Source organism: Sminthopsis crassicaudata, chromosome 4 (genome assembly GCF_048593235.1).
Source record: "Sminthopsis crassicaudata isolate SCR6 chromosome 4, ASM4859323v1, whole genome shotgun sequence".
Lineage (NCBI taxonomy): Eukaryota > Metazoa > Chordata > Mammalia > Dasyuromorphia > Dasyuridae > Sminthopsis > Sminthopsis crassicaudata.
In genome coordinates this window covers 436,796,290-436,940,468 of record NC_133620.1, presented here as the reverse complement: position 1 = coordinate 436,940,468, position 144,179 = coordinate 436,796,290, and the positions used below count along the sequence as shown (strand labels likewise).

General features: G+C 37.0%; 1 protein-coding gene and 2 long non-coding RNA genes across 8 annotated transcripts; 1 reads left to right on the top strand and 2 right to left on the bottom strand.

Annotated features, from left to right (window-relative positions):
- The first annotated feature begins 37,287 nt into the window (after positions 1-37,287).
- LOC141541429 (uncharacterized) lies at positions 37,288-44,482 on the top strand. 3 transcript variants are annotated; one of them, XR_012481799.1, is made up of 3 exons: positions 37,288-37,568; positions 37,925-38,006; positions 43,816-44,482. It is a non-coding gene; the product is annotated as an uncharacterized LOC141541429 (long non-coding RNA). The 3 variants fall into 3 exon arrangements; XR_012481797.1 differs by lacking the exon at positions 43,816-44,482 and adding an exon at positions 39,679-41,064; XR_012481798.1 differs by lacking the exons at positions 37,288-37,568; positions 43,816-44,482 and adding exons at positions 37,614-37,828; positions 39,679-41,064.
- Positions 44,483-57,823: 13,341 nt separating this feature from the next.
- TENT5C (terminal nucleotidyltransferase 5C) lies at positions 57,824-95,756 on the bottom strand. Of its 4 annotated transcripts, none has more exons than XR_012481401.1 (3): positions 95,678-95,756; positions 62,654-63,916; positions 57,824-60,141 (listed from the first exon to the last, which is right to left on the bottom strand). XR_012481401.1 is itself a non-coding variant. In XM_074263220.1 (2 exons), the coding sequence occupies exon 2, from the start codon at positions 63,886-63,888 to the stop codon at positions 62,716-62,718; it is 1,173 nt and encodes a 390-aa protein (XP_074119321.1). In that variant the 5' UTR covers positions 63,889-63,916; positions 95,678-95,744; the 3' UTR covers positions 57,824-62,715. The 4 variants fall into 4 exon arrangements, 2 of the variants coding, with proteins under 2 accessions (XP_074119321.1, XP_074119320.1); XR_012481400.1 differs by lacking the exon at positions 95,678-95,756 and adding an exon at positions 83,130-83,328; XM_074263220.1 differs by having other exon boundaries at positions 57,824-63,916; positions 95,678-95,744.
- A 9,568-nt stretch (positions 95,757-105,324) lies between these two features.
- Positions 105,325-142,333, bottom strand: LOC141541427 (uncharacterized). Its single transcript, XR_012481796.1, has 3 exons — positions 142,211-142,333; positions 106,956-107,032; positions 105,325-105,486 (listed from the first exon to the last, which is right to left on the bottom strand). It is a non-coding gene; the product is annotated as an uncharacterized LOC141541427 (long non-coding RNA).
- Between the last annotated feature and the right edge of the window lie 1,846 nt (positions 142,334-144,179).

Genomic DNA, 144,179 nt, shown 5'->3' with positions numbered 1-144,179 from the left:
AGCAGCTTGGAGGGAGGGGACAGTTTTCCTAAGGAAGGCTGGGAGCAGACTGGGCTAGACAATCGGGTCTGTCCAGACAGAGCAGAAAATAGAAAACACTCAGGGAGGAACCGGAGACTGGGACATTGGTAGCACAAGGGGAAGTGTCTGGCAACTGATTTCAAGCCATTCACGAATTGCTTTCAGCCTACACAAAGACAAGAGGGGAGTGTCTGCTTCATGGGGGGATGGGATAGAAAGCAGACATCGCCAGGTACCTGGCACAGACCACCCTCACCTCCTTAAATCTTTCCACACTCTGAAGACTGGCATTGGACTAAAAGGGCCATTTTGGACGTTATATAAGAAGTTTCTGAGCTTTCTGATTGGCCTTTGTCCAATGTGTCAAACTACACAATTCAGTTCTGTCTAACTTTCAGCAGACTTCTCAATTCAATTTATTTACCAAGTGTTTATTGAGTATTTACTATGTTTCCTGGTGTTGCTGCATCCTAGGAGGGGTACAAGAGATATGAGAGAGACTTTTTGAAGTTTTTAAATTTCATATTTTAGTGGAAGAAGTGCTAGACTTGTAATCAAGAAAATCTGGATTCAAATCCTGCCTCTGACACTTACTATGCCAACACCCACAAGACCCTTAAACTATCTAAGTCTCAGTTTCCTCACTCATAAAATCAGGATGATAGCCATCATCCTGGCCTTATGGAGTTGTAAGGACTGAATGACATGAGGTTTGCAAAATACTTATATGTATATTGTCAAGTGCTTTGCAATTCTTCTCCTCCCTGCCCAATTGCTGACTTTCCAGACTTCAAAATTACGCCTGTATTACAGCCTCAACCAGAAACATCCCCTTATGGCCTCACTCCCACCCTCCAGCCCTATAATCCCACTGAGAGCACCTTTATCTATCTTTCCAGCCCTTCCTCCCCACTGGTTTTTAGCTTCCCTTTTGTTTATTGTCTTCTCCATTCCCAACCCCATTAAAAAAGTAAGCTCCTAAGCGGCTCTCTTTATCAATCAGATTGATTCAGGCCAGTTCCTATGGTCTTTTGATGAAGAGAGCCACTTGCAATAAATCCCAGAGGATTGTGGGAACTGAGAGTGGATCACAATATATTTTCACTTTTTGTTGTTGTTTGCTTGCATTTTGTTTTCTTTCTTATTTTGTTTTCCTTTTTGATCTGATTTTTCTTGTGCAGCAAGTTAATTATGGAAATATGAATAGAAGAATTGCATAGGTTTAACATATATTGTATTATTTGTCATCTCGGGGAGGGTGGGGAAAAGAGAGAGAGAAAATTTAGAACCCAAGATATTGTAAAGGTGAATGTTGAAAACTACCCATGTATATATTTTGAAAATAAAAGGCTTCAATTAAAAATATAAAAAATACTGTTACTTCATTTTAAAATTCCACAGTAAACAAAAAAACCTTTATAACTTTAAAAAAAAAAAAAAAGCAAGCTCCTGGAGGGAAGATACTTTCATGTTATTTATGTTTCTAGTGCTTAACATAGTGTCTGGCAAATAGTAAATGTTTCCCTCCTATTATTATTTACTTTAGGCTTCCTAAATATGAAAGGTATCTTGATAGACTGGACAAAGTTCTGATTGGAATTAGGAAGATCTCAATTCTAATCCTTCCTCACACATATATTAGCTGTGTAATCCTGGAAAAATCTCTTAACCTCAGTTTCACCATCTGTCAAATGAGGATAATTATAATTCCTACTTTATAGGGTTATTATGAGGATCCACTGAGTTAATACGTACATACACCCACCTATGTGTGTGTATATATGTATAAATATGTGCATATATATACATATATTATATATAGTTTTACAACCTTAAGGCATTATATAAATGTCAACTACTATAATTAAATTTTATCATGTAATTATTGTTCATGATTTATATATTATGTAATATATTAATTTATGTTTACATAGCAATTTATCATTTACAAGGTACTTTCCATCCATCACTGCATTTGTCCTTCAGAATAATCCTGTTCAATAGGCAGTGAAATATTATTTTTCCCATTTTACAAATAAGAAAGTAGAGGCATAGAACTGTCATTTTGCCCAAGGTTAAGTAGTTTAAAAATAGCAGAATAGACACCAAAACTCTTTCCATGATACCTCAAAATATTTTCAGATGAGAGAGCTAAATAATAAGAACAAATGCCATTTAGTGGCACAAACTGAAGAATAATGATGTAATGGAAAAAGTCCCAGTTCTGCAATTTATTACCTATGTAACCTTAGGCAAGTCATTTAACTTCTCTAGATTTCAATTTCCTCATCTGTTAAAGGAGGAGACTGGACTAGATGGCTTCCAACTCAAAATCTAAAATCCTATATATATAACCCTACTTTATAGAATTATTACCTGTGATATGATGAAAAGAAATGTGGTTGGGGACAGCTTCTTGGAAGGGGGGAATTAACTCTGTCCTTCAAATATCTGGATTATTTCCCCTCTTCCAATGATCTTGAAAAGGTAGTATAGAGAAGTGGAAACTAAGGGGTATCCATCAATTGAGAAAAACAGATTATAGCGTATGAATGTGTAAGGTGTAGGAGATTTTTGTTATTGGGTTGTTGGGGTTTTTTTTTTTTTTTTTGGCTCATGAAAGTTACATATGTCTGTCAACATAGTTCTGTGTTGTCTGCAAGGAAATGAGAATAGACAATCCTAGGATCTCTTTCTACCACCTTTGTCAGAGGTAGACTTTAATTTCTGCCAGAAAGGGAATCAGGAGGTTGGGGCCAGAGGTTGGTCACTCTACTTAGCTTAGAGAGAGGGAGTATCAGCTTAGAATTATTTAGTCTCTTAAATATTATTAGTCTAGGGGAAGTGGTTTTGAGGTTCAAGCTACCTCTACTCTTGTTCTTCATTCTTTAAAGTGAAATGAATATCCCAAGCTATATATTTCCAAGAGTTGACTTCCTTTCCATCAAATTCCAGTTCCTCAGTGAAAATGCATAACAAAGATTAAATAAACTCATTTATCCAAATCAAAAATAAAACAAATCGAGACTTCCGGCCAAGATGGCGGCGTGGAGGCAGACAGCTGCTTGAGCTCCTCGTTTTCTCTCAGAACTTACTTCATGACAAGCCTCTGACTTAATGCTTGACCCAGAAAGAAATCCACAAATAATCACCAAGAGAAGACATCCTTGAAAGTCGCCAGAAAAGGTCTGTGTTTGCTCGGGGGAGGGTCAATCAGACTGGGCGCAGACTGAGGGCAGGCAGCCAGAGCAAGACAGGCAGCTCACACAGCTCAGACCTGAGGGGGAGGGGTGTGATCTCTGCCGTTTCTGCGAAAGGGCTTTTGCCCCAGTGTGGATGCTCCGTCTTGGCAGCAAGCCAGGAGCGGTGGAGAGGGTGTAAACACTGGAGGTGAAGATTAAAACCCCAGAAAGCCAGCGTCACTCAGAGCTCGGCCACCCCGAACCCCAACCTGGACTGACTTGGTGCGTTCTCAGAGCCTCAGAGCGCAGACTCAGTACAGTCATTGCTGTTCTGTTAGTGGCTCTCTGCTGCCCTACCCCCAGTCTGTAGAGGAAGCCCATTAATAACATCCAGCCCTATCCCCCGCAAAACAGACCAATTGTTTCTCTTGTCAGTTTGTTTTCTTTGATTCCTACTCTGACAAAATGAACAAAAAATTCAAAAGGGCTCTAACCATTGATAGCTTCTGTGTGGAGAGGGAGCAGACTTCAAATGCTGAGGAGACTAGGAACAGAGTGTCCCCAGATGTATCCCCTGGGAGGGATATAAGCTGCTCCTCAATACAAAAGAACCTCATAGAAGAAATCAAAAAGGCTCTCACAAGAGAGCTGGAAGAGAAATGGGAAAAGGAAAGGGAAGCTTGGCAAGAGAGCCTGGAGAAGTCATCCCATGCATTCAAAGACAGAGTGGATAAAGAAATCAAATCATTGAGAAACAAGATTAGTGAGCTGGAAAAGGTAAACAACTCCAAGGAAAACAGGATTAGAGAGCTGGAAAAAGAAATCAGCTCTCTAAAACATAAAATGGATAAAATGGAAAAAAATTCCATAGAAGATAAAAACTCAATTGGACAATTACAAAGAGATATAAAAAAAGTGAGTGAAGAAAATACATCATTGAAAATTAGACTGGAACAAGTAGAAATGAATGACTCAAGGAGAAACCAAGAGGGAGTCAAGCAAAACCAGAGAAATGAAACAATTGAAAAGACTGTCAAGTACCTTACCAGAAAGACAACAGACCTGGAAAACAGATCCAGGAGAGACAATTTGAGAATAATCGGACTCCCTGAAAAATGGGAGGAAAAAAAGAGCTTGGACACCATTCTCGAGGAAATTATCAAAGAGAACTGCCCAGACGTTTTGGAAACAGAGGGTAAAATAGACATTGAGAAAATTCATCGATCACCTACTGAAAGGGACCCTAAAATCAAAACGCCAAGAAATATAGTGGCCAAGTTCAAGAACCATCAGACAAAGGAAAAGATATTGGAAGCTGCTAGAAAAAAACAATTCAGATATGGAGGATCCACAATAAGGATAACACAGGATCTAGCAGCATCCACATTAAAAGAACGCAGGGCCTGGAACATGATATTCCGAAAGGCTAAGGAACTTGGTATGCAGCCAAGAATAACTTACCCAGCAAGAATGAGCATCGTTTTCCAGGGAAGAAGATGGACATTTAATGAAATAAATGAATTCCATCTATTTTTGATGAAAAAACCAGACCTACATAAGAGGTTTGATCTTCAAATACAGAACTCAAGAGACTTCTAAAAAAGGTAAAAAGAAATCTTGAGAACTATACTAATGTCAAAAAAATATGTAAAGAACATATGTACAATTTGTCTTAGAAACTAGAGGTGGAAAGGAGATTATATCATAAAAAAGTATAAAGTGGTGGTACTACATCTCATGAAGAGGCAAAGATAACCTATTATATCTGAGAGAAAGAAAGGAGGGAGATGAACATAGCGTGTATCAATAGACATATTCGATTTATGGTGAAACTTCTTCCACTTCATTGAAAAGTGAAAGGGAAGGAGTAAGCTAAGGGGAAGGGAATACAGTAATTTCGAGGAAAAGGGGTAAAATAAGGGGAGGATCTTTAAGGTGGGGGAGGGATCCTAAAAAGGGAGGGCTGTGAAAAGCAAGTGGTGTTTACCAGTTTAATACTGGATAGGAGGGTAAAAGGGAAGGAAAGGGGAAAAGCATAAGCAGGGGTTAATAGGATGGCAAGCAATATAGAATTAGTCCTTCTAACCATAAATGTGAATGGGGCAAACTGCCTCATAAAGAGGAAGCAGTTAGCAGACTGGATTAAAAGTCAGAATCCTACTATATGTTGTTTACAGGAAACACACCTGAAACAGGATGAGACATTCAAACTAAAAGTAAAAGGGTGGAGCAGAATCTATTATGCTTCAGGCAAAACCAAAAAAGCAGGAGTAGCCATCCTCATCTCAGATCAAGCAAAAACAAAAATTGATCTAATTAAAAGAGATAAGGAAGGGCATTATATCCTGCTAAAGGGAAGCATCAATAGTGAAGCAGTATCAATATTAAACATGTATGCACCAAGTGGTGCAGCATCTAAATTCTTAAAAGAGAAATTAAGAGAACTGCAAGAGGAAATAGATAGCAAAACTATAATAGTGGGAGATCTCAACCTTGCACTCTCAGAATTAGATAAATCAAACCACAAAATAAATAAGAAAGAAGTCAAAGAGGTAAATAGAATACTAGAAAAGTTTGATATGATAGATCTTTGGCGAAAGCTAAATGGAGACAGAAAGGAATATACTTTCTTCTCAGCAGTTCATGGAACCTATACAAAAATTGATCATATACTAGGGCATAAAAACCTCAAAATCAAATGCAGCAAGGCAGAAATAGTAAATGCATCCTTTTCAGACCATAATGCAATCAAAATAACATTTAATAAAAAGCCAGGGGAAAATAGACCAAAAAATAATTGGAAACTAAATAATCTTATACTAAAGAATGATTGGGTAAAACAGCAAATCATAGACATAATTAATAACTTCACCCAAGAAAATGACAATAATGAGACATCATACCAAAATGTGTGGGATACAGCCAAAGCAGTAATTAGGGGAAGTTTTATATCTCTACAGGCCTACCTGCATAAAATAGAGAAAGAGAGGGCCAACGAATTAGGTTTACAACTAAAATTACTAGAAAAGGAACAAATTAAAAACCCCCAGACAAACACAAAACTTGAAATTCAAAAAATAAAAGGTGAGATTAATAAAATTGAAAGTAAAAAAACTATTGAATTAATTAATAAAACTAAGAGTTGGTTTTATGAAAAAACCAACAAAATAGACAAACCCTTAGTAAACCTGATTAAAAAAAGGAAAGAGAAAAAGCAAATTGATAGTCTTGAAAATGAAAAGGGTGAACTCACCACTAATGAAGAGGAAATTAGAACAATAGTTAGGAGCTACTTTGCTCAACTTTATGCCGATAAATTCGATAACTTAAATGAAATGGAAGAATACCTTCAAAAATATAGCTTGCCCAGATTAACAGAAGAAGAAGTAAGTAGTCTAAATAGTCCCATCTCAGAAAAAGAAATAGACCAAGCTATTAACCAACTTCCTAAGAAAAAGTCCCCAGGACCAGATGGATTTACAGGTGAATTCTACCAAACATTTAAAGAACAACTAACTCCAATGCTATGTAAACTATTTGGAAAAATAGGGATTGAAGGAGTCCTACCAAATTCCTTCTATGACACAGACATGGTACTGATACCTAAACCAGGTAGATCGAAAACTGAGAAAGAAAACTATAGACCAATTTCCTTAATGAATATTGATGCTAAAATCTTAAATAAGATATTAGCAAATAGACTTCAGAAAATCATCCCCAGGATAATACACTATGACCAAGTGGGATTTATACCAGGAATGCAGGGCTGGTTTAATATTAGGAAAACTATTAGTATAATTGACCATATTAATAATCAAATTAATAAAAACCATATGATCATCTCAATAGATGCAGAAAAGGCATTTGATAAAATCCAACATCCATTCCTACTAAAAACGCTTGAGAGTATAGGAATAAATGGACTATTCCTTAAAATAATAAGGAGCATATATTTAAAACCTTCAGTAAACATCATATGTAATGGTGATAAACTAGAACCTTTCCCTGTAAGATCAGGAGTGAAACAAGGTTGCCCACTATCACCATTACTATTTAATATAGTACTAGAAACTCTAGCCTTGGCAATAAGAGCCGAGAAAGAGATCCAAGGAATTAGAGTAGGAAATGAAGAAATCAAATTGTCACTTTTCGCAGATGACATGATGGTATACTTAGAGAACCCCAAAGACTCTGCTAAAAAGCTATTAGAAATAATTCAGAATTTTAGCAAAGTCGCAGGATACAAAATAAATCCACATAAATCCTCAGGATTTTTATACATTACCAACACAATCCAACAGCAAGAGATACAAAGAGAAATTCCATTCAAAATAACAGTCGATAGTATCAAATATTTGGGAATATATCTACCAAAGGAGAGTCAGGAATTATATGAGCAAAATTACAAAACACTTGCCACAAAAATAAAGTCAGATTTAAATAATTGGTAAGACATTCAATGTTCTTGGATAGGCCGAGCGAATATAATAAAGATGACAATACTCCCCAAACTAATCTATTTATTTAGTGCTATACCAATCAGACTCCCAAGAAACTATTTTAATGACCTAGAAAAAATAACAACAAAATTCATATGGAAGAATAAAAGGTCGAGAATTGCAAGGGAACTAATGAAAAAAAAGTCAGAGGAAGGTGGTCTAAGTGTACCTGATTTAAAGCTATATTATAAAGCAACAGTCACCAAAACCATTTGGTATTGGCTAAGAAATAGACTAGTTGATCAGTGGCATAGGTTAGGTTCACAGGACAAGATAGTGAATAAAAATAGCAATCTAATCTTTGACAAACCCAAAGATCCCAAATTTTGGGATAAGAATTCATTATTTGACAAAAACTGCTGGGAAAACTGGAAATTAGTATGGCAGAAACTAGGCATGGACCCACATTTAACACCACATACTAAGATTAGATCAAAATGGGTCCAAGATTTAGGCATAAAGAACGAAATCATAAATAAATTGGAGGAACATGGGATGGTTTACCTCTCAGACTTGTGGAGGAGGAAGGAGTTTGTGTCCAAGGGAGAACTAGAGACCATTATTGATCACAAAATAGAACATTTTGATTACACCAAATTAAAAAGTTTCTGCACAAACAAAACTAATGCAAACAAGATTAGAAGGGAAGTAACAAATTGGGAAAAAATTTTTACAGTTAAAGGTTCTGATAAAGGCCTCATCTCCAAAATATACAGAGAATTGACTTTAATTTATAAGAAACCAAGCCATTCTCCAATTGATAAATGGTCAAAGGATATGAACAGACAATTTTCAGATGATGAAATTAAAACTATTTCCACTCATATGAAAGAGTGTTCCAAATCACTATTGATCAGAGAAATGCAAATTAAGACAACTCTGAGGTATCATTACACACCTGTCAGATTGGCTAAGATGACAGGAACAAATAACGATGAATGTTGGAGGGGCTGTGGGAAAACTGGGACACTGATGCATTGTTGGTGGAGTTGTGAAAGAATTCAACCATTCTGGAGAGCAATCTGGAATTATGCCCAAAAAGTTATCAAAATGTGCATACCCTTTGACCCAGCCATACTACTACTGGGCTTATACCCCAAGGAACTACTAGAGAAGGGAAAGGGTCCTGTATGTGCCAAAATGTTTGTGGCAGCCCTTTTCATAGTGGCTAGAAGCTGGAAAATGAATGTATGTCCATCAATTGGAGAATGGTTGGGTAAACTATGGTATATGAATGTTATGGAATATTATTGTTCTATAAGAAATGACCAACAGGAGAAATACAGAGAGGCTTGGAGAGACTTACATCAACTGATGCTGAGTGAAACGAGCAAAACCAGAAGATCATTATACACTTCAACAATGATACTGTACGAGGATGTATGCTGATGGAAGTGGATTTCTTCAACATAGAGAAGAGCTAATCCAATTCCAATTGATTAATGATGGACAGAAACAGCTACATCCAGAAAAGGAACACTGGGAAATGAATGTAAACTGTTATTTTTACCTTCTGAATCCAATTCTTCCTGTGCAACAAAAAATTCGGTTCTACACACATATATTGTATCTAAATTATACTGTAATATATTTAACATATATAGGACTGCTTGCCATCTGGGGGAGGGGGTTGGGGGAGGAAGGGAAAAAATCTGAATAGAAGTAAGTGCAAGGGATAATGTTGTAAAAAATTACCCATGCATATGTACTGTCAAAAAATGTTATAATTATAAAATAAAATAAAAAATTAAAAAAAAAACTGAAAAAATAAATAAATAAATAAATAAAACAAATCAAAAAAAAGTATACATAGGAAAATATATATCAGACAAATACAGAAGGTAAATGAGCTTTCCCACTGGAAGTGAAGTAACTCAGCTCAACCAAAAGTGAGTGGTTCAGATTTTATCAAATGGGAAATTCCTGGATTCTGTAATGTAATAAGCCAGGAATAGAGACAAGATCCAAGTACTGCCTTCTCTACATGTCAGCTCCTTTCCAGACTCTTTTTGTCCAACTTCAGGTTCAAGGGAAGCTGGAACTGCATATTTCCATATTTCCAAAGTTAGAAGCCAAAAGGGCCCAAATCTCTTTTCACCTACTCTTACCAATCTCATCTGCACTTCACACAGGTTCTGTACACTAAGTAATCCATCCATCTCCACCAAGAAGGAAAGACTCCTATACAATTAGACCTTTGAAAAGAAGATTACAAACATAATGGCATACTATTATGTCGAAGGAAATCATAAAGGAGATAATTTCAGAAAAACCTAGGAATATTTTTATAAATTGGTGCAGAGTGAAGTAAGTCAAAGTAAAAGATAAATTTATACTATAACTATAAAGTTATACTATAGATGTAAATTATATATATATACATATATAGTTATGGTTATATAATATAAGTATACTATAACTTTGTAAAAAAGACTTAAAAACTCTGTTATGGAATCAATCAAGATTCCATAGAATGGATGATGAAAAATGCTACCCAATTGCTGTTTGAAAGCTGAGAGACTAAATATATAAAATGAGACACATATTTGAATATGGACAATATGTATATTTGTTTTGCTAGATTGTGCCTATTTGTTACTGAAGTTTTGGGGTATTTTTCTTCATTGGAGGTAGAGGATAAGGATAAGAGGGATGTAGGAGGGAGAAAAAAGATAGTTGACAAAAATGAAATGTAGTTTTAAAAAATTTAAAGAATGATAAAAGTTATTAATACTTATTAAGTATATACTTTGTTTAAGGTGCCATACTAAATGCAAAGACAATCCATACTAAATGCAAAGATATCCCTGTCACCAAAGATGTAACACTGCCATATCAAAAAAGGTAAGAGTTTAAATAAACAAGCTTGTCCCTAAAGAAAAAATGAAAAAATATATCTTATTCTCTTGTTAGCAGAGGTAGGGAACCCTAGGTATGGAAAATTACAGATACTATCTGTCAGGCTTGGCTAATAACAGATTAGCTGCAATGCTAAACTGATTTTTCCCCCTTTTTTTTCTTCTTTGCTACAAAGGATGCCTCAGTAAAGTAGGAGAAATAAATTAAGATAATGTAAAAAGCAAAAGATATAAATAAAAAAATACTTAAGCAAAGCAAAGGGATTTATGTTAGAAGTAGAAGAAAATTACTGGAAACCAACCCAAACTCAGTGGCCACAAAGAAGCATCATCAGCAAATTCATGGATTAAAATTCACAGAATCACAGAATCATCTCAAAGTTGGAAGGAATCTCAGAAACCTTTAATCTAACCTAAACAGGGATCTCTTCTACAATGCTTTCAATGAGCAGTCATTAAACCTTTCCTTGAAGACCTTTAGTGAGGTCTAACCACAATCTCTCAAGATAGTTTATGAAATTAAGCCATGAGAATGGAAAAGGAACAGAGTAATGGCACAGAGATGCAATTAGATAGATCATTGTCTATCAGTAATAGTAAGGCCATTTTGGTTAGACCAAAGAGTTCATGAAGGGAAGTAGTGTATAATAAGTCTAGAAAACTGGGGTGAGGCCAGATTAGGAAGGGCTTGAAAAGTCAAGATTTCAGTCTTCCTGAGAAAAAGGGCCACTATTTTATCTAAACTTCGCCAATATCCTACCTAAAATATGACATCCAGAACTGAAATAGTACACCACTTATGGTTTCACTGTGGAGTGACTCAGAATAATTCACTGAATCTGTTTTAATTCCATCTAATCTAATAAATATTCATTTAACACCTAACATGCAAGACACTGTACTACTAGAAATACAAAGATGAAACAAAAGATGTCACTGGTCCCCAAAGAGCTTATATTTTACTGGAGGATGATATAATAATCATCTACTTTATAATAGATAAATAGGTTATCATCGACTTTAATAATATGCAGAAGGTAGAAAGTAGCAGCAACCAGGAGGATCTCTCTTCCATGGATAATCCTTCACTTGAAGAAAGTTATTATGTCCTCCCCCTCCCCCCAAGTCATTTTCTCTAAGATAAACACCATCAATTTCACAAATCAATTATTCTAGTTTTTAGTTCCCTCATCGTTCTACTTGATTTTTTCTAAATATGCTCCAAAGCCTCAACATCATTTCTACAATGGGGTGCCCAGAACTGAACATGCAATTTTCCAGACGTGGTATGAATAAGGTAGAGTACCCAAAGAGACTGTAGTCCTATTATCATGAAATTCTATGCTTCTCCTTGAAGCCCAAGGTACAAGTAGCTTTTATGACTGATTCATACTCAGCTTGCAACTCACTTCCATTCCCCAGATCCCTTTTTATAAAAATAGCTGTCTAGTCATTCCTTTATCTTGCATATATGAAGCAGATTTTTTAAACTCAGGTGAAAGTCTCTATATTCATGCCGCCCTAGTTTAATTTTATTAGATTCATTCCAATGTTCTAGCGTCTGGAGACCATTTTCAGGGCTCGATTCTGTCATCTAAAGTGCTAGCCTTATTCTCAGCTTTGTGCCACCTAATAATTACCTTTAATGACAGAACTATAAAGTTAAGTGTCAGTGTGGAAATGATAATGGAGCCTAGGTGTGACCTGTAGCTTGTAAGATGTGTAGGACTGGAATATAATTGTGGATATTCGAACACATTATCGTTCCCTTATAGGTATCTGTCTTCTGCTAGCCCCAGGTGTGTGTGTGTGTGTGTGTGTGTGTGTGTGTGTGTGTGTGTGTGTGTGTGTGTGTGTCTGTATGTATGTATGTATGTATATATATATATATATATATATATATATATATGTATATGAAAGTCAATATTCAAAATGAGGGAAGGATAATTAGCAAGTTGATGAATACTTTTATTTTGCCTCTCTTGCCAAAATGAATGGCAAAAGACTCTGACTTAAGCAGAGCATTTAACATGCTAAAACTCATTTGCTGAGCTTGCTGATATGAAGAACAAGGCTCATAAAACACAAACTCATTTGTGAAATCTAGACTCACTTAATTTATTAGCCCATAAGCAAATCAGAAGCCTTTACTTAAACAATCAGCTTTGGTCCTAGAAAACGAAACAAAAATGCAATGAACAAATTTGTCCATTTTTATTTCCCCTTAACACATCTCAATAATTTTCAGCATTTAAGCAGTTTCCTAATTAGATCCCTGGTTTCCAGGCTTTCCCTTTTCTATCTTCCACAAAATGACCAAAATAATTTTCCAAAAACACAAGTCTAACCATGTCATTCCCCTGTTCAAGAAAATTCATTGCCTCCCTTTTGCCTCTAGAGGAAAATACAAATTCATTCCCTAGCTTAGTATTTAAAACCCTGCACAATCCGGCTTCAATCTACCTTTCCCAGATTGCATCACATTATTCTCCTCTAGAAACAAACTGGTCTACTCTTTCCTTTCCAGACTATCATACCATCTCTGCCTCCATATCTTTGTCCAGGCTATCCTTCGGGACAGAATTTACTCCTGCTTCACCTCTGCCCCTGAGATCTCTTCATAGTTAAATGCATCTGCTGTCTTCACAGATAGAATCTCCTGATTACTCAAGTTATCAGTGCTCTCTCTTTCCTCAAATAATTATATGTGTGTGTGTGTGTGTGTGTGTGTGTGTGTGTGTGTGTGTGTGTGCATGGATGCATGTCCTGGACAGTATACCAGTATGGCAGGAAAATGAATCATTTCCATTTGAACTATCTTAGGAAGATTTTTGAAGATCATGTGGCAGGATAAGACACCAGACATTGTGGTCCTTTTTTGAACTAAACTGTCAATCATTTAAACTCTACTACAGGGAGCAGAACTCTGTGGGCTGGCCATAGTGTTCAGCTGCCAAAATGACTATTTTATGGAGAACTCACACAGAGCAAATGCTTACAAGGTGGTCATAAAAAGTGATATAAGGACACTGATAAGGTCTCTCTTAAAATTTTTAAAATTGATTATATGGTATGGGAGATATTGACACAGGATCACCCAACATAGTGTGCCCTCATCAGAAAAGGTGCTGTGCTGTATGAGCAAAGCAGAATTGAATTAATTCAGAAGAAACATGAGATGTGAAAAATTAAGAGAATCCATCCCAAATGCTCATAGAGACTATTTGTGTCCAACCTGTGACAGAATCTTCTAAGCTCTTATTGGTCTGATTAGCCATAGTTGGACACACTAACTTGACTCTAATATAGTAGAAGTCACTTTGATCCTCTTCAAGAATAAAGGACAACAACCAACCAAGGAACCAGTACATATATTTAAATATATAAATATATACATATATACATATATATATTTAAATATATATAAATAAATGTATGCATACATATATACATGTATATATGTATATATGTGTTTGTATATGTTTTCCATTTACTGGCTGAATCTCCTTATCAGTATGCAAGTTCTTTGATGACAGGGATCATTTTTTATTTTATCTCTGTATCCCCAGTATCTAGCACAGTGCCTTTTACATAGCAGATAATTTATAGCATCATAGATGGCACAATGGATAGAGCACTGAGCTTGGAATCAAGGAAATCTTCCTGAATTCAAATCTGGCCTTAAACATTTCCTAGCTGTATAATCCCGGGCAAATCACTTAACTTCTATTTATCTCCATTTCCCCACCTGTAAAATAAAATGGAGAAGGAAATGGCAAACCTCTCCAGTATCTTTTCCAAGAAAACCCCAAATGGAGTCATGAAGAATCAGGGGTATGACTGAAATGATTGGACAGCAACAATAGAGTTAGAAGGGAACCGAGAAGTCATCTGTTCCAATGCTCTTCATTTTATAAATAAAGAATCAAAGTTTAGTAACTTCCTCATGGTCTTGAAATAGTAAATAAAGTTCTCCAACCTTACCACATCCAACCATCTTGATTAAATGATTGTCAGACTGGATTGGACAAGGGCCAATCTACTGTCATGATTACTCTGGCCTCATTCTTCCAGTGTGAGCCTGGCTACATCTCCACCTCAGGGTTCTAGGGATATAGCTGAGAAGTTAGGACATTTCTAATGCCATTGATTCAAGGGTTTCCCATCAGTGTGTTTCCTCCACTGTTAACTGTCAGTGATTAATGCCCCAGTTTGATTTAATTAACTGACATGATCTAGCATTTACAAAGCAATATTTATTTCAAAGATAAAGGAAAAGATATACCATCATTTTTTCTCTACATCTCTGGGGTACATTTTCCTTTTTCCACTTTGGTCCCTAAGAATAGTGGGTTCAACCTTAACCGGTCCCCACCATACCCTAGTACATATTCAATGTAAACATAAGATGAGTTCACATCTCAGCTGAGTCCTGAAGGTTGTTCCTCAGGGGATCAATGCTGGACTATGTTTGTAAAACCCATGTACCATACTCTTGGACCTCCTGGCAACTCAGTTTCCTGATCTTCTGAAGTTCATAAAGCCAAAATCATTTGCCTAAAAGTAGAAATAATAAATGCCAAGACAAATGACCATGGCCTAAATTCATAGGGCACATACATGTCAGCCTCAAAAGGGAAGAACGTCAAGAATTTACATTGTCTTTCTTATTTCAACAGAAAAGAGCCAAACCAAAAAGTGAGTAGCCCAGGCTGCTGGTGTCTTTTGAATGCACCCAGTTTATGTTCCTTAGCCATCAAAGAGTCTCTCCTTCAGTATACATAGTTAGTGGTCTGAAACCAGAGAATGTTTGCACATACTCCAAAGTGGAGATTGTATCAGTCTAGAATTCTATGAATACTGGGCTCATTGGCCCAGGAGGGGAATTAGAAGGTATGGAGAGAAAAACAAAACAAAGATCTAAAGGAGAGACAATAATTTTTCCCTTTTCACATTTTTTTAAAAAGAAATAGGAAAACTTTTGACCCAAAAGTCTCACTAATTGGTACAATTTTGAAGGGAGTTCAGCTATAGTAAGGTGTTACATATGCCAAAAATATTCAGAGAAGAAATCTTTATGGTAGCAAAGACCTAGAAAGAAAATTAATATCCATCAATCAGGGAATGAGTAACCAAATTGCATAATGGAATATTATTGAGCTAAGAAGAATAAAGTTTAGGAATTCAGAAAAATATGAAAAACTTCTATGAACTGATGGAGACTGAAGTAAGCAGAACCAGAAAAATAAAAATGTTGACTATAACAAGGCAGACAAAAGAACAATAAAATGAAACTGAATTATAAGTTCAGCCCTAGAAAACAGATGAGAAAGTATACCTTCCTCCTTTTGTTGAAGAGGTAGAAGACAATGAATGTGGGATATTGCATTTGCTACAAGTCACTAAAGCTCACACTCTGTCTCCGCCCCTCAGCCCATTTGTTTTTACTATAGTCCAGCCCTCCAACAGTCTGAGGGACAGCGAACTGGCCCCCTATTTAAAAAGTTTGAGGACCACTGCTTGAGATCATGTCAAATGATAGATCATTTATTAAGCACTTATTATATGCCAAAAACAGGTGCACAAAACAGACACCACTTTCTAAATGCTTATATTCCATTGGGGGAAGACAATGCATAAAGGTGTGGTGGAAAGGGGGTGGGAGGAATCCTTATGGTGAGAAAGCTGGTTTGGAGGTGGAACATATTGGAGCATGCTTGACAGGGAAAAAGTGAGTGAACAGGGTATCTGGGATTTCTGCAGATAAGGATTTACTAATCAATCAATCAGTTTCATGGTAATAGCCATCCTTTGGGGAAGCATGGTAGCCAATGTCAAGGTAGAACATCTTGGAATATTGAGTAAGGGGGGAAGTAAGCAATATGTCAAGGCTGGGACTTCTGATGAAAGTTGCAGTTCTAAGAAAGAACTCATTAAATGAAGTTTAGTTCAAGGAATTGTGGATGTTTGACCTGGAGAATGGATAGTTTGGGGGAATATGTAAGCTATGAAGAGGGGTATGCTCTGGTAAGCATTATGCAACTATACCCATAAAATCACCAAGTTCTGTTTATATACGCCCCCCTTCATTTGTGGACATATTGATTGCTGAAAAGGATAGGAAAAAACATTTATGCAAAGAACTCTGATAAATAAGCTTGAGGAGAAACCTCTCAGATAAAATATTGAGGAACAGCAAACAGTTCTGAGGACCTTTTTGAAACTGAAGATTGATTTATAGATGACTGCATGACATTGTAGTTCCACAGCTTATTTGCTTTTCTGTTTGCAGATTTTTGAAGGACATAGCCGACAAACTATTAACCAAATAAGTGTTTTGAAATTATAGGAAGATTAAATCATTAAATAAATCATGTCTGACAGAAAAGCAGATCTTTTGAGATTATATCATAAATGAGAGATGGGACGTAATTATAGCAAGGTCCTAATCTGAGACATTAGAGTCTAGTAAGATAGGAAGGAAGGAAATCAAGACAGAAATAGGAGAAAAAGCTGAGAACAGAAGGATCCAGGGACAGAAGTTATAGGAATTGATCAGAGCTTAGAGGCAGGTTTGGCAAATGTTTGACTGGGACCTGTGCTGAATGAAAGAGATGTGTGGCTTTTTTGAAAGCTGATTAGCTGGAGAAAAGGCAGAATTGCCCTCTAGCATCATATAAAGCTTAAGAGATATGAAAGATCCTGGTTTTCCTGTGTTTCTCTTTATTTTCTTCTTTGGTTTCAGAGGGAAAAGCAAAAAGAAGAGATAGGTTTTGCATCTGCTTTGCTGTGAGAAGAGATGTGTCTTTGCTGAAAGCTGCTTGGGATTCTATTTTCTCTAGGTTATTTAAAGAGTGGGTTGAAAAGGCTATATAACCTTATCACTTTCAAAATCTTGAGAAAGAAAAATTCCTCAGAACTTCAATGAATATTTGAGAAGTTTGATATTTTCCTGGTGGAAGGGAACTCTCACTGAAAGAGTCACTGAAGTCACTTTCTTCATACCCTATCAGGGGTACTAAAAGTATGTTAAAAGAAGCTGTTGTATTTAATGGCCTGAGAGTAGAGGAAAAGTGACTTTATTTGGGAGAAGAATAAGGACCAGAAGGGGAGCAGAGAAGTGGTTTGTTTTACCCAGCAGATGGCAAGTGGTGCTGACTATTCTCTAAAGAGTCCAATGATGTCAACTTCCTTCTGCTCTTCAGGGTTGTCAATTGCCCTGAAAATACAAGTTTTCCTATATCTTTCAAATTCCTATATACTTTCTCCACCATAACTTAAAAAGTCCCAATCATCTTGTTCATTTTCCTCCTCTCAAATATGCTCCAATATGTTCCACTTCCATACAAGCCTTCTTACCATGTGGGTTCCTACCCACTCACATTCTGCCTCACCTTTACACATTGTCTTCTCCCAATATAATGTCAATTATCTAGGGAGTAGATATGTTTTTTGCACATACATTATGGAAACCTGCTAGATTTCTCTAAGTGTATGTCCATTGACCCCATGGATACCATGTGCATTAATTAGGAGAGTGTAGGACAGGGTAGATTGTGATGTTTTCATTTATATGTATAAAAATATTCATAGCAGCACTTACTGTGATAACAAAAAACCAGAAACAGTGGTTTCTCAACAATTGAGAAAGGTCTGGACAAATTATGGCATTTGAATGTAATGGAATATTATTGCTTGATAAGAAACACCAAAAGGGACAAATGGAGAGAAAAAACCTAGGAAAGCATATGAATAGATGCAGACTTAAGTGAACCAAACTATAACAATTTATACGATTACACTAATATTGAAAAAAAAAAACCAGCTTTGAAGGATTTGAGCTCTGATCATTGCAATTCTTAGCCATAATCCCCAGTAATAGATGATGAAGGGTGCTTTTCTGTTAGTTTCTTATATATAGTCATTTCCATTCTATGGACCTATAATACACAATTAAGTCATTTTAAAACATTTTTGTCTGACTCTCTGTAAGCCCATTTGGGGTTTTTTAGCAGAGATATTGGAGCCTTTTGACATTTGCTTCAGCTCATTTTACAGACAAGGAACTGAGGCAAAAGGGTTAGGGACTTGCCCAGCTAGTAAGTATCTGAGGCCAGATTTGAACTCAGAAAGATGAGTCTTCTTAATTCTAAGTTCAATGCTCTATCAGCTGTGCCATGTATCTGGTCCATTATACGTAATACATACTGTCTTAAAGTTTTTATGAGGCTCTAGTGAGATGATATATATAAAGCACTACATTCAACTATTATTATTAGTGTGGTGACAATGGTTGGTAAGGAAGGGCAGGAATCAGATGTAAATTTCAAGAAATTTAACAATGAAGAGAAGGAAGAACTAGAACAGTACTGCTGAGAGCCAAAATTCTGAACCAAAAGATACTTTTTAGGAGGGATGAGATCTGAGCATGTTTATAAGACAAATAGATGAGGGAAAGATGAGAAATAAAATAGAAAAGGAGGGTGATTCTTGAAACAATACTAAGGAAGAGTCAGGAGAGAATAGGAACTACATTTAAGGAGGAGAAAGAAAGAAGGACCAAAGTGAGAGGGATACCCTCACAATACTCCTATAATTAGTTAGGATCGGTTTCATATTTTACATAAAACACCTCCAGAGACAGTAAATTAACTGTTCAGTCAATAATGAGTAACATCAAGATTAAGATCCCCTCTTCTCACTCCCTGCCTTTGTACAGGGATGATTTTAAACCAGAAAAGCATCCCTTCCTCACTTTTACCTCTTGGAATTGATATAATTGCTTGCATGTTTCCAATTAAAATGTGAATTCCTTGAGGATGGACACTGTCCTTCTGCCTTTCTTTGTATACTTGGTATGCTTTAGTACAATGCTTGATACATAGTAGGATGCTTACTCATTTCAAAGACTTTTGATTTGGGGGGGGAAGGAAGCCCTTATAGCTATTGAAATAGTTTATTTCATGCATGTATTAATAAGGCCAAATTTCTCTGCAAAGTGTGTTTCCTCCAGATTGATAACTATCTCGGGGCTTTGCACATATTCCAATCTGATAATTCAAACAGGAGAAGAAAAGAAAGGAGATATAAACTACATGAGTCTAATATTGGATTGGAAAGAGGATAAGTGAATTTTTCAAGCTCCATTTCAATTCAGTATGACAATTGGCTGTGATCAGCCCCATGGGTGTCTTGACAAATACCTTGAGCTGAAAAAAAAAAAAAAAAAAAAAGATAGCTGAGCTCCCTTAATATGGAGTGGAGCAGCCCCAGGCTACATCTTCTAAGAATCTGGCAAAGAATGACTTCTCTTTTCTTTGCACATTTGCTGCATAGGTTTCCTGTGAGGACAACAAATATAAACAAGAACAATGAAAAAGGGATGAAAACCAGATATTGAGTACCCACTGAGGCCCCTTGGTTGTGATTCTTTCTCTAAATGTTTACACCAATTTTACCAGTTTTCAAAGAATGTATGTGTTAGTGTTGGGCTTTCAGATTACTTGGTTGGAACACAGGTATTCAGACAGCCAAAATTGTGGCTTAGATTACTGGAATTTCAGATCCTGCTAGAAGAACCAAGTTACCAGACACTTGGGAGCCTTCATATTTTATATTTTATTTTCAAATGTATTCTTATCTGTAATTTGAGTATGAAATCTCATGAGTCACCAAGGAGATAAGCATCCTGATGGGATGGAAGTTTTGCTATTATGATAAACTTGTGAATTTTTTTTTTTTTGTCCTAAGAAAGAGCACTAGAGTGGGACCTGAGGATAGCCTGAGGCTGGTCTATTTCCACTTAGACAGATGCCCAGAGAGGACAGCCTTCTCTTTGAATATGTGATAAAGCCTAAAAAAATCCCAGCTCAGAACACCTCTTAGTAGTGGCAGACTCAGATTTCATTCTGAACAGCTACTCCTGCCCACCCAAATGCTTTTCCACATTTAATGCCTATGTAAAGCTGACAGTTTTTTAGAGAAGAAAAATTTTGCATCTTATATATGAATATATGTACACCCATATGGACCATATATGGTGCTGCATATAATAATCTCAATAATACACATTTTTCATCCACTTTGTTTTTGAGTATGGATTGTTAGACCAGCTTTTTCACCTTATTTATGTGGAGTAATCCCTCTATTAGGTTGCAAACTCCCTAAAGGAAGGGCCTTGTGCTTTTATCATTTATATTTATTAAGCAGTCCTAAAAATAAACTAAATAGCCTTTTCTCATAATGCTGCAATTGCTGGAGCAAAGGGACCCAAGCAAGTCTCAAGGTAACCAAGTGGTCTTTGCCTAAGATGTCACAAGGTGGGGCCTATGGAAAGAGAAAAAGGGGGCTTTCAGGTGGCCTCCGCTGCACTGAAACTATCAAGGAGAGTCCCTAGGAGTTCTTTGACTAATCTGGGAACTCCAGGAATCGGGATAATTGGGGGGGGTCATATTGAGAAATGCTGGCAGTAGCCAGGAACCAGTGTGAAGTCATTAGAGTGCACTGTAGCAAAGGAAGGGTCACTTCAGAGTGGAGCAAGCAAATGATGAGAGCAGAGTCCCAGGGGGAAAAGGAACTAAGGGCTCCAGGATTCCCAAAGCAATGCAGAGATTTGAATACTTGATACTGTGAGCCTTGTAGTACAACTATCCCCTTTTTAACCAGGTCTAGATACTAATCCCTTTTCTGTCCTATATGTGTCTCTCTCTTTTTCTCTTTTATGCATTTAAGATTATTATTTTTTACATTTTTCTTTTATTTTTAATTTATGAGATAAAACAAGCATTTGTATAACAATATAATTTTTAAATGATTGACATAAAACTGAAAATCCATTAAATGCAACTTGCTATTCCATTTTTATATATAATTGATAAACCTGTTCAACATTTAAATGCTTTTGTTAAGCTGCAGAGTGCTTACAGGGGGAAGTGGAGAAAGGAGGTAGCAAAAAGCTAGAAATGAACTAAATTCGGAGGTTCTCGGGGTTTTTCCTGGCAAAAATGAGGGACAGTCATTAATAAGATGCCATCAAAGACTGAACCAAGTCTGTGGGAGAGCTATTATGAGTTACATAAAAACTGAGAGACTGAGATCAAATCATTCCATCAAGCTCTAATAAAGTATGTTGTGAGATTTCATAGGCAAATATTATGTATATGTCTTTTTGTGAGAAAGTACATCCTCACTAATGTGTTTATGTGAAAGGAGGATTAGAACTATTCTGCTGGATTCTGGAGAGAAGTGTGAGAACCCGCTGTTGGAAATTATTAAGAGATGGAGAAAACATTTTAGCTCCACATAAAGAAAAACCTTCCTAAAAATTTTCCCTCTGTAGAAGAAGGAGGCATTTGTGATTTTATTGGTAGAGGAAATTTCTTATGAGGAAATTCTCTCTACCAATGTGGTCTGGCAACTGATAGAATCCAAGAGCTCCTTGGAACACTGAGAGGTTAGGTTACATAATCAATGTGTGTCAGAGGTGAGGTTTAGTCCAAGTTTTCCTGGATTTGAGGCCAGTTTTTTGCTGCACTGTAGCTCTGCTGCCTTTTTTTTAAATTAATAATTAGACCTGATATAAAGAGGAATGAGTTGTTTCTGCTGCAGGACGTTATGAATTTTTAATTACTGGAGGAATTCAAGGAGAAACTCAATTGAAGATTTGGGGAAATTCATGGATAAATGACCTTTTCTAGATACATCCTGAGATCCTCTCCCATTAATCCTGTGTATCTCTTGTATACATGTTGTCTCTCCAACTAGATGAGAGGAAACTTTTTCTATCTCCAGAACTTAGAACAATACTTGTAAGCACTTCTTAAAAATTTTTTTAAAATTATTTTTTAAAAAGAAAAAAAAACAGATGAGAAAGTGCAATTAATAATAGATAGACTATTCTAGAGAGATCTGAAGTTTGACTGGGGTGATACCAGGTGATAGAAAGCTACACTAAAAGAGAATTGAATTTTGAGACAAAAAATGTAAGCTAGTTCTGGAGGTCATGGGCTCCACTCACTGGTGGTGGTGGTCGAGGGGAGGCTGAATAAATAATGAAAGCAACAAGGCAGTTATGATAGAGTGAATACAGTGTTTGCCTTGGAACTAGACAGAATTAAATCTGAGGCTGCTTCCCAGCTGTGGGACCCTTGGCTAATTCAGTCTCAGTTTCCTCAAGTATAAAAGGAAGGTAATAATAAAACCTACCTCATAGGGTTGTAATGAGGCTCAAAGGAAAAAAGAATATGCAAAACATTCTATAAATGTTAAAGATATCTATATATGCTACCTATTCTTATTTGAGATAGCATATAGAATGCTTTCTGTTCAGGAATGGGTTTTATTGTATGACCATTGAGTTTCCTTCCAAATGTGAAAATCTAAGATTAGGATTCTAGTCTTATCTCTCTGCTTCTGTGGCCAAGAACAAATAGTTTAATCTCACTGAGTCTCAATTTATATAGAACAAAAATGGAGATGCTGATATTTGCACGGGCCTCCTTCACAGAGTTTTTAATGAGGAAAAAGCTTTATAAATGGCAAATTGGTAAATACCCAAGAAGTGTATGTTTACAGTCTTTGAGGTGCCTTTCTGCTCTGCAGTTCTAGAATTCTCAGAACCAGAGTTTATCATGCACACGTACACTGAGTAGATGTTTGAGTTTGCGTAAACCCATGAATCAGCATGGATATTGAAATTTGAAAGCCATGTGATGGGCTTCATCACTCAGAAGTTTTAAGTTCAGTGAATAGGTTTGTGTGGATATGTGTACTCCAATGAAAAATGAAGTTATTTCCATTTTCAGAGAGAGAGGGAGAAATAAAAGGAAAAGGAAGAAGGAAGGAAGGAAGGAAGGGAAGGGAAAAGAGAAGAGGAAGAAAGAAAAAGTAGCATTTCACTTGTAATAGCTTTTTCAAAAGCCAAAAGGAGCTTATTTTAACTTATTCCTGACTTGTACCACAAACTGTTTGTTTTTGTTTTTGTTTTTTTAAATATATGTATTTAATACTTTCCAGAGTCATGTGAAATGGCAAATTTTAAACACTTTGGGCTTGATTGCCAGGAAATACTCTTCAGGCTTACACAATCATCCTATCAGGTCAGTAATTGAACTCCAGTCAGCCAAGTTCACTGGAAAGGCTTATCTAGAGATCACACATGTTCAGAGCCAGGCTAACTAGACCTGCCCTGAGGGAGTTGGGAGGGGATAGGGGAAGGAACTAGGAGGAGCACAAGAGATTATGAAGCTAGTAGCTTTCTGCACCTTTTCTTTTTTCTGGGCAGGAACAGTCAGAGTTAACCAACACAACTCATATCTGTCTCCAGCTAGTTGATTCTCCTTGTGACCCAGCACAGGAAGTTTGCTTTGGCTTTGGATTCTTGGACCCTTTGGGTGCTTGATTCCCTCTTTACCCCCAAATATCAATAGATTTTTATTTTTCCAATTATATATTTAGTATTCAATATTCATTTTTGTAAGAATTTGAGTTCCATTTTTTTTCTCTTTCCATTACTTCCCCCTCTCCAAGATAGCAAGCAATCTGATATAGATTATACATGTACTTGATTTCCTCTCAAAAAGCACCCAGGGACAGATTGAGGGTTTTTGTTGTTGTTGTTGTTTGGTTCTGAGTAACTTTCCAACATTTCCAGTGCCATAAGGGAAACAATTCTCAAAAGATGTTCCACCTGCTGGAAAAAAACCTGATAACAAAGGAGTTTCTGTGAAAGCATGTGCTCAAGACCCTGGGTCAGAGGAGCCCAAGAATGAATGCTCACTGCCCATGATGGGGGTTTTCAGCCTAACTCTGGTGGTAGATATAGGCCTTTTAATCAGACAGAGGGGGAGACATCTTTATGGTGCTGGAAGATAGTTAAGAGGCCCATTGAATAAAGTGATGAAGTTGGAGTGAAGAGATTCTGAATTTAAACCCTCCCTCAGACACTGTGATCCTTAACAAGTCACTTAACCTCTCTCAATGATAGCTTCTTCATCTGTCAAATGGTGATATTAAAAGCACCTCCTTCCCAGGGGTGTTTTGAGAATCAAATGAGATAAAATGTTTGCATGGGTATGTTGTAGCCCAATGGAAAATAACATTATTTCACTTTTCAAAGTTGGGGGAGGGGGTGAGTGAAAGAGACAGAGAAGAAAGAGAAAGAAAAGAGAAAGAGAGAAGAAAGACAGAGAGACAGAGACAACAAGAAGAGAGCTATTTTGCACATTTTCAAAACACCATAAAAATCCTAGTTAGCCATTATTCTCAGCTCCACTGTAGACTGGTGGCCAATTGGCCTTGACCAACCTAGTTCATTTCTCCTTGTTTTTAATCTATAAAATGGAATTTTCCCATTTTTTTTTTTCATTTTCTTAACCAGCAAGGGGAATGGGGAAGCCATTAAAAAAGCAAGTTTTAGGGGCTGAAAGAGTGCCTAGTAGTATGTCACCCCTTCTCTCACTGATGATTGCCAAGTCTGGTAGTGAGAGGACAAGATTTCCCAAATGAGGAACTATCCTCCAACACCAACAAAATAGAAAGGCAAAAAGAAATATCACTAGTCTTTGGGAAAGTGAGCTAAATGATACAGAGAGAAGAGGACTAGATATGAATCCAGAGGACCTGGGTGCAGATCCTGCCTTGTGCCTTTGGGCAAGACTAGATTTTTAAAAGATAGGAGGGTGGGACCAGAGAAGCTGGAAGGTGTCTCTTAGGTCTAACTTTATGATCCTACAGTGATAAAGGCCCAGGTTCTAAAGCTGGTTGTGAGCTGCCTGGATCATGTTAGGAAATTCATTTCATCTCTATAAGCTCCATATCCCTAGGGGTGAGATTAGATGTCATCAAAGATCCCTCAGCAAGTCTCCTTTACAAAGACACTCAGAAAAGCTTCAGCAAGATTCCAGACTGAGAGCTGGGACACTCAAACTAGGCAGAGTCAGGACTAAAGGTAGATAAGGCAGACAGCTGCCAAAAGGTCACTTTGGAGGATGGGAGGTGGAGAGAAGAGAAAATGGAACAAAGAGAGGATATACAAGATAAAGGACAATTATTATAATAAAGATTTAATGGCAGAAAGATCTGTTCTTCTTGGCCCATAAGGCAAGACTCAGAGCTTCCTGGGGCAGGAATTTCCCAATTTGCTCATATTCCTAGAGGATGCCATTTTCCCACCCTACTCAGTCTTGAAACAAGACTCAGCTTGTTTTTAAAGGGGAGAAGAATGAAATGTCCATTTTCTTCTGGTAAAGACTTGGTTCTGATTGTGCTCCTTTCCTTCCCTGAAAGCTACCATCCCAAAGTGCCTCTGCAGCCACATGCAAAGTGGCCACAATATTTCCATATTGTTCTTTGCACTCTGATGACTCAGCCTTCCCAAAATTCTGAACCCTTGAGGTCTGAACCTTTGGGCTCCTGTGGTTTCCAGTTCAGAGTACATAGGAAATGTGAACAACATGCAAAGAAGAGCTCTATCTGGTGTATCACCCTAGCCTTTTTAATCTTGTTAGTAGTGCCCAGGGTGAGAGAGAAATTCTCAAAGAGAATTTATTTATCTGAACATCATTCCTCATCTACTGGTTCCCATTGATGTGTATAACACTATATGTATGCATGTGTGTGCATGTATGTATGTATATGCACACATGTGTGTTTGTATGTAGAGGGGGGCTACTGTGAGAGCTTCCCAAGCTCTTTTACAGGATTGTTCATCCACCTTTGGTGTTCATCTTCACCATATTCTATTATTTGGCTCCAAGGAGCTGAAGCATATACAGACAGGTAGATGGTGTCCCTTATCTCAGTAGATGGACTAACCCAAAATGAGGGTAAACAACAGGCTACAAACTTATTAGTGAATTGGGGGGGGGGTTGTCTACCCTAAGCATGTAAAGACTTCCCCTGGCAGAATGGACAGGTGAGAGCAATTTGTTCCAATGGCCACGAAGGCAGCTGAAGCAGGTGCTGTGGAGCACTTAGAGCTCGTTCAGACATCAAAGATGCAAAGATCATCCACTGCATCCCAAACCATGTTCAGTTCTCCTGACTTTTTTCTTGCCTCTGGATTTAGATGACTCTGGAAGAGATTCTGAGGCTGGTGCCTTTTTGCAACTTTGCCCTCACTTAAAGCCAATGCACTCACAAATCAAGGCAGCACTCCATGATGTCATTGATTTTTTTTCAAAAACAAAGACAAACATTAGCCATATCTCAACAAGCATTTATTTTTTTATTATTTTAATAGTTTTTATTTACCAGATATATGCATGGGTAATTTTCCAACATTGACAATTGCCAAACCTTTTGTTCTAATTTTCACCTCCTTCCTCCTCCCCAAGATGGCAGGTTAACCAATACATGTTAAATATGTTAGAATATAAATTAAATGCAATATATGTATACATGTCCAAATAGTTGTTTTGCTGTACAAAAAGAATCGGACTTTGAAATAGTGTACAATTAGCCTGTGAAGGAAATCCAAAATGCAGGCGGACAAAATTAGAGAGATTGGGAATTCTATGTAGTGGTTCATAGTCATCTCCCAGAGTTCTTTCACTGGGTGTACCTGGTTCAGTTCATTACTGCTCTGTTGGAACTGATTTGGTTCATCTCATTGTTGAAAATGGCCACATCCATCAGAATTGATCATCATATAGTATTATTTTGACAAGCATTTATTAAGCATTTATTAAACATTTTCCATGTGCCAGGCATATGTGAAGTGCTGGAGACACACACACAAAAATCAAAAACACAATCTCTGCCCTCAAAGAGTTCATATTCTAAAGGAAAAATAACATAAAAATAGTTATTTTCATACAGGATATGTGCAGTGTAACTGGAAAGCTAGTTAGTTAATACTTGGTAAACAACCACTATATGCCAGGCTTTGTACACACTAAGGTTGAAAGAAGGAAGGTTAAAAAAGGGAGAAAGAAATACCTCTTATAGGAAAAAAAATGTAGGACAAAAAATAGACAGAAGGAAGGAAGGAGAGAGAGAAAGAGAGAAAGAGAAAGAAAGAGAGAAAGAAATGAGAGAGAAATAAAGAAAGAAAGAAAGAAAGAAAGAAAGAAAGAAAGAAAGAAAGAAAGAAAGAAAGAAAGAAAGAAAGAAAGAAAGAAAGAAAGAAAGAAAGAAAGAAAGAAAGAAAGAAAGAAAGAAAGGAAGGAAGGAAGGAAGGAAGGAAGGAAGGAAGGAAGGAAGGAAGGAAGGAAGGAAGGAAGGAAGGAAGGAAGGAAGGAAGGAAGGAAGGAAGGAAGGAAGAAAGAAAGAAAGGAAGGAAGGAAGGAGAGGAAGGAAGGAAGAAGGAGAGGAAGAAAGAAAGAAGGAGAGGAAGAAAGGAGAGGAAGGAGAGGAAGGAAAGAAGAAAGGAAGGAGGGAGAGGAAGGAGAGGAAGAAAGGAAGAGTAAGAAAGATGGACAGATTAGACAGACATATATATGCATATGTTTCATATAATACACACACAAATGTTGTTATCCAGTTATTTCAGTTATTTACAACTTTCCAGGACCCCATTTTTGTAGTTTCTTGGCATAGATAGAATGCCTTAGCCAACACTCTAGGGGTTGCTCTCCTGGGATACAGGTTTATCAACCTCCCCCACGAATGACCACAATTCTCTGTAATGAAATTCTCAATAAATGAACTAGTTGGCAGTAAGCCTGTCCTACAAGACTAGTTTCTGTCAGTTATCCTATTATATGACTATTCATGAATGTTTTCACATGTTTGACTATGGATATATCTGGGTAGACAGAGTGATTTGTAGTGATTTCAAAATTCTGCTGGGGATAGGACAGAATATTGGCAAGCAGTGTTTATGACTTTTGAGGATGCTCCAATATGTTGCTTCATTTGTCAGAATCAGCAGAGCTGTTATTCACTGAGAAAATCTCCAGGTAAGGGAGTCCCAAGAGGCATATTTGGATATGGGGATTATAATTGGAGTGCAAACATGAGAGAAGAAGTGAAGAAAATTTACATAAGAAGATCATTAGGCTAAACATTCAGAGGAGTAGGAAAGTGGAGAAGAATTCAATAACAAGGTGAAAAGAAAGGAAAAAGAACAAATAAGTTAATTGATATTCCAAAACTAAGAAGAAAAGTAACAAACAGGAGAGTGAGAATAGAATTGCCTTAAAGTAAATTAAGATAAAATAACAAGAGAAGATGTATTATATTTACAGAAGAGAAGGAGGGAAACCATAATTTAAAAAAAAACATTAAAGATAATTGGAAGAAAATATAAACCTCTCATGACTTTAAATGTGAATGAAAGGATTAAACAAGCTCATAAAATGAAAGAGTTAAAGATTGGTTAAGAAAACAACATTCCATGATCCATTTCTTACTAAAAACAAAACAAAAGACCATAAAAAGCAAAGACATACAAAGAACAAAAATAGGAAGGTAGAAAATGTTTATTATGCATCAGGTGAATCTAAAAAATCAGAAACTACAATTATGCTATTAGAAAATCAGAAGCAAATTTTCACAACATAAAAAAGAATAAGCAAGATACTCTTATGCCAAAAGAAACCATAGACAATTAATTAATATCATTATTAAAATTACAGGCTCCAAATGCCTTAGCATTTAAAATTATAAAGGAAAATTTAAATGAACTAAAAAAGACACAAACAGTAACATAGTAATTATGGGATATTTAAATATCTTTCTCAGTTTTGGATTAGTCCAACACAAAGATAAACAAAAGGGAAAATACAGAAATGAACAAATTTCGGAGAAATTACAACTAAAAGACATGTTATCTTCTAAAATGGACTACTAAAAATCATACACATTTCTTAATACCACATGAGACATTTATAAAAACTGACCATGTATTAAAACACAAAAACATTGCAGGTAAATGTAAAAAGGCAGAAATAGTAAACATATACTTTACAGACTATAACACCATAAAAATAGAAATCAATTGAGGGAGTCACAAGCAAAAGATATAGACCCAAAAGGAGATTTAACAATGAAATCCTAAATAATGAGGTCAATGAACAAATGATAGAAACAATTATCTCCAGGATTCAATTAAAGCAGCTCTCTGGGTAGAAGTCATATCCCTACCAATATGTATTAACAAAATAGAAAAAGAAGGGAACAATGAACTGAATATGAATTTCTGAAAATTACAACTCCAACAAATAAATGTAAAATAAGAACAAAAGAGATATATTAAAATTAGAGGAGGAATTTAAAATTAGACAAGATATAGATAAACTGGGAGCAAAACATCTTTATAAAAAAAGTAAATAAAACTAAAAGCTGGCTTTTTGAAAAGATCAATAAAATTGATAAACCTTTAGCCAATTTGGTGAAAAAGACAAAAAAGTAAATAAACCAAATAAAATCACAACAAAACCAGAAGATTAAAAAAAACACAAAGGAAACATAATACATTAAAAAATATAAAATACCCAAACTAACAGAAGACCATCAAATATCAGAAAAAGAAATGGGATGAGCTATAAAGGAACAACAACACAAAAAAATTCTGATCTTTATGAATTTATAGAATTCTGTCAAACACTTCATTACATTTTCCCTGACTTCCCACCCCATACTGAAGAAAGGCACTATTACGCTCTTACTCTCTCAATCTCTCTCTAACATACATACACACACACACACATATATACATACACCTGTAAAAACACTATTTTATCAGATTTTCCTTTGGAAGTGGATAGGATATTCCTTTATGTGCCCATTGTAGTTGATGTCAGTATATTTATAATACTTAGAATAATTTAGATGTTGACAGTTCTTCTTTGAACAATATTGCTGTTACTATATGTAATGTTCTCCTGGTTCTGTTCATTCCACTATTCTTTATTTCATGCAAGTCTTTCCATGTTTTTATAAAATCAACTTGTTCATCAATTCTCATAGTATAGAAGAAGTCTATCAGAATCATATTCCATAATTTGTTTACCCATTCCCCATCTGATGGGCATCCCATCAATATCCAGTTCTTTGCTACCACAAAAAGTGTCACTATAAATATTTTAGAATATATAGATTCTTTTCCTTTTTCCCTGATCACCTTGGCAATCAGCCTTAATAGTGGTATTTATGAATCAAAAACTATCACTATACAGTTTTATAACATTTTAGGCATAATTCCAGATGTTCTTCAAGATGATTGAATCAGTTCACAGTTCTACTAACAGTCTACTAATGTCCCGATTTTTTCCTATACCACCTCAAACATTTGGCATTATTCCCTTCTATCATTTTATTATTTTAGATGTGAAAATAAGGCTTTAATTTGCACTTCTCTAATCAATAATTTAGAGCATTGTTTCAAATGACCTTAGCCTATATATAGGAACTTTGATTTCTTCATCAGAAAATGGCCTGTTCATAGCTTTTAACAATTGGGAAATGATTCACATTTTTGTAAATCTGACAAAGTTCTCTATATATTTAAGATGTGAAACCTTTATCAGAGATACCTATTAAAAAAAACTTTCCCCAATTTTCTGCTTTCCTTCAAATCTTGGCTATATTGATTTTATTTGATTGATGTCACCAAAACCACTTTACACAATTCTCTCTAGCTCTTATCTCTTCATAAATTCTTCTCCTGTCCCTAAGTGTGATAGGTAATATGTTACATGTTCTTCCAATTTACTTTTGATATTTCCCTTTATATTTAAACCATGTATCCATTTTTACCTTTCTTGGTAAATGGTGTCAGATATCAGTTTATACACAGTTTCTACTAGACTACTTTCCAGTTTTCTTATCAATTTTTATCAATACTGAATTCCTATTCCCAAAACTTAAATATTTCCATTTGTTAAATACAAGGTTATTATAATCATTTAATACTCTGTATTATACCTCTACTATGTTCCACTGATTCACCTTTCTATTTCTTCACTAATACTAGATAATTTCAATAATATAATTAATCATAATTTGATAATTATAATATACTTCAAAACGTAGTACTGCTAAATCTTTCTTTACATTTTTTCACTAATTACTTTGCTATCTTGAACTTATGTTTTTCAAATAAATTGTATTAGTTTTTGTTAGCTCAATAAAATAAATTTTGGTAATTTAATTAGGATAGAATTGAATAAGTAGACTGAATTCTGTCAAACTTTAAAAGAACAGCTAGAAATTTGTTTGCATGGTAACAGTACACAAATTATTCTCAGAAACTGAGAAAGAAAACACTCTGCCAGGATCTTTTTATGGTATATATGGTATGAACATTTATATCATTTTTTTCTGAGCAGGGTGTGGTATCCAAGATCTTAAAATATATATGACTATCTATCTATTTTCCATCTAACTAAATATTTATCCACATATACAATTAAGGGATACATATATATGAATATTATATATGTATATACACATATATAAGTGTGTGTATACATAAGCACTGTAGCATCTTGTTTGTAGAACTATGAATAAGGACAACCAAAAAGCAACTTTCCCAAATAAAGTTAAAATACAATAAAGCAAGTAAAATATCTACATGCTTTGACCCAGAGATTTCAATACCAGCTTTATATTGACAAGAAGAAAATCCTTATATGATACCAAAACATTTACAGAAGCACTTTTTGTGATAGCAAAGTAGTAGGAACAAAGTAGAATCTCATCGATCAGGAATGACTAAGCAAATTGTGGCACATGAATATAATTGAACATTCTTGTGTTATAAGAAATGTCAAATGTTTTGAATGCAATGTATCTATTTGCCTGAACTAATAAATTATTGCATAAACCATATGCATAATAACTACATTGTAAACAATCACACAAAAGAAATCAAAAGTGAATATTAAACAATTATGTATCATCATATCTTGAAAGAAAAAATATGAAAAAATGTTACACATACAGAGAGAAACACTTTTGCAGAGATAGGAAGCTGGCAGGTATTGTAGATTGCACATATTTTAAGACTTTTTCAGTGTATTGGTTAATTATGCTGATTTTTCTTCATTTTATTTTTAAAAATTATTTTAAAATACTATTTGTTATACAAGTAGACTTTATTTTTAAAATATCACTTATTTTAAGGATAGTTTCTCTCTGGGAGGAAAGATGAGATACTAAGGGATATTATGGTGATGTAAAAAAAATTAATAAAAAGTTATTTTTTTGCAAGAACAGTTTCAAAGCCATACCTCCACAGGTGTTGCTTCTAAGGATGATGCCCTCAGGCAACAGGCCAGAAGGATAGGTATTCCAAAGGCTCTTTAGGTTCAGTGTGCTGGGCTATTCCCATCAGGATCCAAAATGGTGGTCAAGGTTGTGGCAGCAGCTCAACCTGCCTGAAACATATTGCTTTTTATCTATCTATCTATCTATCTATCTATCTATCTATCTATCTATCTATCTATCTATCTCCCTCAAGACGTCCTGTAGCTTCAGAAACTTATGTGGTCTTAGTGAAGCTAATATAGATGGTTTAATGAAGTTTCAACTAGGAATCTATAGAATACTGACTTAACTGGGAATCAAGAATACATGAGTTCAAATCTCATTTCTAATACTATGTGACCATCATCATTTACCTTCTCTGAACCTCAGTTTCACCATGTAGAAAATGGGGATTAAAAAATGCTCCTCATATTCACCTCAGAGGATTTTTGTGACATTTAAATAATTTCTAGCCTTCCCATACATTACTCCCATCATAAACTTTATGTTCTAAACAAATTGAATTTCTTAAGGCTCTTCAGATACAGCACACCATCTTCTATCTCCACTCCTTTGAACTGACTGCACTTCAAGACTTAGAAAGCACTGCCTCTTGAAATTATTGATTTCCTTCAAGATTCAATTCAAGTGTGTACTCATGAAGCCTTTCTAGTCCTCTCCCTTCCCCCAGCTATAGTCTGTTAAAGACATGAGCTAAAAAAGGTCTCCCACTATATCCAGAGTCATCTCCAGTCTTCCTGATCGATATCTGGCCACTGGACTCAGATGGTTCCAGAGGAGAAAATGAAGCAGGTAACCTGGCACAGAACTTCCTCACTCAAATCCAATTCCCTTACATGTCATGGCATCATTTTATAGACAAACTATCAAATTCCACCAGTTTCCTAAATGAAAAAGGAAGAGAATAGTCTTGATACAAGATTCAACTTGCTTTTTAAAGGGGAGAAGGAAATGTCCAATTTTAGCAAGGATAACAGTAAATTCACATTATAGTTTCAGAAGGTTATGATTTGGCCCTGATGGCTATCCTCTCTATATCATTTAATATCAGAATTATTTCCATAAACATCTGCTAAATTGACTCAACAGGAAGAGTTTATGAAATACCAATTATGTTCCCAGTACTATCTTGAAACTCAAGGATACAAAAAAGGAATAACCAAGAGTCATTACTCAATAGATAAATGATCACATGATATGAACAATTTTTGAAAGAATATCAAATTGTAAATTATATTAATTGCCATTTGGAAACTTTATCCAAATCAATAATAAGAGAAATGCAAATTAAAACAACTCTGGGTTTTAGCCTCTCACCCTGAAAACTGATCAAGAAAACAAAAATGAGGATAGTCAGGATTCTAAGAGGTGTGGGAAGCAAGGAACATTCAAACACTGTTAGTAAAGCTATGAATTAATCCATCCAGTTTGGCTATACATTTGGAATTATGCAAAAATGTGACATCACTTTTATACCTCTTGACCCAATAAATCCTTCTACTAGACATATACCCCAAGAAGTTCAAATATTAAAACAAATCACAGCAAGACTCCTGGTGATAACAACTACAACAAAAAACTGAAAATGAAATGCCTACCCATTAGATGGAAACAAAGGTAACTGGTATATAAATGTAATAATTACTGCTACTATAGAAAGGAGGAAAACCATCAGAAAGAATCTGAGCTCTGAGTGACTGAAAAAGCCAAAAAAAATTGATTGTAGAATGTTTGTATACATTGTCAGATAATATTAGCTATCAGATGTTTTTTTTTTCTTTGTTACTAAGAAGGATTAGAAAGGGGAGAGGGTGGGACAATGGTATAGACCTAGAAATAACTGTGTTGCAAAAACAAAGTTATCAATAAAACACTTTTTTAAGTGAAAAAAAAAAAAGAATGCAATCTTGAAGGCAAGGGTTCTGTCATTTTTGGCTTTCTGTGCCTAGGACACAGTGTTTATTGTATAATGATTAATAAATAGTTGTTGATATTTTGATAATTAATGTATATTATACAAATCTCTTGGAGGAGGATGGATACATATAGACCACTCCTAAATTATCCATTTGTGCAATTCTTTGCTTAGAGTCAAAGCCCCTGAAATTTCTGAGGAGCCCTATAGGGCTGAAGGCATTATCTGGAACGCCCTAAAAATAGGAACCCAGAATCACAAGCTCAGCTACTAATTTCTGTCAACTTACTTCACAGATGGTTTCCAAATCGATCAGTCCTTACTTCCCAAAATTTCTACAGAATCACTATATTTCACTGGCATTTACAGGTCTTTTTCACATGGGTCATGTCATGTCAAATAGATCCACATCTTGAAGTACAACGTATGTATTCTGGATCATTATTTTCAGATTGTATTGAAAGTCACACCTGCCCACTACTTGGTTTCTGTTGGAAGAATATAAGCCTGTGGAACTGGAATTATTTGCATGGTTATATTAGGCAATATCTGAAAAGCCATCAACTGTACTCTTCTCCCTTCCCCCATCCAATTTCCCTCTCTGCCAAACAAGGAGGATAATCTCTCCATAAAGAAAACAATGACCCAAAGCCTGAGCCAGACTAGAGATATCTTTTCACTGCAAAATTAGACTTTCCCTTTTGGTGTCTGTCCTGGATCCCATTGGAAGTATCCCAAACAAGGAGCTAAGAAAGCTAAGGTAGAAATGGTGATCCCTGGAACAATCCAATTAGCTTCACAAAAAGCACAGTACATAGAATTAAAAAAATAATGGATTCTAGTCTCAGTCATACCTACTTATTAGCAATGTAGTTTGGGGCAATTCATTTAATTTCCTTAGCATCAATTTCCTAATTTGTAAAATAATGATAAATGCCTATTACCTATAAGAGATCTGTAGTAAGGTCTAAATGAGAAAAATATCTATGAGCACCAACCCATAAAATCCTATGTAATATATTATTAATATTACTATTATTCTTATAGAGAAAACTCTATTCTATACCATGACCACAAACTACAATCCTGGGCACAGTCAGGTTTATCATAAATGTAGACTATTGGTCACAAGGGGAGACTACAGAGAATCTGTGTGTCCCATTTGCACTACTGAATAATGCTTCAAAAACCCATGGCAAGGAGTAATATCCTTTCTTCTTTTTCCTCTCTCAGTCTAGGGTGAGAATGAATGGTGACTTTGTCAGCTAGAAGGTGTACATGGTAGCAACAGGGCCAGTAAATGGTAGTAAAAGAAAAAAAAAGAGAATAAAAAGAAGTTATGATACCTCCTGAGAGAGACAGAATTCTTAAGGTCTAGTGAGGAGGAATGGAGAGACTTGTCTTTGCCTTCCCTGGCCTGATATCTGGGTTGATAAAGGAGTCAGGCAAAGATATGAGGGCCAAGAAGAGGAGATATAATGAGAAACAAGGGAGGAGGAGGAAAAGGAGAAGGAGAAGGAGGAAAGGAGGAAAGGAGAAGGAAGGAAGGAAGGAAGGAAGGAAGGAAGGAAGGAAGGAAGGAAGGAAGGAAGGAAGGAAGGAAGGAAGGAAGGAAGGAAGGAAGGAAGGAAGGAAGGAAGGAAGGAAGGAAGGAAGGAAGGAAGGAAGGAAGGAAGGAAGGAAGGAGAGATGAGAGGAGATAAGAGGAGACAAGAGGAAAGGAAGAGCCTCCTATCTTCATCCCTCAATCAACAGAAAGCAACGGGGAGAAAGAGAACTTGTATAAAGCCCTAATATTATAGACTAGGGATGTAGATAGATAGACAGATATAGATAGATAGATAGATAGATAGATAGATAGATAGATAGATAGATAGATAGATGGATGGATAGACAGACTGCAGGCAGGCAGACAGAATTTTCTTAATAACATCGCCTTCTCTAGCATTGTAAATTGCATTTTTCAAGTAGAGGGTCAGTTCTACCATAATGAAGGGAGGCAAGCCATGTCTAGATTCTCCACAGTTTCCTGAGTGTGGGAGTTATGAGGCAAGAGAAAATCCCAGGAAGTACACACCGGCCTGCCTTTTGTGGCACTAATCATGTCAGGTACAAAAGCCTGCTCTTCCCTTCATCCTTGCTTGTATGTTAACTATTCTCAGGTCTATTGCACAAAAGCATGAACATCTAAAGCATAAAATGTGATTCTTCTTTATCCCACATGGAGGAGGATTAGGATGTTGGAAATCAGTGGTGCACAACCATGGAGAAAATTGCTGCCAGTTCCCTCACAATCTCCAGCCCTACCACACACCCTCATCCACTAGCAAGGCAACTCTGTACACAAGAGCACCCTGCCCTGTTCTCTGTTTCCAAGCAAAGGGCATCTAGTGTTTGAGAAGCAGAGATGGTAATCCCGCAGCACTCCCCACCAAGAGTTAACAAGCTTAGACTTCACTTTTCTGCTGGCAGCTTCTGCCTGGCTGAAACCGGTCTGGCATGAAACCACTCTGTTTGCACGTCATTGTCCCCTTACCCAGCGAACACCCAGAGCTGTCATTATGCCCTGTTCAAATCACAAGAGATACATGCTATGTGGTTTGGCTCCCTGGTCCTTCCCCGGGCTGTATCTTTTGCAGAGTTTACATATGCAAGTGGGCTACTGTGGTCTTTTTTCTTATGATCCCAAATAAACCAAGGGACAAAGCCTTAACTTCTGTCCCTTCCCTCCCAAAGCCAGCTTCATGTCTCTGGCCCAACTCCCAGAAGAGGGTGTTTCAATCAGTAGGCATTTGTTTTGAGTCTGGGTTTCTTTTTACTTCCTGACTTGGTGACCCATGGTTTTGCAGCTTCTACTTTTTCCTTTCTAGTTTGTCTCCACGTAAGTGTGCTTGTTTCTAGCAACCTAGGAGCTGAAGCAGCTCATTTTAGCTGCAGAAAACTATTTGGATGCTATTCCTCCAGGCTAGTTCTGTAGCAAGTCAAAGGATTTGATCTTCCAAATCCAGAGTGGTTCCTGAACTAATAAGAAATCCAGAGTGCCAGGAATAGCATAGAATTAAAGACTGAGTTGCAAGAGATCATAGGGACTGATCTTGTCCAATTCTCAATTTTTATAGTTAAGAAAATTTATGTTTAGAGGTGAGGTGGTTTATACCTGGTAACATGAAGAGTAAGCAGCCGAGCTGGGATTTCAACTTAGGTCCTGACTTTATATGTATCGCTTTTTTTTTTTAGCTTCTAACAGAAGCATCCACTGGCCCAAGGGGCTGACAACTGTCCCTACTCCACTAAGAGGTTCTCTTTGCTCTACTCCCAGGTAAGTGCTCTATACTGGGTGGAGGAGCCTGGTCAAACTCCATGATTTAGGATTGGGATCTCTTGTCTTGAACTTTTCAGCTTGATATATCCCCTACCAGGACACTCTGGGGAAAAATTACTTCCAGATTAGGTTTTGGCTTTTGCTTAGTTTCCCCAAAGAAGAAAACAAAAAGGTACTCAGTATTGGATATGAAGCAAATATGAGGCAGTTATTGTTTCCTACACACAAAAATGCTAATAAGTTAAAAAGATTCATGCATAAGACCTCAAAACAGAATTTGGTAACAGCTTATAATCATTACTAGACTAGCTCAGGAGGCTGATGCTTGCCCTCATTGTGACATAAAGCAGTTTGCAGGAGTACTGATTAAGCATTTTACATTTCACCTCTGCTCTGCACTGTGCAAGCAACTCCTAGTCTATATCTTGTGAAATCGGGCAGGCTTGAGCCAATCTTCTTAGCAGTCATCTTTTACAAGAGTGCTAGAGAGTCTAGGGACTCCTTCCTTTGCTTACAATCAGCTTCTGAGATTCTCAGACTCGCAAGAATATCTCCAAGCCTGGTCATCTCCACTCATGAATCATTTTCAAACACCTACTTAAGAAACGAAATGCAAATTGGTAAAGGCAGACAAAGGGCCATGCACAAGTGTGGTTGGTGGAGTCTATCCTCCATTTGGGAAAGACAGTGAGCTAGGGGAAAGGAACTCAGCCCATTCCCTTCCTAATTTTAAGGTATTTAGCATGGTACTTGGCACATAGAAAGTGCTACATAAATGTAAGCTATTATTGTTGCTGCTGTTCTTATTATTTCCCTCAATGGGAGTCTAGAGACAAAGAATACTACTTGTTCCATAAGGTTCCATAAGAAACTGAACCAGATGAAGGTCATCAATTCTTCTTCCTCAGAAGCAAATGAGAGCATTACACCATTTCAAAACATGCATACACTTCAATGGTGAGCTACCTCATAGCTATAAGAACTCAAGGAGTTCCCACCTCTAATGAAGCTAATTATTAAGCCAGTGTAAGGGTCACCAGAACTAAAAGGGCAGCTCCGAGCATGTTCCCTAGGATGGCTCTCATTAATCATGCTTTTCCTAGAATATAAGTGGATTTATAGTCACTTGGAAGATGCAATAAAACCTCATCATAAAAAATACCAAATTTAAAAACTTGTTGTAATTCCACTCCAGTATAATGATTCCAAGTAAAAAAATAGATTAATAATAGTTATGAGTGGTGTTTATGATGCATTATGTAAAAGGCATATTGTGTGAAATGTTCTTTTTTCATTTCTTATATTAATTTAAATCTTTTTTTGGTCCAAACCTTTAAATTCATTGATCTAGAGATTTTCTAGTGAGGAAATCCTCTTTCCCATGTAGAGCATCAACTGCCTCACAACTTGCTGCCTTAAGAGTTTTGTGGACAACTGAAATAACCTCTCTGTGACTTCTCTGGAATCCCAGAGAGGCACTGTCAGAACTTGCTGACTCCAAGAATGACTCTATCGTGTAAATCTTACTTTATAGTACACATGGCAACTTTAAAGTTATAAAACTAAATTTATTTTGAAATATGCTTTCATTTGGACTATTCGCTAAGCCAGACATAAATTCCATCCATCTCTCAGCTTCATAAATTCCATTTCACCTCCATTCTTACAGCAGAATCTCAGAGGAAGAAAGGAACCTTGGAGACCACCTCCAAGTATTACCTGAACAAGGCTCTGCTCTCTTACATCCCTAACAAGTGGTCACCCAGCCAAGACCAGAGGAGCTTTGAGCTAAACTCAGAGACCCATAGAGAAGGAGAATGCACCTTCCTGAGATAGCTCAAGATCATGAGTGCCTTTCTTTGTGTTCTTAGAACTTAGCACAGTGCCTGGAATACAGTAAGTGCTTATTAAATACTGGTTGACTGACCAGTCATTGAATTTAACCCTCTCATTTTATAGATGAAAAAGCTGAGGACCAAAAAGGGGATAAAGAGGAAATAGTGCAAGTACTATATACCACTAATACCACTCTGAAAATTAAGTGATATTATTATTCCCATTTTACAATTGAGGAAATTGAGGCAGGCAGTAGTTAATGTGTGAGGCTGAATTTAAAATTCAGTTTCTCCAAGGCTAAGACTCTATCCATTGTCCTACCTAGTTGTCTAAATATTATCTCCTTTGATCCTTCCAACAACTTACAAGATGCTATTATGATTCCCATTTTAAAGTTAAGGGAATATATCACAAGGTTGTTATAAAGCTCAAGTGCTCTTGGATGCTATAACTGCAATAAAGTTCTGACTTCAACTAAAAAAAAAAATAACAAAGTTGAGGAAACTGAGGCAGGCACTAAGTGATTTGTCCAGGATCACATAGTAACTATGTGAGGTAGGGCTTGAACTAAGGAGTTCTTGACTTGATCATCAATTAGTCAGCTTTATTATATGCTAGACACTGTACTACGCACTTGGGAACACACACACACACACACACACACACACACACACACACACATATACACTCATACACATGCAAAAACCATCCCTGCCTATCTTCAAGGAGATTACATTCTGATAGAAGAGACAGCATAGACATAAGACTCCAAGTTTAGGATCATATCCAACATACCAGCTGGACTAGCTATTCCTTCAACTGAGTTTTATCTGCCTTTTCACCACCCCGTTGCCTTCCTTTGATGTTTTCCAGCTTGATAAAGTTCTTCCTATAACAGGTAGCACCCAGAACTAAACATAATATTTGAGATATGGTCTGGCCAGGTCACAGTACAGCAAAACTATCACCTCCATTGTCCTGGACACTATCCCTTATCAATGCAAGTTAAGTCATGAGATTTTTTTTGGCGGGAAGAGGGGGTGAGGGAGAAGTTGCAGCTTTCATATCACACTTGTGGCTCATATTGAATTTGCTTGACCAATCCCCTCCCCATTTCTTTCAAATAAACTATTGCCTTGTCACGTCTTTTCTGGTTCATACTTAAAAAGGTGAATTTATGAACCCAAATCTTTATACACTTGTTCCTATTAAATTGCATTTTAATAAATTAAGCCTACATTCTACCTTGTTGAGATTTTTTTTGATCTTCTCTCTGATTAGCTAATCCCTCCTAATTTTTTATCCTGTGGACATTTGATAAATTCTGTGTTTTTATTCAAGTAGTTAATAAAAATGTGAAACAACATAAAAGCTAGTACAGAGATAGAGACTTCCAGGAACATATCTGGTCAATGCAATCAACATGTCAGGCTAGGCAAAGAATCTGGGACCAGTTACAGACATGGCTCTCTTTCTACTACCTCCTTTTCTTTTTTACTTGGTCCATTGCAATAGCTTTCTGATTGTTCCCCCTGCCTCAATTCCCTTCCCATTCCAATTTATCCCCTACCCTTAGTGCACATATTTGCCATTTCCCCAAAAGGATGGTTCTGATCATGTCACTCCTCTAATCAATAAATTTCAGGAGTTCCCTATTATCTCAAGGGACTTTGGAATTGAAAGCCCTTCACCGTCTGAAGCCCATCTAGATTTATTATAGAGTTATTATACATTATTCTCAATCTTATAGTCCATTGTCCAGACAAATTGGACTTCATATTGCTCACACACAGCCTTCTACCTGAAATACCTGTGCCTGGAACATATCCCCTCACTTCTATCATTAAATACTTACAATGTGCCAGACATTTTGCTATGCACTCTACCCCCAAAAAGCTTATGTTCCAATAGGAGAAGACGATCATCAAAAAGGAAACCCAAAAGTTCATGGGATGAGGGAAGACAAAGGTAATGGGGAATATGATAGAAAAAGTTTGTTGTGCTGCTTGGGAAGAAGGGACATATGGATGGCCTAGGTGCCCTGCTTCAATGGAGGATTGGATCTGGAAGGAGAGGGAGAGACTTCAGGAAAGGAGGTTACTTCCAATGTATGTATCACAAGACTGAAATGAGTTTCTAAGGTGAACAGATTTCTAGGGAATAGTAAAGGAAATCCAGAGTATTATATGGAAAAAATGAAGTGGGCCAAATGTAAATTCAGTATTCTTTCCACTGGATGATGCTTCTCTTCTTTATCAATTGGATGGCATATCCATCTCTTCCAAAATTATAAAATCTTCATTTAGAATTGCTGATTCTTGAGAGGTAGACATCTTGAGAGATGTCTATTAGAATAATTCACTTATTTAATACTTATTAATTGGGTGACTTCTGTTCTAATAAGGGCATATGTTATATGGCATCTCAAAGTATGTAAAGTGCTTCACATTAGATAGTGTGTTCCTTGAAAGGAATTGGAACTGGGTTTGGTTTTTGGTTTGTTTTTTTGTTTGTTTGTTTGTTTGTTTGTTTTTGGTTTTTGTTTTTAGTTTTTGTCTTTCTTTGTATCCCTAGCACTTAGCACACAATACATGGAACTTAGTAGGTGCTTAGTAAATGCTAGTTAATTGGCTGACTCTACAGTAATTGATTCAAACAAGAGTTTATTAAATGCCTAGAATATTCCAGATACATTTCCAGCTGCTGGGGATATAAAAACCAAAATAAAACTTCCCCTGTTCTCAAGAAACATACATTTTATTGAGGCAAATAATATGTACATAGAAAATTAAGTACAAAATACATATGTAAGAATTGCATGCATAATAATATTTGGATAATCTGTCTTTTAAAAGGTTATTATGAAAGTCAAATGATATTATGTATATACATATATGTATGTGTGTGTGTGTGTAAGCACTTAGCAAAGTGCCTGGTACATAGTAGGTACTTAATACTTATTCCTTTTTATGTGCAAACAAAGTATATACAGGACAAATTGGAAATAATCAATAGAGGAAAGACTCTAGAATGAAGGAAGACTGGGAAAGGCTTCCTGCAGATGATGAGATTTTAGCTGGAACCTGAAGAAAGTTAGGGAACCCATGAAGTGGATAGAAGGAGGAAGAGAATTCAGCCAATGAAAACACCCGGAGTTGGGAGATGGGGTTGGGATTTTGAGAAACAGGAAAGGGGTGAGCAGCCCTGGATGACTAAGTACATGACACGTAGGTCAAATATAAAAAAGTGGAAAGATCAGGGAAAGGAGTGTGGAGACATAAGTTATAAAAAGTCTTGAATACAAAGAGAGAATTTTCAGAGAGCCAATGAGGTTAATTGAGTAGCCAGACCTTAGTCAATCAATTGCAGTGGCTTCCTAGCTGAGTGGAAAATGGATTGGCATGGGGACACTGCAGCAGAGACACCCAACCCCACCCCAGGCTATTTCAAAAGTCCAAGTAGGAGGTGATGATGGCCAACATTAGAGGCAAAGGTCACCATGCTAGAGAATAGAGAATGAGAGAAGAAATGTCCCTTGGCAACAGGTGATATTTCCCTCTGGAAGCCCCCCTTCCTAAGTTTCAAATTTTTGTAGAAGGCACCTCCATTCTTTCAGTCATCCTGGAGTCATCCTCGGCTTTGTATATTCCCTTATTTCCATATCCAATCAGTGAGGAGAAAGTGTGAACAATATTAAGGAAGTAGAATTGTTTATCTCATCAATTCTACCTCCTTAATATTACTGGCACTTTCTGCTCACTAGTCAGACCCTGATCATTTCTTGTCTGAATCCATGCAACAGCCTCCCAATTGGCCTCCCTCCTCTCTCCAGTTCCTCCTTTATACAACTGCTAGCTAACCTGATCATCCTAATGTGTGAGCCTGACTAGGTCAGAAGTTTCAGAGTGTATGGCCTTGTGCCAAATGAGAATGAATCACATCTTGCCTTTGTCTGGTTGAATTTTTATAGGGTCCCATGGAGTATCCACTTCTCTGTGCTTCTGAACTTGAAGGAGAAACTGACAGGCTCAGCCATAGCCCTTATATAGACTTATCACAAATACCAGGCTTTTTAGTAGCTTTTGCAAAAGTCCACTAATATTCTGGCAACAGAAAAACCTTGAAAGACTTACATGAACTGATGCATAGTGAAGTGAACAGAACCTGGAAAACATTGTACACAGTCATAGCAATAATGTTTGATGAAGAATTGGGAATGACTTAGTTATTCTCAACAAAATAAGATCCAAGACAATCCCAAAGGATTAATGATGAAGCATGTTAACTACCTCCAGAAAAAAGAATTGATAGCTTGAATTCAAATTGAAGCATTCTATTTTTCACTTTAATTTTTTTTGAGACTTCTTGTGCAAAATGACTAATATGGAAATGTATTGTGTGTGTGCCTACAGATGTGGACTTATATGTATATGTGTGTATATGCATCTTATCCTTTCTTGTTTAAATGCAAATAATAAGAAAATAAGAAATAAGTTTCTTTCTACTTTATTGTAGGTAATAAATGTATACTGAATCAAACTGCTCAGTGTCCAGTATCTGCTTAGTTCTCTAGCAAAGACTCTGTGCTGGGAGCTAAAGGCAAGTAAAAGATGAAGGAAGGGTCCTTGTCTTCAAGATGCTTCATCTCTGACTGTGGGGGGGGAGAGACAGAGACAGAGAGTTGAAGAAGAGAAAGAAAGAAAGAGAGAAAAAAACAGAAAGGGAGACAGAGTGATGGGGGAGAGAGAGGGGAAAAAGAAAGAGACAGAGATAGATAGAGACAGAGACAAGCTTCACTTAAGGAATTTACACTGGAAAAATTTCAGTAAGTCTAATGACTCCAGTCCAGAGTAGTAAGGTCACTGCTACTGGCAAATGCATAACTTCCAAGATAACTTGGCCAGCAAACTGGACATAGAATTAGAAAATATGGGTTCAAATCCTCAAGTAGTTGAAAAGCTATTATTTGGAAGATGAGCTAAATATTTTGTTTTGTTAGAAGCACAAATAGATAAGATAGACTCTGGACCAACTTTTCTTGAGGGAACTAGGAAGTATGAAGCTATCTCTTCAATACATCTCAACCATAATATCCAAATTGCCCTTTGCCCCAGGTACACACTTTTTTGCACATTAGACAAAAACTCTAAGTGTTCAATATTAATGGATTCCATGTTATAAATAGGCCTGGACCAAGCAGATAAAGTCCAGAAGTATGTAGCTCAGCGTCTCACAGACATTTATGGAAGGAATTTGACCTTAATCCCTAAACAAGAGGAATCTAGATGCACCTGGACTGTGTGACTGCCAAGAAGGTAGCCCTCCACCAATCATTCCTTCAGAGTGTGTCCCTTTGTGTCAAATGAGAATGAATCACATCTTGCTTCTGTCTGGTTGAGTTCTTTTAGGTCCCAAAGGGTGAGTTATTCACTTATCTATACTTCCAGAGACGAAGGAGAAACTGACAGACTTAGCCAAAAGCTTTATACAACCTTATCAGAAAAACCAGACCTTTAAGTAACTTTCTGCAAAAGTTCGTTAATATGCTGGCACATCTAAATCTGTTAATTTCTTAGTCATGTTTAACCAATTTTTCAACATTCCCCACAAGGTTTCAAATCTTAGGATGGCCCTATCTTAAAAAAAATATTTACATATATATATATATATATATATATATATATATATATATATATATATATATATATATATATATGTGTGTGTGTGTGTGTGTGTGTGTGTGTATGTGTGTGTGTGTGTGTGTGTATATGTATGTATATATATATATATATACACATATACATATACACACATATACACACATATATATACATATATATATATATATATATAGTCATTGTTCCAACTGCCATCTTTGGGTACTTGCTAAATCCTATCTAAATTTTTTAATTCCTTTACAGGTACAAAGATAAATTAAGACAAACTGTGTTCTGTATTGACAACAGGAAGATCACATATCCTGGAAGTAGTGTAGTATTTATAAGGGAAAAGGAAATACAAATATATAAGAATTCAGAGGATAAATCCTTCTTCCAATGCTTTCTAATGACATGGAGATGTGAATAATAGCAAGAGAAGTTAGAAATTATAAGTCAAACAAACCTCCAGCAGTCAAAATTAGGGTATTTGCCATCTATACTACTCTATTTAGGCTGTAGTTCTCTCAGGCCTAGAATGACCCATGATTTCTTCACAATCTTAAAAATTCATTCTTCATGGGGCTGGAGGAGAGACATCCATACACTAAACTAGGGGAATAAGAACATATATTGAGTCCATTCAACAATACAGATCAGTCAATTTCTTCATTGTAGAACAACTTTAGGATATTGTGCCCCCAAACCTTTTTATAATTTATTGAATTAATTTCTACTCCCCCTTCTTGACAAAGGATTTGAGTTGGGGAAGAAAGAGGTCAAGTTTTGTACTGCTCTCTCAAGGTACAAAAAAAAAAGGAAACACAAATAAGTGAAACTAATATAACATTCCTACCACTCCTCAAATCATAAAAATTCAACCTAATGCACACCTGAAACCTACAAAGACAGATTTATTTTATATAGAGTTGAGAAAATTGAAGAGGTAGGAAAATATGTTAGTAATTACTATAATTAATAATTGTTATTAATAATTAACACTAATAAATCATTAATTCTATTTGTCTTTTGATGATTCAAACGAGCATTTGGGAGGTAATGGGAATAATAATAGTAATAACCACACAGATTTGTTCTGAGAAGCAAATGAGCTAACAGGTGTAAATTGCTTTGCAAATCAAGAAACTGCATAAATGCTAGCTGTTATTATTGATAGTATCTTTCCTGCCTTATAAATAATTGGTGAAGATTCATGATTAACATTCCAGTGAGCTTGCTATGGAGTTGATTGAGCTTTCCAAAGTTATCCCAGTGGAAGACAAGATTCTGCCATCAACCAATCAATAATTATTTAGTATTATGTCTCAGGCTCCATATTAGTGCTAAGAATAAAGAAAAAAATTAAATCAACCCATGTTCTAAAGGAGTTTACATTAAATGGTTCAGGAAAGACATCAAGTAAGACTAGGGGGTTAGACTATTGGCCAAGTGACAGTCTGTTGTCCAAGGACCAACCCTACATAGATGCAGAAAGGCTCATCTACAGATGGTTGCATACCAAGTGATAATTTTTTTCAGTCACAGTAACTTAGAAAATATGCAAAGGTTTTAGTATGTTTCCATAAAAAGATTACCGATGATGATGAAATCAAAAGAAAAGATGCTAATGAAGGGATAAAATGAGACTGAGGGGTGTATACATGTGAAGATAATGGGAGAGGGAGTTTCCTGGGCTATAATCACCTATTTCTCTATTTCAAGGTCCCTGAGTCACAAAGGTCACTATGGCATTGCCCAGGATCACCCGGGCAACAGGGGTCAGCTAAGCACCAAGATGTCTCAAACCATAAGTGATTGACTCTGGGGAGGGATCTTAAAGAACATCTATCTCAATTCAAAAAATTGCATCTCAATAAAGCCATGTGGCTTGTCTAAGGTCTGCTGACCCCTAGCTTAGTGCTCATTCAACATTCAAATGAAATGGGCCCCAGAAGACAAATAGCTTTATTTTTCTCCCAATAAAGTGAGTACTTCCTTTCCCATCATAATCTATTCTATTTTGCATAATTTCACTTTTATTCTTTCTTCTGCTCCATCCCTAACCTATACCCTTCTAGCCCTTAGGAGAAGAAGCTGTACTTCTCCTCTTTGCTCCTCTCTTCTCTTAAGCCATTATAGCTTCAGTCCTGTGATTCTCTGGTTGGAAATCTAACTAGTGAGGAGTAAATAGCACCCTTGTTTAGATTGGCCTCCCTTTTGACACATGAAAATGTCCTTTTGGATTGACAGTGTATTGCTAGCGACCAGATTTCTCATATTAAATGAAAATCTCTTCAGTTGTAGGTTTTTTTGTCTGCTTCATGAGTTGCCATGGTTACACAAGTTTTTTTTTTCTTCCCAGAGATAATCCATTGCCAGAACAATGTAAAAGTCATCACGCTGTAAAAGTCATCACACTGTACAAGTAGAAAGGAAATTGGACTAATCATGTAGTGAATAAGAGAAGTGACAGATGGCTAACCCCATTAATATACAAGTACTTCTGAAATGTTAAAAGAACAAAAGACAGACCTCCAAAGTATGAGGTGGATCCCCTATGGAGCATTAATGAGAATACATGGGTAAGGATTATAAAAGATCAGAAGCTATAGAAAATTATAGTCTCAATTAGTGGAGTGGAGTTTCCACGTGGATTCACCAAGACAACAAAGAATCAAAACCAAAGAATAAGACATCTTTTGCTAGATTAAGAAAAAATAATGAAAGTAGATGGATGTCAATTTTCCTGATGTTCCCACTCTTTGAATAATTATAGTTCTGACAAATCTCAAAAAGACAAAGGGAATAGAATATAATGTGTGATAAGCAGAATATTAAGATACACTGCTCTAAATTTAAACTGGAAATCCCAGTGACTAAAACAATCCTAAATTGTCCAGTCTTCCCAATCACATTAATGACAAGCCTTTGAGAACATAAATATTTTCATAGTTTAGGCAAGCATAAAAATCTTAGAAATGAAAGGGATCTTAGTAGGGTTCATTTTCCTACCTTGAATAAGAATTCCTCCTATAATATTCCATTAAAATACTTATCCAGCCATTATTTCAATAATTCTCGGCATGGAGAGCTCCCTACTTACCAAGAAAGACCATTCCATTTATGAATACTAATTATTGAACAAGTACCTTGGGGCAGCTAGGTGGCGAAGTAGAGAGAGCACTAGCCCTGAATTCTGGAGGACTTGAGTTCAAATCTGGTCTCAGACACTTAACACTTCCTAGCTGTGTGACCCTGGGCAAATCACTTAACTTGCCTCAGGGAGAAAAAAAAAAAGTACCTTCATTTTCAGGCAAAATTCTAGCTAGTAGTGTTAGTTCTGCTCTTTTAAAGGACAAGAGTTTTGAAAGGCAGTGTCTTATAAGTGAGAGCATGCTGTATTTGAAGTCAGAAGACTTAGATTCCACCATAGTAAGTCACTCAATCTAAGACTCAATCAATATGATAGAAATGACAATGCTTCCATTATCAACTTCATGGGGAGGGAGAGGTGTTGTATGAAGTGAGATATTGTAGGTAAAAAGCTTTGTGCCCATTAAAAATGTATAAAAGTGATTATCCAGAATTGACTGCTTCTCTTCTTCTTAACAGCTCTTCACATATCTTATGCCATCTACTGTGTTCCTCCCAAGCTAAATATCCCCATTTCCTGTAATCATTTCTTATATGACATATTTATAGACATACCTACACTGGAATTAATAATACTTTCCTTGGTCTATACATGTTATAATTCTATTAATGCAAAATTTTGCAACTGATTAAATATGAGAGATAATTGAGGAAGAAAAGTTGGGTATGATTCTGTGGTTGTGTATCTGGGTAACTGGAAGGATGATAGTGTCCTGGGAAGAAATAGGGAAACAAGAATAATTGGAGAGTTTAATCTTGTTTGTTTCAGTCTATTGGTTTAATTGATTATTAAATTATTGAATCTTGATTGTCATTTTATCTTTTACCTATTTCTGTCAACTTTATGTCATCTGCAAATTTGGTAAGAATATTTTCCTTATCTACCTCTAAATCATTTTCAAATATGCTGAATAGAAAACATACAAATATAGAGCACTTTAGGGCACAAAGAAATCTCTGCCAGTTTGACATTAATCCATTTAATCATGAATCACTGGGAACAATTACTGCTAGTATTCATAATAAGTTAACATCTACATAATGCTTACTATGTACCAGGCACTTTATGAATATTATTTTATTTGATCCTCACAACATCCCTGAAAGCTAAATGCTATTATTTCTAACCCCATTTAACAAATGGAAATCTGAAGCATGTAGTGGTCTGAGAATGGAATTGAACTCTCTTTTCCTGACTTGAAGCCCAGTACTCTACCCATTGTGTCACCTACTTGTTTCATTTCAGGGTAATTGTGAAAAAAGGAAGTAACCCGCTCCATCTTGATTCCACCAATACCATCCCTTCCCCCTCAACCCACTTCCTTCAGGAGCTGAGACTTAGAAAGTATGCTTGTGTTTGATAGACCTGTGGAAGACTCTAGGATGAAAGGGGGAGAGAGGAAGAGAATTCATCTTCAAGTCTCTATACGTGGTCAGAAAGATAGGAAGCAGAGCATGAGAGAGTGGTTCAATGATGCAATTCTAAGAATGCTTGGGTTCAATTCCTTACAGTCTCATTCTCTCCATCTTGTCCACAAGGATTTCTAAAATCAGATATCCTGTTACTGAGTTATTCTAGTTTATTAATGTAGCAAATATCAAAAAAAAAAAAATGAAATGAGACTAAGTTTGGAATAATGGGCTTTTAGAGAACGCAAAAAGTGCCTACCAGAGCTTTCTTTTCTAAGTGATAACAGGTCATTCATCTAATAATTCATCCATAATTCTGTCCAGAGATCGTAGACTTTGTTTAAAAAAAAAAAGAAATTTAAATAATCTACTTTCTCATTCTTCATGATTTCTTCAAGATTTCTGTCACTAGTTTTAAAATTTCCTCAACAAGGTCTTTGAGTACTCTGCGATGTATTTGTCTGAAACTGGAGTTCAGAACACATTAAAAGTGTACTAGATGCTTTTACTTTTATTTTCCCAACTTTGATTTCTCTTACTTTTTAAAATTTATTTTATTCTTAATTTACAGAATAAAATGAATATTTACATAACACAGTATACTTTAAAAAGATAGTTGCACATGGAACTGCAAATCTATTATGTACAATTTGATATTCCTTTGAAATATGCAATAAAGTTATTATGTAAATTTATTTTTCTTTCCCTTCTAAATTGTGTTTTTCTAACCTCCCAAGTTTAAAGATTTGGAAAGTTTTAAAACAAAATAGAAACTAAGTACTTCTGCTTTTTGTTATCTATTAATATAGCACAAACACAAAGGGCCTATCCATTCCTTATTTTTCTTGTTCTATTCATGCCTTAATTTTTTTTGATCATCTTTACTGTGTTTCCAAAGATCCAATTTATTCTAGACTTTGGCTTTCTGAATTTCTTCTTAGAGATTGATGTCCCTATTTCATGTTCATATGTTCATCTTTAACTTGGAAATTCTCATATATATATATATATATATATATATATATATATATGTGTGTGTGTGTGTGTGTGTGTGTGTGTATTATATGTACATATAATATACACATATTATGTATATATAATATACACATTATGTATATATGTATATATAATATACACACATATATATGTATATACTTTTAAAACAAATATATACATATACATATGTATAAAAGTGTATATATATACATTCATCAGACAGCTCTCCATGTACCTACATTAGTCTCTTTAGAAGCCTATCCCTTTTCTCAGGATTATACATCATTATGACCAGGAAATTCACTTTTATGAATCAATTCCTCTTACTCCTTCCTTCTCTTTTGAAAGCCATAGTGATAAGTAATTTCTGTTTTTTTTTTTAAACTTATTTGCCCCAAAGTCAAAGCTACATACCATACCATGCCTCATGGTCTCTTCTTTGACCTCAAGATATGTCCTTTACCCCTGAGATTCCCATTCAAGTAATAAATGTTAATTGCCTATAATGTGCAAGACACTACTTGTATACCCAAAGGTTCTTTTTTTTATTTATAATTTTTTTCACAGTATATATACATGAGTAATTTTTTTATAACATTATCCCTTGTATTCATTTTTCCAAATTATCCCCTCTCTCCCTCTACTCCCTCCCCTTGATGACAGGTAATCCCATGCATTTTACATATGTTACAATATAACCTAGATACAATATATGTGTGTGTAAATACCATTTTCTTGTTGCACATTAAGTATTAGATTCCGAAATACCCAAAGGTTCTTAATTTTTTGAGTCATGGACCCTTTGGAACCCTCACCCCTTCTCAGTTTTTTAACATATAAAATAAAAATACATGGGTTAAAATAAAATACACATGTTTGCAAAGAAAAAACAATTGTATTAAAATATAATTATTGACATAAAAAAGTAAACTCACAAACCCTAGGTTAAGGATCCCTCTGAAGAAGAAGAAAAGAGAGGGAAGGGAAGGAAGAGAGATAAAGGTGGGGGCGGGGGGGAGAGAGAGAGACAGACAGAGAGAGAGAGAAAGACAGCCAGAGAGAGAGACAGAGAAAGAGAAAGAAAGACAGAGAGAGAGGCAGAGAGAAGTCAAGGGATCTCTCAAATTATTCACATTTTCTCCATCATTTTCTTTAGTCTAAACAATCAGCAACACAATAAATCAAGTCCTGATCTGTAGCAACTGCCAAATCCATTCAGCGTAAATGCTGATACTGAAAATTTAAGAGTTTTCTTTAACAAGAGCTGGCTCCAGGAACTCACCACTTAATGTGAGGGTAAAAAAGAGAAATAGCATTTTCCAAAATTTTTCCTCCAGTCCTTGAAAATGATCCTGATCTGAGATTACAAAATCAGTGATAGGAAAATCTGAATCTGGGATTTCAGTGTATTCCAACTACCCACGCACTACTTTTGCCCCTCTGATAATCGTTCAGATACGTTGGTGAGTTAAAAGACTAACTTCTGGCTCTAAAGAAGGCAGTTCTGGACTAATGCTTTGGTATTTGACTTAAAGCTACAAGGAGAGTGGAGATACTGAACATAAATTTTGAAGAGAAAATAAGTCTTTCCAAATGCAAAACCGTGGTTTTTTTTTATTGTTGTCATTATTAGAAAAAGGCACTTTAAAGCAAAGGCAGTTGATCATAAAATCACTGAGGAGCCCATCACACAAATCAGCAGAGTTCTGGATTTTTGCAATATGTCTTTTATAATTCTTGGCAGAGGAATGTCGTTCCACAAAAGAAAAATAAATGACTCTACTGTATTTGGTCCATGCCCATCTGCAACAATATTTTCCATTTGACCCAAGTTACCACTGCATTCAGCTATGAAGGAATAGCCCATCCACCCAAAGGATTGGGGAATAGAAGGCAGTACCTACGGGCAACCTCTCCCCAGTAATGCTGATTGGCACTCTGGGTGCCCATAATACATCCAGTGGGTAGGATAGTTCCATTGGCCAATGAGGAATGTTGCATGCTGCCAGGAACAAAACCTGAACACCAACAGCTTCAACAGCTGTGACATAATGTGGCTCAGTCCCAACAAGGACCCCCAGCCCCAGATTACTGCTCCACGTTTGATAGTGACTAACCCCAAGTTGAGTCTCATCTTTTCCTGATCTACTGTAGTGTTTCAGAGACTAAACAATATAATTTAGGGCTTACCTATTTGTTGTCTTATATCCTAATGTCTGAGAAGTCACGTGGAAGTTTTGGATTTGTTAAAGACCTAGATTCAAACGTTAGCTGGGTCACTAAGGACAAACTGAAGCCTTAAGTTGGGAAGAATAATACATCAAATATTAGGGATAATAGAGTTGTTGAATCAATTAACAATAACTAGCATTGGTATAACCTATTAAGGCGAGCAAAGTGCTTCACCAGTTAGCTTATTTACATATATGTGTGTGTGTGTGTGTGTGTGTGTGTGTGTGTACACACACATATTATCTCAAAGGAGATTATGTCAACTGTTTACAAACTTCATGTAAAATATGAGAATTGCCTTATTTCATGCATAGATGGGTGTGTTTCCCATAGACTTGTGACTCTTGAGGGTCACAGACTGGACACAGATTATATGTCCAGTATACTCTCAAAAGAAAACAATTCTGTAGTGACAGCCAAACAATGAACATTACCCATGCTATTTCTAAATCCAACTTACACCAGGGGTTTTATAGCTATGCTACCAGAATGCAAATTCTGGCTAAAACACCTCAAGACATAAATTACATGGTAAACTAGAGTATATGTATGGCTTATCTATGAGAGCAGGAGCTCCTCACAAGCTTTGTATACACATTTGCATGTCTTCTCCCCTTAAGTTCCTCAAGGAGTACATGGTATATTCAAGGAAGGCTAGCACCTCTGATGTGAGGATCTTCCAAGCCCTTTTCAGGGCTGCTCCTCTACTCTACCTTTGGATCTAAGATGCTATAACATGTATAGTGACCTTCAACCTGAAAACTATCTCCACAGATGGGTAACTAGTGGGCTTCAAACTCAGAAATAAGTTAGGGGATTGTCCACTCCAAACATGTGAGAGATTCCCTGACAGAATGGGAGGATGAGAATGGTCTGCTCCAATGGCCATGGTTGACTAGAGCACATAGAGCTTGGTCCGACATCAAAGAAGCCAAGGTCATCCACTGTATCCCAGGCCATCACCAGCATCTTCAATTTTGTCTTGCCACTAGATGACTAAGAGCAGAGTGAGGTTGACAACTTGATGCAACTTACTTAAATCCAATTCACACACAAGTCTCCATGATGTCCTTGTTCCTCTTCTAAAATGAAGGACCAGCAACAAGTAGCAAACAAAACAAAACAAAAAAACATGCATTATCTTTAGCCTCTTTTTGTGACCTCAGCACTTAGTACAGTGTCTGTGACGGAGCTTGTGCTTAAGAAATGATTAATAGGGGGCAGCTAGGTGGTGCAGTGGATAGAGCACCAGCCTTGAATTCCGGAGGACCCAAATTCAAATCTGGCCTCAGACACTTAACACTTCCTAGCTGTGTGACCCTGGGCAAGTCACTTAACTCCAGCCTCAGGGGAAAAAAAAAGGAAAAAAAAAAGAAATGATTAATAATAAATTGTTGAATGAATGTTGAAAAAGTTTGTCTCAAATTGTTGACTTTTTTTTGAGTGACAGTAGGAAGATTACCAACCTAATAAACAAACCATTTATTAACATCTGGAAGGGTTACATTTGCATAGGAGAAAGAAACATTAGTACTAATGAAATCAAGAATCCTAGAAAGAATCTAACAGGTTATATGTAAGTAAAAGCTTTATCAGTCTTTAAGTGATAAGAAAATGGGACCTCACCACGATGCTTCCCAGTTCCTTATTCACAATATAGCACAGACTGCAGCATTATTACCCAAGCCTCTCCCTGCTTCACTTTACATTTGCTGAAGTAAGACAGTGGATCATAGATGTAGAAGTGTGACAAGGACCTTAGAGCTTAGTTAGTCCAACATTCCCCTTCTACAGATTGGAAAACTGAGGCCCAAAGAATTAAGTGATTTGCCCAGAGTAACATATCACATGTATTAAGAGTTGTAACAGATCCAGAAACAGCAAAAATTCCAGGAGTGAAATCAAAGATTCTACTTTTGGAAATGGTAAAATTATGATGTACAAAAATCCATCTAGAAAATGAGACCAAAAGCAACTAAGAAAAAAAAAAAAAAAAAAAAGGACCTTGTACTGTCCACGTTCAAATCACATGAAAGCCAAAGAAACTGTTACTTCACAAGGAGGGAAGGAAGGAAAGGCTCACAACAATGAGCTTGTCGCATGGACCAAAACCAAGAGAAACTTAACACATCACAGTGGAAGTTTTGAATGCGAACTTTTAAACAGATGAGGAACAAGTTGAGTGGTAGAAGCAAGAGGCATGCATGTCACGGTCCAGCAAACAATTGCTAATCAAATGACACTTCTCAGTGTCTGGCAATGTCAGCAGACCAGCATATGTGTCAGGAAGTGGAAAGACTTGTTCTCATAAAAGCCTCTGCCCTGCACATTATTTAAGGATACCAGTGCCTCAAAAATCCTAGCTGTTTACCACTCTGTGAACTGCTAAGGACTTTATTGGGTGTTAAGCCCCTTTTCCTACTCGATCACATAATTTCACAATTGCTTGGGTTACCAGGCTTTCAGTAAATTAACCAAGGCTCCCAGGTTTCCCCACAGTGTTTTGGAAGTAGGGTAGGGTGAAGAAATAATACTGTATGCACTTCTCCTAAGGTTGGGAGAAAAATATTTTGTTAAGTTGTACATCAATGTACATATTGAATGAATTTTTTTAAAATTTTCATATTTAGTGGAGGATCAGTTTGAATTTATCTTAGGTACCTCCCTTTACTGTCTTTAAAACCACTGGACTCTGCTATTGACACAAGAGAAATGCTTTTGCTGTGTTTAAACTTTTCTTCAAGAGTGAAGATCATCACTGGTTCCTCCTTCCCTTTCCAGCCTAGGGAGTGATAAGAGCATCCAAAATTCACAGCTGTTTGAAGAGACTCCTGATCTATGGAAGGAGCTCTTAGCACACAGATAGAACCTGGCCTGTTTTAACATGCAGTAGTGACAATTTCGTTCTCTACTAAACAAAAGCCCCATGTGAACCATATTACCCTGGGAATGGATGAAAGCCCAGGAGATTCAGTACTGCTGAAATTGGGATGGAGGTCAGGGAAAGGTGGGAAGAATGTATTAATAGATACAAAATTTGTGCGGACACACACACATATTATACACATGCATATTATATCCATATATATGTGTGTGTGTATATATATATATGCATATATATATATATATATATACACACACATATACCTATATAGACACACAGAGTAACATGTGTTATTATAGGACTAGCAGGATGCTAGCCTAAATGACTAACAGAATATAATCATTTAGAACAGGCAGGTGATGAGCCTGCTCTATTTTAAGACAATCCGAACCATTTCGGGTCTGGATGATAAAGGTAGCAGCCATGATCCTGTCAAAACTCTCAGTCAATAGCTGGGCTTCAATTGATTTATTTTTCATTGAAGCAGAGAGAAAAAAAAAACACCATAATGTGTGTCTGAATAAGTTTGTTGAAGTCTCTGCATTTCAGTCTATCTGTAAAATGGGATAATGACTACACTGCCATACAAAGTTATATAAGGAGAAGGGTCAGAAAAATCACCATGCTTTTAAAAGTATTATAGAGAAAATCATGATAACAATTGACATTTACAGAGTGTTTTAAGGTAAGCAAAAGCAGTGAGTGCCCTGTAGCCTGTTATCTCATGTAATCAAGGTAAGGTATTATGGTGCTTTAAGCTTATAACCTAAAAAGCTTTTCCAAAAAGCTTTTTCCTAAAAATGATTTGGGGACATATATATGAGGCCATCATCATGGATCAGAAGGAACTCAATTCCAGCCTAATTTCTATCTTTAGCAAATCAGTTTGAAGGTGATAGTTGAAAATAACATCCCTATCTTCATATTAGTTTGAGATGATTTGGAATAATGGCTTTAGGAAGTATGATGTCCAAGTTCCAAAGGGCCTGAATTGCTAAGGGTTAGGAATAGCATAAGGATTAATTTTCTCCCTTATCTTGTGTCAATGAGATCCCTTTCAGGGAGTTTTTAACTCCCCAATATCAAGAATTCAGCCAAAAAACTAACAATACAAGGTAAATTGGCTGCTGGATAAAAGTTGCTGATCAACACAAGTCAATAGCAAGTCAATAAGCTATCACTATGTTCCACACAATGGTAAGAAAAGGGCCAACAAAAAAGCCAAAGAATTGGCTAGCTTGAAGTCTCTGGAGAGGTCAGAATAGATGCACACAAAAGCTTTTGTAGAGCAACAAGCAGGCGATCTCCTGCCAGGACCTAACTGGATGGGCAATGCAGCAGGTTTGCCAGCAACACTTATGTACCAGTACATAATGGTTAGTACTAGTTAACTAGCATAGCATTCATCAACATAGGACTAGTTAACTAACATAATACTAAACTAGTTACCAGGAAAAGTCTAAAAGTTTCTGCTGGCCAAAATCTGAGGCATTCCAGGTACAATATCTAGAATTTAAATATGATCCATAAAGCATAAACATAGGTGATTTAGAATGACCAGAATGTGAAAGTATGATTTATCCACAATAAAAATGCATATTAATATTGTCCACCGTATTCACATGAGTAAAAACACAATTGACAAATGTCTTTAAAATATATCTTTATTTCTCAATAAACTCAAAAGCTTATTTTTTTTATAAAGTTTTAACACATTTTGCATTGACAAAAGAAAGTGATTTCATCCATATTGACTGAGAAGGCTAGTGACCATTAACAAAGAAGTATTTCCATACATCTTGAATGGCTAACAAATCAAGAATTTCAATGGCTAGTTGCTCCGCAAATTTAGAAAACTGAAAAGAATTTCCTATTTTGCCTAATAGTCAAAAGGTGGGTTTTTTTTCCTCATCTATTTATATATTCATTTGGAAACAAAAAAAAATGTTTAAGAACACCTACTTTTAAAAAGTTAGGAGTTTTTTTTTTTATCTTTAAATAAAATAAGTTTCAGACAAAAAGAAAACCCACACACAAATTCACATCATTTAATTTATCTACTTCATTAGTAAATGGTCTTTTAACCTTCCCATACACACTTGCTCTGTACCTTTGTTCCAACTACCACATTTGGCATTTTTTAAATATTACACTTAAATTAGAAAAATAAGTGATAAACAAGATTTAGGCACTTGAAATATCTGGTTTCAGCAATATTTGGCCTTTCTTTTTTCTTAATTTGCTCTATAAACCACTCTGAAAAAAATTTCGTAATATTTTCCCAGGCCTCCTTTGGTCCTCTTAATGTTAATTAGGAGATTTGGAATTTGTTCCACAGCCAGCTATGACCAGAGTAGATACGATGTTCTGGTCTCTGCCGGCTTAAGGATATCTGGCTCTAAGCTTAGAAATCTGAGTGTTTCTTCTCTCAACTTCTAAGAAACGAATGTTTGTACCTAAGAAAAGTTGATACACACACCAGTGGATTCTTTCTGGTCCAGAGTTAATAGATAACCACTGAGAATGGTAATGGCTCATAGTAATATATGCTTTCTCCCACCCTGTGATAACGTTTTAATTATGTTTTAACATTACCTTATGGAAGAAAAGGTTTAAAGATTCTAACTTGGGTCCCAAATAAAGACTAGCCCATGGGGGGGGGGGGAACGGGGAGAAGGTACTAGCCAAAAGGGAATTATTGTGCTTAAAAGGAAGGGAATAACCTGACACCTTGAGTGGTACTTCTTAACACAGTGATGCTAGAGAAAATTCTATTCAACTACTGCTACTACAACTAACTACTATCATTACCATCACCACCACTAATGCTACTACTATGACTATTACTATACTATTACTATAAAGCTAAAGACTAGATGTGGGTGTGAGGGGGTTACCACAATGGAGAAGGAGATATTCAGTTCAGGCCTTTGACCATTGGATTAGAGATAACCATAAGAAGCAAAAGTTCAGAAGAAAGCCAAGTCTGAAAATTCATGCTTCAGTAGGAAGTTGCCCAACTGCTTCTGTACTGAGATCCAAGAAGCATTTCTTCCTTTCCTCCACCCTAGTGGAAATCTATTTCTTACAAGCTACCTAGTTTCTCCACAGATGCCTAATTCATGAGCTATACTGATTGAGATGATGTTTTCTGTGAAATGTTTTAATTGTTTACCAGTGAATTTGAATGTGGGATACTATCTGCCAAAGATCATAAAGGAGATCTGAACGTTTGTTTGAGGCCCAGGAATTTAATGCAGTTGCCTCTGCCAGTATGAAGAAAAAGGTCTAATTCTTATCTCAGCTAACCACTCAAAGCTGATTCTGAGAAATAAGTTAGAATACACTGCATGTTTGCAAAAAGGGGAGGGGAAAGGACATCTTAGGGACCCAACATAAATGAGGTACACTATTTAAATTTAGATTAGAATTCATACTTGAACTTTTAATTCCCTTCTTGAACACCAAAGCTTCCAATGTTACTCAACACTAGGAAAAAAAAAAAAAAAGAAGGAGGAACTCCCGGATTTGGTATAAATGCAGACCACAGTGACCACTTCCATGGTCTCCAAAGGCACATTTTTAAGTAGAATGTCCAGACATCTGAATTTAGACGTTACTTGGTATATCATTAAGCTGGTGAAGGACTCTCTTAGCAGGTAAACTATACAACCGAGCCAGGGATTAGGTTTTAGTGACCCAGTTTTGTTCTTCACTATCCAAACAGTCTATGCCATATGGCATGCTTAACTTGGAGGGGGTAGGCAAGCTTCTACTTGCAAACTACAAAAAGTTTGACCAGAATAATCTCAGCTAAAATGATAATTCCACAAAGGGGGGCCCCCCAATGTAAGTGAAGGTGTGTATGAGAGGTGATGAGCAAAGAGGAGCAAAAAGCTCCAGAAATGTTATCTGGGACCCTTGCTTGGATACTTTTCTGTCCCCTGTGGTCTCTCCAAGACTCCTATTTTGAGACAAAATAGAGCACAATAGTTAACTAGATTATCTAAAGTGGTACACCGCAAACATTCTTGAGGACCTAAAATACAAATCTAAAAGTGTTGGTATTATTTAAGGAAATGAAATAAAAGCAAGCTTTTGCATATGGGAACAGAAGTGGTCCTCCTACCTCCTCCCCCACCTGCCCCCCAGACCACCCTGTAATTAGGATATTAATACCAGAGAGAAACAAGAGGTATAAGCAGAATGACCTTTCAAAAAGGACAAACTAGGAATTTAATTATTTAAGCTAAGGGTGTTGTCCTGAGGTTCCCCCACCACCCTCACCCCCAAACTTATCTGGCAAGCAAACAGAAACCAACCACCACAAATGAATAATTTTAGTGCAGACATATTGCCATTATCCTTCCAAACACAGCTTATCATAAGTCACAGACAATCAAGTGGTTCAATAAATTCACATTCGGTCTGTGTCACACCTGAAATACTACCGAAGGACCTCAAGCCAATCCCGTTCACACCTGAGCCCAGCCTTATAACTTAGCTTAGATTTAAAAGCAAGGAGTTCAATATAATTTTCCAAGATCTTCTAAAGAAGCAAATGCAAATCATACTGCTAAGGTGGCCTTTTATTCACCTTTCTAAATGAGCAACACCCAAAGGGGAAAACAAAACCAAGCTCACCCATCTGTTTGACCTGAAAAGGGGGCACCAAGACACAGCATTCCAGACAGAGCACACCAAATATCTCTTAGCTTTCTCTTGGATAGAGAAGCCATTGATTTTCAAGTATTCTTTCATTAAGTTAGCTTTGCTAAGGCCCAGGATTTCTACGGCCATAGCAGTGTCAAATTCAGGGTCTTGGATTTGAATAAATCCCTTTGAAATCCGCCAACCAAGCTATCGTTTTTCTAGTCGACTAAAATTGTTTCTCTGAAGTGGGAGGCCCTGTAAAAATCTGCAACATGAAATTCCTTCTCTGTAGGGAAGAATCTGCAGCAGTGTCTACACCTACACAATCCTGGAACTCTCACCCAAGCAACAGAACACTCAGTAAAGATAAACACTGTCTTTCCCTAAAGTGCAGAATACAACATTAAGTACAACAAAACACCTAAGGAAGACCCAGTAGCTCTTCATTCACTAGAATCAACTGAGAGAACTGGTTACTTCCTTTACAAAAAACATTATCCAAACGAGGAGCTTCCACTCCTTTCACGCCAGACTAAACCAAGCCTTCATCCAGACATGAGAAAGATTCAGAATAGCAGTCTAAATTCTAGTGCAATTTCTTGAACCCCAAAGCACTCATTCAAGCAGCCTATTCCATTCAAAAAGATCTCTCTCCACACATCATTTAAAACTACAAATGAAGCTATCCTACTGACCCAAATTCCTATCGAAATAAGTATCCTGAATTCATTTGTTGTGAACAGAAAGTCAGGGAAGTAGTTACACTACTGAAATCTTTTTTGGGAAACAAAAAACAAAGCAAAACATTAGCACTCAACAGATTTCAAATAGAGAAATTAAGTTGTCATATTTGGCAATGTGATCAAAAGGGGCATTGCATCTTACTACTAACAAAACAGATGAAGAAGTCTGCATAGGTCACCGTAGTAAGAAAATGAAATGACTGCCCAACTTAAGTCTTAAAAACAGAACAACAAAAAACAAGTCAGCCATGAAGGAAAAAAAGACTGAATGGGGAAAACAACCAAAAATTCCATTCATTAAGAATGCCTTAAAGAAAAGTGTCATTTGAACATTAATTCTCTAGTCACAACCATCACCCACCACCACCAATTTTTTTTTCTACTTTAACATTGTCTTACATTTTATTTTGTTTTTGAGTTACATTTCCAAGAAACCTTTTAGGTCAATGCTTTAGCAGTAACCTCTCAGAATTCTTTGGGATAGCACAGCATCTAAAGCCACATATGCCACTTCTAACCAGGCCTCAATTCTGAAGCTGTTGGCTTTGATTTAATTGAGGAAGGAAACCTTCAGCTCTGCTGAAAGGGGATAAGTCAGCAAACATAAGCAATTTTGGCCTTTACTCAAAATCCCCTTGGACCAAGAACAAAAGCACCCAAGAAGACCCTCACACCTTTGTCATTCGGCATGGATTCAAGAAAAACGATTCTGCCCAAGCCTTAGCTGCTAAGGACTCTGGACAAGGGCTAAAAAACACAGCCTAGTTTAGATGCAAGATTGAAGTGAGAAGACAAGTTGGCTTAAGGCTTCTCATACACTGCCCAAGTTATTTCCCATTCTAAATAACTGCACTGCAACGGGGCTCAAATCCACAAGTTCGTAAGGTTCAGGACCATAAAGTGTTAAGTGTGTTTCGGACAGGTCAGTTTCCAAAGTGGCACTGTAATAAGGGTCCCTTTAAAAAGTTTTCTCATGCTAGACTGTAGACCCATTCGATGGGTACACAAAGAAAATAAGCAGAATCAGAGCTGAGTTCCCCTTTAAAAGCCAAACACCTGCATCTAGAAAGGCTCCCCTACCTCCTGAAAGCCCTTGCCCTTTTGAGGTTTCCTTTTCAGAAATCCTCAAGTCAAGAGATTAGTTAGTTACAGGGCAGCCAGGTGGGATATGGCTGGCTGTAGGGCATTGGAGTGTTAGCAACATAGTAGTTGTTGAAGTTGCCATCACTGACGTAGGGAGCGGGCTGGTAGTAACAAGTGACGTTGGTGGCGTTCGGGATGATGTTCTGCTCCGCCAGCACACGCAGGGCCAGGAGGGAGATGAGGTTGAGGGTCTGCCTCCGTTCGTGTCCCATGAGACACACAGTGCTCTCGTTCACGACCCGGCGAAGGATCATGAGGTAGTCATACTTGCTTCTCTCCTCTTCAGCGAAGTGGTTCTGGAGGTAGGTCTCCAACTTCCTCTGTTGCTCCAGAATGTCTGGAAAGTCGATGAAGAACCTGGAACACATGTAACGCTCCAGGGTCTTGATTTCTTCTTGGTCTGTGGGTCTGAAATCCCGTACCAGAAGGTTACTATACTTCAGGAGTCCCCCGCCCCTGATTTCTTCTGGGTTCTTGGTAGCAATCAGTCTGTTCTGGAGGTGGTCAAAGGCTGCCTCAAAGTCGCCATACACACTCTCCCCAATCACAGTGGGGTGGAAGTGTTCAGACATGGGATTGCTTGAACAGTCATAGTACAAAAGCAAAGAGTCCAGAATGATTTGGAAGGAGTCCACGCTAAATTCAAACTGACGGCGAATGGAATCTACAAACTTGAGTTCCACATTCCTTCCATTCTTATTGGAGAGGGAGATCAGGCTCCAACGGTCAGTGTCCGTGCAGACCTTTACCAGCTTCTGGACATAGGCCTCCTTAAGAGTCACTGGACTGATTTTTAGCTTGTTGACTCCCTCTGGCAAGAAGTTCAGAAGAGAACACAGAACGACATCTCGAACAAGCTGAAACTCTGCCTCTGTTGGAAGAGCCACATGAAAAATTAGGTCCAGGTCTTTACAACCCAAGCCATTGTCTTTGACCAAGACGTGACCAGCTGCAGAGCCATTCAGTCGAACATCCTGCACCTTGATTCCTGCCTCCTCCAGCCTGCTGCGGACAGTCTGAACAATATCCTTCAGTGTGATCTTCAGGGTGGGGAAGTTGCCCCGTCCGTGGATTGGTACCACCTCAGTCAAAACTTCATTCAACCGACTGACCTGATCCCAGTTCAGCACACTGAAGGACATGCAATCCCTGGTGTTTGTCTCATCTGCCATCTTGGGGGGTTTAGTCTTTCCAGGGAAACTGAAAGGAGGGGTGAGAAATGAAAGTTAGCATTTACTTCCATGCAGCAAAAAAAGCTCAAATGCACTTATAATAGTTACTTGTGACATATTCATTTCCTACCAACACCACCTTAAATTAAGACTATTTCCTCAATGAGGAAGGAAGGTCAATGTGGAGAAAAGCCACCTGAGGTACACATACATTATAACCAGTTAAGAGCTCAAAGCTCAGTAATGGCATCTTGTCATTCCTTCTTGCTTTACTCCATTCCCTAGTGACCCCTACACTCTTCTCCCACTTAAAAAAAATATATATCAATCCTACACAGTTCCTCAACAGATCCTCATGTTCTTGTATTATGTTTTGAAATAGTGGGGAACTTGGCTACAATTTCTACAGATAATTTTAAAATATTAGAAAAATATGGACCACACTCTATATTTGGGCATAAGCATTAGATTTAGAATCAGAATCTTAACCCTGCCATACTGTTTGACTGTGACAGCAAGTCCCTCCTTTAACATCTTTCCCTACAACCCTCTAATCAACTTTTTAAGTGAGGATGGGGGTGGTGCTGGGAAAAGTGTGCTGGCTCTTAGGGTCAAATCCTACCTGTGGCCCCAGCCACATCACCACTTCCTCGGGCCCTAGTTTCTTGAGATGGATAGAGGGCGAGAGATGGACAAAGGGCGAGAGTCCACGGGCAAAAGAGGGCATAAGGGTAAGGAAGCATGTGAGAAAACACAAGCACACAGGATTGTGCTGGACTAAATTGAAATCCCATCCAGAACTTAGATCCATGATCCATCATAGTTTGGGAATGGTGGTCTGTTCAATCAAATATTTATGTTAACTGTTACAGCTCCTCAATCCGTGCATGAAGTTAAAACTTCCATATCAAGAATCCCTGACACAAAGGGAGGGATGCCTTTGGTGCTCCTGAGGTCAGTCTAGCTATACCTACCTAAATGGTTTTCTATTTGATCTTCCAAATATTATTTTAAGAAATGGTAGAGGGGGCAGCTAGGTGGCGCAGTGGATAGAGCACCAGCCTTGAATTCAGGAGGACCCAAGTTCAAATCTGGTCTCAGACACTTAACACTTCCTAGCTGTGTGACCCTGGGCAAGTCACTTAACCTCAGCCTCAGAAAAAGAAAAAAGAAAAAAAAAATGGTAGAAAAGAATGTCTCTAGTGTTGTAGAATGGATCCAGAAAGAAAGCCAATGTTACTCACCCCAAAGCTTTGCATAGAAAATTATATTAGTCACTAAAAATAACAGTTGTTTAAAAAATAAAGCAATAAAAATAAGATATTTTATTGAAATTAATGAAAAATAGAAATTTAAACTACAATAAAAAATAAAAAGTTAGACATAGTTCTGAAAACAATAGGGCACTATAAAGTACTTGGCAAAGTATTAAATTAGTGATTTTTAAAAAATAAATAAATCTCATTTGGTCTCTATTATCTCCTGAATAAACCTTTGCTATTGAATCTACAGAAGAAGAAAACAGAAATGGAAAAGAAATAGGTTAAAATATAGTGTATGTAGCCAATCTGACTTGCAAATACCTTACAATGATTTTACTGTCTTTGCTGTGAACATGAGATAGTAGGTTTACCACCCAGCTCATAATAATTTAGCTCTCCACTGATAAATGCAAAACCTTTCCAAGGTTTTTAAAGCATTTTTCTTTTCTAAGAAACCTACAACTATAACCCCTATAAACCCCTAACTATAGTACCTCAATTTTGATTTTGAAAATGACCATGAAGTGAATGAAATTATGATTTCCAATCATTTCACAAATTTGTATTGACCACAAATTCTATTGACCAGAATTGTTTATGTGCACCACATAGGTATCCTATGGATGCAAATGTCTTAAAAAGAGGGGGGCCTCTACTTTAAAGAACTTATATAAGGGGGCAAAAGACACATAATTATCTGTTATGAAACTATGTTTCATTATATATACACACACACACACATATATATATATATATATATATATATATATATATATATATATATATATATATATATATACACACACACACACACACACACACACACACACACTGTACCAGGAGTAGTACAAAATTACTTTAAAAGAAAAAAAAAGTCAATAGTCCAGATTAGGGAGGAAGGTAAGATAAAGCTGGGAAAGTTCTCAAATGCCAGCCTAAATCACTTGGATACCATGATTATAATCTTACTTCAAGACCAATCTGACAGCAAAAGAATTTTTAAAGAGGAATTTCTATAGAAAGGATTTTTTTTTAGTTTTTAATGAGATCTAGATTTTCCAAATAAGTTGCATTCTATCCTTCAGCCTAATTAAAAATTAAATGCTTAACTACTGTTTTACCACAGGACAGATTAAATTGTATTTTATATTTACTATAGGTACAATATTATAAATAATCAAGGTGACTACTACTTGTACTACTCTAATAAAACAAGACAATTATACTATTTTCCAGTTTCTATTTTTGACCTGTCATAGCTAAGATTTGAAGTCAAGTTATCAGTGAGGAATCCAATGGCAGAATGCTAACTTCAAATGGCATCATTCCTACCTTTCCATTTCACACCAATTTCCAGAGTTCCCATGCTTCCTACCCCAATTCCTTGACATGTTTGTGCAAAGAACCAATGAAGAAATAAAAAGCTCAACAGACTTCATACATAAGCATTTGGTTATTAATGTGTGATTATAATATCCTCCATAAATCCAATTTGGGCAAGAAACCTGGTTTTACATAATCTGTCCTTCACATCCCAATGCTTTGCTTTGCTGGAAGTAGGCCAAAAAATATATATACATATATTACACACCACAGAAACTTAAAGGAACCACAGAGTGAATCAAGTTCAAATTTCCCAAGGCCCAGAGAGAGATTTTTCCTCCCTAGGATCAAATATGATTTAGTTATTGTCTTAATAAGATCTCTATCCTCCTAAAAATCCTAAATTCTTTCCAATATTACCATAATACTCTCACAACTAAAGACATGGTATTATTGTCACATCATGGAATGAGGCCTTCACCCAATGTGCAACCCACTTCAGCATTTTAACATAGCTAGTTAAGGAGATTACACTGGAAAAAAAACACGAGTAATAATTTTAGTGTAGAAACTAGCTGAAGTTTAAAAAATTAATAAGCATTCATTAAACATTAACTTCAAAAGCTTGGATTTAAGACCTTTCCTTTCAGGGTTTGATACCATAGAACAGCCCTACCTCCTAATTCTCCTAAATTGCCATAAGAATTATCATACCAGCTCTGATGAGATAAGGAAAAAGAAAGAAATGAAAGCCCCCAAAGCTCTCTCAGTCTTCTCCATGTACTCTCCCCTACTTGCATGGTTTCCAGTTGTTACTACAGATGGCTCCCACATGTAGCTAAGATCCCCTCCTCTTCCTTGATGATATTTAACTGCTTGTTTGACATCTTTTTTCTTTTCAAAATATACTTTATATGAGTATTAATTTTTCTTTTAAATTTTGAGTTCCAAATTCTCCTCTTCCTTCTAGTCCCTTTCCTACCCATTCATTGAGAAGGTTTGCTGAACTAAAACTCAAAACATCAAATTAAACTTTTCTCCCAACTTGTTTACTGGTATTATATATACACACAAATACATATACACACATATCTATATACACACACACACACACAGTGAGATCTTTGTACTGTCAATTCTCTGAACAAAAGTCTTTAGAGCCTCCCTTGTGTCCATAGGATAAAATACCCTACTCCTCAGCCTGGCTTTTAAAGTCTGTTATAATAGAGTACCAACCTACCAAATTGGATTACAAGCTATTTATTTCCTTATTTCATTCTGTACTAGATTACCCTTCTACTACTTGCCTCCCATTTCCACATCTGGGCTGGCTGCTTTCTACACCTCTGCAAGCTTCACTTCAAACCAACGTAAGCATTTAATAAATGTCAACAACATCCACAACTCAGTGCTGAATCTATGAATGAAAAGGGAAAAATTAAGTTTCCCTTCAATGAGCTCCTTAAAGTCTCTAGTCTGGTACTCATACAACCTCCACAAAGCCTTTCTAACCTCTTCCGGGGTTCCCTTCCCTCACTCCACACCAGCCCAAAAGTTTCATATGATGCCTTCTGAGCTACCTCCCTTTGTCCTCATGCATTCTCCAGTCTGGGTACACATGTATCTCCTTTACCACCTAGCTCATAGGCTAGAAAGGATTGTAACCATTAATTTCTAAATGTTTTGTACTAAATTATTACCTCTAAAGAGATAATTTCCATGATATGGAACTTAACACACAGCTTGAGCCAAACTTATGAAAGACTGAATTTCCTATTCCATGCTTCACAACAAATAGATTGCATGACTTTCACAGACAGTTCCCACCACCAGCAAACATTTAAGTTTTTTGTGGGTTTTGTTTTAACATCACCCCTAGGTATGTTGGGGATCAAAATTATTTTTTCCTAGGATGATCTTTGGTCAAGTCTACTGATCATTTTGTAATCCCATTCTCTCTTACTAAATGCTCTGTATTCCTGAGAAACCTTTGCAGTTTTACTTGATTGCTAATCCTCATTCTGAGATGTGGATATTAACCAGTTCTTGAATAAATGTACCCCCCCAGTTTATTTTTTTAAGTAATGTTCTAAGTATTGACCTCTCTCTGATATATAGCATCTTTGTGACTTGGACAGGTCACTTTACAAGAGTATTCCAAACAGCTAAATTTAAGTTAGAGAAAAGGTGTCCATTGGTACTAGTAGAAGAAACTTCCTGATCTGTGAAGCCACAGGTCTATCCTCTGTCCCTATCCCTATTTTGTTAGTTAGAGGATGATTTGGAGAGAGTAGTATGCTGAACAACTCTAAGGTTGTCTCAATATTCATCCTAGAAAGTAATTATTCATGCTTATATTTATATTTATAATTACATACTATGCTTATCATGAAATTTTTCAAAGGACCTTGCCTTGCAGTTACTAATAAGCAGTAGTATCAAGAGGCAGCTAGATGGTACAGTGGATAGAGCACTGAGCCCCAAGATGACCTGAATTCAAATCCTACATATTTTACTAGCTATGTGATCTTCTAAGTCTTTTAAACTTATTTGCCCCAGTTTCCTCAACTGTAAAAATAGGGGGTGATAACAGCACCTACTTCTCAGGGTTGGTTTGAAGATCAAATGAGATTAACTTGCCAAGCACTTAGCATATACTGCCTGGCACATAATAGGCACTATGTATTTCACAATAGGCACAACTGTGAATATAATCATGTTATTAATGATACTGTTCAAATTAAATTCCACTTATTAGAGGCTCAAAGGTTCTAAGATAACTTCTTTTGAGTCCCAAAGAATGATTTTCCAGGTCATTTCTAGCCTTTTATAACTACATTCCTACAAGAGTATAAGTAATTTCTAAACACTAATAGGTTATATTTCCCATTTTTCATCATTCTCACAACAAAATACTTAAAATACAAAAAATGCTCAAAAAAAAGGTTGATTTCACACTAAGCCATAGTACAATCAACAATTACTAATTCTTGTTAGTTGAAAAATGACTTCTCTAATACCCATCCTTTCCCTTACCATCACAGTAACATTTTACACTCTTAAATCAACTTAAATAAAATAAAAATTACAACTTAAAATCAAAAATGATAATATTAGAGTAGATTTTCAGAGAACATGCCAAAAAAATGAATTCAGCTAAGAGATTTGGTTCTAACTACTTTGGGTCAACAGTAAGATAATCCCTGACTGAATGAGTCATGTGAAGCACTCCATACTCCCAATTCACTAACAGGAGAATTCCAATTAACAAGATTAATATTTGAAATAGTGACCAGATTAAGAATTTGAAGTCAAGTAGATTCACATGAACTAAAATGTTCACTGCTATTTCCATACTGCTTAAAGAATCTCTATAATAAAATTAAATCATATTAAACATTTACTCACAATGAGGTGAGAAGAAGCCAACTATTTTAATCAACTCATGCATGGATCCTTATCAGATATATCTTCCTTTATTATAAAATTAGAGGGTCACCAAGCTGTAGCCTAATTGCCAAGCAATCATAGATCCTATCTACAATTGATAACAACTCTGGGTAAATCTATTCAGCCAAGAACCAGAAAGACCCAAGTTTAAATTCAGCCTCAAGATACTTAACAGCTACATAATCCTTTAAAAGTCATTAACCTCTGTCTGCCTCAATATCTTCAATTGTAATAATAAAGCACCTACCTCCAAGGGTTATATAGACTAAATGACACATAGTAAGTATTTAATAAATGCTTATTTCCTTAATTTCTTCAATATTTCTTGTCTATATGTACCTTCCTTTCCCCTCATCCCCATTTACTAGCACCATGTTATATTGGTAAGGGAAATGACCATATAAGAGATTGAATCACAAGAAAGTAGGTTCTGGCTCTAGAACCTACTAAGACATTTTACTAAGGATTACTAAGACATTTTTCCCAATTTCTACCTCCTCAAAATCTGAAATACTTTAGAAGTTGTAAGAGCCCAAAGGACAGGAAAAAAAAAAAAAAAAAAAAAAAAAAAAAAAAAACAGAACAGATGGATAAATACTTCAATCAGGGGACTAAGTCTAGTCAATGATTTATTGAGTAATATCTATGGCAAATACTTTCGGTGAGTTTTTTTTTTAGAATGAGAGATATGGTCTTTGTAGTCAAAGAGTCTACAAAAAATAAGAAGATCCATCTGTGTGAAATCAAAAAGAGTATATAAACTAAACACTTGATTTCATGAATTATAATATATACTACAGGAATTTAGTCTGTGATTATATCTCTTAGATGATGACAAGTTCATACTGGAAGTAAAACTTCCAGTTTGAGAATATTTAGTTCCATCAGCAACTAAAGGATTCAATCAATCTTTAACTCTTTAAATTTTTAACTCATGCCAACAAAGACTACACACACACACACACACACACACACACCCCAATTCAACTTTATCAGATGCTTTATGGGATTTTAGAGGGAAGACTTAACCTTATCAAAAGGATTTTTAATAGAGAAGACTAACATGAGTATAGAACATTTAAGAGGAGCTTAAAAGGCAAGATCACAATATCAAGTATACTATTGATCAAAAAAAGCATACTGAAAAAAATAGGATTCCAGAACAAGTTAGTGAGAGCTCTGGAGAGGCAGAAGAAGACAATTTAGGTCTAGGTGGAAACCAGTTAGAATGGAGCTGGAACTAGGCAGGGGTGTAAGGATGAGAAAGTGTTTTCTGAAATCTCTATGTAAATTGATATATCATAAAAAGAATAATGATAATAGTGAAATGAAGAGATAATCCTGACTATAAGAGAGTGTTTATACATGGAAAGAATGGAGGAAACAGTTAAATAAGGATACTAAGGGTCATACACAGAAGGTTTTAAAAGCCAGGCAAAGCAGCAGAGATTTAATACTGTAGGTAACAGGAAGCTAGTGAAAGTTTCAAAGAGCTCCTTTCCCAAGTAGTTAAAAAAAAATCCCTCTTAAGAACAAAACAAAACAAAACACTAGATTCAGGGGCATATTCAGCCTAGCTGGAGCCAGAAAATTTAACTATAATTAGAAATAAAGATGTGAGTGTTTCTATTCTTCATTTACAGAAAAAATGACTAAGAGGTGAAGTCTGAAAACCTGAGTTCCTTTAAGAGGGCATATGACAAACCCTAACAGAAGCATCAAATAATTCAGGGAAGATCAGCTGAAGGACTTCAAGACTCTTAAGTGCAGAAAGAGGCAAGAATCCAGATGACCAGATAATAAAGGCCCTGGGATAATATGCCTCCCAAGAAAGCAATAAGAGAGAAGACAAGCGCTCAGAGAAACTTGGGAATTAAGAGGAAAGGCTTAGGTTAATTTGTAGAAAATCAGTAAGGTGCTGTAAATTCTAAGCAAGAAAGGAAGAATTTATATGGGTAGAATCATCAGGATAGCCAATACCATCTGAATTGGAATTTCATGTAACTTTGATAAGAGTATTTTTTTGTCTGAGCCAAGTCAGTAGACCTAGATCCCCAGAAAAATAACATGACCTTAACTTGAGGCAAGAGAAAAGAGTTCTTTCTACCTCTTTTTGAAAATTCTCTTAGGTGACTACAAAAAATTATCCACAGAGAAGTGACAACAGAAAGAAATCTCTCTCCTTTTGGAAACTGCCCTGGGAATGTGCCCTATCCTCATGGCCTTAGCACTATATCACACCAAACTCCCCCAACCATACAGATCTCTCTCAAAACATCTTGTTGTTTTACATAAGCTACATAAAATTGTGCTCTTAGTATTGGATAAGTTAAGTCTCATTTACTATTTTATTCAATTTCTTATTCCTGCCTATCCTCAATAAAGAGACAGGAATGTGAGCTTCCCCACTTGATTAAGTTTTAATTTAAATAAATAAAGAAGTTTACCTATTAATCTGCATACATACTTGGAGAAACATGTTCGCAAGACAAGGGGAATAACTCATCCCATTTTCATATTTCCAGCATTGTTCCCAGAGATCTCACTAGTGAAGTTCATTAATTTTCCCTCTCTTTTCCTATTCTTTTTAAATCTAAAAAGGCAATTAAGAGGGAGGGAGGCAGAGAAAAATCAGGAGTGTTCCTCCCAAAATGGTTTACTATGTCCAGCCAGCCCCACTTCTGTGAGAATTAAGCGACCCCTTGCAAGTATAGAAGTAATTCTCAATGAAAGCCCAATGAAATAAAGGGATAGAAAGGATTCTGAAAATAGAAGCAGGATGGAAAAAAGTGGCTTTCCAAGGGACTGGTGACAGATAGGCAAAGAAGATATATTAAAAAAAAAAAAAAACCCCACAATAGTGATCCAAGGGTTAAATTAACCCCCAAAGTTCAAAATTCTGGCATTTAAGCATTCAATCTGAAAAATAGTATAGCTGGTGTTATGGTTTTAAATTAGCTCAGGCTGTGGGCAAGTGTAGGCAGAGCACAAAAGTTCACAATTGCTACTTGGGCTGAGGTCTACCCAGTCTGTGGTGGCAAGAGCAGGGTGATTTTTACAAAACAGTGAGAGAATGCTGTTACTAGGAGAGGAAGTAGGAAACAAGGAAGAGAAGGGGAATCTTGATTTCCTTATTCTGTTTGTGTGGGGAGGTGGAGTTTAAAGGGAAGGGAGAGTTGGCAAAACATTTTTTCCAAAGCATATCTCCCTGATCCCTCCCTCTCTTTCTCAACCTCCACCAGCTCTATATAGAACATACTTTTTATACTTCAAATTCCCAACTTCTTAGACTTTTCTTTATACTTTATTCTTATGTTGCCTTTTTTTTTCTGTAGCAAAAATTAGTAACATCAATAACAATAGCTAACATTTGCATAGCACTTATGTCTAGCATTGCATTAAATACTTTACAGCTATCTCATTTGAGATTATTTACCTTAATAAGAGTAGATTTCTTCCCAAAAGCTTAAAAAAAGTTTTTTTTTAGTATTGTTATTTTATTTAGATTATTTTTAAGCTATCAGTTTAATGGCGGGTGTTTTTTTTTTTCTTTTCCCTTTCAGAGAACTAATTTTAGGGAGTGTAGCCCAATTTGTTATCTAACCTATAGTCTCCACCCAAGTACTCATTTTCAAATTTCTAATATAAGTGACTTATGAAATATGATACTCATTTTTTAAAAAACAAATTATTTTGCTTATTGGGAATGAAGAAGCAAAAAGAACACACTTTGCATTCTCTTTAGTCTCCCTCTTTAAAAACTAAGTTATTTGACCCATTCTGACATTGTTCCTCACCACTTTTCCAGGAAGCTCATGTTCCACAATTACCCACCTAAATGCCCCAAACTCATGTTCCACATTCACAAGAAGCAGTTCCCCATATAATAATAAAGCAATGCATTATGGAAGGAAAAGGTCTGCCTAAGTAAAAGTTCACAGATGGTCTTTTCACACAAACCTTTTATAAAATTCAGTCATCAGCAAATTTTCTCAGACTTATCAGTATTTATTCCACCATTTAACATCAATGTGTACTCATAAGTCAAAAAAATTCAGTTACATTCCCATAGCAATTGAGATACTGCCTATTTTAATGGAGAATCCTACTTGAGAAAGAAATCCAGTAAGCTAGACCTAAAAGTGGTATAATTTCATGAGTTCTAAGTTAAAGAAGTTGGCTGAGTCAAATGTAGTAAACAAAAAGGGTGTGAACATAAGTGTTCTAGCAAACTGTTGGGATTTTTAAAAATTATGTTAGAAACTATACCTCACAGAGAGATATCTTCTCTTGGAGACTTTTAGCCAACTTAAGAGATATGTTCCAGTAAATTCTAAAATGTCATGGCATCAAAAATAATATCTAGCCAGTCCCTCAAAATATCATGCCCAAAGGAACATGGCTAAAGAGATAAGACAGGAAGAAATTGCAACCTGTTACTGTAGGATATTGATTTGGGGTTGTGAAAAATGAAAACAGAATCAGCAACAAACCCAAGAACATAATCGGTTCACTACAGAAATTAGGAACCAGAACCAGGAGATCATTATACACAGTAGCAACAAGACTATATGACAATCAATTCTGATGAACATGGCTCTCTTCAACATTGAGATGATTCAAACAATTTCAGTTATACAGTGATGAAGAGACCCATCTACATCCAGAGAAAGAACCATGGGAACAGTGTGGTCCACAGCATAGCATTTTCACTCTCTTATTATTTGCCTGCATTGTTTTCTTTCTCAGTTTTTCTTTTTCTTCCTTCTTGATATGATTTTTCTTGTGCAACAAGATAACTATAAATATGTATACATATATTGGATCTAATATGTATTTCAACATATTTAACATGTACTGCACTACCTGCTAGCTAGGGGAGGGGGGAGGGGAAGAAGGATAAAATATAGAACAAAAGGTTATGCAAGGATCAATGTTGGAAAAATTACCCATGCATATGCTTTGTAAATAAGAAGCTTTAATAATAAAAAAAAAAAAGAAAAAGAAATTAAACTGCTCAGATTAGCCTCTTCAGGTAGTAGTCTAAATTAACTGCTAGTCAGTCAACACACTTTTATTAAGCATTTACTCTGTTGCCAGGCACTGTGCTCAGCACTGAGCAAACAAAAGAAAGGTAAAGGGCAGAGAGAGAAACACAGTCCCTGCCCATGAGGAGTTCACCATCTAATGAAGGAGATCACATGCAAACAACTATGTATAAACTAGCAATATACAGAATAAATTAGAAATAATCAACAGGCCCTAAAAAAGAAGGCATATCAGGAAAAGCTTCCTGTAGAAAGTGGGGTTTTAGTTAGAAATTAGGGAAAGCAAGAGGGAGAGATGAGAAAGAGCAATATAAGTGTAAGGGACAACCAGAGAAAATGACCAATGTTGGGAGACAGTGTCTTGCTCAAACCAAAGCATTTTGGGTATTTCTATGAGAGGAGAAACTAATATCTAAAAAGTTCAAGAAATTTTGATAAGAGTTCTAGCATTAACATTTATTAATGGGCTAGGTTCATATGAGCTATTGAGATATTTAGAAATAATATCTCCATGTGCTTATTTAGTAGAGGAAAAAACTGTTCTTTCTAACCAAAGATAATTGGCTTTTAAAAGTATATTAAAAGTATATAGTGGCACTTTTCCCCCAAGAATTTGACTATCCTGAGAAAATATAAAAGGATCTGGAGGATATTACTATAATAATGTTCTCCATTTTGTGAGAAAGAGATAGGCATTTAGTTTTCACAGTTAAGAAAATTAATTTGGAGAAATGAAACTTAAGTTAGAAAATGAAACCCAGAAGGACATTGAATAATAATCAAGGATGGAGGTGCTTTCAGATTTGAACAGGAGTGCTCTGAACTTTGCCTCCATTAAGAATGTAATGGACTTACAATGTAATAAGAGGTAGAGATCCACATCTGTAACAAACAATGAGGAAACAGGGGAAGGGACTTGCACTTCTACTCCTTTAGGTTTCAAAAGTGTGTCTATTAACCTAGGCACCTGTAAGAAATAGGATTGTTTTGTTCTTTTTGCTTCCACAGGTATCCTTGACAAAGGACAAATACCCCAGGGAACATGATAAATTGGGGGAATTTGCCTTTTGGACAAGGAAGGATTGGGAAAGTAGAGATTTGACCAACAATAGGAGTTCAAAGAACCAAAGGAAGAACTGCTCTGGTCTAGTTGCTTAAAATACATATACATATACAATTTTCATACCTTATAAGGGACAATGGTAACCTGAAAATGACCACAATCAATCAGGATCCTGAAAGGAAGAAGTAGGACTAACCAACCCCCAGAAAAAGGCTTGACTGGCCTTCCTTAGGTGTGTTCCCATTCTTTAGAATTGGGGTACACCCATTCTTGCAAGAATGTTAAAATAAATTTTTCTTACATTCATCAGTGAGTCAGTGCAGTTTTTGGTAAGATATTTTGCTTCTTACAATCTCTTGCTTCAAGTGTATAAAATCAGTGTGTACACACAAGTTTCTAGAACAGCATGCCAATTTTTATATTTGAATTCATTCTCTTTTTTAGTCACTCACTTAATAGTTCAGACTTTGAGGTTCACTTAAGGTCTTCAGTACAATCTCTAAGGATGACCATTTAAGGGTGTCTTATCTCAAGCACCTCATTAATGTCTCACCTTCACTATAATTTTCTCAAAAATAAAAACATATATGGTTTGAAAGAAAAAAACAAAAACAGAATTTCAGAGCCCCTCATCAGTGCCATCAAATGTCCTTTTCTGTGCTTTATAAAATTCAAGACTGGCACCTGAGTTTATGCTGTGATCATTTCTCTCCTATAATTCTTCATTACTGCAAAGAACAAGACACTGAAGCAAATAAGGTTGTGATTGACTCACAGAGGAAAAAGGTAAGGTAAACTTGCTGGCACAGAAGACAGCACTAGGCCTGCATTTAAATCTGGCCTTAGATAACCTTACTAGATAAAGTATCTTGGATAAGTCACTTAAACTTTGTTTACCTTGCTTCCTCAACTGTGAAAAGGGGATTGCAATTACCTCATAAGTTTATTGTACAGATTAAAATATGAAAATATGTGTAAAGATTTTGGCACAGTTCCTGGCATGTAATAGGTGCTTTACTAAACATTTTCTTCCTTCTCTTCCACTTCCTATTGCATTCTTGCATTGGACTAATAACTATTAATATAAATTCAATTCTAACATTTTAAAAACAATGATAAAGACAACCCAAAAGAAGGCAACCAGAGATAGTGAGGAATCTAGTTCCATTCCATGGTAATTAGTGTTAAGGGTAAAAAACAAACAAACAAACAAACAACTTGGGGAGAAGTAGGATTGCTGTCCTGTACTTGAAGGGTTGTCATATGGAAGGCCCATCAAAGGCTTAAGACACAGCACTGAAATGCACTGAATTGTTCAATGGAGTCCCAGAAAGGAAACATGGATGGCAGTTAGAGAAGAAAATCTGGGTTCTGCAAAAAGAACTACAGCTATCTAACAGTGGTTTGAAAAGACTGTCTTTTTAAGAAATACATTCATTACTGCAGGTATCCTAGAAAACACTGGATGATACGCTGTTATACAACAGAAGGAATCTCACCATTTTGTGTTCTGGATTAAACTAAAATTCTATGGTTTACAAACTACTGCAAGGTGGGAAAAGCTATTCAAGTCATAGATCCACAGGATTTGGGGAAAGAAGGGTCCTTTTATTCCAAAGAAACAAGAAAGGAAAGCAAAGATAAGGGTGAAGAATGAGGCAAATAAAAGTTGAAGAGGTGAATGCTGACAAGCTACCCCAATCCCCACCCTGGCTATGGCAAGCTGCCAACAACTCCTCTGATAACCCTTTGTCTAACCTGGCAAGGCACAAGTATGTTCTGTTTAGAGAAGACTCTATTGGCACAATAATTGCTGTTTCAAGGCAAGGGAGAAAGTAGTGTATGGGTGGGAGGATGTCATGTGGAACAAAATTCCATTTTCTTCTTAAAATGTTAGGGAGAAGGATCAAATATGTTAATGTGGAATCCAACTATGTTAATGTGGAATCCCTCTCCTCCCCTTTACAGTGGGGACAAGAATACAAACCTATAGGATAAACTAGAGAATCATAAATCATCAAAAAGAACATTAACCAATGGAAAGACACATGGAATCCGTAAAATATTAAGATAAAGACATTTCAGAAGACCCTAACTTTGAGCTAAATTTTGAAATAAGAAAATAAAAACAAACAAAAAAAAAAAAACAAGAAAAGGGATTATTAGAATGAAATATGATGTGTTAGCAAGTATTAGTAAAATGTCTTCAAGGGATCTCAGATGGATTAAAGATAATCACCTGCAATAGAGAGTCAATTGAGATGAATTGGGGCTGATTGAAATTAATTAACCAGTTTTCCATTTAAAAAAAAAAAAAACAAACAAAAAAACAGATTATAAAAGCAGGAACAGTTTAAGGGAGAAAGAGTCTAAGATAAGTGAAAGGCTGGAACAATTAGGAGGGGTCACATTCTAGAAGACACAAAGAATAGTTAATAATAAAAATAGCCAGCATCTGTATACTATTTTCAAGGTGTACAAAATGCTTTATATAATAAAATCTAAAACTGCAGATTCTTCCAGCAACCCAAAAGGTGCTTTTATAATCTCCATTTTAGGGATGAGGGAAATAAATCTGAAAGTGATGAAGTGACTTGCCCCGGGTCAAATAGCTAATTAATAGACACCTAAAGCAGGATTTGAACTTGAAGTCCAGTGCTTTAATCACAGTGTCAACTAATGAAAGAGTACAGAACAAAGAAAAAAGTTCAGAAACAAATTCAACAAAGGAGAAAAGCTGAATGACAAAAGAATCTAAGGAAGGAACAGGATCTTTAATAACCAGCTATACAAAAGGGATAGTGGCAAGCTTAGCAGTGGAAATCAAGAAAGGGTAAGAATAAAACTGCAAAATAATAATGACTATAAAATTATCCAACAACTCAGACCGCAGGCCAGCCAGGATAAATTCATTATTCTCACTACTACCTTCAATTTGTCACTTTTGTCTAAACAACCCAGCACTGTGTTACAATAATAACCACTATTCCAAGAAATAAATGATCTATATGAAATATGAATGGCCCTGAATCTTGCTCCCAAGAACCACAAAGGTAAAGATAAGCTGTGAACAAGAGATAAGGTTCAAAATTCTTGCTTTTATATATATTCACAAGCCATAAATGCAAACTATTACATCATTAATAAAGATCATTACCCCTTCATACAAAGGGTAATTAATTAGCACCTTAGGATGAATTTTGTTTTTATGTTTTTTTTCAAAAATTATTTCAACTTTAGTACTTTTCCCACCTTCTCTCCTTTCTACAAAGCTTTACAAATATATATCTAAATCTAGTACTTAGTCTACAAAGGCTGCTCTATTAAGTCAATAGGTTTATCTGTGTGATACAACACTGATAAAAGTTGAGCAAGCTTTTTTTTTTTTTTAAGAAAGCCCTCAGGTTTCTTAAAAATCCTTCCTAAAGATGTTTACTTCAAGTTAGCTTATTTAAATATCAAATATAAGAGCAGTTCTATGCGTGCCAGCTAAAATAACTTGGAGTACTTCCGAAGAAATCTGATTGACAACATTCTTACTATTGCCTCATCCAAATTCATGGCAATTTAAAAAGCCTTTTTGACATTTCATGGTAGCATACTGATGTGTTTGATTCATCTCAAAAAGGTTCTCCAAAGCAATATACTTGTCTCCTAGATACAGTATAATTCTTCTCTAGTGTCTTATAAGTTATCTTTGTAATACTCCAGGACCCAGACTTTTAATGGCTGTTGAATTAGTCAATACAACAAAATTTAGACCTCTTAGGCACTTACTAAAGTCAAAACACAATGCCAGGTTTGTGAGGATTAAAAAAAAAAAAAAAAAAAAGTCCAGAAACCATTACATAATTCTTCCTTGTTAGCTTTACACAGGCACAGCTCAGTAAAGACCCAGAAAACAATATAAACATTCCCTCAGTAAATCAAATGATATCCAAAAATTGGAATGTTTCATATACAAATCTATCACAATAGCAGACCCACAGAGGTAAGCAGGAAGTTTAAACTTAAGCCTTGATAAGAGAATCTAGCGTTACCCAAAATCAAAACTGCAATGTATGATATTTAAATTAACAATTATTTTAACTTAGGTAGAAACTTCTTTTCTTGTTATTTATGGTTTTAATTAGAAAATGGTCAACACATCAGCAGCCAATCATTTCAAAGCATTTAGGCTATGGTTTCACTAGTGTTAAATTCAAGGAAACTGTAACTTAAAGAAGAGTGATGAATAGTTCCAGCAAGACCTCATTGAATCTACTTTATTTTGATGATTGTTGTAGTTTCTACATCTACATCAAAAATCAGTTCAACGTTAGTATTTTTCCCACCAATGCCTTTTTCCTTTCTACAAAACTTTACAAATATATCTAAATCTAGTACTGTCTACAAAAGCTGCTCTATTTAAGTCAATAGGTTTATCTGTGTGCAAGAAAAGTTAATTTTCTTTGAATGCTATACTGAATATCTAGGATTTTTAGAAGTACTCAAAGGGATTTTGTGTTAGATCAACATTTGACACATTACATAATGTAAATGAACTTTCAGGACTCAGTCTGGCATATATCAACCACCACAAACACATCCCAATCCCACCTACACATATAACAAACATACTAGGGTTTCTGTAGTTTGGGATAAGCTCTTATAGTCATGTGATCATGATTGGGAAGAACCACACACACCAATAAAATGACAAAATACTTGTACCCTTGAACACATTAGAAGTCTCCAAAAACTATGCAGAATCTAAACACTTCACAAACTCATAAAAACCAAAGATTGTGTCACCTTGGTGTCCTCATCTAGTATTTATTCTTTAAAAATTATAATTGCTTTGTAAGTGTTCTCAAGTAGTAAATAACTTGAAAACTAATTCTATAGAATGATTATATATAGAATATATATATTAAATATATATACATATATATATAATTTTGTTAGTTATAGATTCTATAATATATCTATATATAATATAACATTAAATCTTGAGTCATTCTGAACCATATTTGCAATAATATTTAGGGGCTCTACTAATGGGAAATAATTCAGCACTTTAAAAACTCAGATGGGTATATTCACCAAATTATTATAATCCAACCCCTTTATTTTACAGATTTTGAATGTTAAGTGGGGAAGTGAAGTGATTTTCCTTCCATACTTCATATATTGAAAAAAAAAAAAAATGGTACCATTCCAGCAACTGAACAACATATACTGAAACTACATTACTTAAGAAATACGTATAATCCAGTGCTAATTTTATGCCAGAAGCTAGGGATGGGGGTTCAGGGTTATTTCTCCTATTCCCCAAATTTCATTTGATGCCAAGCTGGGATAATGCAAAAGTCACATTTAAGATTAAACTTTATTAAAAATCAAACACTTTTATAAATAATTCTTGTCTATTATATTTGAGTAGAAACAGATCAGTGCCCTAACTTAGAAGATGTAGTTCTTTCATTTGAAATAAGAGGTTGAGAAGATTGGTCTCTAGTTCCTTCCAGCTCTAACTCTGTGGTTCTCTGAGGATAGGGTAATTCACTACCTTTTAGTAAAGAAAAAAAGGCCTTTTCCCTAGAGGATTAAATAACATTGTTTCATAAAATGTATCTTCAGTTTTAAACTCTTTGGTTTCTTCATTATAGAATCGCAAGTCAAAAACATTCCTTGAGGTAACTTTGAGGTTTTGATCTGTTACTATTATATGTTTTTTACTAAGTGGTTTTTTTTTCTTACTCTCCACACACCCCACTCCCCCCATAACGATGCTATGTCTCTCCCTCAACTACTAAACTTAGATCTAAATGTAAAGAGAATATCTAACTACATCAACGTGAAAACTGACTTAAGAAAAAAATATCTTAATGGATTGGATTCATTCCAACAGGTTCCTAACCAAGTTCGGTTTGTGCTGTATTTGATGAGCCTACGGTAGCTACAGCTGACAGCGCCGTTTTCGCAAGGCAAAAAAAGTTCATATCAAAGAGAGGGAAAAAAAAAAAATTTAGGGAGGTTCTCAATCCTCTCACTATCCTTTCCACAGAAGCAGGAGATCAACTTCAGGTAAATAGCGCTATTCTATTGCACGGCTGTTTCTGTATTTTCGAGTCCCGCACAGTACTCAGCCTACAATCGACTAGAGTCTGCATTTCTTTCTTTTCCTTGTTTTCTTTCTCTCCCCCCACCCTCTTTCGTGGCCCTCGACCTGCAATTTCGGTTTAGGGAACTCTCAGTGAGGAAATTCCATCCACCAACGCAGAAAGATAACTGCTCAACAGCTAGTAATCTTAAATTGGCTGGAAGTACGGAGAAGTGAAGTCACTTGCTCACAAGTGCCCCAACCTAGAGAATCGGAGCAAAGACTATGAAAAGCCAGATCTTCTTGATTCGAGGCCGGCTGTTTTCACTTCTCTCATCTATCTATCAGTCTGGGGAAGGGTGGTGACCGTCCCGTCTCCGGCAGCCTAGGAGCAGGATGTCTCGGGACTAAGGAAAGGTCAGGGGAGGGGAGGACGGGGGTGGGAGGAGGCGGCGACGCCAAGCTAAAGGGAAGGCAGCAGTAAAATCCCTGGAAATTTGGAGCCGCTCACTCTTCGAAAGCGCCGAAGGGCTTTTTTTGTTTCTTTTTTTTTTTTTTTCCCAAAGCGCTTTCCCTAAAGCGCCGCAGGAGGACGTTAGTAATCTTCCTCCCCCAAGCGCCAACCCCGTGCAAAGCACTCATGTGCCCGGTGGTTTAAAAGTTTGCCAACTCGGAGGCACAGCAGCTCAGTTTAGGTTTCGGAATATCAAAACTTCTCGGTTTCAGAGAGATGCAGCCAGCCCAATCAGAGGGAGAATGGGTGAAGGCCCCCTCCTGCAAGGGGTCCCACCACCCCCAAAAGCACTGCGTTTCCCCAGGCCCTGCACCTGTCCCCCACCGCCACCGCCCCCCACCGCCACCATCCCCCCTGTGACGCGCAGCAACCAGCCGCGTCTCCCAGATGCTCGCTGTCCCCTCCGGGCTCTTTCTCAACCCCAACCCCGCAGGGGGCAAATAAGAAGTGGGGGAAATAAGAGTGGGAGGCACTTGGCACCCCAAGACTCGCTCACCTGGGCGGTGGGTGGAGTTGTTGTTAGGAGGAGGAGGAGGGCGAGGAGGAGACGGCGATGATGGTATTAGCACGTCTTAGCCGTCGGTAGCCCCGGCGGGAGGGGCTCGGTCACTACAAACCCCGGGCACCGGCACCGAGTGAGCCGCTCCGCCGCCGCCCCCTCCGCTCTTATACCGGTCACAGCACGCCCCGCCCCGCCACTGCTGCCTCCGCCCCCAACTCGGCCTTTCCCGAAGATAGCCAGAGGCGGGACTAGGGCGGAGCTGTCCAAAAAGGGATCCTTCCGCAAGGGGACTGACGAAGTAGGAGCACAGAGATAATCCCCTCTCTGATTGGCTGCACGAGATCAATGGTTGCCCAGAAACGAGTAAATTAACGAGGAGGACAGGAGAATTAGGGCTGCGCAGGCTTTGTGGTAACTTGGTGGTCTTGGGGAAGGGTCTCAATTGAGGAAAACCATATCCTGAGCTCTAGAATTAATAATCTACAACCCTTTCTCCTCATTTGGCCCCAGTGATATCTATTATACTAACTCATCTAAGTTAAAATTTAATTCTCTCTTTTTCTATTTCTCCTCTCTTTTGTCCCTTCCCTATGTCTAACTCAAAACTCTCCTCTCCCTCCCAACCAAATGCACTTTGTCTCTCAAATCATAGTATCATAGATTATGAGTAGAGATCACAGTGGCTTAAGTATTTTAAGTTAAAAGGAATCATATAGATCTGGTATCATTCCCTCTTTTTAAAAAAAAATTTAAAAGTACTAGAAGCTGCCTCTAAATATCCATTGATTGAGGAAATATATAATAAAAAGATACTACAAATTTAGTAACTTTTAAACGTTTTTTTTTTAATTTTATTTGCTGCTGATAAATTGTGATTGAACACAGCTGACAAATATAATCACAAAAGCCACAGCTCTAACCCAAAAGACAGTTCTTTGGAATTTAGTTTGTGGGAAAGAGATTGCACCTTGACTCAATTTTTAATGCTAATAATTGTTTTTTTTACAAAAATCACTCTTCAAAACCATCCCTACTCCATCCCACTCTCATAAAACCCACCCTCATAATAAAGACAAATATAATGTAAACAATTTTTAGTCCTACTAAAAGTGTATTCATTGTTTGAGGAAAGGAAAAATACTCATTCTTCATCAATTCATACAAATCTTCACATAGTTCTTTGAGTTTTATATTTATATTATTTTATCCAAAATAATATTTCATTATGCTCATATATCATGATTTATTCAGGTCTTCCCCAAGTATTCGATAAACAATTTGTTTCCAAATGTCTCCTAAACAAATTTGTTACATGTATTTTTATAAAGCTCAATATTTCTTCATGGTGTTGAAAGTGGTTAATAAGGTGATTGGTTACCTTGTTTCTTTTCATTTTATAAAAAGAGAGAAAAGGCCCCAGATATTGGAGACCTATATAAAGAAGGGACCTTTTAAAGGACTTCTTTCTTCTTTTGGATAGCTGTAATTGTTGTGAAGCTTTTCCCTAATTCCAAACTAAATCTTTCTGAAACTTCTATCTCCTCCTCCTACTAGCAATTGTGTCATCTGGGGGCAAGTTCATATAACAAAATTATTTTCTATTCCACATGACAATCTTACAAATATTTGAAGACACTTAATATGTCCCTCCTAAGTCTTCTCTTCATAGATTTTAGGGGGAAAGCTGTTGGGTTAAATGATGTGCCTAGCTAGTAACTGTTGGAAGTTAGGTTTGAAGTCAGATCCTCCTGACTCCAGAGTCCATGTTTATCCTTCCACAAATCTTTCCAACATTTTGAAAACTCATTCTTGCCATGGGAGCTTGCAGTATGCAAGTTTTGCAACTTGCTAAGAGGAGAGCATATTAACAAGACTCTTTAATTTGCATTATTAACAGTTAAATGTATATAGAATGTCATAGAATTCAATGAATAGAGCACCAGGTCTGGAGTCAGGAAAACCTGAATGCAAATTCAATCTCAAATACTTATTAGCTGTATGATCCTGGGCACATCACTGAACCCTATTTGCCTCAGTTTCCTCATCTGTAAAATGAGCTGGAGAAAAAAGCCACTCCAGTATCTTTGCCAAGAAAACCCCAAATAGGGTCATGAGGAGTCAGACATGACTGAAATGCTTGACCAATAATAAAAATTCTAGACAACCAATAAAACAATAAATCAAGGCCTGATTTATAGCATTTGCAGATTTCTAAAGTGTAAATGCTCACCTTAAAAAATTAATAATTGAAGAGTGAAATGAGCAGAACCAAGAGAATGTTTATAACAGCAGTATTATTTGGAGAATAACTATGAATGTCTGAAATTATAATCAAATCAACTGCAAAGGACCTGTGAGGGAAGATGCTACCTACCTCCCAAGAAAAAGATGATAAATAAAAGTATGCATAGAATGCTTTTACATATATATAACTATAAATATATACCATGTACACACATATATCCATAGCTATGTGAAATGGTAAGAAGAAGGGATTGAGACAGTCCAAAACTTAAAATGCAAGAAAAACATACTAATTGAGGGGGGGGGGGGAAAGAAAATCTAATAATTGGCTCATTGAAGCCTGTATGAATTAATCTTACCTCCTCTGCTCTCCAGTCATTGTTCTACCTAAAATGTGGTATCAAAAACTGAACAGAGTATGATTATTTCTCTTAACCAATATAAACTGTAATGTACTGAAGTAATAATCACAGGCTAAAATCACATTTGTCTTTTTCACTACCATATTACATTGTTTACTTATTTTTAACTTACAAACCATTAAAAGCTCCATATTTATGTCAAAAATAACATATTTCCTCCATCTTGTTCTTCTGAAGTTGATCCCATGATCTTTTAAGTTGACTTTTTGAACCCAAGTTTGACTTTAATCTCTATTAAATTTCATCTTATTAGATTTGGCCCCAAGTTTTAATCTGTCAAGATCTTTCTGGATCCTGATTGTTACCCAATGTACTAACTGTTCCTCTTAGCTTTGTGCCATCTGCAAATTTAATAAGCATGAAATCTATGTCATTTTTCCAAGTCATTGATACAAATGTTTAACAGCACTGCTAATCCTTAACAATCCTTCTTCAGTTCCGTCCAATAGTATCATATAACTTCAGAGGAATCACCTTAATAGTTATGTAAGCTTTTTTAGGATGACATTTCTCAGGATTTCTTCTTCCTATTCAGGAAGTCTAGATGACCATTTATTGAGTATATTTGTAAAGGGGATTCTTGTTCCTATATGAATCATATACTTGAGCTCATATTTGAGTCATATATGAGTCAAATTAAAATAGCAAGAGATTCCTATAGGCTGCATGTTGACTTAGAAGACACAAAGTAAAAGTATCTATGTTGAATTACATTTTTATTTATTTTGTTAAACTTTTTTCAACTACATTTTAATCTAGTCTAGGCCACACCCAGGAGTCTGAATTATCTGATGATCTCCAAGGTCCTCTTCAGCTCTGAGATTCTATCATTCTGAAGCTAAATAAGGAATCCAAAATCATAGAGCTGGTCTTTGGCAGGTATAGGGATTCAAATCTAGGTTATCCCATGTCTTTTGACACCAAATTGCTTTTTCCACTATACATCATACTTGTCCCAAGGAAGGGATGTGACTTTCCCCAGAACAATACTTATGTATTAGATAAATTAATGTTAGCCATGCTCATATCATAGTCTAGATCAATAGTTATTCAATACATTTTTGTTGATTGTGTAAAGGGAAGAGAATAGAATGCAGGCTTCATTTTATATCAGAGGTACAAGTTGAAAGCAAATAGATTCCTATCTTAACAGACTTGAAAAAAGTTTTTGATATGTTGGACAAAGAATTATTCCCAAGCTTATTATTTTTTTAAAGATTGGATTTTTTTTAATATATTGGATTTCCTAAAGCTGGTATCCCCATGTAAAAAAATCTCTCTTGAAATATTTTAAGAAGGGTAGGATATAACAAAACTTTCCCAAAAAGTTCCTTGTCTTTTTGTAAATAGCTTTCTGGCATCATAAAAATGCAGCAAAGCTGTCTTTCATTATCCCCATTTTATAGGTGGAACACAGGAAGTACAGAGTTTCAGCAAAGCAGGCCAGCAAGTCATTGGCAATGACTGGGCTGGACCCTGTGCCTGGGGATTACTACCCAGATAGAGGTAGAGATACTGGAGAAATAAGAGTAGGTGTTATGAAATAGTAGTCACTTCATTGAACTGGAAGAAGCTTGGTGTTGGTAGCAATATTAGTCCAACCATTACCAGAATTATACAACATACCCCACCACCATGATTAGAGGAAGTTAGATAACTCAATAGTTAGAGCACAGACTTGAAGAGTTAGGAAGCTCTGAGTTCAAATCCAGCCTCGGACACTTACTACCTCTGTGATCCTGGGCAATCTATTTAACCTATGCTTGCTTCAATTTCCTTATCTCTAAAAAGGGAATGATAATAGCACTTATTTTTCAAAGTTCTTGTGAGGATCCAATGAGATAGTACTTGTTGTTTTGGTGGGATTTTTTAATTAATGTTTTTAGGTTATACATGTACATTCATTTTTTACATATTTCCATGAGTTATGTTGGGAGAGAAAAATCAGAACAAAAGGGAAAAGACATGAGAAAAAAAATCAGGAAAAAAGAGTGAAAATATCATCTGTTGATCACTTTTAGTCTTCTTAGTTCTCTGGATATAAATGGCATTTTCTATCCAAAGTTTATTGGAAATGTCCTGGCTTGCCAAATTGCTGAGAAGAACCAAGTCTATCATAGATGAGGTAGTATTTGTAAATCACTTAGCACAGTACCTAGCACATTGTAAGCACGTGTTAATTTTAGTTATTATTATAATATTATATTGTTATTAGTTATTAATATAGTCTTCTTGAAGACTTGTATTAAGAGTAAACATAATCACTGAAGGTAATTCATTCCACTTAAGATAGGTCTAAATCAGATGGCTAAGATCAATCTTTTTTGTGTTATTGGCCCCTTTTAAAATCTGGTAAAATTTATGGGCCCATTCTCAAAATAAATATATGATTTAGGGAAACAATAACATATCTATTATGCATCCTTTCCAGAATGCCTAGGATCCAATTCCAGATCAATGAAGGTTAGGACCAGTCATTTCTTTCTACTTTTCTACACTGCATTTTACTCATTGATAAATGAAAGTGTTAGATGTTTCATCTCCAATATCCTATGATTGATATCTGCACAAGGTCTGAAAACATCTTCATTATTTCATTGGCAATTTATCAAATTATCTTTAGAAGACTCCTAAAACCAGAGATAACTAGGAATTCCATCTCCTGATTCAAAGGAGAAAGACCTGATGAAAATACTATAAGACCATTCTGTGACCCCCAACTGTCTAACCTGTGGGAATTGGAAGGGAAATAATCATGGGGAAACATGATTCCTAGGAAAAGAATGCCCCGTAGCTCATGGCTTGGTGAAGGTATTACTATAGCAAAGAAGTCCCACTCCTGGATCCTTGAAGCCACCGACCCTCAAAATCTATACCCAGGATGGGAGAACCATGGAAATCTTTTTTTTTTACTCTAAACCTACCCCCCCCAAAACTCCCAGCAAATAGCAAGCTTAGTAGAACTTTTTGAAGGCTCTTTAGTAGTAAGACAGAAATGTTTTATGCTGCTATAAGAAATGACAAGCAAGATGATTTTAGAAAAATTTGGAAAGACTTACATGAGCTGATGCAAAATTAAATGAACAGAACCAGAAGGATGTTGTACACAGTAACAGCAATGTTGTACAATGAAGAACTGTGAATGACAGCTATTTTCAACAATGTAAAGATCCAAGGTAATCCCAAAGAGCTAATGATGAAGCATGCTATTCACCTCCAGAGGAAAAAAAAACTTATTGTTTGAATACAGGCTAAAGCATGCTATTTTTCATTTTTTCTTTCTTACATTCTTTTTATTTGAATCTTCATGTACAAAATGCCTAATATAGAAATGTTTTACATTGCTTACCATCTTAGCAAGAGGAGAGAACAGGGAGAAAAGGAGAGACAGAATTTGAAACTCAAAACTTTTATAAAAAATGTTTTAATATCTAACTGGAGAGGAAAAAACATTATTTAAAAAAAAGAAATGCTTTGCACTGATTATTTCTTCAGTGGTTACCCAGTTTTACCTAGCTGACAAAATGAATGGGGCTGTAAACTTTGAAGAAGAATCTTTAGGCCACTAAAGTAAGGCTGAATTGACCAATAATAGATAGTTCAGGTAGAATGCTTCCAAAAATCCCCTAGAAATTTCTGGAGAGATTAAAGACATTGTGTAATTGCTTCATCCTTTTGAGAATGATAAACTTCTTGGCTATTTTGGGTCATGTGGTACCTCAATGCTGAAAAATTTTTTGATTGCATTGCAGATAATCATGGACCAAAGTCTACCTTTCCCTTCAAGATGATAACAATGGGGATTGGGAAAGAGGAGAAAGGATTTTTCAGTTGTCTAAAAAAAAGTTTCTGCTCAATGCCTTTGGATTTGACTGGCATCTTCTGTGGGAAAGAATGGGTCCTTTCTCTAGCCATGATCAACCTGAAAATATTTCCCATATGGAAATCATAACTAGATGGATTTTCTCCTAGTATCCTGGCTACCATTGCCCCTTTTCTGATCTTAAGTAAATTAGAATTCCAGAGTATGTGTGTACAGGATTAGAGGTAGTCTTTTCCTTTTAAGTTTAAAAGATGGAGAGGTCCTGGCTTGGAACTAGCTGGAGGCAAGAGAAGCTTAAGCATTGGAGAGTTCAGCCAGCAAGAAAAAAGGAATGGCTGAAGCACAGCTATCCATTTGATTGGACATCGACAAGCCAAGGTAAAATAGAAAATGATATTCATAGGTTTGAAAATTTGCTTTGTGTTCCAAGAGGCTTAAATATGAGCACTGTTAGGATACTAATGATGGTTATAAATTAAGTTACTGAATCTTGTTGATTCATTTAGTCCTGTTACTGTGTTTTGTTCTTCTTTATGATTATAATTCTTTTTTGTACATGGAAGAATAATTTAGTTTCCAATAGCACATTTATATTGTACATTGAATACTTTTTATACCATCCTTTTGGAGAATCCATTAGACTTATAGATCATGGGTTATTATAGATTATAATCTAATTTACTATCATTAAAATTGCCTCCAGAATGCGGGAGTAGAAAACTTAACGAGCCACTGAGTGCAAGAAGATCAGCATCCTTACCAATGGCAGTTGGTACTAAACCAAGACCAATCTATATGACTGATCTAGGACAGAAGGAAGCACAGATTCTCAGATACTATAATTTTATTGATAAAAATCATTTAATGAATAAATTAATGGATAGGTATAAGTTCCAGCTGTGTATCAGGAACTATGCTTGACATTTAGAGAAAAAGGACAAGAAATACACTGTCCTCAAGTAGCTTACATTGGAAAGGAGGGTAGAGAAGTTAACAGGCATATATATATATATATATATATATATATATATATATATATATATATATATATATATATATATATATACACACACACACATACACACACACACACATACACACACACATATATATATATACATATATATATATATATATAAGCATATATATGTGTGTGCGTGTGTGTGTTTATGTATATGTATGTTTAAAACTACAAGGTAGTTGAAGGGATGGTAGCAACCAAGAGGTTTGAGTCAGGATTCCCATAGATGATATTTGAGTTGAGATAGTTATATGAAAATAAGATTAAAAAAAAACTGTTAGGCAATATGAAGGCAGCTAGACTGTGCAGTGAATACAGTGCTCCTGGCTTGGATCTGATTTAAAATTTGGCCCCAAACACTTACTATCTGTATGACCCTCTGCAAGTCACTTGATCCTGTTTGCCTTAGTTTCCTCATCTGTAAAATGAGCTGGAGAAGAAAATGAAAAACCTGTATCTCTTCCAAGAAAATCCCCAATGGGCTCAAAGAATCTGACATGACTGAACAAGAACAAAAAGCTAAGCATTATGTTTGCAAATACGAGAAAGAAAAACAGTTCCTCTCCTCAAGTAGTTTACAATCTGATGGGGAATTAGTACAAACTATATTGTCCACTACAGAGTGAAAGTGCTATCAGAATTCAGAGAAAAGAAATTACGTTGGTTGGAATAGCTAAAAAAGGACACTTCATATAGGGCAGGGGAAAGGCTATATTTTAAGTATGAGTAGATAGGGTATTGATAGAGGGCAGAAGGGAGGGTGGTCATTCTAGAAAAGAGAAGCAAAATTAGTGAAGGAACAGAAATGGGATATTCATGAAAGAGGAAAACATGACCTTAGGAAGGTTGAAGATAGAAGAATGTGTGCTGAGGACTGGTTATATCTAAGGGTAAACTGAGAGGTTAAACAGTCAGTTCAGACCCTTCACAAGATCATTCCAACCTAACATTCAAGATGATTCCACATTACTCCTGTGCTCCAACTCTGCATTCAAGCTAGAATAACCTCCTGTTTGTCCCACAATGTACAATCTTCCATTTCCTATCTCTTTAGCTACTTCCCAGGTCCAGAATTTACTCCTTTCTTACTTCCCTTTGAGGAATTCTAAACTCCCTTCATGATTCAGTGAAAGTACCACCCCCTCCTCTTCTGATTTCCTCCCCTTCTTTTTAATGTGGTCCAAACTTAACTGTAAACTGGAGATAAGGACAGAAGCTATCTCCCAGGGTTTTTTTAAGGATCAAATAAGAGAATATTTTTAAAGCACTTAGCACAATTCTTGGTACATAGTAAGTGCTTAATAATGCTTGCTGTCTTTTTTCCTCTCTTCTTTTTTCCTTTTCTTCCTTCCTCCCTTGAAGATTTCCTTTTTACTTTCCCTTCCTTTTTCTCTTCTCTTCCCTTCCCTTCCTTCCTTCTTTCTTTCCTTCATCCTTTCTTCTATCCTTCCTTCTTTCCTTTTGTTCCTTCCTTCCTTCTTTCCATCTTTCCTTCTTTCTTTTTGTTCCTTCTTTCCTTCCTTTTTTCTTCCCTCCCCACTTTCCTTCCTTCCTTCTGAACCCATTTGAAATTACTTTGTATATATACAAAAAAGTGGAGATTTTCTTAGTCTTTTGACCTTTATTTCTACATATTTTACCCAATACTATGATGAAAGTTTGTTGAAGACAGAGACTGTTCCATTTTAGATTTTGTTTTGTTTGATCACCTGTGCCTAGAAGTATATAGCAAGCATTTAAATAAATGTTTGTTAAATTGAATAAAATTTAATATTAAGGGGAAATCCAGGAAGAATTTAGGCTTAATGTGGTAGCCAATAAAGACATCTACCATACATTAGCAGATTAGTTCTTCATATATTTATCAAGGACTTTGTGCCTCACAGAAACCCCATGAGATAGATAATATATGTATGATTATCCTTATTTTACAGAGGAAGAAACTAAACAAATCTAAGGGACAGTATGTGGCTTACCTAGGGTCATGGTAAATGGAAATAAAAATAGGTAAATGAAATAGAATTGGTCAAATCTTCATAGGCTCCCAGTCTCTTAGGGTTACCACTCAGAAGTCACCCTTGACTCCTCATTCTCTCTCACCCCCCCATATCCAAGCTGTTGCCAAGGCCTAATAATTTCTTCCTCTACATCTCTCAAATATATCCCTTTCTCTTCTCTGACAGAATCTCTACTCTATTGCAAACCCTCCTCACCTCATGCCTGGAGTATTGCTATATCCTGCTGGGTCTAAGTGTCTCAAGTCTCTCCCCAACCTCTAAAATGATTTTCCCCAAACCCAAGACTGATCATCAATTGTACCTCATCCACCCCCTCCAGTAGTTCCCTCTTGCCTCTGGGAGCAAATTCCTCTGTTTGACATTCAAAGCCTTTCATAATCTAGCCCTGAGTGACCTCTCCAGCCTTTTTATACCTTACTCCCTGACTCATATTTCTCAGTCCAATAACACTGATGTTCTGGCTGTTACAAGAACAGGATACCCCAACTTCCAGCTCCTGACATGTTCTCTGGACATGCTCTTTGACACTGTTCCACATTCTTGTTATGCTCTCCTTCCTCTGCTCTGACTATTGACCATCCTGGCTTCCTTTTAAATCCCAACTAAAATCTCACTTTCTACAGGAATCTTTTCCCTACCTCTCTTAATACCAGTGCCTTCTCTCTGTTAATTATTACCTATTTATCCTGGATGTAACTCATTTTGTATATATTTGTGGGCATGTTGTCTGCCCCATTAGATTGTTCGCTCCTTGAAGATAGGGATTGTCTTTTGCTTTTTTCAGCATTCTTTGCACTTAGCACTGGGATATAAATAGATGCTTAATGATTGATTGCATATCCAGACTCCAAATAATTCTATGTTCTTCTGTCTACACTACAAGTTGCCTCATTATAAATTGGCCAGCCATTACACAACACAGAACAAGGTCAGGTGAAGATGAGGCAAAGGTCAGCTAGCTTTAATATGGATAAGGACTGAGTGAATTTGATTAATATTAATTCATTCATTAACAAACCTATTAACTAATGAGTATCTAGGGGACATACAAGTTGCCTGTTCTTAATGGGGCAGCTAGTTGGTGTAGTAGATAGAGCATCTGCCCTGAAGTCAGGAGCACCTGAGCTCAAATTTGACCTCAGGCACTTAACACTTGCTGGCTGTGTGACCCTGGGCAAGTCACTTAACCCCCATTGCTTCAGCCAAAAAAAATTATGCTTTAGTAGCAATGGTCAGGAATGTAAATAAAATATACAAATAACACAAAAATACAGAAATAAAACAATAAAATATAATTGTGAAAGTTTTTTTTGTATTGTAAATGTTATTGGATGACCATAGGCAGATTTTTCCCCCTTTCCAATCTCAGTTTTCTTATCTGTAAAAGAATATTTGCACTGTCTTTCTTTAGGAGCTATTATATAAAACAAAGTGCTGACTGAGTTGTTTGTTGTTTAATAGAAAAATATAATGATATGAGCTCAGATAAAAGAAAGCTCATTTCCAGATGGGAGGATCACATGATGGACAGGCAATATGAAAGCATCAAACATTTCTTCCCCCTGCCAAAAGGTGAATGAGTTGAACACTGCCTTGCATTTAGTAGTTGCCCAATGAATATCTGTTTATTTGGCAAGATCCAAAGTGACACCACTGGGAGGGAGGAATGCCCAAAGACAAAGTCTTACAATTTAATCATCTATCCCCAAGTCCCCAGTGACTCTCCCTCCAACTCCATTAGCATAGTATGTGAAGAATAGGATTCCTCCTGCCAATTCCCCTCACCTTTTGTTCCCTCATTTCCAATAATACTTAAAGAGGTAGGGAAAGTAAGCTTTTGTTACTGGCTTTGACTAACTTAACTCCTTTGATCCCTTTTGTTCCCAGTCTGAGGATTAATGGTTTTCAAATCCTCCTGCTGAGAAGGGAGATTCTATGGCAGTAGAAGCTACAAGGCAAGATGATTGTTTGTTCATTTCATATCTCATGAATGGTAGCTGTGGCCATTCTGGAAGGGCCTGACATCTACCCAGCACTTAATAGAGTGCTTATCACACAGGAGGCAATGAATAAATGTTTGTTAAATTGAATTACATTAGGTCCCCAAACAACCCTCCAACTCACCTGCCACAGAGCCTGGAATTTCTGATTCCCTAATGTTGAGAAAGTTGTCCTATAGGAATACCCTGTTTCATGCTAATGCCCCATGGGAAAGAGAAAATATTAAATCCTTAAGACCTTAGAATACCATGATTCAAGTGCCTATAAGAAATCTTTTAAGTCATTTTGCAGAGGAAGAATGAAGGATTCAAAGACTTGGCAGGGATTGGCCAAAGTCATATAGATACAGATAGTAGCCAAACTGGACACTAGACTTCAGGTCTGAGAAAGCACTGCACATGGTACAAAGAGTGCTGTCTCTCTGAACTCATGTCAGAAGACCTGGGTTCAAATCTTGCCTCTAATAATTATTTAGCCATCTGACTTTGGGCAGATTCCTTAATCTCCCTAACCCTCAGTTTCCTCATTTATAAAATGAGGCAGTTGCACTAGATCCTAGTCTTGTGCTTTGCCCTACTTTAGCGTACAGGCAGCCAACTCTGCAGTCTAATATTTTCCCCCTTTACAGCCTAGTTCAGCATACAGTCAGCTAGCTGATGCAATGGATATAGTACCAGGCCTAGAGTCAGGAAGACACATCTTCCTGAAAACAAATCTGACCTCAGACACTTCTCAATTGTATGATGAGGGAGCCTCACTTAACCCTCAGTTTCCTCATGTGTAAAATAAGCTGGAGAAGGATGTCAAACCACTCCACTATCTCTACCATGAAAACACCAAATGGAGTCACAAAGACTTGGACAGAAGGGAAAACAAATGTACAATGAAATTCTAATGTGCCAGCTGTAATTTCGTTGATCAGATTTAAGATTGACTAGGGATCTTGTGAGTCTGTGAGAGAAGGGACATAAAGCCTAAGTGTTGAGGAAAGGTCTTTAAGTTGAGAGGCTTACCGTGGTCAGATTCAGTGGGTACAAGAATAAAGAGGAGGGCTCTGGTATGTCAGGGGCTAATGTGATGGAACTGAGTGCCTGCATTTCTATAGTACTTTAAAGTTTACAGAATGTTTTACATAAACACTCTTATTATAGCCTCACAATAACCCTGTGAAGTAGGCATTATGATTATTACATCCATTTTGTAGACAAGAAAAGAGATTCTCAGAGAAGTTAGGTGGCTTGCCTGTAGATTCTCAGCTAATTAATATCAGAGACAAAATTCACATCTATATCTTACACGAGTCTAACAATCATCCATTTGAGGTATCCATCTTCATGTCTCTCTTAGTGGCCCTAAAAGGAAAGGCTGGAGCTCTACCTGTCTTAAAATTTTCCTAAGAACTGGCTCTCCAACTCCTTTGCATCTCTGAACAGTACTGGGAACTTCTGGACTAGGTAACTTCCTCTATTAATATAGGTTGATGCCTTCTTGGAGTACTGAGAGTTTAGTGATTCATCATCAGCCAGTATGACAGACCAGAAGCCCTCACTCATCCAATTTCAACATACCTCTCAGCCTGGGACCTTTTCCCATATGGCATCCTCTTTCTTTAATACCTCTTAAAACACCTAGCTAGCTCTAATATGATAAACTAAGAGGTAAAAGTCCAGATCTTCTTGGCTCTGAAGCCAGCTCTTGAACCTATTATATGATACCGCCTCTTGCTGAACTACAAGAAACTGAAAGCTATAATCCTCATTCTAAACTCTTTTGACTATTTGTAATTTTTTCAACCTTCCAGGTAGCACCCAGGTATTCCCCAAGAGATAGAATGATAAGAAAAATATTAACACTAGACTGAAATTTGGACTCTATCCTTTATCAATCCTCTTTTATTGTTTTTGTTTTTTAGTCTTGTCTGATTCTTGATGACCCCATTTGGAATTTTCTTGGCAACTTTTTTTTTTACAGATGAGGAAACTGAGGCAAATTGGGTTAAGTGACTTACCCAGGATCACATAGCTAGCATCTGAAATTAGATTTGACCTCTATCTATCTACTTTACCACCTAACTACCCTCTTTCCTTTATTTTAGTTCCTTAAATGCTCTGTCTCTACTTCCTCAGCTGTAAAATGAGGTTTGAATTAGAGGGACATAAAGGACAGGAGATCCAAAGTGTAGCCCTTATTACTTTATTTACTGTGGGGCCCTGGATGAATCACTTTACCTATCTGTGCCTCAGTTTTCTCATTTGTTCAATCGAAATACAAACACTTGCATTACCTATCTCCTTGGGCAATTTTGAGGAGTGTTCTATAAACTTGAAAGCCCTATAAAGATGTGGGTTTTTATTATTTTAAGTTTCCTTCCCCTCCAATATTCTGGGAGCTGAATTGAACACTGGTGCCCTCCCTTGGTACATTATAAAATCAGTCTCTGTCTGTATCATGACAAAGTCTCAAAGAAGGGTTTTGCATAATAAGCAGACTTGGCAAAAGAGGATAGCTGCTTGCTAAGTTAGAGAGAAGTCTATAATTAGGCTGTCACAACATCAGCAAAAGTATATAATAAACGTAACAGGAGAAGAAGTTGGAAAATTACATTGAATCTGCTAGGACCTCCGGTGGGGACTAGTGGGTACCTGGGTACAAATCACCACAGTTGAGGTTCACTGTTTTGCTTGTGTGTTTCCTTCTCTTGTGATAAAGCAGTCAGCCAGAGAGAGTAGGCCTTCCTGTTTCCCCTTCATTGCCCCAGCTAATCCCCCCTTCTTCTTTTCTCCCTCCCTCCACAAGTGACCCTTTGGTTTTCTTCCATGATTCTGTCATTGGGCCTTACAGGTCTCCGTTCAAAGGAGAAGGGATTTACCTAAGAAGCAGATTATATTAACCAACCAGCACCAGTTCCCTCCTCTTTTCCTATCTGAGCTGTCTCAGCCTTGGGTTATTATTTCTTTCTTTCCTATGTTACAATCCATGTGATCATAATGTAAACAGGCACTGAGATCCAGGGGAATAGTTCCCTTAATCATTCCCCAAACATTTATTAAATGCCTATTACATCTCTCCCATACTCCGATAACAAACACACATACACCAAGAAAAAGTGTTCCTGCCTTAAAGGATCTTATACTCTAGTGGAGGAAGATAACACATGAAGGGGAGTTGGAAGGAAGCTGATGAGTTGTAGAGCCTCTGTGGAAATCTGGGCCAAGAAAGATAAGGCAAAAGTTAGCCCATCAGAGTTCAGCGACCCAGAGGTGCGTGCCATGTTACATGTTGCCTTACAATTCTTTCTCTTTGCTCAAGAAAGCAAAGTCCTGAGGACAGGGACTTCTTTTCCATTTTTCTTTCCATCCCTTACACCTGTGAGGGTGCAGGGTACATAATAGGTATTTAGGAAATGGTTAAAATGTTTCTTTAAAGTCAGACCATGATAACGTATTTCTTCCTTTTTCTTTAATCTCTTTAAGAATTCAGAGAAGTTGTAGGTGTTTGTTTCATTAATCCTCCTGACATTTGTGCCAGGTATTGGGCGTATCTCTGGTCCTATTTTACCAATAGGGAATGAGACACAGATTTACTCAATGAGCCTTGAGGGTGTTGGATCAAGAAGTGTTCTGGTCTTGTCTCTTCCCTGAATTAGTTTTCTCTATTTTCCAAACAATTGGCTTTTAATCATCCTGAAACTAGAGGATTGGGGAAGGGGGTCAAATCTGACTTGGCTTCTTTCTGGAAATTCACAAACCTAAGCAGTGATTATGCCATTCTTTAAGTTGTAGTTACAGAAGACTTTGTTTTTAGAATAAATAACTTCAATGACTTTTTTTTTTCATTTTAGACCTTGTTAAATCAATAACACTTGTTTCTTTGCAACTTTTACAGGATGCTGTGAAGCTTATCATACAATGGGAAGAGATAACATTTTAAGACATACTGAGAAAATGTCCTCTCCAACACCTTATCTTTTAGAGAGTAATGTGCTAAAAAGCCTTGGAAAAATGACTGGTTACCGGGGCATCTCTACTATCTAGCTATCTTCCTGGATTGTAGCTGGCCAAACTAGTCCATTTTGGCTCTCAAGCCAATTCAACCCAGAGCCAACTCACTGTTCATGTGGATTTTTTAGCATCCAAAAGGATTTTCATCATCTTTGTCCAACTACAGATTCAGACACAGGTTATGCTAGTGAAGAGATGCTTAGTTGGAAGTTGGAAAACTGGTCTAAAATTACTTACAATTATAAATGGAACATGAGACATGGAAAGGATTTCAGAAATCATCCAGTCCAACCATGTCATTTTATGGAGGAGGAAATTGACGCCCAGAGAATTTGTCAAATCAGCTGTGAGGGTAGGGTGAAAGGGAGATTATAGACTTTGGATTTTTCTAGAAAGGTACCCTATAATTAGCAATAATAGCTCAAATGTATACAACACTCTATATTCGCATGATTTATCTCATCTAATCCTCACAACAACCCTATGAAGTAGGGAGTGTAAGTATTACTACCCCCATTTTACAGATCAGGAAGCTGAGACTAAACAAGATGAAATGATTTGACTCTTAAGTGGGAGAAGCAGGTTTTTTTAGCACCCTCCCCCCCAACTCTTTCTTATGCACCATGTTCCCTGTCAAGCAAATGGGATTACAATGCACTATCAGGAGTTGTAAGATTTATTTTCAGATTGTCTTAAGTTTTCTATTCCTTATATTGTGATAACAACTTCTTTTAAAAATATATACATTAGAAACTTAGCAAAAATCCCGCTAAAGGCATGAAGGAAAATTAAGAATTCAACCGATGGATATGTAACATATTAGAAAGGAAACTACTGGATCTAAATCTGAAATTATAGGATTACAAAGTAATTCTTCCAAAGCAAGCACTTCTTTACTCTGTTATTAAATAAATCAAAGTATGCCTTTGGTAAAGTGAAAAGAATTGGATTTGAAGTCCAAGGACTTGGATTCAAATTCTATGTGACTTTAGGGAAGTTGCTTCCTAACTTCTAGACCCCAGTTTCTTCATCTGTAAAAAGAGGGGAAGGGTATTTGATTAGATATTCTCTGAGATCCTGTTTAGTTCTGCATCCTCTATATCAACTTCCCTTCTGTGTACCTCATTTTCCTCATATGTAAAATGGGAGTGAAGTGAGCTAAATGATTTCTAAGGACCCTTCAAACTTTAAGCCTATGGATCTTGTATTAAGAACCAGACAAGTGTTAAGTTTGAGATTTCAAGGCTAAAACTGATTTTGATTTTGAATTTTGTATATTTAAATAATACATCCACACAAATGTTTAAGTGACATGAAGTATTCCCTCCTATCGAATTTTTGCACTGCTCCCTGTCTCACTGTAAGACACACTTAGGTAATTGAAGCATAGAAAATGACTTTATTTTTGTTTTCAAACCAGGCAAGTGTGATCTAAGATCAAGCAAAGAGTTTGTGGAAATTTGTATCCAAATGGATTCAAATTTTTTTTCTTATAAATAGCCTTTTTCCTAATTTGATTCACTCAGTACAAAGACTGTGCTTTACCTCCACCCTCTTTCCTCCCTAGCAATTGAGGTTACTCCTAACTCTTAAAGCCCCTTCCCTCCTTGATCTTGTGCATGAGCTTCAGCTGTGGACAGCTCCCACCAGTTACAGCTAGTGATTCTCACTTTGTAAATAACTAAATTCACAAAACGGAAGATAGAAAGAAATGGACTTTGAAAAAGACAAGATAGTTTTCCCTAAGGAGCAGGAAGATCTAGACCTGACTCAATGGATTCTGAAATGACTCACAGTTATAGAAATGTAGTGTTTGTCTGAAACATAATCCTATGATGTACATCTGTAAAGTGCTTGAAAGCCATTTCTCTCAGCTGGGAGTGGGGATGGGGATAGACAAAGGAGAGAAAGGAAACTAGTGCTTTTTTAATATCAAAATTTGGCAAAGAAATTAGGAGAGAGGAAAGAGATAGAGACAGAGTGAGACAGAAACAGAGATGGAGAGAAAGAGACAAAGAGTCTGAGACACAAATATGATTTTAATCTATTTCTGTTTTTTTTTTCCTCATGGTTTTCCCTTTTCGTTTTGATTTTTCTCTCTCTACATTTCTCAATATGTATTTAAAAAATTTCCCTCTCAATAGGATTCATTTGGAAACATGTATCAAAAAATAAATGTACATGGATAACCTTAAAATTTTGTTTTTTTTTTTTTTAAAGAAGTAATAGGTATATTCCTTGTTCCTTACTGTCACTTTTAGTTCCTCTCTGTTCCCTCACTATTTGACAATATCTCCTGCTTTGAGCTTTACTTCATCCTATACCCACCCCCATCATACACACCCATCCAAGTTATAATTACCTTCTGGACCCCAAGGTATTTTCCTTTTTTCTCAAAAGGAAAGCAATTTGCATTTATGTAGTGCTTAATATCTAACAGCTGTCATGATAAGTGCATTTATAAATATTATCTCATTTGATCCTCATAACAACCCTGTGAAGTAGGTGCTATTATTATCCCTTTTATAGCTGAGGTCACTGTGGCAAACAGTGATGAAGTGCCTTGCCCAGGGTCAAAGAGACAGTAACAGATAGGTCTGAAGCTGAGTTTGAACTCAGCTCTTCCAGACCTTCATTCCAGCTCACTTATTCTTGGGGACTTTATTAATGAATTTGATATCCCCTCACATGGCCTACCAGTTCATCAGCCTCCTCAACTCCCATGACTTTCACTCCAACCTAGTCATACTCAAAGACACACTGAACTCACCATCTTTTATAGGTATTTTGCTTCTATGATTCTCTTGCCTTTTTTTAATCTTCACTATAATGTCCAGTTAATCTCTCCTTCCATACTCTTTCAGTCCTTCAGCCTTCCTCTGACCTCATATTCTTTATTTTTTGGTCTTGATTCTTTAGCTAGTCAATCCTCTGATCTTGATCACCTTTCTACCTTCCTCTACTACCAGTCATTCTTTCCCAAACCTGTCTTTGTATGCCCCAGAGTACACTGATACCCTGAATGCTTGTTGAACTAATACTTCTATTGCCTCCTTCACAAGCTGGTTATAAGAATAAAGTATAATATAAATGCCAGTCATTACTATTTTTATTAATTCAGAGAGTAAAGGGAAGTTCATTGGGAAAAGGAGATAGCCCACTAGATTAGGAACAGAACTATATATAATGGTCCTTGCTCTGATGTTCCCTTGGTGGAAGAAGGGTGTTCAGTTGGCTTGTGTGCCACATTTTCACATATTTTTCTATTTGTATTTTTTAATGTATATGCTTATATGTGCCCCATTATCTCTCCTATTATTATGTAAGCTCTTGTAGACTAGAGATTGTCCCAACCTTGCACTTTTATCCACATGGAGAAGCCCAGTGCCTTGCACCTAGTTGGCACTTAATACTTGTTAATTGATTGAAATGTGTTGTGAGATAGCAGAGATGGTACATCCCCATTTTACAGAGAGAGAAACCAAAGCTTAGAAGAGTGGTACTATTTACCAATAGTCACATAGGTGATAATGATCAGAATTCTGACTCAGACCTAAGCCTTTGACTATAATTTGCTGCCTTTTTCACTCAAGAATCCTAGATCCAAAACTGGCAACAAAAATTTTAGATTAACTCTTTCATTTTATAGGTAAAGATGAGGCCAAGGAACTTGAAGTCATTTTCCTAAAATGTACAGGAAGAAAACACCAGGGGGAAAATTTGAATCCAGATCTTCTGACTCCAGAGTCTATACTTTTTCCATTAAACTAAATTATTTCCCCAGAAGAATCCTTTCTTTTTCCCCCATCTGCTCTCCCAATAGACATGTCACAAAATGTTTCTTATAAAGAAAAATGCCAGGAGGAAGTCAGTGATCAGAAGTGAAGGATCATCTACTGAATGACCAACGACCACAAAAAATATTGTGCATTTATGTAGCCCTTACTATATGTCTTTGTGTTCTATCCACTGAACTACTTTGCAAAGAAGTGAAGACCACAAACTCCATGAATATGCTTTTGATTCCTCCTTTTGGTCCAATGCCATTTCCTTTCATTATCAGCATATTGATGCAAGGGGAGTATTTATTTGGATAACTGGGATGGGATGCCCTGGCAAGAATTAGCCCATCATATGTGTTCTGGAACAGTGGACCACCCCATTGTGCCTCACAGATCTAGATGGTGTCTAGCAGTTACTTTGTGAGTACGGTCTCCTCCATCTTTTTTTTTTTTATTTTGTGGAGACAAAAAACCAGGTTGACAAGCTGACAAGATCTTAAAGCTAAAAGTAACTCTAAGGGTTCACCTAATTATAACCTTAAGGGTTTAATGTCAGAAGGAGATTTAGAACTCATTCAGTCCACCTACCTCCTCATCTTATAAATAAAATGAAGCCCTGACTCCTGCCCAAAGTTTATGGCCAGATCCCCAGGCTCCAAACAGAACACTCTTAACCACTTCCCCCCAGCAAACTCAGGGATGGTAGAGTGGGAGGTGTACAGGAAATGAGCCTCCAAGCTCGGCTCTAGTCCCAGTGCTATTAGTGACCTTGGGCAAACAATTTAGCCGCTCTAAATCTGTTTCTTCATCTGTGAAATGGAGATAATCATACCTGCCTTTATTACCTTATTGATACCTCAGGATCAAATGAAATGGTGTACATGAAAACCTTTGAAAAGTACAGGCAGATATGGTGAATTATTGTGCAAGATATTCCACACCCCCTTGGGATCTCTTTTCAATGTTTCACAATCACCATTGTCAAAAAAAAAAAACACTCCTTTCTGTCTAATCTTAATCATTTCTGCTAAAAAAATTTAAGTCTGTGTTTTCCTGTTTGTTCAGAACAAAACAATTGAAATGAAAACTAGCTAACTGCTATCCCTGTATTTTTTTTTCCTTTGATCTAGCTATCCCTGTATTTTTTTTTCCTCCTTAGATCTAGAGATGGAAAGAAGGAAGGAGGAAGAAGGGAGGGGAGGGGAGGGGAAAGATGGGAGGGGAGAGGAGGGGAGGAATGGGAGGGGAAGGGGAAGGAGTAGGGAGGGGAAGGGAGGGAAGGGAAGGGAGGGAGGAAAAGAAGGGAAGGAAGGGAGGAAAGGAAGGGAGGAAGGGAGGGAGGAAGGAAGGAAGGAAGGAAGGAAGGAAGGAAGGAAGGAAGGAAGGAAGGAAGGAAGGAAGGAAGGAAGGAAGGAAGGAAGGAAGGAAGAGAGAGAAAGAGAGAGAAAGAAAAAGAGAAAGAAAGAGAAAGAAAGAAAGAAAGAAAGAAAGAAAGAAAGAAAAAGAAAGAAAGAAAGAAAGAAAGAAAGAAAGAAAGAAAGAAAGAAAGAAAGAAAGAAAGAAAGAAAGGAAGGAAGGAAGGAAGGAAGGAAGGAAGGAAGGAAGGAAGGAAGGAAGGAAGGAAGGAAGGAAGGAAGGAAGGAAGGAAGGAAGGAAGGAAGGAAGGAAGGAAGGAAGGAAAAAAAAGAAGGAATTTAATCTGGAAGGGAGAAGATTTGAGGGTGGAGGTGGGGGAAGAGATAATAGATGTTTTCAAATATCTAAGTAACTAAAGAAAAATCAGTCCCCAGAAGAGAGAACCAGGCTCAGTGAGTAGAAGCACAAAGAGAGATTTCAATTCAATATAAGGAAGAATTTTCTAATAATTACCTGCCCCAAAAACTGAAATAAGTTTATTGCTATAGGGGAGGCCCCCATCACTGGTGTCCTTCATTTATTGAGGACATTGTAGAGGGAGTTCATGATCAGGTAGAGGTTAGACTAAATAACTTCTACATTCATTGTAGCTTTGCATTTATTTATCCTTGTACATGTTGTTTTCCCTCCATAAAAGGTAAGCTCTGTATTCTCAGAACGCAGAATGGGGGCCTTGCAATAAACAGATAGATTACAAGCCTTTATTAAGTGCTTAATATCTGTCCATTATTATACTAAAAGTCAAGGATACTAATGCAAGCAAAAATAAAGACAGCCCCTACCCTTGAGGAGATAACATTCTAATGAGGGAAAATAATACCTAAAAGGGAACTAAAAAGCAGAGGGAGAAGGGTGCTCCACTGAGGAAAGGTGATGAAATTCATGGTACTTAATTAAAATATGCTGATTTGATGGATTAAATAAGATTCTATGACTTTACTATAATTCTCTTCTCTAAATTTCATAATCATGATTCTTATCACTTTGTAAGCCTTGTTTTCCAATCTTTTAATAATAACCTTCAAGTTGTTGCCAAATCTTAAGTGGATATACAGTGGGATCTGTGAGTTATCAGATCTATGAATTAGCATCAATCTGAGTCACATTTTCCCCCATTAGTCCAGATGTGGTATTCCCAGAGCCTATCAAGAATACATATGTGAGCAGCCCTGGGAATTATTCCACTTATGGGAAAGTTTGAAATGCACATTTTCTGAAAAAGCTCTTCCCTCAAAAACAAAACAATTGTCTCTCATCTGTGTATTGGGGTGTGTGGAGTTGGATTCCAGCTCAGTAGTCAATCCAAATACCTTTATTCTCACACATTAAATAATTACAACAAAACTTGCACTGCTGCCCTGATGGGTTGCTAAGATAAAAACACTTCTTAAACCATAAAACACTATACATGTGAGCTTACCTTAAATATTATTGTTTCTATTGATGCATAATTTGCTTGTGATCTTTTTTTATTCCATACACAATGAAACTAATCTGTACAAAGAACAACAACAAAAAAAAAAAATGACGTTGGGAGAGGGAAAGCTTCATAATAATGCTTGACAAGATAATGCTTGAAAATGTAGTGAGCTCCTCAGACCTGGATGTATTCAAGCAGACAGGCTAGGGAGAAAAAAAAATCATTATTCATGGATAGTATAAAGGACTTTTCTACACAAGGAGGGATATTAGAGTATGTGAGCTTTGTGCACTCAAACACATGTGTATATATATATATTTATATATTTATATATATATATATATATATATATAATGTTTCAGCCCAGATACCCACATTGTATTCACAGATTTGATATAATAAGACAAAGCCTCACATGAGAAAGTCAAATCCAATCTTGAGGCATTAGGGTAGGTCTTTGGAATGGTATGATAGGAAAATTCAGTTTTTCACCTAATTTTTGGTTTTCTACCATGCTGAGGAATGTTTGCTCTATTTCATTATATCCTTTTGCATTAAATCAACTGTACAAACCCATACTTCAGAGACCTGGCTTTAGGAGACATTCTTAATTGTGGGCAAAGGAAATCTTAATTGGATAAAGGGAGCATCAACCAATTAAGCCTAAAGGTAAATAGCAGGTAGTTCTAGGAGGAAACTAGGTCAGACTAAAAATCCATAAGCAACAATCTGGGAAGAAAGAATACCATTAACCGATCCATTGACCAACTTAAGAAGTGAAGGGCCTCGGTAAGGCAAGCTAAGATTGCGGGCAATCAGAGACTTGGCCATACAGAAACAGGAACTAGGTGTGCAGTGGTCAGGATGTGGTGTCTGCAAGGATTATTTGCTCACTAAACTCCCTCCTCATCTAGATTTTAGCTCCATTTTACTCATAGCTTTTGACACAGTATACAGTCACCGAGCGTTATTACATCCTGTGTATTTCTTAAAGAGATTTGGGATCACAGATGTCCAGCCAAAACACACTTTAGAGATAGTCTAAGGATTCTTAATCTTTTGGGGGATGTAATGGACCTCTTTGGAAGTCTGGAGAAGCCCAAAGGAACTCTTTTTTTTTGAATGATGATTTTTAATATGTAAAATAAAATAGATAGGATTGCAAAGGCAACCAATTAACATTGAAATGTAACTGTCAGTTTTTTGTTTTTTTTTAATTCATGGAGCTCAGATTAAGAACACTTGATCTAAGCAAGTTCCCTCATTTTACAGATAAGGATCTAAGGTCCAGAGGTCTACACAAGTAGTCAATGGTATTTGAACCCAGAACTGCTGATTCCAAATCTGGAACTCTTTGTCCGACACTTCTAGTACAAGTCTAGGCCATGGATCATGTCCCTTGTTTGAAATCTGTCTTGCACTGGCCCTGAGCTTGATGCTTTCCTATTGCATATAGAAGTTGACCTTTTAGAAATTGATGTGGCCAAGTCTGAGTATGGCACCATACAAACAACTCCCAAGACTGAGAAAAAAAGTCTACCTCACTTCACCTTCCCTCAGGGTCTACTTTCCTCCCTCCCCTTCTCACCCTCCATAACTCACTGACAATGGCACTTCATATTTGGAGCTAGTGATTCGCCGATACATTTGGAGCAGTTTGCCTTTTTCCTACCTTCATCTGTGTCTCACCACGTTCTGACAGCAGTTCTTCTGGCGAGGTCTCATTCTATATCCATGGGCATCAGCTGACTGACAAAGGAATGAAGTCAGAGCTATGGATGATGATGATTTCTCACCAAAGTTTCCTCAGGTGCTTTGGGGAAGCCCACTGTCTTTTTCTTTAGGACAAAATACAAATTCTTCAACACTAACATTCTGGCCTTCTGGCTACAATCTACCTCTCTGGGCTTATCTTATTTTATTTTTCTCTAGATACTATTCATTAGCATCATTTGGACTACAGTTACCTACCCCGCCCCCCCCCCCCCAATGACCATGACATCTCCTCCCTCCATACAATTTAAGTATAATCTGTCCCTGATGGCTTGAATGTACTCCTTCCCAATCCCTGCCTTTTAATGCTTAACAGAGCCTGGCACATAGTAGGCACTAAATAAATGCTTATTGGCTTGATTTGACTTTAAGAAAAAACTGTCACATTCTCTGTAAAGCCTTTCATATTTCACCCAGTTATCAGTATTCAGTCCTTACTCAAACATTCCCTGATCTCTTCTTTACCTCCCTCCAGTTCCTAACCAAGATTATACTTTTCTGTTGTATTCCTGTAGTAGGATACAAGCCTCTTGAAGGCAGGAACTATTTCAAATTTTTAAATTTTTTTGAATCCCCTAGATTAACATAATTTGTTGCATGTGAACAATCAATGAATCACCAAATATTTATTAAGTACCCACTGTGTGTGTGACACTAGGAATTCAAATATAGAGAATGAAACAATTAATAGGCATTGAGGTGCCTACTATGTATCAGGGATAGTGTTAGGTGCTGAATTACAAGGACAAAAATGTAACAGATCCTTTTCTCAAGGATATTAGCAGGTATATAAAACATAGTTTAAAAAATTGAATTAAATTGAATTCTCAAGGCCTTTACCGTCTCACTGTCTGTGGGCCTCAAAGGAACTAGCTGCTTTCCTTTTAGAAGTTTCCACTGTTGACACAATACAAACTATTCTGTTTCCTTTATCCTGAAAAACCTATGTTAGAAGTAGGTAGTTAGAGACTTCCCTACACACTCATAGTGGGAGTTAACATCAATCTGTGACTCACATTCTCCCCCATTAGGGCAGACATGGTATTCTCAGAGCCTATTGAAAATAATCTGAGCAGCCCTGGAAATTGTTCCATTTATGTGAAAGTTTGAAATGCACATCTTCTGATAGAATTTTTCCCCCAAAGACATTAATACACGTCTGACTCTCTATTATTTTGTATTGGGTTGGATTGAAATTCAGCAATCAAAAGAGCTTTCTTCCACACATAGTGAGCAGTTGGATAGAAGGGATTGGGGAGGATTTAGTACAGAGAAGTAAAGAATACAGGAATATGATAGTTGTCCAAGGGCTGAGATATAGAAGAAAAAATAGGCGGTTTGTTTTTTTTTCTGTAGAAGTTGAGTCTTCTTAATTTACAGAAAATTAGTTATAGAGTGTACAATGAAGAGACAGTGGGATAGTCAAGAACTGATCTTGAGACCAGATTTTGACATAGATAGTGGCCCATGTAACTCAGGTAATCACTTAAGCTTTCAAGAAGTCACTTTAGCTGTCCTAAGAAGCTCTCTAAGACTAAATTTCAGAGAAGGTGTTTCCTTACATTCACAAGACTTTCTTCACTTAGGATGTCCTGTGCCAATGAAATCACAAATCTAGTACCTATTTCTTGTTGTATGAAATCAGCAGGACAGTGTTTCTGTGATGCTCTCTGATGAAGGAGGGATAATGTAGTTACCATAGTGAACACTGAGGGATTTGTAGGCAGAATTCTTATTGACTGTCAAGAGGGACAGTACTATGAGCCAGATGAAGCAACATGGAAGGTGTGAACAGTCACAATTTCCTAGGAGGACACCTCTTCAAGTTTAGAACACACTGTGTGCATGTACACTCCTATTTCCTGTTTGTCAGAAGTCATGGGCATTCTAGGGTCCCTGCTCTAAGAAGATGGTCGTGAAACTACAACAATTAGTTCCAGTGGTCATTTAATTCTCAACAATGCTGGTAGTTTTGTATTGTATATACTGTGAATTTTATTCTTCCCTTTTAAAGAAATCTCTACTTTATAACTTATTAAAAGCTTGAAGCTGGTTAAGAAGAGGAAGAACTGAGCAGATTTTTTTTTGTTGAATCATTTCAGTCATGGCCACTCTCTCCGTCATCCCATTTGGGGTTTTCTTGGCAAAGATACCAGATTGGTTTGCCATTTTCTTCTCCAGCTTGTTTGTACAGATGAAGAAACTCAGGTAAACAGGAATAAGTGATTTGCCCAGGGTCATGCAGACCAGATCTGAATTTAGGGAGATGAGTCTTTCTGATTCCAGATCTGGCATACTGTCCAGTGTACCATCTTGATGCCCCAAAGCAGACATACTGTTGTGAACAAAAATCTGGCTGGAGAATAGAAGTGAGATAGTAATGAAATAGTAAGCCTCAGGACTGGTCAAATTGGTAGAATTATAGAATACAGAGGAACAAGAACCCCTAGATCTAGTCAATTAATCTACAAATATTTATTAAGTGGCTACCTGCCAGGCACTCTGCTAGGTACTGGCGATACAAAGACAACATTTAAAAGTGTCTGTATTCAGGAGTCTTTTTTTATTTAGGGCAAGAACAATATGTACACATATAAGCAATTAAGTATACATACACACATGAATATGTAAATATATACACACATATATATATATAAAGGTATCACTGTATCAATTAGTATATCAGTGTATTAATGTAAAATAAATTTTAAATATATATAAAATAATTTCTACTTAATTTTAGTGGTGGACAATTTTCCTCATTTTCAAAGAGAACCATGACATCAGAGGGGTAATGCCATGACATGTAAGGGGATTGGATTTGAGTAAGGGAGGCTATGCAAGGTCACCAATCTCACTTTCTCCTCTGGAAGTGTCTAAGTCCAGTGGCCAAATACAGTTTGGAAAGTATGGAGATGGCCTTGGATGCAGGGGGAAATTTTGGCCTTTTACTAAAGATTTTGACAAATGTCACTTTGACTGAGGTAACCTGCTTATTCAGGGATTAAGGCTAGATGAGAAATAAGGCAGAGGTTACAAAAAAAATTTATTTGGGAGATGAAGACTCTCAGAATTTTTGGCCCAAAAAGAAACAATTTCTATCATTCAGGGCCCAAGCAATGATTAAGGACAGTTTGGTCTGGCACCTATTATTGGCCAATCAATGAGAGCCAGAGTGATTAAGGTTACTGTTGTTGTTGTCATTTGTCCTTCAGAGAGGACCATGGCATCAGGGAGGCGATGCCATGATATGTAAGTGAAATGGATTTAAAATGATAGAAGCACTAGCAATTAAGGGGATCATGGAGATTGGAGATGAAAGGCCATCAATGAAAAACAGTAAGTAGTTTGATTAGGCCACAGAATATATGAAGAAAAATAATGTACAATAAGTTTGGAAAGGTAGGATGAAGCTAGACTGTGAAAGAGTTTAAATTACAAAGAAAAAAATTTGTCAACTTAAAGGCCATAATCATAACTGGAACTTTTTGAGGAGGGGAATGATATGGCCATATCTGTGCCTTAAGAGTAGCACTGGTGTGTGGGAAAAGCTAGATGGTGAAGTCTGGAGGCAGGAGGTCTTGAGTTCAAATCTAGCCTCAGATACTTACTAACTGTGTGCCCTTGGGAAAGTCATTTAACCCTAATTACCTTGCCAACAAATAAAGAGTATCACTTGTGTGAAGGATGGAGAAGTAAGACAAGATCAAAATTCTTTATTAAGCACTTACTCTGTGCCAGGGATTATGCTAACGTTGATTGATAAGTGCTGGCGATAAAAATCTGAGTGAAAAGGAAGACAATTCCTCTCTTCAAAGAGTTTACATCTTAACAGGAAGGAAGACAGGACATAAAAGAGCTGAAGGGACAAAGTACCTGCATGGGGACAAGATGTTGAAGTCCAATCCACTAAGGGAATGAGGCTTGGCTGCTCTGGACCCTCCTGAAAATTGAGGCCCTGGGAGGAATGTACCAATTGGAGAAGGGAACTAGAATGGGGGACAGAGAAAGAGAAAGAACCCCAGATAGGTAGCAATTAAGAGATAATTAGAAACTCTGGGCAGAGCAGTTTCAGTTCAGGTAATGAGATTGGGAGCTATATTTCAAAAGGTCAAGAAGCGAATATAGAGAAAGTAGAGGTGAAAAGTGTAGGCAGATTTTTCCTAAGAATTTGCTTGTGAAGGGGGGGGGAAGATTTTAAATAACAGCTGAAGAGGGTGTCAAAAAGTGATTTCCTAAAGATGGGGAAAACCTGGGGATGTTTTTAAGGAAGCTAGGAACTAATGTATAAGAAAAGATTAAAGATTAGCAAAAGATGGGATGTGATTGAGGGCATCCTTTAGGAAGGGAATCAGATAAAACGTACAAGTAGTTTGACTTTGGCAATGAGGAATCATTTCCTCAAAAGAGACTGAAGGAATGAAAGAAGGAATGAGGAATAAATTCAAAATATGTCAGAAGAGATTGCTCAAGGTGAGAAGCCTCTATTTTTTCGCAGTAAAGGATAAAGTGAAATGTAGGGGAAATAGTAGTTTGGAAGATTAAGGGAGAGGTGAGAAGATTTATCCCAGATTGAGTAAAGGTATCTGAAGATCTATAAAAGTTGTGGAAATTGACAGGATTCTTTGGTCCCTTCAGAATATGCTATTTAGCTAATATCTTAAATGATGAATTCAGGATCCAAGATATAGCCAAGAATAAGAGATTAATTAAATCAAATAATATGACACTTGAAAAAGATAAATGAAAAATATTGCTTTTACACTTTAAAAAGATCAACAGTACAAATGCAAAATGGAAAGATTTATCAGGACAGCTGTTCATATGGAAAAGTATTAGACATTGTAGTTCGTTATCAATTCAACATAAGCCAATAAGATGATGTGGCAGCCAAAAAGGAAAAAAAAAAAAAAAAAAAAAAAGCTAATGTGGTCTTGGACTATATCCATAGAAATATAAAATCCAGAAAGGAAGTAAAATTTCTATTTTGTCCTGCCCTAGTCAGACTATATGTAGAGTATAATATTCAATTCTGGGTGCCACATTTTTAGAGGGATTTTGGTAAACTGGAGCATATCCAAAGCAGGGCAACCAAAAAAGATGAGAAGACTTTAAAGAAAATATGGCCATTGTCATCAGATATTCAATGGATTCCATACAGAACAGGTATTAGATGTACTCTGAATACATAGAAAAAAAAAATAAAACCAAAGATTAGAGTGTCACTCCAATGGATGTGGAGATGGATTTCAGCTCAACATGAGGAAAGATTTCCTAAAAGAGTTGACCAAAAAAGAAAAAAATGAATAGGTTGTATGGTGAGGTATTGAAGCCGAGACTGGATGCCTACTCCTTATTAATGATGTAGTCAACCAGTAAGTCAAGAAAACAATACTTAATGAGATTTATTCAGCCTAGTCACTGGAAAGTCAAATACTGAAACTGAACACAATGAGAAGATGGGACTCATTAGAAAAGATATTGATGTTGGGGAAAATTGAAGGCAAAAAGAAAAGGGAATGGCAGAGGATGAGATGGATAAATAAGGGGAAACAACAAACATGAACTTGGATACCCCTCAGGAGATAGTAGTGGAGAGAAAGACCTGGCATGCTATGTTTAGGTCAAGAAGAGTTGGACACAATTGAACAAGTGACAACAATAAAGTGTTACTACCTCAATTGTTCCTGGCCAGCCCTGGCCCCAGTGTTGGCAGACCTTTTTGTATAGCTTCAAAATGGCATATTTTGACTTTTCTTGACTTTTGTAATCAGAATATGGCCTAATGTGTTTTCTAGAAATGCTGCCTCTCATTTTGCCATTTTGACTTTGCCTAGTAGGGAGCTTAAGGATATAATGGATAATATCAGCTAAGACTTATATAGCTCTTTAAAATTTTCAAAGAGCTTTACCTATTACCTATTACCTTTATTATCTCATTATCTTAATATATTATCTTATTATAATTTATTTGATTCTCATAACAACCCTGAAAAGTAATTTACAGATAAGGAAGCTGAGACTGAGAGACATGGCCAATGTCACACAGCCAGAAAGTGGGGCAGGAATTGACTAAAAGTCTTCTTAATTTCAATCCAATGATCTATCCAGTAAATATACCACCAACTGATCTAGAAACATTTCATAGAGCAGAGAAGGTGTCAGACTAGTAAATCCTATAGATTCTTTTAATCTCTGAGATACTAGAATTCAAATCCCAAGTCTTCTATGGATGGAGCTTTCAATCATACCAACCTACAACGACTTTACCATCTTCTAAACAGAATTGCCAAATATACTTCCCAGCGCAACCTGAACCAGATTAAAATATAATTCAGAAATGTATTTAATAATATAAATAAAAAATACAATAAAACATATGTTTAAAATGAATGTTGTGGTGGGGATCCTAATGTGTAAATTAGTGGTTCCTATTTCTAATCAAGTTAGATGCCACAGAACTACAGCCATAACATTAGAAGGTGAGTTCCATTGAGATAGAGACTATTCTGTTTTGGAGCTTAGTACTGTCCCTAGAACACAGTGGATGTTTAATCAGTGTTGACTGATTTTTTCTAATATGTTTTTGACAATCTGTCTTCATGATCCTCTCTTGTATAATTACCATTTACTGTTATTTGACTCTTTTGTTGCTACTTAACTTTTCATTGTTTACATCTGACCTTGTCAATACCACCATAAATCTGAAGGTTGATACTATACTATATTCCTAGATGTCTCCCATAGGGCCTTGTACCAAGTAGATATTTAACTGATACTGACTGGTAGATGTTCTCCAGGGAGATGTGTAAAACAGCCAAATTACAGATTATGTAATGACAAGGATGCTGAATTTGGAAAATCTGAAGCTCTGAGTTCAAATTCTGACTACTTAATAACTATGAGATCTTGGACAGCTAGAAGGGCATAGTGGACCAAGCCTGGAGTCAGGAAGACTTTTCTTCCTAAATCCAAATCTGTTCTCAAGACACTAGCTACATGTCTCTAGACACTTAATCCTGACTGCCTTAGTTTCCTAATCTGTAACATAAGCTGGAGAAGGAAGTGATGAATCACTCTAGTATCTTTGTGCCTCCTCCCAAAAAGACCCAAAACCCAAAAAAGGTCATGAAGAGTCGGACATGACTGAAATGACTAAACAACAACGACTTTGAGCAAGCCATCCAACTTTGCTAGGGTTCAGTTTCCTATTCTATAAATATGAAGGTTTTAGAGTCAGTATTCCCTATGGTCTCTACCAGTTCTCTGATAAGCTCAGGAAGGGGAGAGAAGACTAAAGTAAATTAAGAAAAGCAGTAATAAAGGAAGTTGGGTTTAAGATAGACCTTAAAAAAGGGAAAGATACGTCTAGGAGAAGAGTCAGAGGAAATATTACAGGAAGAAGCAAGAGTAAAGGCATAGGGACAAAAAGTCAATATTTAATAAGCATTTATTAAGCACTTACTATATACCAGGCACTGTGTTAAGAGCTAGGGATATGGGGAAGCTAGATGGCACAAAGGATTTCTATCACTAACCCTGAAGTCAGTAGAACTTGAGTCCAAATCTAGCCTCAGACACTTAACACTTCCTAGCTATGTAGCCTTAGGTAAGTCACTTAACCCCAACTGCCTCAGCAAAATAAAATAAAAGAGCTAGAGATACAAGACAAAAGACAATCCCTGCCTTCAAAGAGTTCACAGTCTAATGGGAGAAACTACAAGCAAACAAATTTATACCAGATAAATATTAAATAATTAATAGAGGGAAGACACTAGAGGGATTGAGAAAGTATTCCTGAAGTGAGCAGGATTTTAGTTGGGATTTAAAGGAAGAATGACTATTGGCATGTGCTGGATTCCTTAAGCCTGAATAGGAAACAAAATAATGGCAAGGCAAAGTGGGGCAGATTGGGAAGGGCTCACCACAACGAGTGGCACACAGTTGGCACTTAATAAATGTTTTTTGTTTGATTGAATATCAGACTAAGGAATCTGGCTTTTCTACTTGAGGGGTTAGACAATGATAAGCTGTTGTATTTAATCAGTTGCTTCTGAACCATCAGGGTTGAGATAGTATTGTTGGGAAAGGTATGAGGCAGATCAAGACTGGAAAAGCAGCTTGCTTGTGGAAGCAATGCCTCCAAGGGTCTCTGGGATGATTGCCCAAGATGACCACGTCGGACCAGAAGTTGAAAGGAAACTTTGTCTTCCCTTGCAGTGAAAGGATGAGAACACTGGAAAGCAAATTATAGGATGGGAAACTAAAGAAAACCAGTGATAAGTTTTAATGAGGGATTGGAAGCAGGCAAGCACTGGGGAATGAGAAGGGGACTGGTGATGACTGGTGGATGATGAAGCCACCAGCTCAGCTGGAAGTCATGGAAAGGAATCGGGGCCAGGGAGAGGACAGATCAAATGCCTGGAATCCCAGGAATGATTGGTTGTCAGGGGAGAAGGAGACTAGACTGTGGTACCCAGATGTTTTCTTTGCTTCTTGGAATAAAGAAGCACTTGGAACCAAAAACTTTCCAAAACCAATGAAATTAGATTCTACATATGTTTCCTCTTCCAAAAAAGCAAGATGGTGACATCTCTGCCAAAACTATTGTGGCCACTTGTGCGGTTGAAAATTAACAGTGGCATCCTGAGAGCTGCCAGTTCCAGGGAGAAAATAGTCCAGTGGGCAGATCTGCCACCTCTCTTGTTGGCCTTACTTCAAGGGAAAACAAATAGAAATCAGGATACAAAGAGATGCAGCAATAATAACAAGATAAGCTCATGATTACATTAACCTCATTCTGGAAAGGATGCCCAAAAGACAGAAATGAGCAATTCAGTTCAATGTGGCAAATATTAAGTGCCTACTGTGTGAAGACCTCTGAGCCAAATGCCAGGAAACATTCAAAGACCAGCTGAGCCTTATTCTTTGCCCCAGTGGAATTTATATCTGCTTGTAATTAAACAATAAAACTTTCTACCTTGCTGGGTGACAGGCTCTGAGATGGGGTTTTCCCCGGTTACTCTAAACAGGAAGATGTATGAACAAGGACAAAGGAATGACTCTATGATGTATATGCTGAGGGGGAGGAACTCGAGGGGGTAGAAAAAAGCTGAAAGTTAGTGAGAAAATCTACCAACATTCATATCAAGAAGAGACTTTTACTCCAGAATGAGCCCTGGCAACATACTAATCATTTGAATAAGTGTCCTTATTGAGGGGGAAATTAAATCCCTAAAACAGCTCCTTTGGTCAATTATTTCAGCTTTCTTTCTTTGTCTTTTGGAGATTGTTTGTTTATTTTCCTGATGACAGACTGTTAGAACCATAAGGAATCTTTGAGATCATTCTAGTACATGATTTTATAAACTTTTTTCCATTAATGACTCCTTTTTGTCCAAGAAATTTTTATACAACTCTGGATATATAAGTATGTAAAATAATACAAATCAAAAATTTACTGATAATTCATAAAGAAATTTATTTTAAAACAATTCTTTGGTATATATATATATATCATTGTACCATTTATCCAAGAAGGAAATTTGCATACTAATAAGATGAATGTGTTTGTTTTTACATACATAATTAAATCTTGGAATATTTGCTAGCTTTTACCGTTGTTAAAATTTTCACAATTTCCATATTCAGTTACTCGGCCCCTTATTGGGGTTGTGACCCATAGTTTAAAAAGCTTTGATCTAGGCCAACCTAGCCATTTTACAAATGAGAAAACTTGAGGCCTAGAAAGGTAAAGTAGCTTGCCCAAAGTCATAGCTGCAGAGCCCAGACTCAAAGTCCTGTTCTAGGGCCAGTTCATCCCAATATATCTTTCCCTTCCTGGGTATGTCTCCTTAATGAAACACAAAAATGGACTCAGTCATCACCTAGCCACAAAAATCAAAGAATTAGAAGAAATTCAAGTTTGGAAAGACCTCATCCAGCTTTATATATTACATATGGTAAAATCAGAGAGCTCATACACTTTACCCAAAATCACACAGTTAGTTGTTGGCAGAGTGGCAAAGAATGGCTCTGTTAATTCACTGCTCTCACCATTGGACCACCGTGAAAAACTTGATAGTCTACCTGTTATATTAATTAAGGAATACCAAGGATAGGTGGGGCTGGAGGTGAAAAGGAAACCAGGGCATACAATAGAATACTGTCTGTTGCTTTCCTATCCTCCCTTGCCCTTTCTTCCTTTACTTTCTGAGAATAAAGGGTGAACCATTTGTTAATGGCTCCTAGAAGTGAGTCCATTTTCTATCTCATCATTCTGGCTTCTCAAATCTCTTTGAAGAATGAGCCCATATGTGTCTGGATGGATCTGTTTAGGATTTGTTTGGAGGGTTGTGTTGGTTTTGTTTTGTTGAGGTTTTTTTTTTGTCCTGATTAGCTTTAATTTCAGAAGTAAAGGATTGGAAATACTTAGTATTTCTCTAGGATTAATGGCTGGTTGGAAAGAGCTGATTATCTGAACTGTAGCCAGGTACCATTAACCTCATTCACTCATTAATCCCAAGGAAATTCTTTTTGACTCAATCATTATCATGTCTGACAATTGCAGATGACTTTTCATCCCACAGATTGCAAACATACTGCCTAAAAAATATGGAACCACAGTCAGTACATTGGTGTTGGGTTGAGGGTGGAGCAGAGAGGGGAAGAAACTAGGATTTTATCATAAAACCCTAGATAGCTTTGGGGGATGAGCAATTCTCCTACTTAAATAATGCATATTTCTTAGAATCTTAGGTCTAGAATTAGAAAGGACTTCAGATTATATATAACCCCTCCCTTCCCCCATAATGTTAATGAAGAAACTGAGGTCCAAGGAAAATTAAGTTTTTTGCCCAAGATCACACACACAGACACTAAGCCCTAGGGCTTGAACTCAAGTTTTCTGATCCCAGAGTACATCTTCCACTTTCTGTAGTACATTCCACAGGTCACAATTCATATGATTTAGAACTAGAAGGGAGATGAGAGATCCTGACTCCATTTTCCCCAGTTTCTCCATCAAGCATCCTATTTTCTTCTCTCTTTATCTGGCTTTATTAGAAATGATGAAGACATATAAAAAGAGTATTCTGGCTTTTGCCTTCTACATGAGCTGGGGAGAATGAAGAGATGAAGAGGATTCCAAGCCCAGTATTTTTAAAAGAAATAAAATTTTTGAAAAAGAAAAAGAACAGACTTGATGAATAGAGGTGATAAGAGAGAGGGAGTTAAGGAATGAGGAAAGAACAGTAAAGAGAAGAGGAAGGAGAAGGTGATGAAGAGAGGAAAGGAGTAAGGGAAAGACAACAGTGGGAATAAAGTGCCAGAAAAGAGAATGGATAGGAAAGAAAGGAGAAAGAGAAGGACAAAGGCAGGACATGGGGGAGAAGGATAATGTATAATTAAGAATATCACACAACAGGAATTCTTAACCTGGGGGCTGTGAACTTGGTTTATTAAGTACACAATACATACATGCATATATCTCTATATGTGTATATATTTGTTTTGTTAAATATTTCTAAATTATAATTATTTGTAATTCTGGCTTCAAATTATTTTGTTTTGGGCTAGGCAATTTATTCAGAATCACACAGCTAGTAAGTTTAAATGGCTAAGGCTAGATTTGAACTTGGGTCCTCCTGACTTTAGGGTCAGCACTCTATCCACTATGCCATCTAGTTGCTCCTTTTCAAATTACTTAGAAAAAATGAATGTTAAATTTTTTTTACATCTTAAATTCCAAAGTCTCTCCCTTTCTCCCAGCCCTCTTCCAACCATTAAGAAAATAAGCAATAAGTTATTAATTATACTAATTCATGCAAAGCATATTTCCATATTAGCTAAGTTGTAAAAGAAAATGCACGTACCATACCACACACACACACACACACACACACAAGAAAATAAAGTTTAGAAAAGTATTCTTCCATCTATATTCAGAGTTTATCAATTGTCCCTCTGGAGGCAGATAGTATTTTCTTCAGGGGTCCTTTGGAATTGCCTCAGATCTTGGTCATGATCAGAGCAGCTAAGTCTTCTACAGTGGATCACCATTATAGTATTGCTGTTACTGTGTACAATGTTCTCCTCTGTGAATTTGTCTTTATAAATATTTTGATAATTGTATTTTAACACAGTCTTCTTTCAATTCCAATGGACTTTGTTATGGAAAGAGCCATCTGCATGGAGAAATAGAACTATGGAGACTGAATATGTATCAAAGCATAGTATTTTAATCTTTTTTGTTGTTGTTTACTTTTTTCTTTTCTCTTTCTCATGATTTTTTCTTCCTTTTAATCTGATTTTTCTTGCTCAGAATAACAAATTTGGAAAAATGGTTTCAAGAATTATACATGTTTAACCTATACTGGGAGGGGGGGAAGGAGGGAGAAAAAAATTGGTATACAAATCTTTGCAAAGGTTAATGTTTAAAACTATTGTTGCATGTATTTGGAAAAATGAAAAACTATTAAAAATCAATTAGTCTCCTTTGCAATCCTATGTATTTGGTTGTATGCATTTTAAAATGCTCCATAGGCTTCAATAGGATGCTAAAGTCTTTTTGTGTTCCATAACACATACAAAAAATATTAAGAATCCCTAACATGTAGGAATGTATTGTGCCTATAAAATAATAACAGCTGATATTTATATAATCCTTCAAGGTATACGAAATGCTTTATACACTTTACCTCATTAAATCTTATAAGATTAGTACAATTGACTTTATTATCCCCATTTTACAAATTAGGAAACTGAGGCTCAGATTCAAACACAGGTTTTTTCTGTCTCCATAATCAGGATACTTTCCATTATGCTATGTTGCCTTAAAAAAACAAAAACAAACCAAAAAAACAGGGAAATGAATTGCTGGTCATCCAAAGGCAGGTTGGGATAGCATCCATGGCATTGCCAACAGGATCATGCTCCCCTACTTCAAGAGCACAACCAGTGCTTCCCCATCAAGAAATCATTCATTCATTAAACACCCACATATCCCAGTTAGAGAGGCCCAAGTAAATTCAAGTACCCTGATCTCTGTCAGCCAGGGCTCTGGCACACAAGGAGAGCCACACAAATAACAAATGGTCACTCAGGTTGCTATACAAACATTCTATAAACACAGAAGCAAAACCAGGGCTTGCCCTCTTTTTATGAGATGATGTACAAACCTCCAGCTCTTGATGTCATGAAGCATGGAAAGTGAGTCAGAGCAACCCATCCAGGTGGGGTGAGAAATCACCACCTTGCTTCTGACGACTTTGTGGAGGAAGTGGGAATAAGGCCAGATTAACAAAAGCTAGAGATTTAAAATATGAGAAAAGGAAAACTTGGCTGGCTGGATGCCAGGAGCCATTCCAAACTTTCTGGGACATGAGGCAATGCTCAGAGACAGGAAGAAGCAAGAGAAGGTAAAACAGAAGATCTTACTGAGTTTAGGCCAGGTAAACCCTCAGAGAAACTCAAGAAGGAAGTCACAGTCTAGCCTCACAATAGAAACCAATCTGCAAGGATCAGTCTGAGAAAAGAATTCTTGGTCCTTCTCCACATTGTGAGAACTTGGTCTTAAACCACTCTCGCAGCATGGGGTACTCCTCTGACCCTCTGGTGTCTATTTCTTCATTCTGACCAGCCAGCCTCTCCTCCAGACACCTCAGCTCCACCTCACCCCATCCCTATTTGCTGCCTTATTTGCTGATTTTTCTGTAGGATTACACAGAGTCTCAGAGTTAAAAGGAACCTCATCCAACCTGAATCTGATGAAGAAAGGCCTTCTACAAGTGAAATGATCACATAATCATCCAAACTTTGTTTAAAGCTAGGGTTCCTACCCTGAGGTTGATAAACTCACTTAAAAAATATTAGTTTTCTTTAGAAGTGTCATATTTTATTTTATTCATTTAAAAACATTTTTCTAGGAAAGAGTTCATGCAAAGGAATCAATTACACAAAAATATCTAAGGATCCTTAATTTTAAGATTTCTCTTGAGTAAGAAAATTTTACATTCTACTTTTCCATGGCTTTAATTGTTAAGTTTTTATTAATCCTGTCCTAAGTTTGCATCTCTGTAATTTCCAACCAATTCATTTGCAAGTCAATCCTCCTAATTTCATTGCTCTTCTTGAGAATGAAGGATGAACAATAACAATACATTCAGAATTTTCAATTTCTGAACTAGAATGAAGGATGAATGATAATAATACATCCAGCATTTTCAATTTCTGAACTAAAATGAAGGATGAACAATAACAATACATCCAGCATTTTCAATTTCTGAACTAGTAGATAAAAACAAAACAAAACAAAAACACCCAATTGTCTTTCCACATAACAACACTTCAAATAATTGTAGATAACCATCTCATTTTCGCTGAGACTTCAATAGGCTGAAGGTATCTTAAGGCCTCTTAATATCCTGGTCATCCTGCTCTGGCTGTGCTCCAGCTCATCAATGTGCTTCCTAAACCATAGTACCTGGGACTGAACCCAATACTATAGCTTTGGCCTGAGGAGACAAAGTACAGTAGCATGATCACTTCCCTGTGCCTCTCTCTCAAAGCAGCCTAAATTTGTATTAGCTTTTTTAGCCGCCCTCATTCAACTTGCAGTCCACTTAAACATTACTTCCTCCTGCCCATCTTTTTTTTTTTTTTTTTTTTTTTTTTTCCCCCCAGAAAAACATCTAACCAACATCTGCCATTTTATATTTGTGGAGTTGATGTTTGGATCCATGTAAACTATACATTTGTCATTATTAAATTCTATCTTGTTAAATTTGAATCAACCTTCTGATCTGATCTTTGGGGTAACTGACATCCACACTAGCTATCGCAAATGGTTTTAAATTATATTAATACTAACATAATTAAGTAACACTAAATGCGGTAAAGCTACCTGAGACCAAGTGAAACATGGCCTATGTGTGACTGGAATTACAATGATCCCTTCGGGAGTCTCTCTCCTATAATTTGGCCGATGAGCAACAATGGTAAACTCCCTTCCCACTAAGAGAGAAAAAAGGCATTATGAATTTGGAAACGGGGTGGTTTCCAAGATGACTAGGGCCTAAGGAATTTAAATTTAATTCAATAGTAAAGATGTTTATGTTTCCTTAAGAAGAAGCAATAGTGCCAGTGGCTAAATGGCTGAAGGAAGGGGAATCCCTTGATGTTGTTGGAGAGATAAACTAGAAGCTTTGACATAAACTAAAGGTTTATGAAGTGGGAAGAGAAACTGAGGAGCCAGGAGAGCCACAGCTCACCAACAGGATGGGGGTTATAGTCATTCAGTCTTGTTTTTAGTTATGTCCAACTCTTCATGATGCCATGTGGAGTTCTCTTGGCAGAGATGCTGGAGTAGTTTGCCTTTTCTGTCTCCACCTCATTTTACAGGGGAAGAAACTGAGACTAACAGGGTTAAGTGGTCACACAGCTAGTTAAGTGTCTGAGGCAGGATTTGAATTCCAGCCATTATTTAACTGCCCCTAAGAGAATGGGGAAAAGGGTAAAATAAGAGGAGACTGAACAAAGAAAACTAGTTAAGGAATTTCTTAGGATATTGTATCCAAAGGATGCTTTCAAATTGAGGAATAGGTAATGTTCATAGATGTGACATAACAGATAAAAACCCATATTCATAGATTTAAAGGTAGAAGGATGTTACTGAGTTTCTGACTCCATATCCAGCATCATTTTCTCCCCATCCCCCAGAGTCTCCCCTTAGGCTGAATCGAGGAAATGAAGGACTTTGACAATTCCACTGTCCACCTGGGAAGACCACATTCATTTTTGAGCACCATATATTTAGGAAGAGCAATGATGAACTTGAGCATGTCCACATGAGTGTGAACAAAGCGTCAAGGGTCCATAAAAATGTATCCTGCAAAAGTCAGTTGAAGGAACTGGGAATATTTCACTTGGAGGAACAGAAACTCATGGAAGATGTCATTTAATATTAATAGTATTAGATGAATAGAATTAATAGTATTCAAATATTTCAAGGTTAGTCATGTGAAAGAGGAAAGAGAAAATTAGAAACAATGGGTTGCACAGAAGAGAGATTTCAAATTGGAAGAAAGAATGAATGCAAAAGCATTGATTATACACCTATTATATACAAGGTGTTAGCACTATGCTAGCTACTGAAAATACACATTTAAAAGTGAAATAAAAATAAATAAATAAAATAATTTTAAATTTTTTTAAAAAAATTAAATGGATCCTGCCCTCAATAATTCTCATAAATGGAGACAACATGTGGAAAAATTATAAAATCGATTCCCTTTCTAGTGACTTTTCTTACTGTTCCCAAAGTAAGAAGTAGGGGTAGAAGGGAGGACTTAAGTCACCGCAGGGTAGATTTTAAGATGCTAACTGTAGGCTGGGGATAGATTATTAGATGGGATGAGAAGCATAGGCAAGGGATGAGTAGATATGGTCAGTTAGGTGAGCATGAACACATTCTCTCTGGGGACAGTTCAGTCCCAGCGTGAAATTCCAAAACCTGAATGGGTAGGCCTTGGTTTCTGGGTGGATAGCTGGTTGGGAAGGAACAAATTCCTCCCAATCAGAAGTTCCACATAAGTGTAATGGGCTGCCTTCCACAAGAGGAAGTCCTCAGTCAGACCTTTTGCTGGATATGTTTCTGTGGATTAGAAGCCGTGGTTCTCTCCAATTCTGAAATTCTGTGTTTTACTTTGAATTGAACTGAACAGGGAAAGTTATAAATGTTTTAAATGAGAAATAACTCCCTTCTCTGTCTCTTTTAGTTCCTGGGGATTTCTGGAGGAAAAGTATGGTGAAAGTACTGTTTAGGGAGTTTTCTGCTTTAAGGACTCTCATTTCATCATGTGGGCTAACAGGAATAATTGAATGAGTAAAAAGGCAAGTGTTAAGCATTTATAATATGCAAACTATTGCTGGGGATAAAAATGGAAAAAGCTTTTTAGTATTCTAATTTTCATCTTTAGGGATGAAAAGCACACCCCACTCTTTGGGGATAGAACCAGGGTGGCCATATCTGGGCTTAAAGAATCACCCACTCAGTCCCTGGCTCAGGTGCACTTCCCTTTGCTCAGAAAAAAAAAAAAAACAAAACTTAGAATGTCAGAATTGGAAGGAATCTTAAACATCATGGGTAGTCAACCCCTTCATTCTACAGATAAGGAAACTGATACCCAAAGGGGAAAATGACTTATTTTTAGGGAGTCTCCCATTACGAATAATGCCATAGAGCTCAAATACTTGGGGACTTTCCTTTCAGAGTGGCACGATGTCGCTAGTGAACAGCTTCCTCAGAAAGCATGGTCCATCTCAGACAGAATTGTAAAGAGAGTTTGTCTCTCCTGGACTACTACCTATGACAGTGCCTTTTCCTCCCTTCACTTTCTGTTCCTAATGCTGATTGTGTCCAGAAATGTTTGAATTTTCAGAAAATTCTAAAAGATTTAAAACAGCCTCAAGTACAAAGGAATAAATCTCTAATGGTGAAATTTCAGGCATCACAACAGATGGAGGACACATTTGGAGGCCTGACGCCAAGCCTCAGCTTTGGATCACTCCCACTATTTGTTGTCTTCACTCCTACACATGTGCTGCTGAACTAAAGTGGAGAAAATCACACAACCATTCTTGCTGGCTCCACTACAAATTTCTGTTACACAGCTTCAACTGGGCCCTCACTGTTGCTAGGCAATCCTTCTATACCTCCCTTGCTTCCTACCATCCTACTCTCCACCTTATCTCTTCTCAAGCCTACCTACTCCTCCTCAACCCTCCCAGCTGAAAACCGTGGCTGATATTTTACAGAAAAAAAATTAAGGCTTTTTTCTCATTCAGTGTGGACTCCCTTCTCTCCCCTCATCCTCCTTTCCGACTACTCAGGTGCCTTCAGCCAATTTTTTCTGTCTTACACAAAGAGAAGACCTTCCCCCTTGCCAGGGCAAACTTCTAATTATACAAGCAATCCCACTTCATGCTTTGTCCCCCTGTAGAATGGCCCCTTTATCATCCATACTTTCATTTTTTCTTCAATTTCTCCCACTACTGATTGCTCCTCTACTGCCTACAGATAATCCTGGTTCTCCCTTATCTCAAAAAACCCTCAGTAGACCCTTCCATCCCCACTATCATCCCATTACTCTTGCCCTTTGCAGCTAATTCCTTGAAAAAGTCATTTACAACTAATTGCCTCTGTTTCCCCTCCTTTCATTCTTTTTTGAATCTCTTACAATCCAGTTTGGGACCTCCTGACTAACTGTAACTGCTCTGTCCAAACTGACCAATGATCTTTCTTTCTTTCTTTTTTGGTTGTGTTATTGCTGTTGCTTAAGTAATTGGGGTTAAGTGACTTGCCCAGGGTCATATAGCTAGCACAAGCATCTGGAGTCAGATTTGAACTTAGTTTTCCTGACTCCAGGGCTGGTGCTCTGTTCACAGCACCACCCAGCTACCCCACTGCTGACTACTTCATTGGCCAAATCCAATGACCTTTTCTTAGTCTTTATCCTTCCTGAACCCTCTTCTCCTTGACAGACTTCTCTCTCAAGGTCTTCAGGACACCACCCCCTCCTCCCTGTGCAGGTGAGCCTCCATCTTCCTCATTGGATCTTCTTCAGAACCATGCATACCATTACCACACTACCACTAGTACTACTGCCAGTACTGCTACCACCACGACCACAACTACTGTTACTGTTACTACAACTACTGCTACTAATACTGTTACTACAACTACCATGACTATGCTACTGTTACTACTACCACTGCTACTAATAGTGTTACTACAACTACCATGATTACTGTTACTGTTACTACTACCACTGCTACTAATACTGTTACTACCACCACCACTACTATTACCAGCACTACCACCATTATTACTTCCTGGCCCTGCCAGGAAAGACAAAGTGTTTAAATACTGGCCCAATTATCTGTCAGGAGAAATAGAATGTGGCTAAATGTTTATTGATGCTTGTTTTCTAGGTTGATTTTGTATAAATTGCCTTATTGCAGCTTGGTACATAGGACAGACATGGACCTGTACAAATATAATACGATCTGATTCAACTCAACAGATAGTTATTAAGCTCCTTCTGTATGCTTGGTAGGTACTATGCTAAGGGCTAAGGGTGCAAAAAGATAAAATAAAAAACAATCAAGTGACTCACACTCTCCTGGGGAAAGGATGAGATAAAATAAACATCAGGTGGTTTCTAATTCCAAGCTCTTTCCACTATATATAATAGCTACACAATTATGCCTCATGTTCCCTAGTAGATGTGCTCCCTGAAAACGTTTGTGTAAATCGCACATTTCTTTGCCAATTTACATTACATATAGTTTTAGGGATTCTACATTATTATTTGGAATGGATCTTCCCTCCTTGCTTCCTCTTATGAGACACCGAGGCTCCATAGTGCATACAGTCAGGAAGATGAGTTTAGATTCAGATACTTCCTACCTGGGTAATCCTGGACAAATCACTTATTTCTATTTACCTCAGTTTCATCATTATAAGATGAGCTGGAGAAGGAAACAGCAAAGCACTCCAGTATCTCTGCCAAGAAATGGAATCACAAAGAATTGAAACCAACTGAACAACAAAATCTTCCTCCTTGTAGAGACCCTTCCTGAAAATATGACACAGGAGCCTTCTCTAATTAACCCTCTACTTATTAGTGTCATTTTTCTCTCTCTGAAAGCATTACATCCCCCTTAGATTGGAGGCTCCTTGAGGCCACAGAGCTATTTTCTTTTTTGTCTTTGTGGTATTTTGTATCAGCAAGCAGCCTGTCAAATATTTGCTGAATTTAATTCAATTGCTGAAAGTGCTTTTAAAATCTTAAGTTCATAAATCAACTGATGCTGAGTGAAATGAGCAGAACCAGAAGATCACTGTACACTTCAACAACAATACTGTATGAGGATGTATTCTGATGGAAGTGGAAATCTTCAACATAAAGAAAAACCAACTCACTTCCAGTTGATCAATGATGGACAGAGGTAGCTACACCCAGAGAAGAAACACTGAGAAGTGAATGTAAATTGTTAGCACTAATATCTGTCTGCCCAGGTTGCATGTACCTTCGGAATCTAATGCTTATTGTGCAACAAGAAAATGGTATTTACACACATATATTGTATCTAGACTATATTGTAACACATGTAAAATGTATGGGATTGCCTGTCATCGGGGGGAGGGAATAGAGGGAGGGGGGGATAATTTGGAAAAATGAATACAAGGGATAATATTATAAAAAATATATATATAATAAAAAAAATAAAATTAAAAAAAAATCTTAAGTTCAAAAGCATGTTTTAATCACCCACTATATTCAAAGCACTCTAAGTGTAAATATTTTGCAAAATGCTTTGGAACTATAAAATTACTGGATAAATGTGAGTTCTAAGTACAATTGTTATGATTCTAGCAGTTCTAGACTACATTGAAAGGTCTAGAACCAGTGAGTCATAGGATTATTTATTGTTGTTGAGTCATTCAGTCATGTCTAATTCTTTTTGACCCCATGTACAATAGCAAACCTGTGCTGTCTATGTGGTTTTTTTGGCAAAGATATGAGAGTAGTTTGCCATTTTTTTTTCTCCCACAGATTAAGGTAAATGTCTGAGACTCAAATCTAAACTTAGGTCTTTCTGACAACCAGTTCAGTGCTCTATCCACTAAGCCATCTAGCTACCTCCCATAGGACTGATTATATGAGCCTAGATTGAGAAACATTAGAGACCACCTAATCCAAACCTATAATTCTGTAGATGAGAAAATTAAGGCCCAAAGAGATCTGGGAACTTCAAGGAGCCCAGATCTAGAGCTAGAAGCCATCTAGTGCAACTCCCTCATTTTACAGATAACTGAAGTCAAAGAAAATTAAATGACTCATTCATGGTCATCCGACCAGTACCTTTGGCTCCAATACTGCTTCCACTACACTAGGGACTAGTGTCATCCATGATGGTAACAATCTTCTCCCACTATTCGGCTTTACCTCCTGTCCCTTCTCACCTATGTATGTCTAGCAGCTTTAATCCCAGTTTACTGGACTTGCCTGAAAGATAGGAAAATAAGCAGAAAAGTAAAGTTAGGAAGGGAAGGGAAGGTAGGGACATTGGATGAATATTGGGCTGGGTCTCTGGCTAGAACAACCTGCACAGTCAGAGTAGACCATGAGAGAAGAAGGGTGGATCTAGAGAGAAGCTGTGTTCTCGTGGAAGTGCTCATACCAGTAAAGAAAGAAGCAGCGCCCACCCCAATAGTCAAGATACTTTTCTGACTCATGGTTCATTGTGTTCATCCTCGTGTGACTGCCCTTTTGATTATGGGAAGGAATGATTTTAGATGTAGCACCTAAACTGGCATTTACATAACACTTCAAGGTTTGCGAAATGTTTTACAAATATTATCTCACTGGATTCTCACAAAAGCTCTAGGTGTTATTAGATAAGGAAACCTGAGCAGAAAGAGATTAAGTGATTTTTCCAAGGCCATATTGAACTCGGGTCTTTCAGACTCCAGGTCCAGTGCTCTATCCACTACTCCACCCATGACTGAAAAAAAAAAAAAAAAAACCAAGGTCACCCAATAAATGTCTGAGGCCAGATTTGAACTCAGGCCTTCCTGACCTGAGGTACTCCAGGGCTGGTGCTATATCAACCATATTATCTTATCACCATCAAAATTAGCACCATCTTGTTTTTAATTTATTTTTTTTTAATTTTCTAAATTTATTATTTAGAAAAAATATATTTATATGTTTATAATATATATTACACATATTATATATACACACATATTATATATATACATATATATCATAAAGTTCTTGCATATATATTATATATCATGGGACCTTTTGATCACACATATATTAGAAGGGTCAGCATATAGGAAAGAGAATGGCCCTATTCTATTTGGCCTCAGTAAGCAAAATGAGGAGCAATCAGCAAATAACTTGTAAAAAAGTGGATTTTCAATTCAACCTAAGGGAAAACTTGCTAAGGAAGACAACTGCCAAAGCATAGAATGGGCTATCCAATTTGTTTTGTGTATTCCCTATCCTCAGAGATCTTTAAGTAGCAGCTGATGGCCATTTACCAGAAGAGATGTAGACAGGATTTTTCGTCCTATGGGGGTTAGGCCATAAGTTTTTCAGATCTCTTCCAATTCAGAGATTCTATTGTGATCATGATCATGATGATTATGATTGTGATCATGGTGATGATGATAGTTATGATGATGGTGATAATAATAGCTAATATTCATCTAATGCATTAGGATTTACAAAGCACATTACACATATAATCTCATTTCATCTTCATAACAATCCTGAGAAGCAGATACCATTATCCCCATTTTACCATAGGTAAGAGAGGTAGACTTGCCCAGAGTCACATAGCTAGTAAGGGACTGAGGCAGGATTGAGTCTCAGGGCTCCCTATCTCCAAGTCCACCATGCTACCCAGCTCATTGTTTTATTTGATAATAATCCTGTGACTGTAGGTTTTGTATTATTCCATTTTACAGGTGAGGAAATAGAGGTCTGAAGAGTTAAGTGACTTGCCCAAAATCATTGACCTGCTAAGAGTTGTGTAAAAACTCAGGTCTTCCTGATGTGAGGTCCAGTTTTTTTTAAGAATAGAGAAGAGGAGGCTTGGAGGGAAGACTGGAAGCAAAGAAACCTGATTGGGGTGAAGAAGAGAAACCTAATGGCTCTCTTTGTGTATTTGAAAGAATGGGACAAAGTGGCTAGAATTGATTCAGGAAGATCTGAGGTCAAATGCCATCTCTGACATTTACCAGCTAGATGATCACGGATCAGGCATTTAACCTCTGTCTACCTCAGTTTCCTCATTTATAAAATGAGGATAATAATAGCACCTATTTTCCAAGGTATATACCAGCAAAATCATATTCTTTCAAATGTAAACTTGATACAAGGTTAGCAAGTAGAGCTGTCCAAATGTGAAATGGGCTACTTAGAAGATAGTGAGTTTCCCCTCATGGAAAGTTTTAAGCAAAGACTGGATAATGATTTGTGGGGTATATGGTAAAAAGAATTCCTATACAGGTGCAAGGTGAACTGAATGGCCTTCAAGGACCCTTCCAATCCTGAAATCCTGTGGTCTGTTCTATGTCTGCTTCTCACTCACTTCATCAGCCAAGAAGTCTAAGACAGGAAGCAGTCATGGTGACATCTTAGAGGTCCAAAAGAAAGACATCCTTCAGGATGAACCAATAGAGATACAGAGCTTTGTATTTATAGTACCTTTAAAAAAGATTCTTAACATAATAAACACTAAATAAAATGAGAATTTTAACATATAAAGTTGGACAGAAAAAAAGAATGGTACATGAAACGAATCTATTATATGTAACTTGACTTTATCCTTTTAAGTATAATAAATTCAATATGTAACTTTAGAAGTTGTCTTACCTATGTTTTCTAGTCTCCCTTCTGTTCTCTTGTATGCATCCTTTTAAAAATATTAATTACATTGCTATAAGAAATGATGAGCAGAATGGTTTCAGAAAAACCTGGGAAGACTTATATGAACTTACACAAAGTGAAGTGAGCAGAAAAAGAACACTGTACATAGTAACAGCAATATTGTATGACTTATTCTCAGCAATGTAATGATTCAAAACATTTTCTTTAAGAGTTATGATAGGGGTTAGCTAGGTGGCGCAGTGGATAGAGCACTAGCCTTTTATTCAGGAGGACCAGAGTTCAAATTTGGTCTCAGACACTTAACACTTCCTAGCTGTGTGACCCTGGGCAAATCACTTAACCCCCAGCTTCAGGGGAAAAAAAAAAAAACAACAACTAAGAGTTATGATAAAAAAAAAAAAAATGCTACCTCTCCAGAGAGAAAACTGATGGAGTCTTTCAAAAACATTTTTCTTCGTTACCATGTAAAATGTTCTCCCGATTCTGCATACTTCACTCTGCATCAGTTCATATAAGTCTTCCCAGTATTCTCTGAAACATTCATCCCTTTCATCATGCCTTTTGGTAAAATTAAATTGCATTACTTTTATATGCCATATTTTCTTCACTCACTCCTCAACTGATGGGCACTACTTTATTTTGTATGCTTTATTATAACAACAACAACAAAAAAAAAAAAACCTCAAAAAGCAAAAATGTCACTATAGCTATTTTATCCATATAAATCTTTTCCCCCCTCTTTCTTTGGGGTTGTACCATATTTCTCTAGCTGGCCTCCTATATGCTCTGCTGTCATGAGAGTAGTTCATGTTAACAAAGAAGAGCTATTTCTAGTGCCCATACAGGGCACAATGTATTGTCACACCCATCCCTAGGACTCCCCTAAGCTCCCAGGAAATATTCTGTTCCTATGTTCCAAAGTAAACACTTCTCTGAAGGAAGAAACAGCCAAGCACAACAGGGAACCATTGGCCTGCTTTTGTCCCAATAGCCACTCCCAATGGCTGATCACGTCCCAAAAGCAATGTCCTAAACTGCTTCCCTTTAACCCTTCTCCCTTACCCCTCTCTTCAAGGAAGATTTCATCCTCTTCTCTATACCTGCTTAAGTTCCTTGCTTTTAAAGACCCTTCCGTCAAAGAGCTCTAAGGAGACAAACATCAGTTTCATTCTAAGAATCTTTATTTGCCTTTCTGAAGGCTCACATTCCAATTTGACATGGCCTTCCTCAAGAGGGATACTCTTCTAGCTCATTATCTAATTAATGACCCCACCTGGCTCCACCACTTCCTAGTCTCTTAACCTCACTACTAATAAAGTCACTGTTGGATTACAGCCAGATAGGAAGGGTGGGGTCAACTCTAGACATAGAGAACCTATAATTTGCCTGGGACAAAAAAAAAAAATCCTTTCTCCATTTACCCAAACCCCAAATCTTCCCAAACAGCTTGCTATAGCTGAGTGCCTAAAATTCTCAGTAGAATAGAAAAACCCTAGTTAATGATGAGAGGAATAATATTTCTAATGTATTAGTTAATGACCAACTTATTCATTATATAAAGAAACATTTAGTAAGTTCTTACTATGCATAAGGAGCCCTACTAATACCCTTCTCTGAGGCTTTCTTGGGACAAAGTTGAAAACAAGTAGGTCCTACCAAGTAGAAGAGCAACTGGTAGTATCCTAAGGATGGACTATCAGATGCCTGGTGACCAGTCTAGCTAAGTGCATTCTGGGTGAATCACCAAAGAATTGGCCACTGAGATATTATTTGTTTTGTTTTGGTGTTTGACCATAGCAACTCAAGAATGTGATGTATTAAGGTATGGAGGGATAAGAATCTGTGGTGATGGAGGCAGTGTCCACACCAATGAAGTCAAGGACAATAGTGCAATGGGTGAGACACAGAGATAGATAGGAAATGATCTATGCTAGCATGAATCCCAAGGCTTTGGATGTGTTGATCACATCAAGATATATCTGATTCCGTGGCTCACAAAGACTCACACTTTTCTGCTACTATTTATAAAAATATTAAATCTTAAGAGAGGTGAAGAAAGGAACTCTGAGGATGGATAGTGGAAAGGGAAGAAAGCCTTCATGTTTACTGATATCCACAAAGACTTCCATTCATTCACTTATTCATTCATCTATCTATTCACCCACTCATTCAACAACTATTTCTTTTTTTAAAATAACTTTCATATTATCTCTCTTTTTAATATTTTATTTTTCCAAATACATGCAAAGATAGTTTTCAACATTTAGCTTCACAAAACCTTGTTCCAAATTTTTATCCTTTCCTCCCTCCCAACTCCCTCCCCAAGATATCCAATTTAGGTTAAATATGTGCAGTTCTTCTAGATATATTTCCACATCTTTCATGCTGCACAAAAAAAAATCATATCAAAAGGGGAAAAAACGTGAAAAAGGAAAAAAAGCTAACAAATAACAACAACAAACAACAACAAAAGTAAAAATACTATGCTTTGATTCACATTCAATCTCCATAGTTCTCTCTCAGGACGTGGATGGTACTTTTCATCACAAGTCTATTGGAATTACCTTGAATCATCTCATTGTTGAAAAGAACCAAGTCCATCATGTGGATCATCATATAACCTTGTTACTGTCAACAACTATTTCTTAAGGGGTTAATTGTCACAACCTGAAGAATCAAAATTTCTAGTGACTCCAAGACCTCCAGACAGATCAAAAGTTAGCATTAAAAACTGAAGTATATTACCAGTAATGATTCATATGTAGGAAGTGCCATGAAATATATTACCTAGAAAATGTGCATGATCAGAAAGAAGAATAAGATCAGTCAGGTAAAAAGAGCAAGACATAAATAACAAAGATCAATTGATGTCTGTACTAGTATGCAGAGAATGATAAGAGATATCTTTAAATATGGTCTCCAACACATCGGTCATAGCTTCTCTGGAGGATTTATGGGAGCACATGAACAGGAATCACACAGAATGAAAAGGGATAGATACATTATGATCTGCACAGTGTATGAACTCATGGAACCATAGAAGTATTTAAAGACAATGAAGCCTTGTGGAAAACTGACTTTCAGAGAGGGAAGGTCCCTCTGCAGCTGCTCTGATCCCTGAACCAAAAGAAATCAGATAGAAAAATGAAAAATGGTCTTCATTTTCTCTTCCAGAATATTTTCACGTCTCAGATGCCTCCATTTTTCTTTATTTTTTAAGGCCAAAAGGTGAAATGAGTTGTGCTGTATGCTTTAGCTGTTTATAGTTTCCTTATCAGTAGGGCTTTTAATATTTTTGTTGGTAGGCATCATGGAAAATGGCTTTTGTATTCATTCAACAAATATTTATTGAGGACCTTTTCTACCTCTCTCTTCGGTTAAGTAAATACTCCCTATGTACTCTTCAACTGGATCTACAGGGAACAAGTATTTCCCAACTAGACCCAAACATTCCCAAGCATTTGGTTAAAAATATTTCTTCCTCCACTTATAGTCAGTCTTTACAGAGCCATAACAGTTGAAGTGGGACCTTCTAAACTGGAAAATATGAATGGGAGCAAAGATTCCTGGTTCTTTACTTTTGGTTTGATACCAGTTTGCTCTGTAAGGCCCTGGACAAGGCATTATATTTTCTGGGCCTCAGTCTTCATCTGCAAATGAAAAAGTTGGTCTAGAGTAATTGTGTCTAACCCAAAGAGAAAGGGAGCCAGTAAAGATCTATATAGAGAGATCCTTGCTGGGCCACATATTGATTCAGCTTTAAATTGTAAGGTTATCTATTTTAAGGTGTTTTTATTTTCTTAAATATTCCCATGGGGGTAGTTAGATTTCTCAGTGGATAGAGCACCAGCCCTGAAGTCAGGAGGAGCTGATCTGGCCTCAGTCACTGAACACTTCCTAGCTGTGTGACCCTGGACAGGTCACTTAACCCCGATTGTCTATATATATATATACACATACACACACACATTTATATATACACACACACACACACACACACACACACACACACATATATATGTATATATACTTCCCCAATTAGATTTTACAGATCTCATGTGGGCCACAAATTGCCATCTCTGGGCTAGAGCAGGGATTCTTAACCTGGGATTCATGAGTTTAAAAAGAGAACTTCAATATAATTAGCTTCTTTTGTAAATTTCTATATTTTATTTTTAAGTCTTTTTTTTTTCTGTAAAAGAGTCTATAGGTTTTACCAGACTTTCTATGTCATGGGGTCCATGACACCAAAAATGTGAACAATTCCTAAGTTAGATGATCCCTAAGGGGCCCCTTCCAGTTCTGATCTTCTATGATTCTGTGATTCTATGACAGCTAGTAGAAAAACCAAATGTTAAATGAAATACTAAGCCTTGGTCTGGTTTCCCATGATCAGAAGACATGGAATAATAGTGAAGCAAGGCCAGTGCAGTAGGCAGAGTACTAAAAAGATTCCCATCCCTATCCTAAGACCATATCTGTAATAAGCCTGATCTAATCCCTGCAATTGTCCATACAGATGAAGAACAAAATGGGGGTTGGAGTGGGAAGTGGAAGGGTGAATGCTAGGGTAAACCACTGCAGCTAACTGAATTTAGGGAGCTGAAGAGAGGTGAGAGAGGGGCTCTATATGGGGGGAAAGAATTTCTGAGAAATAAACCTTTGTGAGAAAATACCTCATCTTCTACAAATGGAAAGACATTTTCCCAGGCAAATACTCCCTGGATGACTGTTCTCTTTCTCTAGCGGAAGATACTAGTCACCAGCTCATTGAGACAGCTCAGCAAAGGTTGGAAGGAAAAATTCACCAGCATGAGAAGAAGCAAATGAATCAGTGATTTCTCTTTTTTTCCATCAGGACTAAAGAGAGGATAACAAGCAATAAACTTTGTGGTGGGGCTTGGGTCTTTCTACCACCACTCTTGCATCCTAGGATGCTCATGTAGGCTGAGGGGAAGAGATGGGACAGCCCCTGGCACCCATGAGATCCTAGGAACAGAGGCAGCAGGGAGAAGCGTAGTGGTTAGGAGGATCAATCGGTCTGAATCTCAAGGGCAGAGCGTGGTAAACCTCAGCAGATGTTCAGAGACCCTCCCCCACCAGCACATGACAGACCAGGAAGAGACACCAGAAGCCAAATCCAATGATATCATGCCTAAATGAAGCCAAAACTATTTGTTTGACTAATTTTTTGGACCCAAGTGGCAAGTCATTTTGGCAGTGTAGACACACACGCAAGACAGCTTCAGATGGAACCAATGGAATCTTTAAGATGTCCATGCCATCCATGGGATTATAAAACTTGGGGAAACCACCAAGGCGGGCGGATCCGTAGGATGAGACCCGAGAGCTGGAACTTGACCTCAGCTAGCTCTCTAAGTTAGGTGCCTTTGAGAGGAAGTCACCAATTCATTGCCAGAGCCCGTTAGTCATCCCCTAACCACAATGAGATCTTAAAGAACCTCTGATCTCTCAGTTCGCTTCATTCTAACATTTTCAGGTTTGACTCAAGGTATAATACAACCCCTCACAAGCAGCCCAGATCTCACAACCTCTGATTTCAGTGAGTTTGCAATACCCAAGGGGCGTCTACGAACAGCCCTCTACGAAAACCAAGCTCTCTTTTTCCCAGAATTATAGATAGTTTTGCTCTGAGCTCTCCATATGTTCTGAGGGCTCTCCCAACTCCAAATTTTGTGAAATTATAATCTCCAGGATGTTCTGTACTAGAAAAACTCCTATTTATGAGATGGCTGGTCAAGAGGAAGAAGTTTGCTACCATAAGAAAGGACCCTTCCCTACGGTGAATTTGATAACCAGTATACTTGTATACTATTTCAAAACCCAGGATTTGTCTTTGTTTATTTGTTTCTCTGTGCTTGTAAACATGAAATATTTGTCAATCAAATCACTTTGGAATCTGCTCATGGAAGATTGGTTCCTTTCCATGCCGGAATTTTCCTTCCTAAAGCCCTTTTTACTTTAAAGCTCTCTAACCAAATCCATTTGTTGGCAGCTGAAAAACATTTTCTATTGAAATGATTTTCAGACACAAAATCAATCATCCCCCACCCAAACTCAACTACTTTAGCATCTCTGAGGGACCTACTCCATGGGATCCACCTGCTCCTGGATCCTGAGAATTCTTTGTCCATTTTCTACTCATCCCAAATTTATACATTTGAGATAAGAACAGATGTGGGTGACATCTAAACAAGAAACCATAAGGCAGCCTGAAACCCCAGTCCTTTACCGTCATGGCCACAGCCAACAGAATTCAGGAAATTGCTCGGGCTTTCATGTGAGAAAATGTGTGGGCTATCAAGAAAGGATAGATGGTTTTGTGTGGAAACTATGGGCCCCTTCTCAGAATAATGCGTTCAAATTCATCAAATACATAAAATTACAAAGAAAACCTATCATATTGAAATATGTTATCATTTTTGTTAAAGTCTTCAAGTCCCAGGGTAATAACCCCTAACCTCCAGTCAATGTTCTTGCACTGTATCCATTCTCTTGTAGCCATTTATCCTATGTAGGCATTTATCCTGGAGAAGAGAAGATTCAGGGTTTATTTGAAATCAAATATCTGCTATCCCTCCTGGACTCAGAAGGAAGAAATGGGAGAAATCATTAGATGTTGTAAAATGACACTTTTAGGCTCCATGTCAAAAAAAAAAAGTTTTCTTGCCATTAGAGATATCAGGGACAGCCAGGTGATGCAGTGGATAGGGTACGGACCTTAGAGCCAGGAGAACCTGAATTCAAATATGACCTCACTTGCTAGCTGTGTGACCCTAGATAAGTCACTTAATCCTTAAACAAAAGCAAATAAAACTCACAACTAGAGATATCCCAGACCTCAGGAAGAGGCTGTGTCAGGCAGTGAATTCCCCTCCTCAAAAAAAAAAAAAGCCGGACAAATATTTGATGGGTGTGTCTTAGACTAGACTCTTAGCCAGGTACTGGTTAGACTAGATGGCCTCCGAAGTCACATCCAACATCCAACTCCGGGATTCTAGAGTTGTGTGATTTCTGTCTGCTTGTCCTTTCAGTGTTTGCTTAGGAATCTGTCCTGAGACAGATCCCTGTGGGCAGGACACAGCTGATCTTCCAAGGCCCAGAGGTGATCTTAGCTGGTTGCCTTCAGAGCCAGGAACTCGGGGAATCATGGTACCTCATTCTCTTGGTCCTCGTGAATCTTTCTGGTTCCACAGGTGGAAGGGCTAAATGAGACCTTCTGTTCTCACCATCCTATTCACTCACACTCTCCACTAACTTCTTATTAAGTCAATTTAATTGGTTTACTTACCTAAGAGGGAAATACCCCATTCTGAGGTGCCTGGGGTGGAAGGGCTTGTCTCTCAATGCTATGTTGACTTTTCCCAGTCTCCATACCTTTCACTGCTGTTTCCTGCTCCATCTCCTTGACCCTTCTGGCTTTCTCAGGACTGCTGAGTTTTAACTGTTTGCTTCAACTGTTTCTTCTGTGTCAAGGAATTTACCCCTCCCTTCCTAACCCCATTGAAAGACTGAATATTTATTCAACCTTTGGGTTCTCACCACCTGCCTTCTCGTGAAAACCAGAAGAGAAAAGTTAGTGGATTGGTATAATAGGGAGAGCTCTGATCTTCAAGTCAAAAAAGCTGAATTCAGTTCTCAGCTCTGATACTCATTAGCTGTATTACCCTGGGAAACTAATTTTTTTTTTTCATTGCTAACTGCCTCAGTTTTCTCAACTGCAAAATGGGAATAATAACAGCACCACTCAGGGTACTTGTGAAGATAAAATGAGTTAATATTTGTAAAATACTTTATAAACCTTAAAACATTACATAAATACTAGCTATTATTATTATTATTATTATTATTATTATTATCATCATCGCCACAGTTGAGTACTATTATCATTATCTTCACACTTGAATTCATTCATTCATTGACCCATGCAGGTTTTGAATGCCTCCTAGAGTGATGGAAGGAAGTGGGTTTTTTTTTTTTCCTTCCTGTCTAGACTACATTTTTCCCAAGCTCCAATGCCCTCCCTCTGGGCTTGACTGCACAAGCCAGATAGAGAATGGCCATAACTATGGCCAAAAGTAAAAGAAGTAGAGAGTGGGAAGAAAAAAAATTACCTCAAAACAAGTGTCAAGACAAGATTTCTGTGTCATCCTGGAAGGCAAGACAAGGTGGGGAAAATATGGCAGGACTTAGGGATCTCAAAGCCAGAATATTTGTTTAAATGTCTGTTTGCTTCTTTTGAGATCCACAGAAGCAAAAATGACATTGTATATCCCTATCTTCAGTTTCTTACCTTATCTATCCCCATCTCTTTCAGATTACCTTTCCTAATGTACAAACAAGTATCCCATCATACTATTCCCCTGCTCAAAAAACAATCACTGACTAACCATTGTTTATTGGACAGAGACTAACTTATCAGAAAGTCCTTTTTAACTCAACTCAAATCTTTCTTTCTAGCCTTCCCTAATGTTCTTTCCCCTCCCAGCCTATATTCATGCATTTTTTAAGCCCTCCATACCTTCATCTAGCCTCATTCTCTCTAGGAGGAATGCCTTTTACCTTCTTGTAGCCTTGCTTCATGATATAGGGCAAGTACGAACGTCAAAGCTTTCCTCATCTCACCCACTGGGACATCTGAATTTATAGTCTTAAAAAAAACCCTTTATGTTAATCTGTTTTATAATTACTTGTCAAATTAAAACTCAAATCAAAATTCCATTTTCCTCCTTTGTTCATTCAAGCTATTCCTCATATTCACAACATCTTCCCCAACCCCAGAAGAACGTAAAAATACATATCAAGGATACCCTCAAGTATCCTTAGGGTAGGTACTTCTTCACTTCTATTTTTGTATTCTCAGCACCTGCATGGTTCCTCTATAGATTAGACATTGAATATTATTTGTCGAATTGAATCCGGTTCTCTCTTTTCTCGACATCTTTCAAAATCCAAATCAAGTGCCTCCTCCCTGATTCCCCCAATTGTGGGTGCCCTCTTTCTCTGCAAATCACTTTGTATTTTTTTTTCATGATATCATTAGGACAATGTGGCTCACTTGAGTACAGGGACCATTTATCTTTGTTTCTCTATCTCCTCCATGTGCCTAATATATAGAAGCTGTTTAACAGAGATTTGTCAAACTGAGTTATTTAATTTTTTTAATTAAAATTTTTAAAAATTTTATTAAAACATTAAATAGCAATTATTCATTTATTTTGTGTGTGAGGAATTAACTGATTTGCCCACAGTCAGAGGCAGGATTTCTGCACTCATGTCTTTGGGATGCTGAGGCTAGCCCTCCATGTATTATGCCACATTACCTTTCTAACCATTAGAGTTATCTGAAGTTGGAAGTTACTGGCTTGCTCCTAGGTGAAAGTATTCTAGGGAATATTCCACAGATATTCTAAATTCAACATGTCTAAAACCGAACCCGGTTTTTTTTTTTACCCCAAATGTTCCTTCTTTCCACACTTCCCTATTACTGTCCAGAATAATCCTCCTAATCACCGGATTACAATCTAGGCTCATCTTTGACACCTCACTCACTCCCTCTTACACTCCATCCCCATTTCCAATCTGTTGCCAAAGTGCTGTTGATTTTTCCTCTGTAACATCTCTACATATGTCATCTTCTCTTCCCTCTTACTGCCATCACTGGGGGGGGGGGGAGGTGACCTCTCTGTGGTCAAGTTAATTTTCTTAAAGCACAGATCTGATCATATACACCCTCTTTATTCAATAAAGGACAGCAGCTTTCTGTCACACCTTCCCCTAGATTAAATATAAAATCTTCTCTTTAGCATTCAGTGCCTTTTGTAACCTCATTCTTCCTACTTTTCAGTCTTCTTATACTTTACTCCCCTTCCAATATACTAGCAATCTGGACTCTTCTTCTTGAATAAGAAGCTCCATTTCTCAGCTCTGGTAATTTTCACTGGCCATCTTCCTTGCCTAGAATGCTCTCCCAACTGAGCTCTCCAGCCTTTCCCAGCTTCCTTTAGGTCCCAAACAAGACCTCGTCTTTTATAGGAAGCCTTTCCTTATACTTCTACTGTGACAGACTTTACTGTGTTGTTTAGATTCAATTTATCGTGTTGTGTGTGTGTATGTGTGTATGTGTGTGTGTGTGTGTGAGAGAGAGAGAGAGAGAGAGAGAGAGACAGACAGAGAGACAGAAGAGAAAGAGACAGAAAGAGAGAGAGAGACAGACAGTATAGAGATAGAGATAAAGAGAGAGACAGAGACAGAGAGAATGAGACAGACAGAAAGAGATAAAGACAGAGACAGAGATAAAGAGAGAGAGATAGGCAGAAAGAAACAGAGGGAAAAGGAGGAGGAAAAAGAAAAGGAGGAGGAGGAAGAAGAGGAAAAAGAGGAGGAAGAAGAGAGTGAGACAGAGAGACAGAGAGAGATCTGAGAGAGAGATGAAAGAGAGATGACAGAGACATAAACAGAGAGACAGAGAGGAAAAGATAGAGAGAACAAACATAGTAATAGCAAATATCTGGCAAATATGCTAGAACATATCAAATAGTAAATAGAGGGGATATAGAAACAAAGATATACCAGGAACATTACATTCTCTCATTTAGGGATATTATTATTATACCATTTTGTAGATGAGAAAACTGAGGCAAACAGAGGGCATATGACCTGCTCAGAGTCCCATATCTAGCAGGTGCCTGAGGCCATATCTGAGCTGGTCTTCTAGCCCAAGGCCACTGTACTTACCTAGTTGCCTAAAGCAGCTAGAGTTTCTTTGGGGAGCTACTCTTGCCATCCAACAACTCAGAACAGTGGGCTTGAGGGACCAGTGATTTAGCCAGTGAAGGTAAAGTTTTTCTAGAATTGTATCATTCTGGAAGGTCTGACAAGTGGAAGGAGACCCTGCCATGTAATAACAGTCCTGCCATGTAATAATTCACATTTATAAAACATTTCATGATTTGCAAAGCACCTTATATATATATTATCTCATTTGATCCCCATGACCCTTTAAGTTACAAAGTTGGTTTTTGTTGTTGTTTTTTTTGTTTGTTTGTTTTACAATGAGACTGGCAGAGGTTAAGGGATTTCCCAAAAGATCACACACCTAATAAGCAAAATTTGAATTCAGATCTTCCTGGTTCCAGGTCCATACCGCTTCCTAATAACCTACTGATACATTTGGCTTACAAAACATTGTATGTGACTCTCATCTGATCTTCCCATCAATCCCATGAGATAGATAACATGACTATGAATCTCACATTTTTTTGTTGTTGTTGTTCAAGAAGCAAAGATGCAGAAAAATTAACTAACTAGGCCAGTATCACTTAAGAAGTGACAGAGTGGGGCAGATATCCTGACCCCAAATCCAATTTTTGATGTAATGGACACACAATAGAAAAAGTTAGCTGGATAATAATTGGGGAAAAAAGCAGGGCTGGAGAATGGATGGATCCAGAGAACAGAAAGCAGATCCCAACGCCCCCAAAAGTAAGACACAGGTCGTCACTTCACAGTGGTGTTCAATACAAAGGCATCATGCCAGGAATCTAATTTACATGCATAACAACCCATCCTCTGTGAGGGAAAGAGTAGCCTCTGTCTAATTGTGCCTTAATGATTCCCTGGAAGAATTCCCAGATGCCCCTGTCAGGGCAGCAACACTCACCTGGTCTCGTGTCTCAGGCCAGCGAAGCAGGCTGCTTGGCTGATGGATGGACAGAGGGAAAAAAGACGAATTGAGGTTTTCCCCCAGAATTAGCACTTTCAGGCTTCACATCCCATGACAAACCAGGACAAAATTTACGGCAGCAATGGCGGAGTCCACATCAACAGGGAGACGCCTTCCTAATGGTGGGCCTAGTGATTCACCCCTGATTTAGTGCCTATCTCGCTAATGAGGATAATCTGCAGCCTCAGGACTTCCAGTCAATCCCTACCGACTCATCAGATTGACTCACATTTGTTGTTAGCAGAAATGTTCACAGGCCTGAGACTGAGCCAGGACAGGTTCCATTGGGATAATATGACAGCGTATGGGAAAGTCAAAGAGCCGGGGGAAGAATCCGTCTCCTGACAGAGACGATGTTGATTCATCAGGGAAGGGCTACAAGGGCAAAGAGCAGAAGTTTATAAAGAGAATGGGCTACTGTGGGGGGGAAGTGGTAGTGAGCTTCCCATTGCTGGAAGTCCTCAAGAAGCTGGGATTGACCAGTTCTATGATCTTCTTTAGTCCCTTCTTATTGTATTATTCTCTCCACATCCCCCAAAATTACTTTAATTCTATTCTGCCAGTATGTAGTTATACATGTGTGTATAAAATATGTGAGTACATTTTATTACATATATACAACATGCCGTGTATATGTACATATATACAATGTTCTGTAGCTATGTATGCATGTGTGTATATAGTTGTGTGCGTATATATGTACATATATATGTGTATTTTGTTATGTGTATACACTGTGCCATGTGTATGTATATGTATATATATACAATGTATGTACAATTATATACATATAAATACAATGTACTATAAGTAAGTATAATGTATATGTGTGTATGAAATATGTGTGTATATTTTGTTATGTATGTACAATGTATCATATGTATGCTTGAATGTATTTATTTATTGTACATATATACAATGTAGGTGCAATTTTATGTATATATATATACAATGTACTGTAGGTATGTATGTATATGTATATGTTTGTATAAAATATGTGTGTACATTTTGTCATGTATATACAGTGTACCATGTTTTTATATGTACTTATGCTTCATACATATATACAAGGTAGGTACAATTATATGTATATATACAATGTACTGTAGATAAGTGCAATTATATGTATATATACCATGTACTGTAGGTATGTATATGTGTATATGTATATATATGTATGTGTGTATGTATATACATATACATGTGTAGCTATGCCCAAATTGTACATATATATAAATACACATAGATAGATATAGATATAGATATGGTACGATAGCATGTATATGCTTTTTATAACTTTATGTGTGTGTGAGAGTGTGGGGGGGGCAATCTGGCACATTCACACCCACAACTTGCCCTGGGTATGAAGACACCTTCCAGCCTGTGTTTTCCTACCATGTCAGTGAACCCTTTGATCGGCTGCTTAGCCCAAACATTCAAATCTTAAAACACTGTCTGACTGAGACAATCATTTCCCCCATCCCAGCTTTTCTTCTTCCCCTTCCTGTTGCTTCCTGTTGCTTCCTGTTGCTTCCAGGGCATGAAAATCACAGTTCGCCTCCAGAGTGGGCACTGTGAAGTGAACCAGGAGTGAGAATATCTCCCCCCCCCCAATCTCTTTATTCCTGCTCGAAGAAATGAATGGTTCTGTTTCTGATCTGTTTCATTTATCCTTCTCAGTTTCAGGTGGAAGGGGCAATTTCCACCAGGTTCAGGAGTTGGGACTTTGGAGCCACGATTTCTGGAGATAGTCCAGCTTTCTTTGCAAGGAAATTGAGAGTCAGGCTGCCTACGCCTTGAACCCAGATGGAAGGATGGGATTGGGATTTAGAAAGTGGGACCGAGGTGTGTAGGAAGCAAGTTAAGCTATGAACCTAATCCCCTTCCTGGAGACTGGAGTGATACC

Excerpts from the sequence above, each read along its gene's own strand:
- TENT5C (XM_074263220.1), bottom strand. The coding sequence starts at position 63,888 with ATGGCAGATGAGACAAACACCAGGGATTGCATGTCCTTCAGTGTGCTG.